A 113,993-nucleotide genomic window follows, 5' to 3' on the forward strand; every position below is an offset into this window, starting at 1 on the left:
CAGTTGGATTGGTTTGAAGGAAAAAACCACACTTGGAGCCAAGGCATGAAGAAAAGGCCTAGAGGTCTCCAGAGGGATGTGAGGTCCAAGGCTGAAATGGGGCATCCCATGCCCCTGCAGCAGCTTTCACTCTGACCTTAGAGGGATACTTCAGGCTCACGCTTTCTGGGAAACTCTTTTTGCAAGGCTCGGACACAGAAAGAGAAAGCCCAAGTGGTTGGACAGATACTTTCCTAACTGATGCTGTGCTGGGTCTGTCTGGGCTTGGAATAAGAGATGCTACTCTGAGTCAAAACTAGATAACAGAACAAGACCCTTCTTGGAGAGGCTGGTGAAGAAACCTGAAAACAAAGCTGCAAGGGGTCAAAGCACAGTGGTGGGGTCCTGCATGTCTGTCAAGGACATGTGAAGAAAGGATAAGAGATTAGGGCAAAAATAAATCAATTTTATCTCCTGCATGCATAGGAAAACAATCTGTTTCTGCAGGAAAAAGGCAACCTTACATGTCTTTCTTGCTGGTGAAGTCAGGGATCCAGCTTTTGCTCTGATGAGTGGCATGCTCCTTTACTAATTTTTTCATGGCTTGACCAGTGGGGGGTCCAAAATAACCCCTATATCAAACCCTCTTTCCATTGCTACTCGACAAAGCAAACTACAGCCCAGACACTTGGTTACCCTACCTACTCCCAGGACCTGGAGGAAGCCCTTGGAGGCTGCTGCAGAGCCCACCATCTCTTGGTCACTGGAATTCCCAGGAAGAGGCCAGCACACTTTTCTTTACCAAAGCAGAGAGCACAGAGCCTGCACCCATGCTCTCATGAGATAAGAGTTACAGAGGAACACTTTTAATCAAATTCCTCAGTAGATGGTTAAAAGATTTATTGTCTAATATGAAAAGAAATAATGGAAATGCTTAGGACAAAGTGCTGCAGGCTGCAACTCTTCACCTTGCTTGAGGTCTTCTTTAATGGCTTCCATGCACCAAAGTGTCCAGGCAACCGGCAAATTCTCTGTGGTTGGTACACACCTCGTGGCTCTCCTGCTAAGGCAAGGATACCTACCTGCTCTGTGGCAGAAGAGAAGATGTTAAGGCTTTATCTCCCATCATCCAAGCTAGCCTCTCCAGCTTCTTGCTTGCCTCTCCCTCGTTTTGTCCCTAGGCCCTAACCACACTGTGACAGCTCTGGGAGTTAGGTCATTTCCTTCCCCCCTTCTCTCCACAGGGTTTTAATTACCATTGCCATTGTACTCCTTAATTTGACTATACTCCTGGCTTCCAGTTTAAGCAGTCCCCCATTTTTTTCTCTCTTGTTATGAGCCCTTTAAGACACAGCTGTAAAACTCTGCAGACCATATATCATAACACTTCATAATCACACATTTGGGTAACACAACAGAAATCAGTTCACTCCTGGTGACCCACAGAGCCTAAAAGCAGTACGCCAGTGCATGTTAATAACAAAGCTGGGAGTGAGGCGTCCAGCTGGAGCACCACTGCCCCCTGTCCTCAGCGGTCCTCTGGGAGGACCTTGGTGGGACAAGGCTGAACCTGAGGGAGTCAGGGGACTAGGAGCACCGTCTCATTCCCTGGCAGGTCCTGACTGAGCTACATCAGGTCTGCATGAAGGTGGATGCTTCCCAGTGCGTGTTGTCTTGGCGGGACTCTGCGGCTAACAGTTGGGATGACCTGGCTCATCCTGGCTTGTATCAGAAATGGCTCATCCTAGCTTGTATCCTGGCTTGTATCAGCAACAGTGTGGCCAGCAGGGACACGAAGGGATCTCACCCCTGTACTCGGCACTGGTGAGGCCTTGATGACTCTGTTCAGTTTTGGGCCCCTCACTCCAAAAAGGCCACTGAATGACTCGAGCGTGTCCAGAGAAGGGCAATGGAGCTGGTGCAGGGTCTGGAGCACAGGTCTGATGGGAGCGGCTAAGGGAACCGGGGGGGTTTAGTCTGGAGAAGAGGAGGCTGAGGGGAGACCTCATCGCCCTCTACAGCTCCCTGAAAGGAGGGTGCAGAGAGGGGGGATGAGTCTCTTGAACCAAGGAACAAGTGCCAGGACAAGAGGGAATGGCCTCAAGCTGCGCCAGGGCAGGGTCAGACTGGCTCTTAGGAAGCATTTCTTCCCAGAAGGGGTTGTTGGGGGTTGGAATGGGCTGCCCAGGGCAGGGGGGGAGTCCCCATCCCTGGAGGGGTTGAAGAGTCGGGTTGACCCAGCGCTGAGGGATCTGGTGGAGTTGGGAACGGTCAGTGTGAGGTTCATGGTTGGACTGGAGGAGCTTCAAGGGCTTTTCCAACCGAGATGATTCTGGGATTCTGGGATTGCGAGCTGGGCTTCCCAAGGCATGTTGCAGGGTGAGTCCTGCATTCTGTGAAGAAAGGATAAAACAAAAGGGAAAATTAGATTATTTTTATCTCATGAGTACATAGGAAAATAATCTGGACACATGAAGACAATAGACAGCCTGCCAGTATTGAAAATTGAGTCAACCATTCTTTAGAGCATATACACACATGTGTATTCATCCACCAATAATGAACTTTCACTCACAGAACATTCTGCTAATTAAACAAGCAGATATATTCTCTTACGTGTTTTAACTTAATCCATGCAGAAGACACGTTTCTGAGGCCCCAAGCTCCAGCAGAAGCACAGTCCATCACAAAGAGGACAATGACAGCCACACATCATGCTCTTTGGAAGCTGTCCAGGCAGCTCAAAAGCACTGCTACCCCTTCTCTGTGCCGACCAAGATCAGCACGGGACAGGGTCCCTCTCCTGTCATGTGTTTATACAGCACCTTGCGCAGCAAAGCCTTGATGTAGTTAGCCCCTTTAGCTGTAATGACACCAATAATGGTTGTAAAGCCTTCCCTCCTCATCTCTCACAGCTGCAGACCTCCAACTCACAGTGACTTTATTCTACCCAGGACCCTATTTCCACCTCCAGCGGTACGTCCACTGGTTTTCACGGCAAAGGGCAGTGCAGTTCTGGCTCTCATGTAGCACCAGCCCTTCCTCCACCATGCAACGTGCTGCAGCACAGTCCTTATATGTTTTTCCTCCTGGCTGCACATTTATGGCCCTGATCCAACACTTAGAGAAGTTTGCAGAGCTCTTGCCATTGACTTGAGCAGGTTTTGGATCAGGTGCTGCAAGTAAAATTTGTCCCAGCCAGATACCAGTCACTAGGGTGTAGTTTTTGAGACCGATTTTAAATACCGAAGCCCGGGCCTGGGCTTGGCTCCCTCACTGACCTTTCAGAAAGCCTATTCTCATTTTGCTTGGCTTCTTCACTGGTTCTGCAGCCGCCTGTGGGTTTGGTAATGGTTCAGGTTACTTGCTGATGGCCTGTTCTTCTACCTCTGCCTTTCAAGAAGAGTTCACTCCAGGATTTATAACAGGTTCTTGGTAGCACCCTCCATACTTAAATCTGTAAAACCATTTCAGTTTAACCACCTGTTTTCACACGCTCATAATTTCAAAAAGCATCCACCTTTTGGGATAAAATTTTCCATGCTTCGGCTTTTGCCCAAGGCACTATTTTTTTTGTTTAAATAAAATTCTAAAAGAAAAAAAGAATTTGATCCAAATCCATTCCACATTTCTGCACTTGGCCTGAGGCAAGAAACTTTCCCCATTCAAAAAAATTTCTAACCACACTTCTTGTTGTGGAGCTCAAAGGAAAAAAATGATGCTTAGGAGCTGCCACAAAAACTCTAGGAAGACGACTGGAGCCCAGCCATGGGCTGAAAACCCTGATCCACTCCGAAGACTTGAAAATGAGGTGTCTCTCCTTCCCTTGCTGTCAGGCAGCTGCTGGTACATAGCTGATGCAGCTCTGTGAGCTTGCAGTGCATCCAGCAACAATAGTGTTATGAAGGTGGCTCCTCCACCATGAGAGCCCATAGCGAGGCTGTAACCCAGCCTCTCCTGGAGCCAGTGGCAACTTTTCCACCAAAATGGACTTTCAGTCATGTTTGCAAGTGCATCACTAATTACAGGTGGGTTCAAAGCCCCCTGAAGTCAGTAGGAGCCTTTCCAGTGACCTGAGCTATCTGAGCAGCTGTGGTTCAAAGGGTTGACAGGGTCTGTGAGAGAAGCCAGCACAGCTTGTAAAATACATGCCAGGTTTTTCTTTTATTTTTCACTCCCTGCTCTTCAGGATGTCTTAGGAAATGAAATGCAAAGAAATAACACTGAGGCAATACACAGGCTGTAAGATTAAGCAGTCAAAGTAATCAGGAAATTGTTTTAAAAAACCTTACGTTGCTCCAGAAATGTTGTCTCAGCTTCCCTGAACCATTCCTGTTTTCCCCAGTGTTAAAGGTAACATATCACTTATCTTATTTGAATCTGTCCTCATTCCTGTTACGGCAGCACGCCAGTCCCAAGCCACCCCCAGGGCCCCAGACATGGCAATCAGAACAGTCCCGATCCCAGAGTAGGGGCCTAGTTGCCTCCAGCAACTTTTTGTTCCTCCTGCCCTGTATAGGCTGCCTGGGAGAGCTGTCCCACTCATCACCCCCACAGATTAAATTCTGGTGGTACAAGTCTTTCTTTCACTCTGAGCTCCAGCTGCCAGAAGACAGGAGAAAAGGATATGGGAGGAAGAGATCACTGGTACCACCATCGGATCAGAAGAACTGTGAGGCAGGAACATTCCTGGATCATGAAGTAGGGCTGGGACGCAGCAAAGAGCTACCTGCAAAGCTCCTGTGTCCTAGGCCAACCTGTCAGACCATCCTTTCTCCAAACCTAAGGCTCGCTGGGGCAGCCAGCCTTCCCCCAACGCGCTTACAAGGTGCACAGGGTCCCTGCCACTCCGTGAAAGCTGCTCTCAGCAATCAGGAGGCAGCTTAGCCACTCTCCAAGAACATGCATTGGCACAGTCTTTTGGCTCAACAGCAGCTGTATCACACCCCCCTTTCAAGCGACGCGGCTGTTTTGGATGCCTTTTCTGCCAAGCAAGGCAGTGTCCATTCAATGGCCTCTTCTGCACTTTGCTAGGGGTGGCTTAGGCCCACTCCAGGATTCCCTCCTTGTGAGTCCAGTCATAAATTGCTCTTCCAAAGCCTGAGATTGGGCTGCCTGCTTGTGGATTTCTGCAGAGATGTTGATCTTCTTGGCCAGATAAAGGCTAGCACCATCCTAACACCTTATTTCCTGTTACAGGAAAAAAAAAAAACCTCAAGACCTCTAAGGCAACTACCTCCAGCCAGGGGAGTCAGAGCCAATCATGTATAAATGTACATGTCTACACTGATTAATCCCTGCTGGGAACATGTTTGGGATGCTCCATTTCCATCTCCTGAAACTTTCGAGAAGACACAGCTGAAGAGAGGCCAGTTTCTGAAACTTCAGCAGCATCACAGTGCTCTAGTAGTCTTCACCACCCAGGGACTTCAGAGCAAGCAACAGGGCCATCACCAAGCAGATGCCTCAGTGGTTGATCTGCTTGACCTTGTAGATTTCCCAATCCAGTGTGGCTATAGCCTCGACATGAGTGTAAGGGTGTAAAAAGAGAGCTGAGCTCCAGGAGACAGTCAGAGCAAGTATCAAGAGTATAGGTCCACAGCAGGGGAGGTAAAGGTGTGGCAGGACTGCAAATTAAATATTTAGCATGAGAAAGGACACTTTGCATTTGCACAAAATAATTAAGGACAAATTTTCTGGTCAGGCTCTGGCAGTGAGCTGGAAGTGAACTCCAGGGGGTGTTAGTCACCTCACACAAAAGCCCCTCCCTTCTTAGCAAATTTCAGCCTTAACTGGGCACCAAAATCTGCACTTAAAAACCCAACACTTTCCATAACTGTTGTTGCATTTAATGGTGCAACAAAACCTCCCACTGCCCCAACTCCTTTTCTGCAGAAGCACCAGCAGGTGACTGGGACTCAGCCCTGCACGGCCACCAAGCCATCCCATCTACAAACTTGGGAAGGACTTTACCCTTTCTGGAGGGGCTCCTTCCCTCTCAAAGCACACTTTTCTCCCACCGGGGAGACATCCTCTCCTCTGCATCACACAGTGTCTTCCCCACAAAGCCCAGCCACCAGCAGAGCCAGCCCGGGAGGCAGTGGATGTGGATGCTGAGACCGGCACTGGGAGTTCGCATGTGCCTGCCCCCACTGGCTGTCCCCCCTCCACCTTGGAAGCAGCTGGATGCCTTCGGGTGGTCCTGTGCTCCGGTTGCTCTCTGCGGTCGCATACTGAGAGCCCGCAAGCCCCGTGCAAATACAGCACATGATACTTGAGAAAGTGACATTTTAACGAAATAACACACTTAACACGCATTCCCACACAGCTTGCTTCTGGTCGTTCCTACCGGCAGATATAAAATGCAGCACAATAGAACAGTATTTAGCTGTGAGAGACCCTGGTCTCTCAGCCTCCATTTTGGCTCTGAAAGACAAGTATCCTATTAACATGGGCTCTGAGTTTACAGCCCTACGTCTAATGGAGTTAAACATAAACCCAGCCCTTTCTTGACACTTCTGTGGACAGGAATGAAAAGCTGAGAGCCAGGGAGCACTAAAATGGGAGGGGAACACCTTTCCTTCCTCCCAGGCTACCTGACCGGCACAGGGCTACCTAAAAACAGCAGACGATGGGTGGCCCATGAATTCCCCCTGGCTCCAGGGCTAGTCTCCAGCATGAGGTGCTCCTCAGCTGAGCTGCCCCTGCAGCCACCAGGATCCCATCAGGGATGCTGAGGCCATTGAGGGGGCATTTCTTGCTCTCCTCTGCCTTGTCCCACTCCACCCATGCATGGTGACAGCCACAGCTTCAACACACTTTTCCCTATTGGAAAATCTCCTCTGGCTTTTCTCCGCTCAGCAGCTTCCCTGCATCCAGGCTGCTCAGGATCACTCTAAATCAAGATCTCTTGGTGCATCCTCTAAAACAGCTATCCCTTTGCTCTCCTGTCAGGCCATTTTCATTTGGACCCATGGCTGCTTGCTGAAGACTCAAACTGTGGGGGTAGAGAAGTACTTTTGTTCAGCTCCCACCCTGCCAGGAGCAACAAAAAGCATGAATAAGACTCTTAATGTGACTAGAACAAATAAACCTTCCTGCTACCTCAAGCTGCACGCCCCAGGAAGGGCTATGCATCTTTGTCCAACCTAAATAGCACTATCTCTTCTTGCAGTCCTCTTCTCCTTCCCCCCTCCAAGGATAACTCTCAGTGAAGAGACTGGCCTGCAACAGGTGAGCACAATGGAGTGAGAGCTGTAAAGGATGCTAAACAGAGGACAGGAAGAAAAACCCTCCTGCACGAACTGCAGAGGAAAATCCAAGCACAGTTTGGTTTTACAGCTAAATATAACACAGCAAGAGACATCTTGAAAGACAGATGAGCTCCGCATCAGCTGCAGAGGAATTCCAGATCTTAACTGATATGTAAAAGGAGTAATTTTTAACTCTCCCTCCTTCTCCCAAATCTCCGCAGAGACAAGGCACAAAGACCCAGGTGTGAGTGTGCAGTTACAACAAACCCAAATTGGTTTGGCAGTGCAGTTATACGTGTTTCTCTAGAGAGTGAATCGGTGACGATGAGGTCATGGGTGACCATGAACCAACATGGCTATAAAACCAATGCAAAAGAAATGAGGTCTGAGCTTGCTCCAGTAGAGGCTGGAGGGGGAAACACCAAGTGAGAGCTCACCAAGCTCACGCTTGCCTGGCTTTACATCTTTCTAAAGTCAGAGCCACCATTTCCCAGTACTACATGGGACTTTCCATATTACAAGCACCAGTAGAGTGAGGACATCTTTAGCTATTTCTGTCAGTTTTGATGCAAAGACAAAATGCTCTATTACAGCAATTATTCTCAGGTTAACATATAAGTTGAAACACTTACTTTTACAAGCATTTTGTTCCAGTTGCCCAAACTTACAGACTTTAATGCCTGTGCAAATGAAAGCCAGCAGAAAGGAGTTCATCATGGGGTTTTTATATTCATTATTCGTTGTCAGGCTGCTTACTTCCACTTTTGTCCCCATGATAAAATTTATGTACGCTTTGATACACACATTCAACCATGAGTGCTTTGTTGACACAGTTTTAAACATACTTGACTGTAATGTCATTTTTCTGATGTCCAGTCATCAGACTCACAAGATGCTTCAAGATGTTGGAGGAGCCATTCTTTGTTCTCCACATCCTCAGCCATTATAGTAGCTGAGAACTATGAAAACAGCACTCTCATTTCTTCCCCATCCTTACAGTGAGAACTGCAGCACAGACATCTTTGATGGTCAGCAGAGTAACTTGGGTATTGTGGAGAGGAACATCTTGGACTCCTTCTCTTCCTACTGCTGTCTCTTCAGTAAAAAAACCCAAACAAACAAAAAACAAATAAACAAAACCCCCAACCATTGTGCAAATGGTTAAAGGCTGTTTGTCTGCCCTTAGGAGAATGTGATGAGACAAAGCCCAACACTTCTGTAATCTGGCTACTTATTCACAATCCATCAGTGTCACTTCTGGGCCTTACCTGTCCTTTCCTACGCTCTGTGCACTGGTGCTGACCCAGGACCTACCTCAGGTTGACTCCAGTTTCCAGCTCTGTAACGTGCACTGAAAGTACCGCCGAGATTATTTGAATTGGACAGAAAGACTTCCTTTCTCTCACTCGAGGTTAAAGCCAGACCAGCTTGGAACCTCCTGCTCAGAGCAACTGCTTCTTATCCAAATAGCTTTTCCTTCCCAGACAGCTCTGCAATACATCGTGTATCCCCAGTTCCTCCCAAGCACAGCCGACGCTTGGTCTTCAGCATTAGCAGATGCTGTTCCAAAAAGCTGAGAAACCTGAAAGCACAGAAGAAATTAAGCACCTCTCGCCACCAACCTAATCCGACATAAAGCTGTTAGCCAGAAAATGGTCCCTGTGGCTAGGCTGCCAGCCCAGGAATTGAGAGATACTGTGCAGCTCCTCCATGCTGCTCGCTTGTACTACTTCCCATCCATTTCCTTCTAGACCAAGCCAGTCTTCTGAAACAAAAGGAGCTCTGTTAAAATACGCCTTTTCCATTAAATCAACAGAAGTCCTTTCGGTTTATATCCCAGTCATCTGTAATGGGCTCTTCTGGCCTTTTGGGGAGGGAGGAATTTACATCCATAATGAGCCTTTCAAACAAAAGCAGTTACACTGGATAGAAAGCAAGGGCCGTTCCCTCCCACAGCACTGCAGCACAAGACCTCCCTAAGTATGGCTCAGCAGGAGACAGAGAAGACAGGTCCTGGTATACCCTGTGCATGCAGACTGTATATTCTGTTCTTCTCAGGAAAATGAATCTGCTTCTGTTTGTCTCAGTTTTTGGGTTGTATCCATTATTTTAGGTATTTAAGTTTCTCCTGCGTGGATTTCCTTCTCTGCATTATTTATGCTATTAACCGTTAGCAGACCTTGCAGTAAAGATGGCATATGGGCCCCTGGGGTAGACTTGTTTGGGTCGTTGCCTCTACAATATCCTCTTGGGAGGAAGGATAGAGCAGGGAGCCTCCCCAGCGTACATCCTGCCGGAGGTCCCCTGGCCCATCCCGCTCCAGCTGCCGAGTCCCTCACCCTGCTCATGTGTGCCCCCATCTCCCTCAGAAAAGCACCGTGCCTCAGGATGCAACCACCAACCCATGGGGTTGTAGCTGCTCTGCTTTGTAGAAGGGAGGGATCTAAGCGATGCCCCACGCACAGGGAGATCACATTCCCTGTCATCTCTGGAAGACTGTCACCTGCAGGGTGTGGGACCGGCAGCAGCTAAGACCACCTCTGCCCTGTCCCTTTGCAGAGCCTGTACTAAAAAAGACAGAAATCACCCAGCCTTTTCACACAGAGGGAAAAGAAATAATTGTAAAAAAGAGAGGAAAAAAAAAAAAAAAAGACTAACGCTTTTTTTCAAAAGAAATTTGCACTTCTTCAAAAGCTGGAAAAAGAAGACGACAATCAGTTTTCCTTGTAGGAGGCTCATTTGCAGAACATGTCCATTTTCTCCCTGGCTTCAAGGAGAAGGTTATCACCATACGTGTTGAGGTGCTGCTCTCCCTGTAAGGCCAGAGATGGTGTCTCCACAGCACCTTTGGCTTCTCCACCTTATCTAGCGCAGGGCAGGGTGAGACCAAAATAACACAGCAGGCTTAGTCCTTGTCCTCCAGGGCTGGATGCATTTTTAGAGGTAGCATCTGCACTTCATTGCCTGTCCCACAGTCCGTTTCCCAGTGCTGTACTTTGGGTGAAGTACTGGGCCAGGCAATACCTGGGCACCCTCTTCCCATGTGTGCTGGGTGCCTCCGTTGCAGCACCTGGGGAAAATGCTTTGAATACATTTGCCACCAAGTGTAGATGCCATGGTGAGATTAGAGGCTTTCTAGGATCATCTGGTCTGGCCTTGGGTACCTCCTGGCTGACCTGTTTAGATCCTGCCGTGTTGCTTCCCAAACCTCCAGTAAATGGAAGAGGCAAGCTCCATTCTGGTCCCAGCTCTGGTGATCAGTTTACCCCATGCTACAGAAACAAGGCACAACCAGGATGACAGGAGAAGGATTCCCTGTGCCACCTCTGAGCAAAATAAATGGCACAATCAAAGACAGTCAGCACAACTATGCTGTAAGTCTCCCTGGTTCTGCTGAAGTCCTGAGATGTTCAAGGATTCCCCAGAGGAATTTTCAGGGCAAAACCACCAGAGCTGGGAGGGTGTGGAAGGCTCCTTTGCATCGAGCTGCACCCCAAGGCCAACAGATCCTGAAGGAAGAAGCCACACCTGGGTTCTTCCCCTGAGCAGGAGATGTTTTCTTTGGGAAGTCTACACTAGAGGAGGGCTGGAGCAGGGACCACGGGCAAAGCATTTCTCCTACGCATCAGAACTTGTCACCCAACTGGCTTGAGCACAGCGAGGGGGGAAGTCCTACGATGCCAATAGCCCTGGGGCCAGCCGCACAGAATTACAGAATCATCTCGGTTAAAAAAGACCTTGAAGATCATCTAGTCTAACCATTAACCTCACATTGACCCCTCCCATTCATTTCTGCCTGATGCTCCTAATCACTATCGCTAGCCCCAAAAATGCCAAAACTGGGGAAACTGAGAGGGAAGAACCCCACCTTGCAGGGACAAGCGCATGCTCCCAGCATGTCTGAACACACACTTTGCCACGTACACACAACCAAGTGCCTCACTGGCCCAAAACAGCACCTGAGCACACAAGTGATCTGCAAAAAGAAAAAAAAAAAACAACAAAAACAAACCAGTTTTCAGCCTATTCCTGGGCACACAACAAAGTCAAGTCTGTGGGACCCAGGGCAACATAAAATAAGGCTAACCCATGCAACCTCTGCTTCGCAAGTCGTAAATCTGGGGTGGAATTTCTCTCCCCTTTCTTCTTGGTAAGCGTTTCCCTTCTGTGACTCTCGGATGCAATTGGAGGCCAGGCTGCCATCGTCTCAGGTTGGGATTTGGGTATGAGGAGGGAACTAATCTTTTTTCATCACGTTAAATTAAACTATAAACTATGCCTTTTAATTCCTTCTAATTAAATTTCTCACTGGAAAACGGAAATGTTATTTCTTAATATTTTTTCACAAAACATGGCAGGAAGCATTTTGGAAGAGGTGTGGCTCGACGTTGCAGGCAGCTCGCGGGACATGCCTGGGGCTCTCATAGATGGGAGATCACTCCATGGCTGGCAGCCTCCAAGTCCATCACATGTACTAGACTGACTCACCCCCACATGCGCATTCAGACTCTGAGAAGAATGCAAATTCAGCCAAGACAGAGTCCAACTGTCTAAGATTCAAAAGGCCCTGGTGCTAGGCCACCCCCTCGAACTCTCTTGGCAAAGGAAACATTCCCAAAAGCCCTTGAAACACGCAAACAGCCCTGCAGTTGCTGGGCTCTACACAGCCACAGTCCTGCCCTCCTCTTCCACAATGTCAGGCTGCAATGGTTGGATCAGTGGATGGATCCAAGGTGCTTTGGAAAATAAAAAATAAAAGAACACCAAGGCTTTTTAATTTTTAAAGCAAAGCTGTTTGGGAGCCCAATTTCAATTAGCTTTCAATGGTCTGCATCCACTAAATCACGAAGGGGCTGGCTGGCTTACAAATGCCAGGCTTTTCTCTACAGCCACAGAAATACAGCTAGAGTTTTGTAATTCTAAAGCATTTAAAAGTAATTGGCATTTTCCCCTTTACGTTCCAAGATGTGCTCATGGGAAGTAACCCAATAGGCAAGAGACTGTCTCTGAGGCCTATGAATTATTATTATTCTGGCTTCATGAAGGAAGAAACCCAAAACAGTAGATTGCAGCGAGGAGTCGGCTGAACGCAAGGGCAGGCCATGAAGGAAGCAGTATGTCCCCCTCTCAGTCCTCCTGGCTTAGTGAGCAGGAAGAGTTTCCACCTGCCCTTCAGATCCCGAGCAGCACAGCAAACCCATAACACTTAGCCAGATCAGAGGGAGCTATGGCAAGATCAGGCGTGGGCTCAAAGGAGTGGAGAAACCCAGCTCTGACTCGGGGACAAGTGCATCGCAGCTGCGTTGGAGGTGATATGTCCTGGGTTGCACACTTGACCAGGAATTTCAGATTTCAAGGCAAAAATAGTGATGTTGGTGTTCCTTTTGCCGAAGCTGGTGAGGATAATGAGATGTGAATGTGGCAGAACTGTCTTCCCAGGTCAGCAGGCAGCCTGGAGCCACAGTTCAAGGAGAGACAAACCACAGGGCTTTTACCTCTGGAGCTGAAGCACAAACACTCCTGTACCAGCTCTGGCAAGAGTTGCTCATCTGCAAAACTGTGAATTCTACATCAGCACGCCTCCAAGCAGGACCATGTCCCATCAAGACCAAAACAAGCCATGAGTGCTGCTCCTCAAGGCACTGGTTCATAGAATTAGAGAATCATCTTGGTTGGAAAAGCCCTTGAAGCTCCTCCAGTCCAACCATGAACCTCACACTGACCGTTCCCAACTCCACCAGATCCCTCAGCGCTGGGTCAACCCGACTCTTCAACCCCTCCAGGGATGGGGACTCCCCCCCTGCCCTGGGCAGCCCATTCCAACCCCCAACAACCCCTTCTGGGAAGAAATACTTCCCAAGAGCCAGTCTCTGAATGAGAGAAGCTGTCTCCATCTGGTGGGTACCAGTGGGGATTGAGAATTTGGGGGAGAAGGGGTGTGTAGAGCATCTCCCTTTGTGATGGGTGAGGAACCTTGGCAGACAGCCTCCATGAGACGGGAGGAGACACCTGATCTTGTAGCCAAGGTGCAGGGGCAGAGACTCAAAGGAAGGACTTGAACTCAGAGGTGGGTGAGACAAATCTCAACTTCAGACCTCAGCAAACAGCCTTACCTGAGCTTCTTTGTCCAGGGCTGCTCTCGCAGACAATGCAGAGAAATGGGCTTTTCTAGGGAGCCCTATTTCTGAGCTCAGCCTGACAATGAGGTAAATTGAAGAATGCTCAAGAAATAGGCTGAATCGAGAAGCAGTTTAGATGCCCAGCATTATCTGGGCTCGGGACACCTGGCACCGGTGTCTCCGGACCAGGACGGTGTGGTCCCATGTAAGCAGGGGTTCCCTCATAACCACAGTTGGAGACTCTTGGTACCTACACTCCATTCAAGTCCCACTTCACACCACTCAACCCTTCAGGCTTCCTTTCTCACACATGGTTGAACCCCAAACTAACCCTCTCCCATCCCCACTGTAGGGAAGAGTCTCAACACCCAGAGGACTCACTGATGTCCTCAGACAGACACCTCTGAGCTCACCCCACCATCCCCTTCCAGCCTCTGCCCCTGGACATGAATCCCGATCTGGGGAGGTCCTGTCACCCCACTGGGTCGCTCACTGGCTCACCACTGCGATTTGGGATCCTGCCAGCAGCTCGACCTTTCCAGCTGAGAAATATTCCCCAACCCTAACCCAGAGGTGCTGGCAGCCACCTCCCAACCTGCACAAGAGAGTAATGTCAGGCACGTCGTGAAATACAAGTCCTGCTTCCCAGAACTGTCAGGCTCCATTAGCGCCAGAGGGGCCTGACAATGTAAGGGTTTTATACCCCAAACCACTGTGCTAGCAAAGTTCCTCCTGCTAATGAACCACCCACAAGCTGAAACGGCAGCCCAAGGCACAGTGCAAGAAAGATGCAGGCAGACATGTGCAAACACAGACATTCTTCTCTACTCATTTCTAGAGAGGCTCCTTTCCCCTTTGTGATGCACGGCTGTTTAATGGCTTTTTTGGTGCTGCATCCTCAAGCTGCCTTTAAAATTAAACTAAGCCTCAGGTCCAAGGCAGTGGCTTTGTTCCATCCTACTGGAAAACAAAGGAAACCTACAGTCAGTCAGCTGAGACTGCGGGAGACATTAGACATGTTATTAAACCATAATGCTGATTCTTGTTTAACATGGTATTTGATGCAGAAACCATAAGAAAATGGGTGCATAAAGATGTAAGAAGCCATCCCTAAGGCCTCTTAGGAACCAGATCAGTGCCTCCAAGCCCCAGGTTTATATGGGCCCGAGGCTCCCCACCCCCGCTGAGAGGACCATCGCTTCTAACACAAGGACAGATGAAGCACAGGTCTGATGGGAGCGGCTGAGGGAACGGGGGAGGTTTAATCTGGAGGAGGCTGAGGGGAGACCTCATCGCCCTCTACAGCTCCCTGAAAGGAGGGTGCAGAGAGGGGGGATGAGTCTCTTTAACCAAGGAACCAGCGCCAGGACAAGAGGGAATGGCCTCAAGCTGCGCCAGGGCAGGGTCAGACTGGCTCTTAGGAAGCATTTCTTCCCAGAAGGGGTTGTTGGGGGTTGGAATGGGCTGCCCAGGGCAGGGGGGGAGTCCCCATCCCTGGAGGGGTTGAAGAGTTGGGTTGACCCAGCGCTGAGGGATCTGGTGGAGTTGGGAACGGTCAGTGTGAGGTTCACGGTTGGACTGGAGGAGCTTCAAGGGCTTTTCCAACCGAGATGATTCTGGGATTCTGTAATGTGTGGGTCACGTCACCACATGAAGAGCACGCAATGCCCATCAGCAGGGGGAAGCTGAGGAGTGGGGGGTCTGGTGAAGGAAACTTCATGAAATGGAGTAATTGAGGGAAAGGAAAAGTCAAGATTTAAATCCTGTTTAACTTGAGGCAGAGCCGCAATCACTTCATGTCACTGAACACCTGAAACACCCTGCTACTGGTCTCCTCTTGCTTTCCTGCCAGCCCTGTGCTCCAGCAGCACCACACTGGTCCTGTCTGTGGATGGGAGGCACCAAGGAGGTGACAAAGGTTCATGGAATAGTAACAATCTCTCTGCACTTGTAAAGGCTGGCTTCTAGCAGTAGCAACAGAAGCACCAAGGGTCTGGGGGCTCCCGGGGTCAAACACCATCAAAGCAGAGGTCTGAGCAATCCAACCAAACCCCATGTTTTTCGATGCAAGTATTTGAGAAGGGAGGGAGCATTCAAACCACTCCAAAGTTATATATTGACCATGCAGGTTTTAACCATCAGTCCTTGGCTCTGGGGATTCTGGTGGACATACTGAACCCTTTTTCCTTTATGGGATGAGACCCAGGATGCAGTGAACAGGCTCCAACCCTGGGTTAAAAGCAACGCACGGTAGGAGAGGGTGCCTGGGGCACTGCAGGGGTCCTGCATCTCTGGACCCTACCCACAATATTACTTCACCATTTAAGTTCATGTACTGAAATAAAAAAAATTGAAGTGACAATTCAAAAGCAAAGACCGTAGTGTCAAATGCTGTTAAAGAACAGACCAGAATATTTCTCCTATTCTTTCACAAGTTTCCTACTTTCTCTTCACCCCCACCCAAAACCCCATGCAACAAAGCACCCCACCCTTTAAAATATCTGTATTTAACGTACTAAATACTCACACTATTTGGTGATGATCCATTTGGTAGGTTTTTCAATGTCAAGATACCGGAAAAAGAAACCAAGAAGGAAAAAAACCAACCCACAGATTTGCCAGTCAGAGAAGGGAAAAAAAAGGACACTAGCACTTCATAAACAATCCAAACAACAGGAGGAGATGTGCTCACACATTACAAAAATCTTGAGAAAACAGCCTTGCAGGGGACTAAAGTCTTCTGTGCTCAGTGCAGTGTCATAATGGCTGTGTCTACACTAATATGCTTTGCAGATTTAGGAATAAGTAAAGCTGGACTCTAACATGAAGTACACTCAAGAGGTCATTAGGAAAACAGTACAGACACCTGCAGGTAACTAAAAAAATCAGTGGAATTATTCATGTACAAAAAAGTTACAGGACCATGCATTTGGGAGGAAACAGGTACTTAAATTAATCCCTTCCAAATGAACATATGCAATAAAAATGGAATTAACACCTGTGCTGATAAAATACTTCTGCTCCCTTACATGGCGATGCTCATAGTGCATTTTCAGTTGTTCCTAATAAGATTCCCGATAGCTCTGAAACATGACATCATCTCTGTCATGGTGCAAAGAACTGCAGGTTACACAAGGCTTTACCTCTTGATCTTGTGGCCTTGTTTTGTAAATAATTTTCCCTGTTAAACAGGATTCAGGAACCTTCTGACCTGCAGGAGTTTGGAACACTTTTTTAAGGAGCAAAAGAAGTACCCATTTTTCATGGCAGTGTGTTCAAAAGGAACCTCAGTGGAAATGAGGAGGAGCTGTCGAGAGAAGTGGCTCAGAAACTGTGCTCAACAGGCCAAGGAGGGAAAGAAGGCTGTGAAGACCTGGTAAGTGAGTAACAGCAGTTCACATCTAAACAAACAACTTATTTTAATAGCTCTGCAACTTGAGCATTCAAATGAATATAATTTTATCATGAGTAATATCAACATCTAAAGATCAATGCAATAATGGGTTTTTATATAATTTTTAGACTTCTGGTCCCTAAACATTTTATATCTAAACAAGGCATATCTTAAGTTTTCTCCACTACTTTGTTTTTATTTGGTAGGAATGTCAGTCAGTTCTCAGTTCCAAGTCTTTTTTTAAATTTTTTTTCCCCTCTTCTTCACCTTCTTGAAGACAGGTTTATGCTAAGAACCATCCTCCGGATTTTTTCTTCATTCTTTATAATATTAGCTTTTACAGCACAGATCTTGTCTTGCTGGTCTTTAATCAACTGTTCCATTTCAGCCAGATCTGCTTTTAATGGTTCTACAGCACTGTCTGTGATGCTGAAAGAGACACAAAGAGCATGATGTTATTGGAAACATTATGCTGCTTCAGGTTACTTGAGCCTCCAAGAAAGTACATTCAATACCTGAAAGTTCAAAAAGAATTTAAGTTGCACCCACCCTTCCTGAAAGAAAGTTTAGAATAAGATGCACAAAGGCAAAGCTAACAACACGGACATAGTAGAATATTGTTCAAGAGAGATCACCCGCTTTTCAACAGTCACTTCTTGGCTGATCTAGCTTTTCTGCTAAAACTCTTTGCTTTGTAGTTATTTCCCCCGGCACTAGGCATACGACAAGCACTTCTTTCATTCCATCCAACCAAAAGCTGCAACTTGGCCCAGGGATGAAGCAATATCCTGATATCCTGACTGTGGAATATAACCCAAGAAGGACCTGAGAAGTTGTGGGTGTCCCATCTTTGGAAGGGTTCAAGGCCAGGTTAGACGGGGCTTTGAGCAACCTGGGCTAGTGGACGGTGTCCCTGTCCATGGCAGGGGGGTGGGACTAAATGATCTTTAAAGGTCCTTTCTGATCCAAACTATGCTGTGATTCTAAGGACACCCACCATTTACAGGGACTCCTGGGTCCTACCATGATACATGTGGTAACAGTGATTCCTGTGGGCCTCACCACAAGACCTTAAAGGAGAGAAGCACGTGGCAGAGCGGGCAAATACAGCTGCTGTGGAGGCTGCTGGCCTGCTACCAGCTATTTCCTACAATAAACCAGCAAGCCACCAGCAGCTGCCAGCAGCACCAAGCTATGGCAGGCAGACATTTAAGAAGAAGAAATGTATATGACAACTGACCCATCACTAGCTGCTGACAAGGGCAGGCAATCCCACACCAAGAGGAAATTTAATAAATCCTATGCTAATAAACCACAAGTACACTGATGCATCTGAAGTGAATGGGCCTGTTTGGCTTTAGAACAAATGTGCCCCCTTCCATAATGCTTTGCTGATCTTCAGGAACGCTGAACAGCCAGGGAAATGACAGCCTGAACTAGCCTGCTGTCATTGTGAATTACCCAGTCACTTTGAGGACTCATTAGCTAAAGTCCGCATCTCAAAATCATTTAGTTTTCCCCTCCTTTCTACCACATTAGCATAAATCACAAAAAGCATTGCTAGAAATTGCACTAACATTTCCCCAATGGGATCCTTCAATTGTCTTTCACAGAAGCAAAGGAAACAAGAGACATGCATCCAAATTCCAGTACATATGGGAAGCATTGTCTTCTTCATGTCTGATATTCTGTAATTCTCTCCTGAAGGATTGGACATGCCTTAGCACTACACTGATCTGATTAGGATCTCATACAAAGCTCTGCGAAGGGCCGGGATATGCTGCAGCAGTCTTAGCTCCTGGAAGGGAACAGAGTGGCTCTGCTGAAGGGATGCTAGCCTGCCCGCAGTCTTGCACGAAATAGCTGGTCATTGTAATGCTTAGTTTGACATAAATCTGCAAAGAAAATCAGCTAGGCAGTTCCTTCTTCCCACTCGCCCTCTCACTCTGCACCCATGTCAAAGGGGACAGTCTTGTCCATGATACAGTTGGGAACTCAGGGGCCATACGAGTCCGGTGAAGCACGTCGAGTCACGGTGCTGGAAACCAGCTGAAGGATAAACGCCTTGTTTGGCAAGGCCAAAGTGGATCCACTCAGTAAGCACATGCCTGGAGAAAGGCTAAGACTTGCTCCCTGTCACTGGGTGTGGCACAAAGGCAAGTGAGTCAATGCCTCAGTTTCTCCAACCATAAAATAAAGCCAATCACCATTTCCTTTCTCTTTGCAGGGGTGGTGCATTCTGAGATCAACCAGGGTTTTAAAGCCTGACAAGGTTTTGGGATAGAAGGTGCTATGTAAGTGCAAGGAATTAACATCATTACACTTTATATGTGAACCAAAGCCCTAATTCCCACCCCAGCCACTGGACCAAGCCAGCAGCTGTAAATTTCCAACATTTAACACACCTACAAAGACAGGGCTTAGCTAAGGATACCACCCATACATCCTTCTGCATGAATACAGCACATCAATTCAGGGAGCAGCAAATCTATCTAGGCTTATTGTGAATCCAAGAAGATCTGTATCTAGCTCATGTTTAAGATCAGAGGACACACAACTGGGAGAGATATTCTGTTTTAAAGCAGCATAGAGACACGTTGATGAGACAAGTAAGGCCAAAGAAACTGTTTCCAGGCTTGACCTTCTTGTCACTCTCCTGGCTTTCCAGTGTTGTTTTAACCTTGCACAGATGACAACAACTGTTCTTAAAACCACTGCAGAACACACTGAATTCAATAACACAAAGAGCGCAGGTTGTGATTCAGGAATCCACTCCTAGTCCCAAATCTACTTTGTTTACTAAGCTCCTCCCTCATTTCTTCTTACATATTTGTGAGAAGAAAACAAATCAAGCCCTCTCATATCACACAAACATTTGCATCCTTGCTGTCATGTAGCTCACATGAAATTGAGCTGAAAAGACCTTAAGACTTTTAACACTTCAGAAAACAATTCAGACTGCAAAAACATATCCCCAAATGACAAAAATGACTAATGACAAATTTGCTTAGAAAAAGGAGTAAAACTCTCCCCTCTCCTAAAAACTGTCTCGAGAGATAAATCAAACTTCCCATGACCACACTTACCTTTGCTCTTTCTGTAGAGCTTCCGCATGCTGTCTGTTCTCTTGCCGCCACATCTGCAACTCGTTCTTCATGGCATCCATGTCTTCTTGAATGTAATCCATGATCCTGCCAAGCGTAAAGGCATTCTGGCACAGAGTCTGAATAGAGACCTGAAATTTCTCAATTTCTTTGGCTACCAAGTCTCTCTCTTTCTTCCTAGCTGCTTCTGATACAAAGGACTTCTCCTAATAGAAAGGATGAATAAGAAGGAAAGCATCAAAACTAGGGAAGACAGTTGCTGCACATGAGGTATTGAATGAAGAATGTTTTAGAGACTGCTAACAGTGAAGTATCTGGAAAAATGTTTATGACGGTCTGCAATGAAAGAGAAGAAAAGAAGCAATAGTCTAGGAACAGATGAGCAGAAAGCATGCCATATCCAAGTCACCACTGCTACAGAGGACAGCTACAAAACTGTGCAACAGCATCAGCAATATCAAATTGCTTTTCAGATCACAAGCACACAACAGTAAAATTAATATTTGATCCCATAAATTATCTCACTGATGTTGTTGATTCTCAACATGATCTTTCCCAAAACAGTGGGCAGAGAGGGGGACAACAACTCCTTTCAGTCATTTCTATACATTGAAAGGGAAATTTCTGTGGCTTAATGTGGCATCGTTAAACAGAAGCTCTCAACAGACATGTAATAACAACACTTTTATTATCAATCTGCTGCTGCCACTGGTGCATTTGCTGTGTAAATCACACATACGTCTGTCCATCCTCCCCCCGCACTATGGGGCAAGGCTGGACTGGTCACCGCGTCACTCCAGAGCCCTACACCAGGACCCGGTGGATTGGTGTTTACTCAATACTGCTTCAAGTCCCAGTGCATAATGACACTGGGAAAAGGGTCACGTTAAATTCTGGAGGAAGATGATTATGAAATCTGAAAGGCAGTACTTTGGAGCAGCAGAAGCACCCCTGCTCATAACGTTACAGGCTACCGCACCATAAACATTCACTGGGCCTGCTTCCCACAAGCAGTTTTGCTGCTCCTTGGGAGCTATAGCAGATGCTGAAGGGCACAGCCTCCTTCTAGTTCTCTACATCGGTGCCTTCAAGATGCTTCTCTCCCTCCACTGTCTGTATCTGGATTTCCAGCTCCTAATGCTGGTCCTAATAATAGCCCTTCACGCTGCACAGCTAAAATAGACAGCAGTTATTCCATGCCTTGTACTTCTGTTCACAGTGGTTGTAAAAATCATGCAGGCTGCAGATGTGGTCTCAATAAACTACACTACTCAAAAATAATTTGGTCTTGTGCACACTTCCCTCATGTGCAGCCAGCAGAGTCTCTGTGGTCAATCTCCTGAAGCCTCCTAGCTCACTGCAAGTTAAATACAGAGCAAGCATTTCCTCAAGTGGCAGTCACCAAGAGCAAAAGGATGCCATAAAAAGAGCAAAGTGATGCCACATCACTAACACACTGTAATAATCTTATTCCAGGAAAGCCTTCCCTGAAACAATCACCATTAAAGAAAAGTCTGCTGGGTTTTTTTCTCCTCCATCAAGAAAAACAACCTAATTTTTCTTTGTTTCCAAGAGCCCTACAGGTCAAATTCCCAAACTGAGTTTTTGTTTAAGACACAAAGCTTTAAGTAAAGTTTAATTAAAGTCATTTTAGTCATTTAATGTATGCCAGAAAACTAGAAAGGTCTTTCTCTACCAGCACAACCGCAGGACCAACCAATTCCTAAGCACAGTGCCTAGCGGCTACATAAACACAGAGGTGGCAGTGTGCGTCTCTCTCAGGCTGGGACATCAAATTTACCACGCTGTCCCCTCCTGCCCTCCTACCCAATTGGCCTGTCTTCCTGTGCGAGCTGGGGGCTGTTTGTTCAGCTGCATTTGGAGGCAGCAGGGACTACTGCCAAACACATTTCAGCAGTCTTTGGCTTGCTGATGAACTCATATATATATATATATATATATATAATTTTTTTTTAGAAAAATACTTCTAAAGATTTGAAGGCTGAGATTTACTTATATCTGATGCTTGTGTTTTACCACACACGCAGTGCATGAAAACTGTGGGACTTCTGAGTTTACTGCGATCTTATAATGTTAAAGTTGTTTAATTAGGAACTGGGCTAAAGTGACAAATGCTGCTGAACTTGTGACCTTCGCTTCCTAAGTCAATTCATGAGTGCTGGCTAAACTGTTAAAAATAACACTCATCTTAATTCCTTCTCACACAACCCATACCTCTCTCACAGAAGCAGGTGTTTCATTATACTACATTACATAAAACACATTATTTAGATACTTTCTGGAGCCATCCATGTGTTTGCTATCCTTTATGACGCAAAGATGAAAGCACTGCTTCTTGACCCATTCCATCCCCTGAGAGCTGGTGAGCACCCCCATTCCAAGCACAGCTGCTTCGAGTCGAGCAGATCTTCTCCCCTGGGTCTCCTCCTCGGCCAACTTCTGAGCACAATGGCCAACACTGTTCCCATCAGTGTCGTCCAGCTTCTCTCCCTGCTGATCTTGCAGCTCCCCGGAGCTTTTGCCCAGGTGCCCCTGAAGGTACAGATCACAGCACAGGGTCCTGCACACCAGACATTTACTAAGGCTCAGCACACATCTCAGGCTGAGAAGAGTTTCTGCCCTGGAAATATTTTTTTGCGCCAACACCTTGCAGCAGCTAGTAAAGATGCATGAACAGATCCACACTCTCACAGTGTTTCAAACCCCTCTGCTATTTTAACTCTGTTTTCTTAGCCCTTGCTACATGCTGTGCTCCACCAAAGCCACAGGGAAGGCTTAATCCATGGCACCATGCTTTCCACATGTAATTGGGACGTTATCTGTGAAGACAATCACCTTCAGTTCAGCAGCAGGGTAGAGTTGTATCAGATCCAACAGCTTCCCAGGAAGAAGTCCTGTTGCCTTGTTCTTCCTCTTCTCCTAAGTGCACCAAGCCCTTACCCCTTTCCTCCCCACCATCCATTGTAAGAAGCCACAGCCAAGAGATAAGAAATTTGTTTCCAATACAACTGTCTCAGAAGCACAAAGACTCAGCCAGTCCATTACCTGAGGATACAGTTAGGTGTGTAAAACTTGAAGAATGCCTCATTTTTGTTTTCCAAATGCTGAGTTCAATGCTTTAGATTCCTGTAAAGCTGGTGTGCCCTGACACCAAGACAACACCAGCAAGTATGGTATGAAAATAAAAAAAGAAGTGAAAATCCCACAATTCAGTAAACAAGTACGCCAGAATTGTATTCTTTAAGACACAGATCCAGCTAACAATTTGAAATATTCCATGCTAAAATACACAGCTGCTTGAAAAGCTCAAGGGGAAGTAAAACACTGTGGAATATTCACTGTAAATCAGGAAGATGCTCTTAAATTGTGTTAGCAAATACACAAAAATTATTTTAGTGTCCTTGTAACTCCAGCATACTCTTTGTGTAGTTCAATTCTTCAAAATCGACATAAAATGAACAAAGTATTATCCCATCCAAAATCAATTCAAGTACTAAAACATATTACTACTAAAAATCCTTTGAACACTATTTGGACTTAAACAGGGACATCAATAGGCTTGTTAAAAACCCCCATGTCTTTGAAACACATGCTATATGATACTGAAGTGGTGTAAGAACACATGAGAGGTTTTTAGAGTATCTCTCAAAAGCAGAAGCACTTAAATTTCAAGCTCCCAAGAAAAATTTCCCAACAGCTGATGGTGCAGTAGCTTAGCTGCCACAGTGTTGTCCCTCCTCACACGAGTTAAAAAATAACCATAAATTGTTTCTTTCATTTCACTAACACTTATGCTACCAAGATGCCATGTTCCATTTCCTGCAGACTACAGAAAGCTGAGCTCAGAACAGAGAATTATCACCACAACGCCATCGAGCTTTACCAACTATTACTAGTTGTAAGTAATTAAGGGGGAGGAAAAAACCCCATACTGTCTGTTCTCAGTTTCATAGTTACAGTTATGGGTTAAAATCTATGTGGGACACTTTTAAATCACTAAGAATTATGGCAGATGATTTATTACAACAGGCAACGTGGGTGGTAAGAGTCCTGAATGCCACCTTTGCTCATTCTGCACAAACATGTAATAGGATATATTCAGTTTTAAGAAAAATGCCAGAATCAGAATTGTTCCAGTCTATTTAATTAGGCCATACACCTCAATGAACTCTCCTTTCACAAAAGCCCAAAAATCAATAAATTGTCCCCATATAAAAGACTATATCATTTCTGTAGACCCAACATGCTTCCTTTCCTTCGTGTTTTTCATAAGGCACCAAGATAAATGTTTATTTTGGATTCCTGCGAAAAAGTCTGCCTTTCCCATTACCTCAATGCGAACAGAATACGTGGACTCAGATGCAGGGACCTGAGAAATTAAAAAGCAATAATTTTCTTTTTTATCAGTAAAGTGGAAATTATCAACAGGGCTCCAGAAACCACCAGAATTTACTTGTGTTGAATCTACCCTCACTAAAGCAATTAGTATATATATTGCAGTGTGCACAGCTCCATAAAAATGGATCATTCACAAGACATCCATTCCCAATAGCTGGGCTGTTGAGGACATTTGAAGTGCCTGACATCTACTAAGCTAAAGAGGTGCTATTTCTTCTCCTTGCTGTTTGGAAGGTTTATTTCTAGAAACAGCATTTGCTTACTTTTATATAGCTTCTTTGTTTCCATTTTTTTAATTAACAGTTTGAAAATATGAATCAAATCAGAACATCCATCAAACACTTAATAGTTTCTACAGCCCCTTTTAACTATTGTATTATGTCCCATTATGAAAACAGACCCAAGTAATCATAGTTTTATTGAGCTATACCATTTCCCCCCTACCCCTTTCTATAGGACAGGACAGAAACTTCATTTTGGACAAGTAATTTTGATACATTCAATGCAAAATCAACAAGGTGGGTTTTTTTATTGTACAAAATATTTTTTTGATCATAAAAGGTGTTTTCTTTTCCTGGTTTTTACAGAGTCTGCATTTTAAGTAGATTGTAACTATCCACTAGGGATCACCATAAGAAACTCTTTCACAGAAACACAGGGAAAACAGTATATGTTAAATCATTTCAAATTAACAGGATGCTTTTTCTGCTTATGCCATGTACTGAGTTCAGCAACAGGCCAAGGAATAGGAGACGCAACATTCTTTACCATTAGATTTACCGTTTAGTCTGACCTGCTTCTTAGTTGGAAGGCACCAAAAGAAAATAAAAGGATAGCTCTTTAAAGGGGACTTTTTTCTTTTTTTTTTTTTTTGAAGGGGCGGGTGGGGGGCTAGGTGGGGTGGTGGTGGTTTTTCTCCCCCCACTTCACATTTGATCCCTCTAAAAAGACCTGGACTTTTCAGACATACATAAACACCCCACCTCAGCCCCCAGAGCCAGTCTGCTTTACTTCACATTCAGTCCATGCTGGGGAGAAGTCAGTTCATAAAACCTTGCGTATTTGGTGCAGTATTCAGCATGCTAAGCAGAATCCTAGGAGTCTGACCACACACATGCCAAGAGACAACTCTAGCAGTAGTTAACAAATAGTATTAATTCAGCCATAATGGCATACCGGGTTCCAGTCCTGCCCAGCTCTCCTTTTCTGCTCACACTGCTGAGACTCTGGGTCCACAACCTACTTCTCTTGAAAAAGCAGCCTCTTTCCTGTGCAAGAAGAATTTGCAATAAACCTGTTCCTTGTGTTAAACAACTGCTTTCACACCAGTCTATGCCCCTGCCAAATCCATTGATAAGCTTCTTGAAATATGTGCAAGTCACCTGTACTGTGTCCTACAACACACTGCTGCTACACAGCTGATACCCTGCATCCTCTCTCCTAGGGATGGAAATCACAGCTGTCTCACTGCACTTTTCTATATCCTTTCTGTTTAACATATCCATCTGCTGTCTCATGTTGTATTTATACTGTACCCACAGGAGAGTATTCTGTGTTTTTGTGTGCAAAGGCCACAGTAAAGGAGCCATGATACCAGAAATATCACAAGAGTGACAAAAATCCTGTTCCTGTGTTTACAGCTTGTAACACAATTATTCAGGGACCGCAGTTTTTTTTCTGAGAGTTGGTAGTAGTGTAAAAAGGACACTCAAGCATACAGCCATCCAATTTAAACTCCTCTGGTGCTTGTCCATAACCAGACTGCTGGGTACTTACTTTTGTGCTTATTTTTGAGGAATTGCATGCTTGCACCAAAAGTTTCTCACGCAGCTTTGTTCAGATCACTGTGTTAGCGTCACATCATCACGACCAGAGCTGTTACACAAAGATGAAAGCCCTTCTGCAGGTAACTCCTACTAAATTTTACTGTCAGCATTTCTTATGACATATTAAGCTGGCAGGATGCTGAGAAGTTGTGGTCTTGAATGGTGAGCCTCTTCAAAATACTTAAATGGTGGGACATATGAATACATCTGGTTAACATGACATGTTACTAATGGCATTAACTGGAGGGGACACCCAGAGTCATGCAGCTGATGGATTAATGTAAAAATCAATGACCTGAAGAACTTTAAACAAACAGAATCAGCAATATTGTATTTGTTCTAAGCTTAGAAGTACATCCTTAATTTATCACATTTGTAATTAAAGTTAATATTACCCAGGTGCTAAGCTATTTAATATCACTTGTTCCTTGCAGAAACCTTTTCTGAAGCCCATGAACTGTATTTGGTAGTGCAATGATGGGAATTCTGTGATCCCACTTGCTTAAACTATTTAATAACCTGCCTACATTTTCCACACATCAAATAAATGAAGTGGAATACAAAATGTAACATCTGTTTCTTTCTCTGTTTAACATTAGAGGGTTAGACTCTAAACAAATACATTTAGAAAGTCTTTTTAGGAATTTGTTAGGCTGAACACAGCTAATCAAGGCAGAAAAATCTTGTGTATTTCCAGAATGACCTTTTTGTTTGACCTGAAAATTTGTGTATATTATTTTAAGTTTCTGCACATGCAAAACCTAGATGATGAAAGTCCCAGTCTTCTTTCCTTTTCTCTTTCTTTATTACAACTTCTTAAAAAGCAAATGCATGTTCAGGAAACACAGCACATTAAAGGTTTCAGAGGAATGCTTTTAACACAAATAAATGCTCCTCAGCAATCAGCAGTTAGGAGTAAAGGTGTGAAACATCCCCGAGAGTTCACCAGTGTTATATTTGGATGAAGTATTAATTCACAAGATTCACCTAATTTCTAGCTGATTAATCCACAATAAATCAGGCAGATCCATTGATCCTTTTTTTGCTGAACATAATAAAGTATTAGCCAAAAGTTCCATCACTCAGACTCCATTTTTTTTTTCTCCATTCATTTTCCCAACTGGCAGAGGAACAAGGCTTTAAAGACTAGTGAATATAACAGAAAATATTTCATTTATTTTGTATGTACTGAATAGTTTAACAAAACGAGAGAAGATGAACATTCTTACTGACAGACACAAGGATAACCTTAATTTCATCAGACGTAATTTCCCAAAGCAAGTATTCTTTCAAATTTTCACTGGACTGTTGGTTACCTTACTGCAAAATACAGAAGTACAATTACATTTTACTCTCCAATGCATAATATGTTTTGGAATACAGTTGCATACTGATGTAGAAGATATTTCTTCTGGAGAGTTTGATGGAAAACAAATTAAATAAGAGAGCTGACAGTCTGGGGAGAAATGGTCAAATCCCAGACTGATACTGCTTCCCAGCAGACTGCAGAGCTAGACCTGGCACAAAACCTACAGCCATTTGAACACAGCACCCTGGCCAGAGTTCATTGACCCATTCTTGCAGTCCCATCAGCCTAACAGGACATGGTTCCATTTGCCTGCCTAGACCACTTGGCAGGAATAAACCACTTGAAACTCTTCCTGCTTTTTTAATTACTTTTGCTGCCTCTCTCCAAAGAGATTCCACAGACCACAGTAACTATTACTCCCAAAACTGCTGGTCTGCAGTCTTGCAAGGAAAAAAATCCTGTCACTGCCTTCCTGCTGATGTTAGGAACATCTCTCAGAGATGAGACATCCTCATGATGTTAGGGCCACATGGGCATGCCAGACCCCCACCTGCTACCCTCTGCATATCTAGTTCCCTCAGCAGCAACGCCATGTTGGAAATATATTTTTTACTTTTACTGTCTCCTGTATCAGTGTCTCTGTTTTCTAAAATAAATTCCCCAGATTCAGCAGTGTCTCCAGCTCATGTTTTGTGAACTACATCTGTCAAGACCCAGTCACTAACTCTGAGCATTTTTAATCATTTTTTCCACAGACTTTTCTCCTCTGCTGTCAGGAAAACTATGCTTCTCCTCTCTAGATCGCAATGTCTTCAACAACATAATTTGAAAAGCAGTAGCAGCAAAGAAACCTACTGCAGTAGCAGCCAGCTGCTTGGATATGAGATCAGATGATATTCCAGGAGTTTAGCACTGTATGCAAGTTTTCACGTGATGGACTAGGAAGTCAGCACGTTTTTTTTCCAGAATTAGTTGTCTATTATCAACGCTGCTAACACAGATCAGTGCTTCAAAAGATGCAACAAAAGACAAACAAGGACTGAATGAATGTTTTAGAGACTGAAAATAGGGAATGGGACTAAATGGTTATTGTAGCAGGACACAATTGTGCACGTGCATTAAAAAAAAAAATCTAAGGGGTTAAAAGGGAATCATTTCAGTTAGTTTGTTACTCTTATTCAGAAAAAAGCCCAGTAAATTTAGCACTAACACCAGAGGAAGCTTCCTGAGCATGAAATCCATGCAGTTTTGTAAACCCTACCCCCTTTGTCCCTTTCTATGTCCAGTGCTTAAGTTGACAGGACAAAGACCGAACAGTACAGCCTACAGCACAATTATGTACTAAGACATTATAAAATAAACTACCAAAACTTAGTCCCGAGACTGACGATTCAACAGCACCACCTAGTAATAAAACCAGGAACAGCTGTATCGCTTGTCCTCACGAGTGCCAACTCAACGTGCACTCCAGTGATGAGCTTTAGAGCTACTGTGTAAACAGAGCAGTATCAACTTTTATCCCCCTTTTTTTTCCAGTTACATAAAAGACAGAACTTACTCAAGCGGGCAATTTTTCACATCGCACATTCATTAGAAATAGCCAACAGTATTTCAATGATCAGTACACAGATGCTACAAGTTGCATACTTATAACAAATGGTATGTGATTCAGCAAGTTGGATAAAGCTTTAACTATTCATAATGCATTATGAGAAGGAAACTAAGGGTGTTTTCTTATTTTAAGCAGGATTCATTTTCTTCATTAACCTCAGCCTTTGCAATACATAAAAGTAATTTTCTTCCAGCCAAACAGGCCTGGATCTTAGACAATCCTAAACTTCAGAGAGAAGGATACTCCCCCAAGGGTCTGATCTGCTATCCCAACTTTCTGAACATGCTGGTGAAGAAATGCAAAGGCTAGTCTGCGTGGCAGCATAACCCATTACCACTGGACACAAAAGCAGATGGAAGTATCTCTATTCAAGAGGAAAAAATCGTTGTTTTTACCATCCCAAAACTCCAATCCTAAAAATTAACAGTGTCACTTTTGCTGTAGATTGGCAATTATGAAGTCATACAGGTTCTAGATAAAGCCGGGTTTTTAAAAGTCTACTATCTACCATGGCTTTAGTTCCTCAGTGACTTTTTTTTTCCTCCAACTTGTCTTATCATATCTGACCTATCATAATATCATTACTCATTGCCAAATTCCTAGAGCTGATAAATCCAAAAGAGGCAGTCAGGTGGTCAAGGCTTCAAAAGTCCCTACTGATTTCAGACAGTTATGTGAAAGAGCTTGATACTCTTGTGAAAAGCCGGACTCTTGAGGTCTGAATTGCAGCATCTTAAAACAGTACGCCAAACTAGATCATTCCTGAAAAAGCACATAGGTAGTAAAAACCTGCAATACTGAATTACCATTAAAAAAAAAAAGAGAAGATGTGATTGAAGATTGGTTCATGAAAAGCACTTGCCTTTCCAAAACATTACACACCTGCCTATATTTTTATAACAGCACTCTGCAGTGCATTTCTCAGTGCCTCCTCACCAGCACAGCGAATGAGCTTAGTGATTTAGAAACTTTGCAAAGGGTCAGTGGATCAGAGGAGTCCATCTAAATGCTCTGTCTTTTGCTGCTTCTTGTAACATGAGCTTTGCAAAGCTCAACAAGCAAGAAGCTCTCCAGTTGTAACAGGAAGACACTTAAATCAGAGGGGTTCAACCTTTTGCTTTTGGGTTTTGATCACTGCTGGACCCTTTCTAGACCCCTTATAAGTGATCAAAACAACAAAAAATCAACAAAAAACCCAGCAAAACCAAAACCTACTTTCCCTTTCCCAGCTATCGATTGTGGAAAAAAATCAAATCAAATCACTTCATAGATTCAGACCTCAGTGCTGGGGTATGCTAGGATGTTACTAGGGAAACCTTTGGTGAAATGAAAATACTTCATATGGTTAACTGCACCAAAGATTCCATGTTTTTTAGACTATGATGATAATGATTGCTGGGCAACAGAATACTTACTGCTCTTCAAATGCCCAGAGGACAAATAAGATTGAAACAATAATGGTGCAGCTGTACAAATGCACAGTGTGCCCTACTACATCTAGGGCATGGCTGAAATCAGCAGCCTTTGTTCTGGTGAAAAAAAAATAGGCTAAAGAAGGCTCCCTGAAAAACTGTACTGAAATACTGAAAAAAATCCCCAAACCCACAAAAATTAAAGGTGAGAAAAAGAGAGTGCTACACAGAGAAGGTGACAGTATCTTACAGACTAATGGAGGAAAAAAGCAGCATAACATATCAAGGAGGAAAGCTTGATAATAAATGGAAAAAACATATTTAAGGCAGAGAACAAAATTTAATATTCACAGTTCCTTGAAGGCCATTACCATCTTACCCTCTCTGTTGTCTTTGATGATTTCTGTGATGCCTCATAATCTTTCTTTGTTTCCAGGATTCTTTTTACCAGCCCACCTGTTGAAAAACCGGTATATTTCTCAGAACTGGATGGCACTAAAATGATGGTTTAAACATTCAGGCAATAAAATCACAGCCAACTGCCTAGGGGTTTTTTTTTTAACGTTAACAATTTTTAGAGCCACATGAAAAGCATTCTATAACACATTTTAATTACTGAGATACAAGGTATTTGTTATTTGATCTATTTCTACAATATCCTCTAAATCAAACTGTATCATCGGTATCATTTGCTGAATGTCTCTTGGTACAGAACCAGGTCCTGGAGCTGTACTAACACAAAGGCTTTTCCTTCGGAAGAAATCAAGAACTGAATGATAGATATATATTCCTTTGCAAGGAGTTTGTGGATGCAAATAAGTGTATCTGCCTAAATTACATCCAGTGTAACCATAATGGAAGCCCCTGAACTAAAGATCTGAGGTCACAAGTAAGCATAAATGTTAAGAACCAGTCCATCAATTTTTCTAAAAGCTTTTCTATAACTTGCCTTGAACAGCCAATCCCATCTTTTATCTCAGAGCTGACAAGCTGTACCTGACACTGTAAGAAACATTAATTTATGAGTTTTATGCAGAATTTTAAATCCTGCTGACATTAAAAATGTATAGAAAATTTGTACTTAACATCAGTTGTAAATCCAGCTGCACAAGTAAACAGGACTGCATTTGATAAATTCTGTTATGCTTGCAAAAGTTGCAAGCTCCTACCCTCAGGAGGTGTTTTGCTGCTTTATTCAGCATTTTGAGTGTTCAGCATTTGGTTGAAACCCATGGGTTTATTATATATATATATAAAAATATATGTAAAAGGAAACGTACCATGCTTTTGATCCTCAACCAGCTCCACTTCTGGCTCCTACACATGCAGGAAGACAGCTTTAGTTGCAAAAAGTTGCCATTGCCATAATACACAACTATTCAATATTCAGCTAGAAGCTACTTAAACAAGTAAGTTACAAACAAAGTATGGAAAAAGGTTCTATAATTCACAACATGAACAGACCATTTCCATATCTGGCATTTCTGTCAGTGGCAGTGCTGCCTCCACCACAAACTGGTCATCATCCTCATCAGAAATCTGCTGGTCTATGATCACGTTGGAGACTGTTTTACCACTACCACTCCTGTAAGAGACACAACGAAAACCTATTAAGATCTGTTCAAACATACTAAGATCCACTTGTAATAGAAGAAACAGCAGTACCCTCCCTTCCTCCCATAAAGCAGAATCAACTAAAAGCACATGAAATTCTTTCATTTCCATTCACAGCCAAACTCTGAAAACAGTTAGCCATCCTTCTCTCACAAAAGGATGCATATTTTCCTTCTAAACACACTACTTCAGTGACTGGCACTTACCAGAGATCAAGTAAGCCATTTTATCCGTAGTTTCAAACGGCTGCTTCAGCCTTTTTTGAACACAAGATATTCACTGCATGTTTTACAGACCTTCTCTAATGGTAGTTTAAACTAACATTCTAGGGTTATCTGTTTCAGAAGTCCCAAAGGGAAAAAAATTAAATCGTATTTTTGAACTTCCAGATGTGACTACCAACCATAACTTTTAGATAATGCACTGGATTTGTAGAAACAATAAACAAAATAAAACAGGCTTGAATTTTTCAGTCTGAAGCTACCAGCAGTGAGGTGATCCATCGCTCAGCAGCAGATGAGGCTCAGAAGATCTGAGAGTAGTGTGGCACAAGAGCTAGAAACATCTGCTCTGCATCTCCCATGTTCCTTACCTTTCTGGAAGTAAGACCTCTGCACTTTCTTGACGTTTTACTCGGGGTGGGGCTGGTCTTGCACTGCTAGGACGGGGAATACGTCTACAATAAAAAAAAAAGAGGCTTTTTCCGTTATACTATAAAAGGAAGTCTCACGTGTCCTCCAAAGCAACAGACATGTACACATACATGAGCCGAATGAGTTAGCCAACACATAACAACACTGAAAACTTACCCAATATACATTCCAATACCACAATACTTGCTATCTCAGTAGAAGTCTAGGAAAAATCTAGAAAACGTGTCCTAAAACAAAAGAACTATGATTCCATGTAAAACCACCTCTTGATTTGTCTCAGTAAAAAAATAACCTGTGTACAGCACAGTTGTTTACTATTAACAACAAATTTAGCATTAACAGTACACAATGCAATGTAAATGGAAAACCAAAATATTTTCACAAGTGATACAATTACACAAGCCTTTGCTGAGCAAAGAAAAGGTAAGTTGGGATTTAAAAGGCAAGTTCTTCTTGTCCATAGCACCATACTTATGAAATGCATGTATGTAATGCAATTTTCTTCTCATCAGACTCTCCACACATCCATCGTATTTTAATAACATTATATAAAAGCACTTGATGGATTAAGAAAATAAGTCCAAAATGCTTCACAATGTTACAGTTTTCTATACAGAAGGAAATGAAAGTGAATAAAAGGGAAACCATTCCTGGGATAATATATATTATTTGGTACTAGCAGAAACATATTGCTCCAAGTTCCCTTGCTGTTTTAAAATGGACTGACTATATTACCACCAGACACATCATAGTTTCATTCAAACAGAATAAAGGATAGGAACAAACCTTTGGATAGGCTGAGGTGGAAGATCATTAGGTACTTCACCATTTTCAGATGCTGTAAACTTTTCAGAAGCCACATTCTCCGCTTCTTCTTCTATTAAACAAAACAAACATATACTTTTGGCTTAGCTGGCAAGGCAAATCTAATTTTTCTTATGACAGTATTTTGAATCTTATCAGCACTATACTTGAATGCATGTGCTCATAAAAATATATCACAACTATTTTAAAATTAGAAATAAAATTCTATGAGCTAATATAAAAGATAAATATCTTGTGAACTTCCAGTTTTTAAACATCTCAGAGCATTCACAATTCAAAAGGGACACTGAAAAAACCTTTAAAAATGTCTTTATTTTTTATTTGCTTCTTAATATTGTGAAATTCCCTCATCAGTGAAAATGACATCATCTCACTCAATTCTTCCATTGTTGCACAGTAACATCTGCAATATTTCAAGTTGCTCATTATAGAAAATCATTATGTATTTAAAAACCTATATTCTCTATGCTGGGGTTTTTTAAGCCTTTCTTTTGTTTACCTTCTTATTTTTCACTACTGGTATCCTTAGTTGACCTAGATTTGACAAGGGGGTTGGACCGGCCAACATCCATCCATCTCTTTCAAAATCAAGGATTCTATGATTCAAGGATGAGGGCTTTTTCTGTAATCCCACCATCGTTATGCTCTCCATAGGGTTGACTTCATAGGGTGTGCCATTTAAATCAGACAGAACCAGTTTAACCACTCCTTCCCAGTTCATAGATTTCCCACCAAGTTACCCTGACCTGTCCAGTGCAGTTAACCACATGAACCCACAGCTTCCAAGCTCAGGTTAGACCATTCTCTGTAATGGCAGGGAACAAGATGAATGACATCTTTGCCTTGACAACCTAACTGTGTAGGATTATGGACCTCATTCACCATTTTCTCCTTTAGCACTTCTACAAATAATTTTGGTAGGTAAAAAGCATTCAGTGTTCTCATGTTCCCTCTAGAAAGCCTGCTCACATGAATTATCTGTCATAAATATTTCTTCAATATAATGCCTCACATAGAAAGGACTTTTAACACTACTGTCCACTTCAATGTCCTTCTGATCTGAAAACACTAACAAACAGCACCACTGAAAGAAAAAAGGCCAAAGCAGCTGGGATTTTACCAACACAAATTTAGGCAAATAAATGAAAGTATCTTTCAGAGTCTATTGCGCTCCATTTTCCTAATGGGTTTGTGCGTGTAACAGCCATTTCACAGGTAGGGTCTTCTCATTTAAAACTACTCTACTCACCACAAAAAGGCCATTGAATGACTCGAGCGTGTCCAGAGAAGGGCAACGGAGCTGGTGCAGAGTCTGGAGCACAGGTCTGATGGGAGCGGCTGAGGGAACTGGGGGGGTTTAGTCTGGAGAAGAGGAGGCTGAGGGGAGACCTCATCGCCCTCTACAACTCCCTGAAAGGAGGGTGCAGAGAGGCGGGGTGAGTCTCTTGAGCCAAGGAACCAGCGCCAGGACAAGAGGGACTGGCCTCAAGCTGCACCAGGGCAGGGTCAGACTGGCTCTTAGGAAGCATTTCTTCCCAGAAGGGGTTGTTGGGGGTTGGAATGGGCTGCCCAGGGCAGGGGGGGAGTCCCCATCCCTGGAGGGGTTGAAGAGTCGGGTTGACCGAGCGCTGAGGGATCTGGTGGAATTGGGAACAGTCAGTGTGAGGTTCATGGTTGGACTGGAGGAGCTTCAAGGGCTTTTCCAACCGAGATGATTCTGTGATTCTGTAACAGTGTGTATAGTACATTTTTATACAGTGTAGTAATTCTACATATAGTCTTCTGGAGAACATAAGGAATATACGTAAATACACTTAACAACCTAAGTGCTGTGTTAAGCTTTCCCTCAGCCTTACTGGTACAGGAACCACCACTGTGCATCAACAAGTCTTACAGTTGCTGAGACATGAGCTGGAGCAGTCCCTATGTTAAGACCAACGCAGGTCCAAGTCAGAACACTGTGTTCTGTTGCTGGCTGTATGACAAGCTTCTTGCACTTCCCTAATTTAGCATCCCTGCCTAACAGAGACAACAGGGATTTCAAAATTCCCCTTCCACACAGCAAAAGGTATTTTCCCACATGACAGTGTTCTCAAAAGTATGGAGAAATAAAAAGCAGAGGTCTGCTCCTTAATAAAATATTTGATTTTGCATAAAGGCTCTGCTTGGAGCCTGCACATGCAACCACAGGAGCTGAGACAGCCCACTGGTGACTGCAGGTACCACGGGTAAGTCAGACTGAATGCTTTGGCAACTTTTATGCAGACAGGCTTGGGGAGAGGCGTGAGCACATCCAGGATTTTTAATTTTCTGTGTGTTCAGTCTGTTAATAGTCCAGTTTCACTTCTCATACTGGAAAGGCATCACTAATCTTTGGCACAGCAGGTTCCTGCAGGTTTGTGGAAGCATGTACAGTCCTCCCTTGCCTCTACACACACCCAGCTCCCAAGGAACAACGCCTGCAAGAACACTAATTTTGTTTTTAAAGAAACAGCTACCTTTAAGCAAGGAGAGAAGTCTGCTAAAGAAATTTAGCTTTTGGAGCAGTTATTGGCCACAGTCAAGGTCTCAGCTGATTTCTTGATCTTGCTACATCCTGACATGCATCACGCCAACATAACAGCTGCTCACGAGACAGAAAGTCAACAGTTGCAAGTAGTTCTTCAAGCATTCATTTAGTCTGTGTGAAAAATGAGCATCTCCAAAACCTCACTTCCCTGATTCATCCCAGCCCCACAGCACCAGTGGAGAGAGCGCAGTGACGGTATCACAGCACTGGACACAGAGCAAACCGAGAGATGCTTCAGGGACCTCACATATATCAGATTTCTAGATTTCCAGATTCACTGGATAGGAATTAGGAAACTTCCAGATTGCTGCCCAGTTACCCCATTATTTGTGCATCACTTTCACTTTTAATCTGAACAGAAGCCACAAACACATCAAGTAATAGGAGGAGGAGGAAAACAATGTCAAGTACTGACATGAAGAAAATGGAAAACTTACTTTTTATTAATCTGGTGGTTGCGATAATTACTTGTAATATATTGCAAGAAGTTCCCCACAGGTTCTGCTTATTTTCAAGTTAGAACCCATAAAGTGCTCATAAACTATTACTTTTGTTTTGTTTAAACACTTAAAGCACAAAGCACTTGCATAGACAACTTGGTATTCTTGGATAAAGTACTCAGAGCATTCAAACACAACAAAATTATGGTTTGTTACAGTTTTAAAAATTCTTAATACATAGCACAAAAGGGGGAAAAAGCACTAAAGATAGAAGTGCTTTACTTATTGAAAAGCACTGTTTTTTCCATTACAAGTTTTTAGCTATCATTGGTATGTTCACTGCTGGTCTTTTGTCACTATAATGTCCCTGAGTCACTGGCAAATTCACCTCAAAATAACAAATACATTGATTTTTCAGAAAGATTAGATAAATTCTTTAATAATAATCTGACAAAGTTAGGCATGAAGCACAAAAGAAGATCTACAGACAGCTTCTTACTTGGGAGCTACTACTGGGATCAGGAGAATAAGGACAAACACATTAGGGAGTGTTTCCAACAAACTCATGCTCCTGTGCTAAAGACATCAATGTTCTGCTTATTAAGCTAAATGCAGTCATCAGAAATCAAACTTTTAAAAAAAGTCAAAAGACAGTGGAGGATCAAAATGTTTGTCTTGCTAGAGTATCTGACTAGATGTTCCTGGAAGTTAAATGAGATGTGTAAAAGGTGAATTGTACAGATCTGTACAGATCTGAGAGGCAAAACCATGCCAGTCTACTTTGAACTAGGAAAGCACAGGGACTGCTCACCCCTCGAAATAAGTTCAAACAGTCCAAAAATTTAAAAATTAAAGATCCAGAGGAAGTTGAGAAGCAATTCACAGCATGTAATACTTTTTTTTTTTTTTTAAAAGTAGTTCCAAGTACCCTCTAAAACCCTGGAAAGCTTGTGGAAGAACTATCTTCACCTCCTGTCCAAATAACCTACTCCAAAGGTAGGTTTGAAGTTGCAGACGGACAGTGACTGTGATTTTTAAGCAGTTTCAACACCATGTTTCCATTTCATTCCACTAGTGTTAGCTGGAGTATAAATCTTCATGTACAATTAACCAATCAAACCATATCATGGAGCAGCTACTTAAGCAAACAAGACAGTGCCTAAGCATATTGCAAGGACTGTGATTTCCAGGATGCAGTGACAAACTAAGCAGAGTTTCAGTAGTTTCTAAACCCTCCCGCCAGTGCAAACTGGCACTGCCACCAAATAAGCACTCCTGCCTTCACACTTCCCATTCCCTCCTGTTAGCACAAGCATTCACGCACTGCCTGAAGAACTGGATCAGCACAACTTGGTTTAAGACACTGTTCTCCCAGTCCCTGGGCCAAGGCAGTGGAAAGGACATTCATATTTTACATATATGCCAGTTCTCTGCAGATGGGTGGTAGGTGGCTGTGATAGCTCAACCGAATTATTGACATCTTAAGGTTACTTTGAAATTAACCTTAGAAAGGATCCTGGTATTACTCCTCCCAGAGAAGTATACCTCAACATAACTACCAAGACTGTGAGAAGATAAACTGTACCACTGAAATTCCAAAAAAAGCTTATTTTAGAATTTAACAAGGTTAAGAAAAATCATCAGCTTCTGAAAATGCTTCATGCAGGCCCACACTTTTATAGAGTGACCATGAAATCCAACTGCTCTCCCTTCTTGCCACAGTGGTGCATTTATGTGCACACATCTAAAGAAAGTGGAACCTAAGTAACTTCAGGGGTATATGAGCAAATAGCTGACACAGGCCAAAACACCCCTTTGCCAGAAAGCTTTAAACATGTATTTCTTATCTAAAAGGCTACCATGAACTAGCCAGTGAGGATTTCTAATGGATGACATCAAGGGAGAATAACAGATACGCTGACAAATATTCATTTATAAATAAAATAAAAACCACCACAATGGAAAGGTTCAGAGCCTCAATCTCAGAAACAGAATGTAAGACTGAAGCAGAATGCAGAATATGCCGAAAGATCTAGGACAGTAAGTTTATTTCAGCCAGTAAACAATGTTTTTAAAATCCTATAAATGATTCTTCCTTTGGAAACTTTTATTTGCCATTAAAGACACAAGAACGCAGCAAAAAGGGACAGGTGATCACTGCCTCATGATTAGTCCAGATAGCATTCAACTTGCTATCTGCAATGACTGTTCCTATCGACTCTCAGAATTGATTTCACATTCCAACTGTGAAAGCTATTAAATACGTGAATAACGATTTCACCTCTGTAAGAACTTACAGAAAATTAAGGTTCACTAATACACTACTATGTTACATTATCCTATTGAATAAAGCTGAAAATAAAGAACAGTCAATACAATATTTGGTTCTTACACCACCTAAGAATCCAATCCAAATCAATAATGAACCTGGGGGTACTCCTCTTACATATATTCAAATTATAAGCAGAGGAATATAAAGTTATATAACATTCCAACAGACAAGACAGCTCCAAAAGATTAAAAGGAATTAGCATGAAAGTTCTCCCAGTTGTGTAAGGTCAGACAAATGTCTTGGCCAACCATCTACATTTCATTAGACTGACACAGCTATGAGGCCCTGAAGGCCACAGGTGGACTGGGAAACAGCCTTTGACCTCTCATATACATGGTATCAACTCTCTCAACTAGGTCAAGCATCTGGATCTGGAGAAAACAAACACAGCTTTTGCTTAAAACTCAGTTCTTGCTCCTACATTTTGCTTCTATGGCTTCATGTATATTGTAGCTGGATACAAATACCTCATTAACAATGTATGTCTTGGGAGCTATATACAACTTGGAAAAAAGATTGGAGAAATAAGTATGCAGAGATGGAATTTTCCTCTAAAAATCTTATAAAATGCAAACACTAAGTAAAACTCCCAAACACTTGTGCAAAAAGGCAACGTTCTTGCATAGAACAAGTCACCACGGGATTCAGGCACAGCAGCCCTGCATTTTCCTTGGGACACTGTAAGCACTGGTCTTTTTGAAAACCTGCTTAAGAATAAGGTAAAAGAAAATAAAAGTAACTGTTTTATCAGGGAACATATATTTTCAGACCAGGACATTAATCACCAGATGCGATTAAAACACAAGACCACAGTTGGATTAAGTGTAAATCACCCACCATAAATCATTTAGCTGCATGGATTCAAGTTTGACCCTGAAGCACTTAAGTTAGACTTTCCAAGGCAGTCAAGTTTTTATTCTCCCTACCTTTCTGCTTTACTGCAAGTCCTGGTTCAACTTTCTCTTGCAGTTTAGCAACACTGTCCTCTGAAATCCTATCTGCCACGCTCTTCATTTCCACAGTTCCTGTAACAAAACAGTTTATAGTCAAATGAAACCAAAGATACAATAAAAATTTAAAATAAAAAGCCATGCTAAATACCTGTTACACTTACTATTTCTTTAAGGGCTATCCTAGTTCAATAAACCATCTTGAGTGTAAATAAATAACATTCAAAGTTCACAAAGACTTTTTACATGACCGCTGATTGAACTCCTTATGTTACTGCAAACTAATGGCAACTTCTTCGATTCACAAACGATTTACAGATATTACTTATTAGCCTGATAGCTGGTGAAACAATACAGTATTTACCTAATAAAGTCTAAGCAACTGCTAAAATACATAATACTGTTTGTATACTACTTGGAAGGCATAATGCATTTTGGTTTGTTTCAAAGGCTTTAGCTTTAAACGCATTTCCTACTAAAGCCATTAAGAAATTTCAAGCAAGAAAAACTGATTTCTGGTAGCTGAACTCCACAGCTTGCTGGTAATGGCATAGAAGAGCATAGCCCACAAATGCTGTTCACTTTTGATGCTACCTAAACCAGGAGGTTTTTTGTAAAAAAAATGAAAGACTGTTTCATCTACCAATTATCTTAAATTCATTCCCCCAGTTACAATAGGATGATGTTGACAAAAGCAAAGTAACACACAGTGGAATAAAGATGAAATATTCAGGTATACATCTGATTTCTAAATTATCTGCCCAGGGAGAAGAGACATTCAGGGCAGAGGGACACAAAAGAGGAATGCTTCAGCACCATTTGTACATCACTCCTGAAAACTTACCTGTGCATTGAATACAGGTTAAAGGAAAAGTTAAACTATCCATAAAGTTTGTCAAGACATGTACAGAATTGGTAGAATATTTAGCTTTTGTTTTATCATTAAAAGTATACACACACACACACCCCGCCACACACCCCTTCACTTGGAGTAGTATGTTCAGCTCTCACACTCCTCAAAATGCAGCAGAAGCACAATAAATTCCAAAATAGGCAAGACTACAGATAAAGAAAGATCATGCATGTTTAAAACAGATGTACCCAAAGTGTTGCCCCAGAACTGAACCCAGCACTTCCAAATCTCCTTGTCTGCAAATAGGTAAATGTAAATGGGAAGGTAAAGAACAGATTTACAGGGCCCCTATCTACAGCCAGGCCACCTCAGGTAACATTTTCACTACCAGAACAAATGAACAAACAGTTTTGATAGCATAGGAAAAGATTTACTAGATCAAGCCCTGCCTAATGCTTGGGTTGAAATATTCAACATTTCCAAAACCAGTGATTAAATTACTCCATGCAGCATAAAGCTGAAGCATGCAGATCGACAGTGGAGGAACTACTCCTCCACCCATACATACCACAGGAAACATCCATAAAGATATATAGTACACTGCAGCAGAAATAATGAGTTCTACTAGTTTAGGAGGAGATTAACACACAGCAAAGTCAACTTTCATTTACCTGTGCTAAGGCCAGGATGAAGTGTCATGTAATAAAACTGAAACTACCATTTAAACATTTATCACCAACCTATACAGCAGTGCTACAAGTTACCCATCAGGTCTGGAGCTTAGCAGAAAAAACAAACTGACAGTAGAAAGTGAAGAACTTTACTCCATCATTTCAATTTAGGAAGTAATTCAGTGTCTGAAAGGAAACCTGTTCAGATCGCAATTAAAAGCAACTGCGAATTTATAAAAAATTGTTCAATTTATCAATCAAGTCCCAAATTAGCAAAAATGGTCTCTATTACATGATACAAGTTTTGCTGCAAGACATGTTGCAACTATAAAAGCAGTTACTGCCTGATAGTAATAAATGCAACATTAACTATGAGGAAAAAAATTAAACAACAAAAAAACCTCAAAACATTTTCTCCAATACCATTAGGAATTTGTTCATAATAGTGGTAAGCAAATGCTGATATAATTTGTTTTAATTACCAGGATAGCAAATATACCTGGTTTTTCTTAATCAGTCCTCCATTCATCACTTCAGTTTTGTTTATTGCAAGTTTAGTCATGACACTAGCCTTTTTGTGTTCTCCTGTTCTGCATTTATTTTCTCCAGCTTAATATTAAAAAAATACAGAAAGCTCCGATCATTGTCACCAGTGACTACAGAGAACAGTGTGCAACAGGCATCATCAGAGCTCCAAAAGATTTTTACTACTCTCTGGATTACCTACTGGAGCACCTATGAGCCCTACTCACCTACTGCAGTTCTGCTGCATTAGAACAAAAAGAGGGCTAATGCCCCAAAGCGATTATCGCTTAGGTAAACTGAAATTTGAGTGCACTGACTTGCTGCATTATGAAGAGAGAAGTATTTTAAAATATTTACCTTAAAGCCAAAACACAGGATAAGTCATTAACCATATTTCATTTATCAGAAAAACTGGATCCTGATTTTAAAGAAGGGATGATCCTATAAAATGGGGCATGTCTGGTCACTGTAGTTTAGTGACAGTACAGGTTATAAAATAAATATTCAAATCTTGGAAAATAATAAAGTTATAGCATCAGCTAAGGATCACTAAGCAGTAAAATAAGACTACATTTAATGGAAACCAGATGGTATTTTTCAGCTGCAAAATTATTAAAATCTCACAGCACGAGATGTACATGAGATGTGATGTAAAATTTCCAATTTTCAAGCATCAACTTGAATTAAGCTCCTAAGTCAACAGACATTCATATCCAAAGTGCCAGATCTTTTCCAAGGTATGTAAGTTGCCTAAACATCTTTTTAATTTTTTTCCCCCCACATACTTTTCAAAACATGGCTATTGATTATTCTGAAAACACTACTCAAGCTCTGATATAGCTTCAGTATTTTGCCTCAGACACATCGAAGCCTAACTAAAACAGAAACCCAAAGAAAACATGGATGCTTGGGAAGACACGCAGCAACACACAATCTCTTTACATAGATTAATAATAGTGACATTGGCAGATCAAGTGAAGATCTTTATCTTTTGTTAGTCTAAACGCTACGTCCTTCGCCAGAGTTAGCTATTTAAGAGGCATCAATCCACAGGTGTTATATCTTCTGAACAGAGATGTTAAACTGATTTACATACAATGACTTCTTCATGTGAAATAAAATATCATCACCCAGGGCACAAAACTGTTGAAAGAAAAATCTGAATGATAGTAAATAATCTGGTCACTGAAATAAGAGTAGGGGAGGATAAAACCTTTAAATCAGACACTGTTGTCATATGAGGTGCAGGTACCAGCCTGTTTAACTCCTTACCTATATTTTTCTCTAGGCTTTTCCTCTTGGGTTTCTTATACAAAGGGCTAGCAATAGTAAATTTAGATCCCTTTGTTCCTGATGTGAAAGTATTAAGTACTTGGAATATTCTGAAGATAATGTAGTTTCCAGTTAGTATGCTAATACAGCGTTTAATACACTTACATACAAAAGCTGGTGACATAATCAATTGCAATGAAGCACCTTAACAGATAAAATTCTTTACTTATTTGCAAAGCCTAACACAACTGTCTGCTATATTCAGCTAAAACCATCTCATGACTAAAATCTTCACTAAAATCTTATCTAAAGGGACAAAGAGAAATGACTAATGGCAGGTGTGAGGCAGATGAGGAGAGATGTTTATTGATGATTGTACCATTTGTTAAATAGCTCCAGTCAACAACAACTCAAAAGAGGTTGCTAAAATGGCCTGTAATCAATACAATTCATATCAATCCACTTCCTAGGACAAGCATGAATACCACAGTTATTATCACAACTGACAGCCTTGACAGACTTAGCACAGAAGCAAGGATGAGATGACTACAGAGCTACCTCCGTATCTACTGTCTAGACTCAGGGTGGTGGCCACACCGCTACCAGGCGTGACACCTGGCTGCCACAAAGAGATGGGCTTTTTACAGCTTCTCATTTCCCACTGATAATTCCTCTGTAACAAACAAGTTTCTGTCCTTCCTTCCCCAGCACTCTCAGCAGAAATGCAGCAGGGCTTGGTTCCTCACACCTGGTTGAGCTACTGTGGAGGATGACGTGGGATAAGATCCAGTATTGATGATACCCAGATCTCCGTCCCTGTTCCAACTCACATCCCAAGGTCCTAGCCTGATATCAGCCCAGGAGCAATACAGTTGACCACAGCCATAACAACAGACATTGGAGAAAGTCAAAAGATCCTCAAACATGTGTCATTGTTTCAATACTCAGAGGAATCTTCTCTAATCATTAAATGGGCTGCACGCCAGAGGTTTTGCTTAACACCTTATCTTCACCTGTTCTCCAGCTTACACCTGACACATTGTAAGCATTTCAAACTACTGAAATAACTCAGACAGATTTGGCTAAACTTGAATTCACCTAACCATCTTTTCACGAAGAAACCCCAGAAAGTTAACACAAATGTGGATGGTTTAATGTACTGCTTTATCAAACAAATACCCTGGTAAATCCCTTTTTGCACTAGCCAGTACTCAGTTAATCTCAGGAAGCACGCCTTTTTTTTTCTTTTTTTTTGGGGGGGGGAGTGTGACAGATACAATCTTTTCATTTATAAACCCTAAATTTCTAATAACCAAACAGTAAAACTTCAGATCCTTGCAAACCAACTGAAAAATTAAGAAAATAAGTGAAGTTTGGATTCCCTAGACAAATTTTGGAAGGGCACTCTTCCCAAATATTAGTAAGGGATAAATTTACAAATTCAGTGTTCATGGCTGTGTGATTTATCCCTACAGGAAAGCACATCTTGCCCCAAAAATATCTTTCATCTTACTACAACAATCTTAAACACCATATCTTAAGTCTTACTATAACAAAAATACTGTGCTGAATATTGTTCTGTTGTAAACATTTAACAAACTGTTACATGTGACTTTATGTAAAGGTAATGTGCAATATTTTCATCAACTCAAACATACTGTCCACTAATCCTCAGTGATAGGAAAAAAAAAGCAGCGCCAAAGTTTTGCAAGGCATCATTTCTCTAAACTTGTTAGATTATTAAGCAAAGAAACAGTCCTTGTGAAACTAACAGAAATAGTTGTAGACCAGCTAGAAAAGCCCATTCAGAGAGAACAATAAATATCAAGAGCAGGCTGAACTGATCTCTGCAATTGTGTATGAGGAACTCGAGCAAACTGAACTGAGTACCACTTTCTGTGTATCAAATCCATGCAGAAAAATTGCCTATTGGATTCATAAATGCAGAGTATAAAAAAAGCACTGAAAACAATAAACATGGATATTTAAGTATTTATGCTATTCCTATTCAATAACCCTCCAGCATATTTAATAGAAATAATATCCTCTCTCTAGTTACCTTCTCCTCCGGGTTTGGCGCGTTGCCTTGGTCCTTTTGTTGAAGGCTGCCTTGATATTCCTGCAGGACTTTCACTCTAGCAAAAAAAAAAAAAAAAACAAACAAAAAAAACCAGCCCACAAATTTATATAATTGTATATAAAAAAATATATATTTATTTAATGCGTTGCTTTTTTTAATCAGTATGCATTATACATAAAAATACCCACAAAACTGATCCACACATAAGAATATGTCAAATGTTAAGAATATATCAAATGTATGTTCCTCAAAGTCTACAGATATTTATCCTGGATACATGCTAGGTATTTTCTTTTAAATGAATCTATATGATTAGATTTCACTATAGTAAAGACAAATTCCAAATGTCAAGTAAGACTATCCAATGCACAGCAGTCTTGTGAACCCTGTAGAGCATCTGTGATGCCACTTCTGGTCTTAAGATACAATGCTTAGCTACCAGGGAGCTACTGAAAGGAGTAAAATGCTAAATATCACCTATATGTTTCAGCTACATCAGATAACCCAGTTTAACCTTCTGCAAAGTCTTTAAATTTTAATTCCAAAATAGAAACAAAGACTAAAAAACTGTGCCAATAGACTTGCACAGTCCTTTACTCAAACAGCAACTTTCCTGGACAAAGACCCTGGACAAACTAAGAAACGGGTCCTGCCAGAAAGACCAGCAAACAAGCAATGGATGGTCTGAAGGTGCAACTGGCACAGGAGAAAGGATAAGAGTTCAAAAGTAGAAAATATTAAACTGGAAGAAAATTTAGGCCACTTGTGAGGACTCTGACCTTAGTCCAAAAGTGATTCAGACAGGCCAGGAAATGAAAGCAGGCAAGCACACACAAGAATCATTATGTTTTCTCTGGATACAGCTTGTACTGCCCAAAGTCAAGGACACATGACTGACAATACTTTCCGCAAAGGCACTATGTTACACAACGGTCATACATCCTTGGAAAGGAGCAAGTGAAATCATTAGGTCCCCTTGGCTGGAGGCTGGGAAAAAGACAAGCACAAGCAGCAGCTTCTCGTGAGATCAACATCGGTCCCCGGAGACAAGGCCACTGGGGCTGTGAGGTCCCTTGCATGCAAAGGAATAACAGAACCCATGCACAGGTAGTGCTTGAGGGGCTGAAGGCACCTACAGCACTTGCCCTACAAAAGGCTCAAAACAACATCCCAGCAAGAGCAGGCAGAGGGGCAGGTCCAAGAAAGTCACCACTACTACAGGTAGGGTATACTACAGATTTACTACTCACTCGACCTGAAGCACAGCTGGGGCTCAAATCACAGAATCACAGACTCATCTAGGTTGGAGAAGCCCTTGAAGATCCACCAGTCCAAGCATTAACCTCACACTGACCGTTCCCAACTCTACCAGATCCCTCAGTGCCGGGTCAACCCAACTCTTCGACCCCTCCAGGGATGGGGACTCCCCCCCTGCCCTGGGCAGCCCATTCCAACCCCCAACAACCCCTTCTGGGAAGAAATGCTTCCCAAGAGCCAGTCTGACCCTGCCCTGACGCAGCTTGAGGCCATTCCCTCTTGTCCTGTCACTTGTTCCTTGGTTCAAGAGACTCATCCCCCCTCTCTGCACCCTACTTTCAGGGAGCTGTAGAGGGCCATGAGGTCTCCCCTCAGCCTCCTCTTCTCCAGACTAAACCCCCCCAGTTCCCTCAGCCGCTCCCATCAGACCTGTGCTCCAGACCCTGCACCAGCTCCGTTGCCCTTCTCTGGACACACTCAAGTCATTCAATGGCCTTTTTGGAGTGAGGGGCCAAAAACTGAACCCAGTCATCGAGGGGCGGCCTCACCAGTGCCGAGTACAGGGGTAAGATCCCTTCCCTGTCCCTGCTGGCCATGCTACTGCTGACATAAGCCAGGATACCATTGGCCTTCTTGGCCACCTGGGCACACTGCTGGCCCCTGTTCAGCCAGCTGGCAGTCAACCCCCCCAGGTCCCTCTCTGACTGGCAGCTCTCCAGAAAAGGTGCAACATGTAACAGAGTACTCCTGCCAGCCCAATAAAACTCCTGAGTATGGGATCAGGTGGGAAGGAGGTAGTCCATACCCTTACACCAGTCTTGGCTAGCAGAAGGGGCAGACTTGGAAGTGGTGGACTTGGCAGTGTTAGGTTAATGGTTGGACTCGATCTTAAGGGTCTTTCCCATCCTAAAAGATTCTATGACTTCTGCTTTCATGTAGCCTAGAGGATGGGGCCAGCGATGGGATCTGGCCCACTATGTATGCACACAGGATTTCACACTTCTTACAGTACTGTACATACTGATACCAGTAGCTTCCAACAAGCCATTCATACTTCTAATAACTTTCCTGTCTTTTTGACCTAACTCCCTGATTTCATTAGATACATTTGTTGCTGAAAAGGAAGCAACCACCTCTGAACACAACAGAAGTAGTACAGGTGATTTACAGATTACCGTTTTATGTTTCTGTGCTCTCTCCCTATAATGCATCTCTGCATCTCATTCAAAATCCTGAAATATGTTCAGCACCTCAGAGGATTTCCTCCTTATCTGCTTTTTTGAAGTTTGTGTGAACTAACAGTCCACAAAGTTTGCATCAAGTTTTACTGTCAACCCTGCTGATAATGACTGTATCAATAACGTAAATGAGAATTACAAGTTCTTCCATTTCCATGCAAATGTTAACATTATATATTCCAATAACCTGCAGAAGAAAACTGTCAAGTTACACAATGCAAAATATTCATTTTCCATAATATCTTGCATATAGGACAACAGACCATACATGTTGTAATGGAAAATAACACAACAAGATGTTTAAAAATACAGGACACTAGTAAGTATTTTCACTCAAACTACTTTAGGTGACCATGCAAGAGAAATATCCCACCTCTACAGGCTTACAATGTACCCACTAGCGCTGGAGAGACAGCTACATGAAGGAGGGGAATGAAGTTTATGTGTCAGGAACAATAATGATGTTTGCTTTGAATGCAAATGTTGCTTTTTTATATGCTATAATGCACCACAAGCTCAAAAGAAGTTCCTGACAAACAAAGGAGAAATGCTTATTAACAACAATCACAGTATGCAAATAGTGATAAACTGAGAAGCTGAACCATTTGGAGGTGCTTTATAGGAAAGTAAGCAGTCTACGTAAGAGTCAGCTTCAACAGTTAGTTTAGGTCTTTTAGAAGCTACATGTCATTCACCTCCATGATTGTAATATAACGTGCACGCTCAGAATTTCAGGTATTCAGTCAGCCAGGAGAAAGCCCTACATCCAACGCTTCATAAAAATCTAGCTGAATGGTTGGTACATGGCCCTGCTTTGACATAAACTAGTTTTGACTTTATACTATCTTCACTGGATTATTACAGTTATTATTGGACCCACAACCAGAGCTACCAATATTTTTGTTTCACTCTTTAGGAAATAGTGGCATGTTATAAAGAAAAACAGACAGAAGTCCAAAAAGCATAGCTAATATTCAAGTGGTTAATCTTAATACTAGTTCATCATAATTACTACCATCTCTCACAGCCACAACATTACACAAGGAGCAAAAAAACCCCTCACATACCATCACAGTCTGGCTCTATGGGCCCACAGGCCACATCTGGTACACTCAACTTCAGCAGCTCTTTGGGTGATGTAATTATTAGCACAGGTGGGGAAGGACTTGAGAATAGGTGCTGAGGCTTCTGGAGGAGTGGATTTAGTCATTTATTTATGTCAGGTAGTGACTACAAACACTGCTTAACATTTTTGTAGAGCCACATGTGCACACTGGCAACAGGTGCAAAGTAAAAGTTAAAATTTAATCACTATGGTAGCACACAAAAACATAAATCCCACAATATTTATGATTTGAGTCTTTCCAAAGGGAGATAAAATAGGTCATTCTTCTTACAAATTCAGAGGCTCCAAGACTTTGAAAAGCTGTCACTGGAGCCATTAAAAAGAAATCTTACACTTCATTTCACACCATCCTGGAAAAAACATATTAAAGTAAAAGCCTAGATGGATCCACTTTCCAGTTTTGAGTAATTACATTTCTATTTGGAGAGGATACAGCAGCCTGCTGCAAACCATCCAGTCTGCTTCTCTGTCCTCATTATTAACCTTTAAATAGGTTGACTTTAGTTTTAAGACATAAGAAAACAATTATTTCTAATGTTTCAGCAGGTCAAGAAGAAGAATATGCTTTGAAAAGACATCCTGCCAAACTGTTAATTCTTCTTCCTTCCCATGCTACAACCAACCTCTACATTCATGAAAGGATGTCATGACCAGTTTCTATCAGTGACTTGTTTACTGCTCTCATAACTAGTTCTGTCTATGCTTACATACATCTCCTCTAGCCACGGCCACTCCATGCATCAACAGTCCAAGGAAGAAAAAACACTCCCACCCAAACAAAGCAGGAGCACAATCATTATATAAATCAGCCACTCTGATTTTTCCCCTCTAATTCATCAGATTTACTGACAGTTCACTAATAATAACAACCAACAATTAAGTCTGTGAACAGAAATCTAATTCAACCAACCCTCCATGATACTTTTCTTCTATTCAGATCCACAGTGCCAGAAGGCGTATTTGCATGTATACTGTCAACAGTGTGTGCATATAAGTTTTATATAAATACAAACACATATATAAATACATTTTTAAATTCTGTGCAACAGACTATTCCTCAACAAATAAATACAGCTCATTTTTAATGCTTTTACTGAAAGCTATGTATCTCTCAAAAGCTTTCTTTGCTCTCTCCCTCAAATTGTCAGTATTTCCAATATTTATTCCTAAAATGGTTATCATGATTAATAGGCAGAATTTATTAGTGTGCAACAGCAACAAGGAAAGATCTCTACTTGCTAAGGTCAATTTGATTGCTGTGGAGGTAAAACTTAAGAAAATATCAAACAATTGTCTTTGCCTCAAATGAAAGTTCACAAGATTGTGTTCTGTTGGTGTCAGCTTATGCTAATCAAAACCTTTCAAACACAAAAAGAACTATTAGATAAATCCTACTTTTTAAAATATAAGTTTTAACGAGCAGGTTTCCATAGAACAATTCTCGCTGCTGCTTCTAGGGCAGTTATGTCTTATTTTCATTCAGTAGTTGTTTCAGTATAGTCAAGATGAGCTCCAACAGAAATAGAAGTTCATTAGATAGGAGTTAGAGGCTGATTCAAGTGACCAGTTCCAGAGCAATATAGTTTGCAGGGCAAAAATAAAAGTCATTATAGAAGTGGCCAAAAGTGACAGGATATTACAAAAAGCCTTAGCCAAGAGTTTCAGCAGCCATCTGTAAAATGGAAGAGACTTCTCCAATGTGTTTGGCCTCAGGGGTAAATGACATACCTGTTCTGCAGTCACTTTCACATAAACAGCACCATATGCTCAGAAGCTCTATGACCTGAATCACCTCTTGTCAAAGTTATCTTCGTTATTTAGAGTTCAACAAGTTATGCTGTGAAGTGTCTGTTTCAAACAAGACTTTTTCATGAGATGGACTGAGAGCTAATAGAATAAACTCAACTTGCTCTGATCACAAACAGGGTGCTATGCAACAGCTAGCCTTGAAGCAGCAAGTAGTCTTCTGATTGCCATGTGTTAGCCAAATGTCTCTTCTTAATTCCTACTTACACTTGTTTTCTTTTAGTTCCAGAAAATTATAGATACCCATGTGATCACTACTATATACAGAGTTTCTTTAGGACCAGAAAATTAAATTAAAAAAAAAAAGTCAACCTGTCAAAATTTAAGTAGCATCTTAACGCTGACCTCTAACAATTAGCAGCAAGAAAAATTATGACTTGTATGAACACAGATAGAATCTCATCAAGACTCCTAATCTCACAGGAGCAAAGCCAGGAACTAAACTAAAGTGATAGCTTTGTTGTACATGTTAAATATGAAAAACAAAAATCTAAATGAATTTGTTCTCTAAAGTAAATGCAGCATAAAAGCCATTCAGCCTGAAATTCTGTGGACATCTCAAGTGAAATAAAAGTTCCCATTTCCTCATTTTTTTCCCTGATTGTTTCCACGTTCTTATGCTGTCAAGAAGTGTGTCTGAAGAAGGGACCCAATTCAAATACAGAGGAAGCAAGACAGAAGTCAAGTGGAAGACAAAGAGCCCACTACAACGTGAAGCCATGTAAGACTAGGCTTGGAAGGAAAAAGAAGCTATGGCTAGGAGTGTGAGGATAAAGGAGCCTGGGTAAGTTGGTAAATGAGCGCAACAGGAACAAACAAGAAAGGAAGAGGAGGTTAATCCTTAGGGCAGAAAAGAGTGGGTAACAGCCACTGCTTGAGAGGGGCTGCTTCACATTGTTTCACTTGTATTTACAAAAAGCTAAAGACAGATGCTGAAAATTTATTAATTATGCAGCAGAGACTACAAAATATAATTCAATACTCTTCATGTGCATAAAGACAGAAATTGTTTCCCTTCTTTTTTAATACACTTGCTTCACTGCCATGTGACTTAAATGGAGCTACACTATTTTAAATCAGGGTAAATCCGTGGAAATAAAGGCATTACCCTGCTGTGAAACTACTGTGAGGACAGGAAGATCAACCACAGTCCATTAGATGCACTTTCCCATTATTTCATTCTGGAATTTCCTCTAAATCACTTTGTGCAACTATCTTAGCTCTCCAGCTCTAAAAATTCATTGGGAACATTTTCGTTTCATTTCTTGTCTTTCACAGTCTTAAGATGATGACTATTTGTCATACACTGGTCTAAGGTGTGTGTTTTCATCACCTAAAACCTAACCAGCATCTACTGTTACGCAAGCAAGTAGAGGAAAGCTTGTCATCTAGATTTAAGGTAAAAAACCCACATGCCTTGGAATCACTCCCAAAAGCACTTAAGACAGGAAATGAAACTTTACTGCCCCAGTGTATTATTGTGGTGCCCAAGAGCACTACGATAGTTTGGGATGAGGCTCAGAATTTCCATTAGAGACCCAATTTGCAGGAAGTTTAACTTGGCCATGAACATTTGCTTCAGGCTAAAAACTATTTTATAACTCTCCCTCCAAGTGCCAATAATTTAAAAAGTTTGGTTGGATTTCAGTCAAAGAATAGCTATAAATTTGTCATCTCAAGTAGAAGACACGATGATGTCAGTGCCCCATAGACTCTCAACAGAGACTCCTGCTAGACTTGGGATCCTGCCTGTTTTTTTCTAGCCTTAAGCTGCTTTAGGTTAATTTATTGAAGGCTCACTCTTTAAACATTTAGCCATAATTCCACAAATTGCTTCAGGTCATCAAGAAGCAGCAGATGCAGACACAATAGTACCACAAGCAACAGCTACTGTTCAGAGGCAATCGGTGAGTTGCTATTCTGCCCTACCATTATCCAGCTGCAAAACATGGGCCCAGAAACAACACTGGACTCATCTGCTTTCCAAAACAGTAACTTCTGTTAGCGTACTGAAAAAAAACCCCAACAACCTAACAGCTTTCCAGGAAAGATTCAGAGGAATAAGCAGAAAATTCTGAACAAATATTTCTCCTGAAGTACCCAACGTATGAATACACAGAAATAAAATCTAGAAAATTAAATAAACTAAGTAAATGGTTTTTTGTCCAAGCTCAGAGAAATTTAAAAAAAAACACCCACACCAAAAACACCAAACAACCAGACAAGTTTCTATTTTATAGCCCTAGAACTTGTCAGCTACCTACCTTTCAATCCTACATTCTTTTCATGCAGACTCCCACATCATTCTAAATGCAACGCTTTCAATATTCACCTTCCCAGATCTTCTATACTACTAACCTCATTATCTGGCTGGCACTTGCTGTCTTTTGTTGGCCTCTGTATTTTTCTAAGCATGGATTCCTCAGCATCTGTGGACTGAAAATAAATTAATTGCTTTAAATTCAGTGTGCTGAGAAGTGAGCTAGTTACCTGAATAATGTGAAAGGGGAAAGGAGCACAGAGTTGAACTGAGCACATTACAACATGCACCCATCTACCTTATCCATTTACCTGCCCCCTTTACTTTGTCTCCTCCAAACAGGTGACTAACTGAACAAAATCAACACTTAAATACTGTTCTCTCTGAGTAATATCAGGAAGGCAAGAATCCTTAAGGCCAGCAGACACGTACTGACAGAAGTGCTTTCTCACATCTAACAAAATTAAACTACCCCTTAACAGAAGCATCTCTGACATCCATTAATCCCACATTTATACCATGAACAATCATGTAACAGAACAGAAAATGAGAATAGGAAATATTTAGAGGAGGAAGAGAGAAGATAAAAAAAAACAGTAAAAAGAAAGGCAATGAACAGACGTCTCTTAAGGCAGTTCAGGCCTTACTCTGAGAAGGCCTGAAGTATGGAGAAACAGTGGATCTGTTCATTTTCAAAGATGCAACCTGATGTGGGGAGTCCACTGTAAATAGAGCACCATTTCAAGAGGAAAATGATTTGACCTAGATGGGCTTCCCAACTGTTCTTTCAAGGAAAAAAAAAAAAAAAAGAAAAACCCTAGCTGGAAGTCAGCAGCTTAATCTATAAAGCCAGAAAAAAACTACAGATGTACAAGTCCATCCTGTGTGTCCTGCTATAGAAGATGTAAACTTGAGAGATATTAATGACTACTTATGGTCCAAAGGAAATCTCTTCAGCCCCATTTTCCCGAAAAGCTGGCTCTAGCTGCAACAACAGCACACATTACTGGGAAGACACATGAAGATAGAATTACACAGTTCCAATGGTCACCGTCACCTCTCTCTGCCAAACTTAATCTAACGTGATTGGAATTCAGACACACATAGCTCAGAACAGATTAGATGTTCAGGAAGCACAGTCAGATGAGTCTGGTGGCTCAAGATGTTTCGTGAAGTTACACATATGGCCTCAGTCACACTCTTACCAGATCAAATCCACACCTTCACTTCATGAGAGTAACTGCCGTTAAAGAAAGTACTTAATTGTTAAACGAGCAGAAACACAAACATGCAAGGTCCTTAGAAGAAAACTTCAGTCCTACCACAGCATGCAAAAAATTATTTTCTGAAATGAGATTTAAATTACCTTTTTCTCTGCTTTATCCTTTCCATGTTCTCTTAAGTGCTCCCCATCTTTTTCTCTGTCCCTTTGTCTATCTCTTTCCCGATCTTTTCCTCTGTCTTTCTCTCGTTCTCTGTCCCTAGCCTTATCTTTGTCTCTTCCTTTCAGTCTGTCCCTTTCTCTTCCTCCTTCATTTTTTTTCTCTCTTTCCTGTCCTTTATCATGCTCAAGATAATCTTCTCGTTCTAGGTCTCCTTTTCCTTTGTTTTTTTCTTTTTCTCTTCCTTGCTTGGTTGTTATGCTTTTGTTTCTTTCCCTTTCTCGTTTTTCTCCTTCCTTAAAGGCGTCTTTTTCAGGGTCTTTGTGCCTGTCTTCATTATCCTTCTGTTTATCACTTTCCTTTTCTCTTTTTTTGCTCTCTTTCAAATCTCCTTTGGGTTTTCTGTCTCTGCTTGAGCTTCTGTCTTTAATTTCAGTGTCTCCTCTACCCTAAAATGCAAGTGAAAACTAAAAATTATTTCCAATACAAGGCAACCCTATCACACAGTTACTTTACACAGACAAAACTGCACGGTAAAAAAGCCCCAAACAAACAAATCATAAAAAGCGTTGGCCCCTGTACCCCACAAAAGTTGCAAATGCCTACCTCCTTATGGCTTCTGTGTTCTTCTGTTTTGGATTCTCTGCTTTCTTTATCTTGAGATTTAGAGGAGGGAGGTTTCCCTTTAGCATCAACTCTTTCCCCAGCTAAGATCCTTTTTACAGCAGAATCACTGGACAGCTGCAAGGAATAGAAAAACATCATTGAATCAAGTAAGTTATTTTACGAAATGTCTCCTTTATTCCTAACTCTGTAATCAACATGTCTTGGGTTGGGTTTTTCATTGGGGTTTGTTGTTTTTTATAAATAAAGCTCTTACTTCTGCTCTTTTGGAAACATTCTTTCACAGGAGTAACAATGCTCTTACATCAAATACCTCCTTGTAATAATTTGATTTTATTTAAGAGGTAACCGAATATATAGTGCTTTTAATGTATTATAGTATAATAGCAGTTCTTATTGTAACAACTTAAATATTTTTCAAAACAGTAGAGTAAATGACTGTCAAATCGTTATATCATGATGGCTAGATTGGTTAAAACACCCTTAAAACCACATTCTGTTGTATTTATATCCACTCTTACGCCACTCCGCTTTCACCTAATACTTGCTTAAACAGCAATAGTCACTAAAGAAAACTACATTAAGAATTACTTCCAAAAAGCTGCAGTTATACTGTTTAAAAAACTTCTGTACCTAGTTCATTTGTTAAGATAACAAGCAATTATTAATTAGATAATTTAGACAGCAAGTTAACATCATGTCCAAGTGCCAAAGAGTTTTACTACATTAACAGAAAAAGGAAAAAATCATCACATTGCCAGGGAAATATTCTTCCTGAAACAGGAATGGCTTTTAGATCACTAAAACTGCTATTGCCCTGGGGGTTGACTCCTGATTCTTGGTTTGTAAATACAAAAGTATGAATGTTTGTGGTTTTTCACATTTAGACACAAACTTCTGCACATTAGCAACATTTGCCTGAACTACATAGTTCCAAGCAGTGTGCTCAGCTCAGCACTACAAGTAAGTACGTACCAAGCTAGAGAATGAAGGAAATCTTTTCCACAATGCACATCAAGCTTGTATTTCACAATAAAAGCCAAGGCACTAATTATCTTAGCTAAAATGGGTGGACTACATCCTCTGGGTATTAAATCTCACCACAACATTCTTCAAAGCTGTTCCATCAAGCACATTTTCAAACTCATCCAGTCTCTGTGGATATGTTTATCAACTTTGCCCCTTCCTGCTCTCAAGCAACTCATAGGGAAGAAACTCAAAGCACTCAGCTAATTGAAACAAAATTATGATTAGATTATCAAAGATAATCCAAACTAAATTTGCAGACAGCCTCCAAACACTGTAGTATTTCATAGTTAAATATACACAATTTCTTCACCCTCATTAATTCAACAGTTTTCGACAATACCTTTGGATTTCCAAAATCTCTGTAACACCTATAAGCAAAGAATCCCCATAACTTTTAATGACACATTTATTTTAAGAATGCAACATTATTTTAAGAACTGCCCCTGCAGTTATTTTTAACAGGTTATCAAATTTCTCCTTTGCTGCATTTCCATATGCAAAAAAGCAAAAATAATAAATAAAAAAAGGTAGCACATTGGAAAATTACTTTTATAATAAGAGATTTGACTAAAATTTTGAAGGAAAGTCAAAAGCAGCAGCATCAGGTCATATAATTCAGGTGTCTGATGTGTCTCAACCCAAAAGTTTTAAAAGTTCTGAAGCTTCATATTTGTCTTCAAATCAAATAGATGTTATTAAATGACCAATGAATAAGGTGAGAAATAAAAATGAGTATACATTAAAAGCACTAAAATACCCAGAACATATTTGCATGGGGACCTGGCTTAAACTCTGCTAAGGATCATATACTATTTCTGTTGTTGTTGTTACTATTATTTTAAGTAGTGATCCAATGTTTATCTTCTGTAATAAAAAATAGCAGATAAGTGTTAATAATGTCTGTTGCAAATGAGTTCTGATAATATATCACCATGTGTATAAAATATATATGTGATATCGTACCTTATTTAAGCAACACTTCCCAATTGCTTGAAGAAATTCATTGGTTTTTTCTGGTTCATGTCCAGCCACAACACGCGCTGGTTTTACTGACAGTGGCTCCCCTGTTACCATTACAACAGCATCAATTGCCTTCTGAAGGAAGCTTATTTTGGCATCTTTATCCTGGTAAAAGAGCAATTAAGAAATAATACTGAGACTCCAAAATAATTCCACACACCACCTAAAGACTAGAAAAACTCTGATGGAAGGAATAGTTGCAGAAAGCATTTGTACAACAAGAGCAGCACGTGGTTTGTAAGGTCGGCAAAGAGGGCTGCTCCTGATTTATACAGCTATTTATTTCTGATTAAGAAATCACAGCTTTGATAATGGATGAACATTGAACTGGAATGACTAAAGAGAAAGTATAACTTTGCCTTTTTAGTATGCTGATCATTTAGCTCCAGTGCATTTTAAGACTGCTATAGGACCCTTCGCATTCTATTTTCAAGCATTACATGTTAAAGAAGATAAAAGTTTTGTTTAAGAAATTATGGCAAATATTACCAAAGGAATCACTAAAGAGTTCTAAAAAGACTGTTACAGCAGATATTGCTCAGAAGGACAGTTCTTGTCCTGATTAATTTTCAGCAGAGAAGTCCCAAATTAATAGGACTAATGTGAGTCTAAACTGAGATTTACATGCTTGTACACACACTTTACAAATCAGACTTAACAGTGAGTAAAGAAAACATATGAAAGACGCTGGGAGAGGAATACAGGCACATATTTTTATCTCCACAATGACCAGATGTGTTTTAGTTTTATAATTATACTTTACAAACAACTTTCCCCAAGTGCCCTTCAGTAAAGACGATGTCTTTTAGTGATTATGCAAAATCATAAGAAAAAAAAAATAAAGACAATATAAACAAACCCCCACCAAGGGAAATTTTATTGGAGGGTTCCTGGCTCAGAGAATGAAATCATGGTGTGAAGTCTCTACAGCTGCAAAATACTCAGGGGGAAAAAGAAGGTTTTTATTAATAAAACATAATAAAACTCAAGGAATATTCACCAGGTCCAGCACAGAAGTCTACTCACTCATCCTTTACAGTCACGAGTGGAGATAAAGTATTTTACTAGCCTGTTAAAAAGTAAACCCATGTGAGAAGAACTTTCTATGTGTGTTTTAATAGGCTTCAGTTCAAAAGGGTATGAACTACCACATTCAAACTGATAAGTGAAAAGCAGACCACTGCCATTTCAGTTGGTTCAGAAAAGTAACTGGATAATGACAACCGTAAGACACCTGATTTTGCACTGCACTTACTGTCTGAATATCTCAGGTGACCTGGTTCAAATCAACGGATGTACCAATACAGAGGAAAGCCATAGAAGATGGTATTTCCTCTGCTGAGCAAGGACAACACTCTCTACAGGCCATGTGGGTAGCACTACCCACTCCTGGGGCACTGGAGCTTAACAGAGCTGTTCATGTGGTATCTCAATCCCCAGAGCCCCTCTCCATTAACAAGAGCTGGGTTCTGCTGCAAGCACATGCATGATAGCTATAGGCGTGGGAAGACAGTCTCCAGAGTCAGGGTACTTTCCATCTTCAGTTCTTCCAAACAGATTAAAACAAACAACTACCACATAGCTGGGATTTTCAGATTGTCTCCATTAACATCAGGAGCACTTCGCCCTCACCAGTGCTCCCTGCATTCAAAAATAAAAAAAGGGAAAGAAGGAAATACTGCAATTCCCTTTATTAAAATAGTTATCCGTCCTTCCAAGGACATATGCAATCTATTAATTTTGGGAAGGAGACAGGACACTATTCTAAACCAAACATTTTCAAATTAAGATATAAGAATTCCTCCTACGTCTTCATCATTTTCAGCAGTTACATTATCAGTGTGTTCTGTCCATGTAAAAAATCCTTATCAACCCAATGATAAATCTACAGCTCCCACCTGCATCACCAAATAAAATGCTATCAAAGTAGAAACAAACATCTGAAACAGTGCTGAGAGTTAAGAAAATATTTTTTATTGTGTAGTTCAAAAAGAGGTATCTCCCCTGTTTCAAGTGGTAGGACTTTTATATATATAAAGACTTTTTGTGTCTGCATATATATATATATGAAGCTGATGTGAAAGGTTAAAGGAACAAGCCTGATATCCTATCTTTCCATTTAAAAGAGAACAACTTTTTACTAGACCCAATAGGATGAACCTTTCTGATAAACATGCAGACAGCTGGTAAAAGAAGTGTTTTTGTTTCAGAGAAGTCCCAACAATTAAGGAATCCTCACGCTTTAAACCCTCCTTACATCTCTCTCCAATTGATTGCTCTGACTGTACATGCCTGAAACAAATTGGAACTCTGTGATGTCCCCATGCCTGCTCTGCAGGCCAGATTTGGCTGTGGGATGCTCCCAGCCTGCTTCCCGCATCTTTCTATGCAGGAGGAGGGGACCAGCGATCCAAGCAGAATGGATTCCAATGGATTCCACCTCTCCCAACACTGGAGACATTAAAGGTAGCACAGAAAAAACGGTGGGTACTTCAGGACCCCACGATGTTCAGGCGGGAGAGGTGAGTTGAAACTAGAAACAAAGACAGTTGCTGCACATATGTGTGCATAATGCTGCGTAGCATGGAAAGGGATGTCCAGACCAGGAGTCAGCCCCATCTGCCACAAAGGACAGACCACCAGCTTTGGGCTTTCCTAATTTCAGACTATGCAGCCTGTGACCTGCAACAGCACAGCACAGCCAGCTTGCAAAGAGCACCTCTCATTTTTTCCCAGCCCACAGCGAGCACACCACGGGTTACAGCACTGGGAACATTTCATAGTGGGTACAAACCTTTTCTTTTTTCTGAAAGCATCCTGCCTGCTCCAAGTCTGTGCATCTACTGACAGACCCTCACACGAGAGGAGTGTTGTTCCCTAGTGTTAGATAAAGCAGATCACCCTCACATAGAAACATATACAGTTACTCACAACACGGACTCCGGCTGCTGCTCTCAGGCTCTAGCTCTCCGTGGGTAGTTTTGGACTCTGCATAAAGATTATTCTCCTGATTTTCTAAAAGTCCAGCAGAAATCACAGCAAGGAAGAATCCTGTGAGAGCCAAGTCTTTCCCCTGACCAGTGTTTTGAAAAGAGGAACACCAGCTAAAGACATTTTCCCCCACACTACAACATTTTGATCTCCTCTGTCTGAGCTTTTGAAGTTTTTTGAAGAAATTCTCAGAGAGGTACTCAAAATTGGTGCAACTTCACAGCTATCACAGTATGTAGATACAAAGACTTTATCTGTTAGTTGTTAGGAAATCTGCTTTTTCAATCCACAGATAAAATGCACGGTGCTCTCCCAAGAAGAGGCAGCATGTGCTAAGCTGCTCTTCGTCACAGAGCCTACTGACAAGCTTCAACAGGAAGAGTATCAACAAAAACAACAATCCGTGGTATAATTAACTTAGATTTTAGTTATCCTGACAACAATAAGAACAGTCACAGAAATAAATGTACATACCAGACCAATAATTAGCTGCAAGAAGTGCACGGAACATCCATGCAATCAGCTGTAGGATGACAAGCCAGGCTCATAGACCTCACACTTTCAGTTGCTATGTTAAACAATCACCAAGGGATGTAGCTATCTAACTAGCAACTTACAAAACTGCATTATTTGCCATGCGTAAGTGACCAAAGTTTCCAATTGAGACAGTACTTGGAGAAGTCAGCATCAGCTCAGCAAAGAGGCAGACAGTAGAAAAGCAGCAAATGTAGACTAAAGTCACCCTTGTACTTAAGAAAAGCAGTTTTCAGTAATAACATTAACCTTCTCTTTCAGTAATTAGCCGTTTGTATACTGTAATAAACCTACTGTGGAATGCATATACTAGACGAATACCTCAGAAGTCCTGGAGTATTAAGCAAGAATATTTACTGTATATATGTATACAGTAAATATATATATATACACATATGTGTGTATACAGACATATATAAAGCAATAAATATAAACCCCAACATTTTATTGAGAGACCACAAGACTCTAAAAAGCTGTATGTGGATTTCTAGTGTTGGTGATTTATTACCAACACCTAACTACTTCAAGGCAATCTCACTACACGAGGGTTTTCATCTGTAATACAACAGTATTTTGGAAACCCAGATCTGGTCATAGATTAACCCTCACTGTTTTGAAATCTATACAGAAATAGTTGTTTACACATGGCAGCTTGTTTTTGTCACATCGTCAGATGCAATCTATACCCATTCACTTCATGCATTGTACAGTATAACCAACAGGCAATAGCTTCTACAATTTCTTCACAAAACTAAAGATAGGTACTTGATATTGAACACCGAAATGACCAAAAGTGCTTTGTAGCAAGTTTCACAGAATACTAATATTAAAGCTAAATAAATAAGGAAACTTCATACCCACCTTAACATTATCTGATTTCAATTCAAAATCTGTGTAAAGTCCTTTCATAAAACCCGTCACTCTAATTACCTTCAAAACAGAAGCAAAGGAGTAAGTTAAGAATACTTGAAGGCCTCTGTTCAATAAAGCTTGTGCAGCAACAGGAAATACATTATTTGTTTTCAGAGGTGATACCTTGTTTAGAACTATTTCTAGAGCAGGTTCAGAGGTCTGCTGTGTCTCTGAACATGCTCTGGAACAACGAGACTTAATCCTTGCTTACGGCTCAGGCCTCCCTTTCTATTTAATTCCATATTTAACCTTGATGGTTGGTGAATCTGGAAGATTCACACGGTAAACACCAGCATATGCATTTTAAACATAGATCTGCATTGTTTCCTTATTGACTACAGGTATAACACATATTATATATCATTATATATAAAATTATATATCATTACATATTTAAAAGCAGCAGCTCAGTGAATGCAAAAATTAAGACTTTTTCTTTTTTTTAAATGGGAGGTGGAAAAACAACCTACTAGCACGTTTCATAAAAGATCAAATGCACTGCAGACTGAGGAAGAGTGAACCCCTCATCTCGTCTTCACCACCACCAGCAACCCAGAAACCCTTGAGATTTACTCGCTACTCGGAGCATAACCCTCCGCAGCAGTGACCTGCGTGTGCCACCCAGCCCTCTGCAGGCCCCGGCTAAGGTGCCGAGGTCCGCGGGTGTCCCCCCGACAGAGCCCCCCCTCAGCCCCACGCCTGTGGGACCCCCGCCCTGACCCCCCCCCCGCGGCAGACACACCCCCGCCCGCCAGGGGGCGGCCGAGCCCGCAGGGAGGCCCTGTTGCCTAGCAACAGCGGAGCGGGCCCGCAGGCCGGTTCCCGGCCCACCTCGGTGATCACGTCGTGCAGGTAGCGGAAGGGCGGCTTACTCAGCAGCCGGTCCGTCAGCGGCGGCTTGCGGATCACTCGGCCTAACGACTCCTGCGTCCGCCGCACCACTGCCTCGTTCATAGCGGCGGCGGCGGGACGGCGCCGGCGCCGCCGCCGCCACCGGCGGCTCCGAGCACTCCCGGCCTGCCCCGCGGCCCAGGGCGCCTCACTGCGCAAGCGCAATGCCGGGGCAGGCGGTTGCTATGCTCAACGCGGCCCTAGCAACCGGCCCGCGGCCTGCTTGGGCCCTGCCCGTCCCCGCCCTGGGCCTGAGGGAAGGAGTCCCTGGAACCAGCCCCGACGCCTCTTGTCCCGCAGAACTAGTCACACCCCAGTTCCTTGTTTAATAATCAGCAAATAAACCGTGCTCAGAAGCTTCAATTGTATCTTGTGGTGGTTTCTTCTTAAATTGTCCTTGAAGTAAAGAAGTAAGAGGGATGGATGGGAGAGCAGCAAGTAACGTCAGGATTGCCTGATTCTGCATCACACTATCTAGCAAAGCCAGGACACTGCCATTAAGAGCACAGGACCCCCTGCACCACCTTTGTCTCCTGCAGTCCCACTGCCACCAGGCAGCGTACTGCACCCTCCCTGCAACCCGCTTTGTCCTCACCCCATTGCAGCCTTCATCAACAAGCAAAAACCTGGCTGTACCCCAGACTCCACATTGTTTCCAGTCTCCCTGACCAGGTTTGGGAACCTGAGAAAGAAAATCCTGCTCTTCTGCTCAGCCAGTCATGACCGCTAACGTTTGAAAGCTAAACTTCAACAGGACTGCGTGGGGGCTATGCAGCTGTGCTTCAATTTACAGCTCCAACTTGCCTGCCTAGCTAAACAATTTTGGAAGAATGAGTGAGATTTGGGAACAAAAAGAGAGACTTTACAAAGCAAATTTGTCTGGTTTAGGCACGGAAGGAGGTTACTTTTTCAGCAGAGGAAGGGAAGTGGATGGCTTCCACACTGACTGGGTAAACACACCTGGGCTCCTGAGAGCCAGTGGGTGCAGGGAAGTGATTTCTGCCTTCCCCTAGCCCACCATGCTGGTGGGCTGATGAGGTTCCCAGACAGGCTGTGACTACAGGATCTGGTGAGCCTGGGAAGAAGGGAAGGTGTTGACAGCTTCTACATCCAAGGGCATCAGAAAAAGTCTCAGAGGAAACAAGAAGACTGGGAAGAAGCTGCTCTGGGAAAGAGGGTTGTTTGTTTTGGAATTGTGCGGTTTATCTGGATTTCTGCCACCAGCTCTCTACAAAGCATCTGAGATGCCTGAGAAGGAATCTCAGGGGTTTTGTTACATTTGGCCTTTGGCATGCTCATTTTGCTGAAGAGGTAGTACCCAGAGGAAGCACAGCTCAATTCAACAGAAGAACTAAAAGCTAACAACCCACAAAGTCTCCACAAATCCCTGTGGAGCTAAAGGGAGGCACTAGAACTGAAAGAAGTACCCTAAGACCATAAAACAGAGAGCTTTAAGTTTAGTCTGGAGACCTAGCCTTTTTGAGGACCTTGGACTAGAATTGTTCACAGACAGGCAAGCTGAGGCTAATCTGCCTGAAAATGTCAGTAGGAAATTCAGCTAACCACACAACATCAATAAGAGACAAAGCAGCGTACCGAATGGTTCAAGAAAAGATTCACAGATCTCCAACATAAATCTCCCACATGTGCCAAAGCCATCCTAACACCAAAAGGGTGGCACAATTCAGAGCACTTCACCACCATCACAAGCAGGAATAGATGTCAACACACACTGGCTTTTCCTCCAAGCTTTGCTGCCTCCCAGAGGAACGGACTGACCTTTTCAGCCACTTGTTTGACTTAATACAGCAGAACTTCTTGGCAGAAATAGGCTGGAAAGCAGCAAGACACCACCATGGTTCATACATATTGCTGACCAAATATTCAAGGCCCAGCAGTGGGAATGTAAAGCTCCCTATCTCTGTTTCTTTTTACATATCACAAACAGCAGGATACTATCTCCAGTCTCAAATAACTTTATGAACTCAGTAGCTTATGCACACACATATGCAGTTTCCAACCCCTATCAGCTGAGCTACCAAATGCTGCTGTAAAATATAGATGCAGCTTGACAACAAAAAGCACCCGTTGTCTGTCTTGGTCAAAGACACATCTAGTTTAGACCTGAGGATATCAGTATTGGGACACTAGTAGCATGGAAGGACATACTGACTGCATTATCTTACAAGATATTTGTTGTTGACTATGATAAATATCAGGAGGTTTTCATGCTTCATTGTGTTTCTCTGTTTTAAGACTTTTTAACAAGATAATGGAAAACCAACCAGTTTGTAATTGTGCAAAATTCTACACCAAGTGGGGATTCCTCCAAAGATCTCCATGTCATAGGATTTTGGAATTTTACATTAAAATCACCTCCTCAGGCAGAAATAAACATTCATACAATACCACTTACCTTAACATCAAGAATAGCAACTAAACCAAGTCCACAGAAAGAGCCCGAGACAGAGAAATAATGGCATTTGCTTGGGAGATGGCCTTCTATTCTCAACGTGCTCTTGAACTTTTTAATCCCCTGTCCTGCTTTAAACAGATGTGGGTTTGTTTGCCTTTTAAATTACTACCACCCATTAAAAGTCATGTTTTGCCCTCTGAGCTGCTAGCCAATGTGGAATTTGGAATTTTGTCCAGCAGTCCCACACATTCTGGATTATTATCAACCATCAAAATTACTCCTAGCCCATCAGATAAACATATCAGATGTATAGTTCAAATCACTGTGAAGACAGTATGCTTTTGAAGATCAGCAGGAAACTGGTGAAACACAAACTACTGTCATGCTGTGCATCTTTTCTCCTAGATGATTTGAAGTAATTGTACTTTGATACTGCACAGGCCTGAAATATTTGGTTGGCAGGTTCTGCAAGATGCCTTGAAAAACATAGAGTTAAAACAGTCTATATCTGCCACAGAGTTCTGCAGAAGTCCATACTGTCTGCATCTCTGGATATGCTTTATTCTGTGAAGGATCTCTCTCCTATCCTACTGCCACCAACTGCAGAACTGACACCAGCTTTGCCACACAGCATCTCCCCATGAGAAGTGGAGAACCACGAGCTTGGTTCTCCTGACAACAGCAAGAGTTTGCTTACCAGACAAACCATGGGGGCTCATCTATACACCCACTTAGGTTGGGGACAATCGTGCTCCACCAGCAGCCCAGGTTTACCTGACAAACTCAGACAAATGCATGCACACTCTGTGCTATATTGGCAATTTTTTAACCTCAGCATGGAAAACTAAAGGTTGTGACTGTGCCCTCTCTTCCCTGCTGCTTTAATAGCACAACTCCACTGCAGTGGAAAACTAACCATTTTCACTTGGCAGAGACACTTGGATGTGGCATCATCTTGTGAGTGTTTCAGAAAGCAGACTCCAAGGATGGGACTTCCCAGTGAACAGAACTCCCATCTGGGACCACTTATACAGTTCCCTTGCCCTAAAAGGTAATTGCATGAGCCCAACACCTGCAATTTGGAAACCAGTGAGATTTTCCATGTGTTCTGTCATATTAATTAGCTGTTCTCCCACCAGTAAGCTATGAAGAAATTGGTTAACTATAGCTCTGAGGCTAATTATTTCACATTTTGATTCACTATTTCATTCTAATTGCAAGAAAAGTCAATGACGGGGAACCTACACAGTTTGGAAAGCAGAATGAAGCTGGCATTTAACACCAAGGGTGCCACTCTATAGCTGTGTACGTTTGGCCCCCAAACTCCACCAACTTGGTTCAAGGCATTTGCAGATTTCAGTGCACCACTTCTCTACTTCATAACCCGATCCACAGAAGCTGTTTCAATAGCTCTTATCCTAGTGGTAACCAAAGTTTAAAACACACATTTTCTGTGAGGGCTGGAATTAATTCCTAAGGGTTGGTGTCTCTGCACTCCCCTCTCCTGGCTGCCCACTATAAAAACACTTAGAGGACTATATTTTTCTGAGGGCTTGATCCCCACGTCGGAGCAAGTTGGGATGAGCCAGATTCAACAGCTAAGGGCCACAGAACAAACCCCTTCCCTCAGACAAGGAGGCTGACAATACTGCAATTTGGGTTCACAGGCCTCTTTTCTAGTTTTTCCACTTTAGCAGCACACACATTTGTCTGACACTCAAAGCCTTGAATCTCAGCATGCCTGCAGAATGCACCACCCATGAACTTCAGCTGATGAACTTTGTGTATCTGCATGGCACTCTGCCACTGTAGCACTGATTACAACATAGCATTATAGATACTTCTGCTACCGAGTTAGCAAAATAGTCCAAAAGGAAAAACTTTCTTCTCCAAAACTAGTGGCTTAATATTTTCTAGAAGCCAATGGCTAGTTCCAGTCAAAAACTGCTGCTTAGGGAAAATAACTCATCAAAACTACTCATCAAAACTGAAAAAACATAAAGACTTTTTAGAAGTTCAGCTATCCAGAGTAGCTTTAATTTCTGCCCTTAAGCTGTGTAGCTTCAGGAATCTTCCCTGACACCTCTAGTATCTTCAGTGCTTTCTCTGCAGTGATTGAAAACATGAGCCAAGCGAAGGTGGTTCTGCACACCGAACTCTGAGCCAGGGGCAGCACTGACCCACGCACACAGACTGAGCCGACAGCCCCGGGAGCGCCAGGAGTCTCAGCATGCACACGCCATCCTCATGCCTTCCCTCACAGACCTGTGCAGAGGAGCCACAGTCACGAGAACGCAGTGCACCCCACAGTGCGGTAGATACCCAGAATGAGGCGCTGTCCACTCATTTTTAAGTGGCAGTTTATCTTAATGACTTTACAGTTATCATTACCAGGAAGAATTTAATAGCATTTGCAAGCTTTTCTTCACTCCAATTAACATAATTCTTGAAAGGACACTTAGATTATAAATACATTTTCCAAGTTTGTCTTGGGTGTGTTGCTAGCTACCCTGTACTTGGTCATTTTTCCACAGCACAGTTTGTCTTTTTTTAAAATCTTTTTTTAAAATCTTAAGTCTTTTAGTTTGAAAGCTTGTTAGCATAGTGAGGAAGAATAGCATGCAATTATAGTCTATATTAAGATAGGTTTTGTATTTGTATTGCTTTATGAATTGCCACGCCTACTAATGTGAATTTCAGAAAATGGTCTTATAATTTGTTAAAACTTTGCTGTATAATTCAAACAACAAAAATTAAGGATCAGCCTGTTTCCTTTCCAGATTTCCTTCCCTTTTTCTCCACATTATTTTATGAACATGGCCATAATACAGAAATTGATACTCTGCAGAACTGAGCAAGTCCCTCTTGCCACAGCCTGGTTGCTAACCAAGTACATTTGGCCACCAGCCACACACACTCAGTCTTGTGATGTGAAAAATCAAGAATCTGTATATCACCACAAATAAATCCTGGCTGGGGAATCTTCAACAGTCCTATACACCACCCCAAAGGAAGATATGCTCCACGTGTGCATTATAGCTACAGATGTATTCTTTCTGCAGTAATAATACTGAGTTCATTAGCCAAATTAGACAAACAGTTATCAGTTTAACAGAAACTATGGTGGCTGTGCCTACTTACAGTGCAAAAAAAACCCCAAATCCATCACAATCTGTCCTTGCCCCGGGCCTCCAATGGGAACCAAACCAACTGCACCAGCTAACAAATACCCTTCTCTTTACGAGCAAAAAAGAGAAGGTGGGTGGGTGGGAGGAGAGTTAAGCGTCCTTAGGTATGAAGGACAGAGGTGGAATTCACAGAAGTCCTGTAGGAACTGTTCCATGAGCAGGAGCTGCTGGCCTGGGCTTACAGTCAAAATGTGGCTCTGGCCAGCAAGGGTCGTCGGGTCTGGCAGCAGAATTACGTGGCGGTCTCAGCACTTCTCAGGTTGGGCCTGTTCAGAAGTGGTCAGCAATTGGCTGTGATTGCCAGGAGGAGGGAAATGAAAGAGGAACTTGAAGACAAGGCCTGCAGCAGATTGAGCAAATAAAAGGGGCAAATAAAGAGAGGGATCAGCTGTAGGGGAGAGGAGCGACCTCGGGGTCATCCACCAGAGACAGGAGGGCTGGGAGGAGCTCAGAGCAGAGGCAGGAGCAGTTCAGAGAGGACAGGGACTGGCCGCCACTGCCACAGGCCCCGGGGCAGCTGGAAAGGTCCTGGCGGGTTCCTTATTGAGGGAGGAGCCAACAGGCCTGAGCCAGAGCTGACCTATAGATAAATCCTGTATAACTGATAACCACTGTGCTAGTAGGTATTGTGCTAAGTTGTAATAAACCACCTAGGCTGATGTAAAAAGTGCTAAAGCATTGAAGTATTGAGGCCTGAACAACAGGCCCTGAGCCAAAGCTGCTGACTTAGCGTATAATCAAGGAAGTATGTATGCTCACTAGTGAAAGATGCAGCTTAGACAGAATGTAATCAGTAGCGAGGATGAAACACTGAGAGAATGTATCCAACTGTCCTTTCTCAGCCTTGTTCAAGCCTGGGAACCCAAGTGTTTGGCCTTGTTAGAAACTCCCTTGGTCTCCCCACTGATGAGCCCTGGCCAGGCTTTGGGTGGAATCCAGCAGGAGAATGAAACCAGGTATTTCCTGCTCAAAACAAAGGTGACAGTTATTCTGGCATGCTGATTTTTGGTATATAAGGCTGGACCCTCTTGCAGCAACTATGGATGCCTCACCTACAGGTGGAGGCACCGTGTCGGACTTCCCACTTGCTGGGAAAGGCTCAACAAACCCTCGCTGCAACCGGGGCTGCCCAGCAACTGTGAGTCTGGATGTTTGTAACATATGCCAGTGGTGATGTGTCTTTCTTAATCACTATTCTCTCTCTCTGGTGGCAATGATTTGATGCATTACCCTGTATTTCCCTATTTGTTTGCTTTAAGTGCCTTATTCTGTCTTTTCTTACTGCATGTTTCCTGTATTACTCTGTTACATTATTAAGTTATCACCAGTAAAACACACCTACTCTTTTCACTCTAGTGTCCGAGTTTAGTTGATATCCTTAATCAGAAAACAGGAGGCAGCCAGCACCAAGGGGCTGGAGGCACCTCAGAGCCCAGCAACGCCTGCCCAGGGCTCCCATCCTACCCTGGAGTAAATGCACACAGGAAATTAAACACAGTCAATCCCTGGAACAAGTAACATGCTACTTAACTCCAGTGAAACTTGTCAGCAATGAAGCGAGCCCAACTTCCTAAGGCCAGTTTTGTTTTCTTTCTTCTAAATATCTTTCTCCCCAGTGATTAGCAAGGAAATTTTAGCAAAAGCAGGTGTCAGGCCTGTTGATCACCATCTAAATACAACCACCAGAATCAAAATCTGTTTGGGCTGCAGTTAAAGTTTATGGGAAAACTTCGTCATGCAGGAAGTTACAGATTTGTTAACCACAAAGCTGATACTCTCTCTTAGGAAGAAACCCACAAACTAGCAAGTTCAATGCTCTTACAAGGCACAAACGCCTGGATCAAACAGGAGCAGTGGTACGTGCAAACTCCACTCAACACAGCTGATGGGTCTCCACTGCCTGGCCACAATAAAGATCTGGGGTGAAAGGGCTCAAACCAACGAATTTCTGATTAAGACTAAACTGTGATGCATGAAAGTTTTCACAGAATCATCTTGGCTGGAAAAGACCTTGAAGCTCCTCCAGTCCAACCATGAACCTCACACTGACCGTTCCCAACTCCACCAGATCCCTCAGTGCCGGGTCAACCCGACTCTCTGACCCTTCCAGGGATGGGGAGTCAACCACTTTTGCTTGCGTTTGTTTCCTAAGGAGTCCTCAACTGTTTTCCCTTGGCCTCTTTGTCTGTCTAGACAGAAGTAAAACGCTCCCTGTGTGACCCACTGAGGGCAGACTCAAAGCCCTCAGTGGGCACTTGGGCAAACTAAGCTGAGGGGAACTCGAACAAAAGGACACAGAGGTTCAATCTAGGGAGGGTGATCTCACTGATTTAGGAAGAATGCACCTGGACTTTACGTCACAGTGCGTGCTCTGGAAAGAGCGGACACTGTGAAGAAGACCACGTACTACTTCCCTCGACCACCGAAGGCCCTCACCCTAATTTTACTATGCATGCTCGGACTGTGTAAAAGAATTCCAGGAACTCATTATCATAAGACGTTCCTTTCTAGGAAATCTAATGAATAATTTGTGTGTATGTAAACTGATGTCCCGTCTTAGTTCCAGGGAGCTCTTATGGTGGAGAATCCACAGGGCAACCCCAGTGCTGCCAATCAAGAATACCTGCTCAACTGTTCCGTTGGATTCTGACTGTTGAGTGAATTTCTTTGTTTCAGTGGAAAGCGCTGGATCATCACTGTACCCCAGCCCCAGCCCCCCACACCGCTGCTCCTCCCACTTGGGGTTTATACCTGCAGAACACAATGGCTCTGTTCAGTGCCTGGTGAGGGAGAACTAAAGTGAGTGAGAAGGATTTCACTTTGTAAACGGGTCACTTCCTCCTGCTCCATACGCACTTAGGCAAACTGGAATGAGTTACGGGGAAGAGAAAAACAAAACACACAATTTTCTCACAGTAAGATTCCCAAAGCTGAACACTTGCTCTTTTACGAGGGCTGTGCCAGGAACAGATATGAGCAGAAACAGGCAATCCATGTTTCTTACTCTATGCATAGCCACGCTCCTCAAGATGATTTATGCTCATTCCCTTAAAAAATAGACCAGATTAATGTATTTGTGCACAAATATGGAGTTAAAGTAACAGAGAGTAAATACTAGACCATGCTTTCTGAAAAAGAGGAAAATCGCAAGCTAAAAATCACTTTAACTTGCATCCAAATCCCAGTCCTCCAACTGAAGCCAGGTCCTTGCATGGTGCAACCCCAGGCAGCTTGTGGAAACTTTTTACAGAGATTGGAATGCTGATTTAGGAACAGATTGGGAAATTAAAGCTTAGTGAAGCTTGTGCCCCATCCAGTGTTAGAAACAAATTCATGCCATTCCCAATCAATGTATCGGTGAGACATACACAGACAATTCAACTAGACATATATAAATGACTCTTTATTTTGTGAAGACCACTTGAAAAATAAAGATGAAAGCTTTTTCAGGCTTTGGAATATAACCATCACAAATTGTGGAATCAAAAAGACTCCATTTTATAAATGTGTTCCCTCTCCCCACCCCCTTTTTTAATGAATTCTTTCATTGTGGAATGAGCCACAATAGTTTTAAGGAAAAATATGCATTTTGAACCAACATTAGAAATAATCCAAGATTGGTTCAGTGCAGGCGCTGCTACATTACACTTTAACAAAGGCACATACTAAAATCCCCACGTTAGTACGTGGAATCCATATTTCAATTTCTCCAAACTCTGTGTTTTCACGAAGAGACTCGAGTTATTAACGGTAGGTGGGAAGGTTGAACTCAGTACAGCTGTCCAGCAAGGAGCTGGAGGAATTCAAGTCACAGCAAAGGAGGTGCAATGCAGTGGAACAATCTGCGAACACAAACCTTCCTTGCTTACCTCAGTAATCAGCATGTGTGATCACTTCTGGCTCACAAGAACGCTTGTGGATATGGAAGAGAGTGACGCAAAATAAGACGGGGAAACAATTGGCTGCCTTACCTCAGTCAGAAAAATCTATCCATAAAACTAGGATTTCAAGATTCAAGCGAGGCCCACCTACAACCAAAACAGTGAGGAAATTAAAATACCCCCTTCTTGAATGAATTGGCCTAAAAAGCACAGAAGCACCTGCTGAATTTTAAAGATATGCACAGAAATAAATAATAATCATATGCTTCTAGGTGCTTTTGAGTTTGGTTTTTTTTTTTCCCTGATAGTTGAGAGTGTCCGTTTTTGTATGGAAGCTGTCCGAAATACCAGTATATCGTAAGCCTATGAGAGATCTCCTCACGTTAGCCAAAATTTTAGGAGTCTCCTGTATTGCCATCTTCCACAAAATCTTCTAAGCCTACACGAAACAAATTAAGCATTTCTGGTAGTCCCCAAAAGTGATTTGAATTCTGTCCTCTCATTATCACAGATTTAGTTAAGGGTACGTCAAGCTACATTCAAAAGCTATTTTAGAACAATTGCTTTGCACATTTCAGAACAGGTTTCTGGACATTTGTGCAGATCAACAGGGCTCTGTAGTGCGTTTGATAGCAGACTTGTGTGTTATCTTCCACCATTCCATTCTCACCTTATCATTCAAAACACTTAGAATCTGATTATAAACAAGTAACTCCATCGAGAGTTTGGCTTAATTTGTCAGTAGTAGCTGTACTCAAAGAAAATTCTCAACCTGATGGGAAATTAAGTTATGAATAGTCATGTACAGTGGGGCAAACACAGTTTCAGTACTTCTTAACTGTTAGAAAAGTTTTGATAAAAGATGCTGAAACCTCAACTCCTAGTAAACCCTGATTTCCAGGCTCAGGGGTAAGAAAAACATGCTCTCTCATCAGCTAGTACATACGTTCTCAACCTTGAGATTCAATCTCACAAGCATCTGGTAAATATTTTGCTTAAAAATCTTTGATACCGAGTTCACCTAGTAGTCAGCCGCATACATCCCCTTCTCTTGGGGAGGCTGTAAATCAGCTTTCTGACACCAACAGAAACATTTTCTTTTTCTCAAAGGTAACAAAGAATAGTAGCACAATTTAAAAGGTAAGAAATGAGGGGAAGTCCTCTGAATACGAGTACTGAAAATAGATACAAGCCGTTCTCCTGAGTACAATAAAACCCACTTAAGACCAAACCTCAGATCTGCCAATTTTTTCTATCCCTTTTGCTTGTTAATGAAACTTATGGACAACAGAAAAAGCCCTAGAAACATTAAAATATAAGGTTACTGCATTGTTCTTCCATATCACAAAATGTCTTCAGGTTCTAGCGTGCGACAGATTCTGAACTTGCTCTTTTTAGAGACAATCTAGTACACTTTGTCCAGAGATTTCCACATTTCCTTCATTCCTGAAATCTGACTTGAGCTACTACAGACTTCAGTTTCTATATAAAGAGACAAAAGCCAATTCTGGTTATCGCTAGTAACTTCAGTGATCAGAGATAGAAGAAAAGGTCTAAAAAGAGATGATTATAACTGCATTAAAAAAACCAGCAAACTCTGTAGTGATGGTGCGAAACATCAGCATTTGACCAAAAAAAAAAAAAAAGCATTTAGGGTGATTACAAAACAGTCACCAAAAGGTTATACAATATATTAATCCGTTTTCTCATGGATAAAGTGCATTTACCTAGCCTGAGAATAAGTACCACATTGATAAAGGGATGCTAAAGCACTTCCCCAAGAGAGATTAGAAGAAAATCAGTTATCCTGAATCCTATATCCAGTTTGTCTTAGTGATTCTTGAAGACACTTCGGGAAAGACCCTCTTTGCTGGTCCAGCTGAGGTACTCCATACCAATTTAGTACATCAGTAGTAGGGTCTGGTCAGCAAATCATATCCTGGTGCTATCTGAAAACACCCACATTGATAGAAAGAGCCACTTCTGGTTTACGGTGCTTAATATTCAGCTTTTCCTCAGAGAAAACATGGTCCTGTAAGCGCTCGGCTCGCTGACTACTGAAAAAAACAGAAAATTAAGATGCTTAGTATTAGTGTTGAGCCTTAGTTACCAAAAGCAGCATGACCCTGGACTGGAACCCAATTTCCACTCAGTTGTAAGCTCACACTTGCAACCTGTGCAGGGCCAGTGCAGCGAAGGAGCTCATTTTTTATCTCCAGAGGCAGAGACAAATGTTCAGTGTGTTGCAAGAGAAAAAAAACAAGGCTTGGTGTAGGAACATCGCACTTAAAGCCAGGAGTTTGAATTACCTGAGCAGTTCCTTCGGGACCACTGGAATTGTGTGCTCTGAGAGCACCCAGCTAGCACAGTCCCAAAAAATTATCCAGGTATCAAGCTAGTCTGAAAAGTGGCAAAGAACAGTTTGCATATTCTAAAGAAAGATAAATGCAAACACTCAATACCTTTTCTTTTTTTCTAACGCAAGCTGCCTTTGTTTCTCTTTTCCAACATCATCTCTCACTGTGCTGAAGTCCTTAGTGTCATCAAGGAGAAGATTCTGTTATGAAAAAGGATTTGGTAGATGAAAATTATAAACTCAAAATATTTCCCACATGTTGCTCAGTTTACACTTTATTTTCAGAGCATTTCTTCTAACTAATTTTACAGTAATTAAGTTAACTAAGTGGAAAAGATTCAAAAAGGCAAAAAAGTTTTTTTAACTTTTCTCTAGTTTTTGCATTTTTCAGTGAATTTACCTTATTCAGAAATTTTTCTCCATAGTCTAATGCATCAGGATAGGACATCAGACTTTTTGCCTACTGCTTGAAAACACAGAGTTACATTCTTTCAGAGGTCTCCTAAATAAGCCTTATTGCTAATTCAGAGCTTGACATGCTGCTGCATAATTATTTTCTTAAATAAATAAATAAATCTGTACTAATTCTTTGGAAAATGTGATGGGTTTAAATTTACAATATGATTTTTAAAGGGCACTGCTCTTAGATTTTACTCAGATTTGGAAAAAAGCCCCAAACCAGTCAGTCAATAAAATGAGGGCAAGGAAGAAGATTTGGTTTATCCTGGATGGTGTTCAAGTGTAAAGCAGAAAGAGAGCTGCATAAGAGCGTCTAAGTTATTGCCCTATAGTCCCAGTACTGACACGCAAGGAGAAAAGCATAAAACTTCCACCAGGTCGGTTAAGAACAGGAGAAAATTAAGAAAAAGCACCAGTAGCAACAAATTTCCTATCCACACAGCATGTTGACCAGATTCACATACCAGTACTTTCATAGAGATGTAGCAGGATGCAGGAAAAATCGGGAAGAAATGAAGATACTGCAAAGGGGACAGCGCCTGAACCTAATCCTCGCGTAACAACTAAAGCCAAGTTAATTTACCTTCACCCCAATGATATCTCCATCTTTCAGGTGATAAGGTGCGGACTGTAAACTCTCCTGTTTTTTCTTCCGCTTCCTCTTTGAAATTTGCTGGGTCTGAATAAAATCAAAGCAGAAGATTCATACATGGCAGATTTTGGAAATCTGCTTAAATATGTATGCTCAAGAACTGCAGCACAAACCAACACATACTACTTTCAAAACAACAGTTGGATTGTCATTCCAGATCTTACCCAGCTAGATATTGGCAGCCACTCATATTTTTCAGCGAAGTATTTGGCTATTTCAATTTTATCTATAGGGAGAAAATAATGAGAAGCCACTCGTTGCCTCAGTGCCCAGGCTGTGCATTCTTTGGAGATATCCCACACCAAATCCGTGGAGTCATAGTAGTCCCTCTCCCCTGGTATACCCATCTGGACTCGAAGCAGCAGTTCATGGGGGCTGTCATCAGGAAGAGAAAAGAGACCGTTCTCGTGAGCCATGCTTTCAGAAGCCAGAATTCCCAATTTTCACTCTCTCCTGCCCTGCTTTATTCTTGCTTGTGGAAAACGAAAAATAAGCTCCAAAGTCTTCTCACATACTGACATCTGTAACCCTCACAGGTAGTACTCAAGTTAAAAGCTGCTCAATTAAGTCTCATCTCAAATGTATTGCTGTAAGAAACGAGTATCTTAAGATCTTACCCCAAATTTTCTTCTTTTTGCAAAGGTTCTATGCAGATTTCCACTCTGGCACCCAGCTTATAGTCACTGAAAACGAAACAAAGATACATTTACATTTATATACGTTTCCAGTCATATATGCCATGTTCCTGAGTAGAAAAATCACTCTTTTAGTCAAGTAGACCTGTGCTTATCTGGAAACCCAAAGGAAGAGGCCATCAGGACAGCAATGAAAAATCCAGAAAAGTACAAAAATGGCATTTAAAAACACCTAAAGATAAAGCTTAGCAAAATAAGCATGGTATGATCTACTTATGCTCACCCCTCACCCTTCCACAGCTCTCAAGTTAAAAAAACACGCTTGGCAAAAAAAATGAAGTAACCAGAAATGAGCCTTCTGTTGACATTTGACTGAACTGATTATTTCTCCACCAATCCATCCTACAATCCACTCTGTTGCAATGCTACTTGCATGTTCAATTGGAAACCTACTTGAGTTGCTGCTTGTTGTTTCGTAAAAGTTTGCCTGGGCGCTTACTGTCTACTGTCCATGCTCTGAGAAACGAGGGCAGTGGCACAATCTGCTCCTGGAAGCACGGTAAGGTCATAGCCTGAAAAAAAGAAACATTTCTTCAATAATTGTAGCAGCCAGACTCCTTGGAAAAAAATAAAACTAATTGATTAATTCTCAATGCAATACTGAAGCAATCAGAAATAGGGAAAGGTATTTAGATTTACTCCACACCAGCTGTTGCTTGTGACTTACAGGTAGTGTCTAGGATCGGCACACTCGCTTTTCAACCTCAAAGCAAGTTAGACTTCACTCCCTCCCAATATTTCTCAACTTAACTTACATTTCAAAAGTACCAAATTTCTTTTTTTAACCAAAATTTGAACAACTGGGAAGGAACAAGGCTGACAATCATTGCCCCAGTCTCTAGCCAAGTGCTGAGCAAGCTCCTTATTTAAGCCCTTATCAAGGCCACAATACCCTTTCCGTGCTAAGACAATTCTCCTTGTTCACAAGATGCAAATGGTCAGTTTTGCATAGCAACAGATTGGCAGAGACTGAAACTGAAGTCATACCCAGAAGAGTAAGTGTTGGTATGGATCAGAATCAAATGAGACATCCCTCCCCATGCAGTTTAAGTAGAATAACCAACTGGCTAAACAATAAAGAGCCTTATGATAGGATTGGTATATGCCTTTTGTGGTTTTGGGGTTGGATTTTTTGGTCGGGTTTTTATTTTTTTGCTGTTTGGTTGGTTTGGGTTTTTTAGTGTATTAAAACATACTTTTATGGTTAAAAAAAGCATAAAAAGGCACCTTAGTTTCTGATCAAAGAAACTAAGCTGTACCTTCCTGATAGACAAACATGACCTTCTGTGCATCAAAGGAATTCTTTATCCATTAGATTCAACATACAAAAAAAAAAAAAAAAAAAACCAACGTAGAAAACTGATACAGGAACAATGTGGAAATGGAAAGTGGCTTTTTAGGAAGTGCTTATATGTGTGTGCTTCTCATGAAGAATTTTTACATTGTGAAATAAAGATAGGGCTGCAAGCCGAAGTTCCAGATGAAGTGCAACAAGGCTTTTGCAGGTCAGGACACATGACAGGTAGAATGGCAACTGCAGGGGACATACTAAGGAAATATCTGAGCTACATGCTCCAACTGCCTCTTGGTACTTACCACTGAACATGGCATATAAGCAAATGCCATATCAGAACATACTGGAGACAAGGGAAAAGGAAATAAAAAATAGGTATTAATAGAGATCAATTAATCACAGTGTTGCTTTACATTTACATTACAGGAGAACTTCTAACCTGCATCTTCAGATCTTCCAAAGAAGCTTCTCCTGCTATTTCTATACTGCCAGCATAACAAAGATCCATGTCTCTGTGGGTGTATTCTGGTGAATCTTTAGATGGGGGGGAAGAGGGGGGCAGAAGAAACAAACAACAGAAGAGTCAACATGACTTTGTTTATCATCCTAAGAGATTACAGACACTTCAAGGTGAGATTTCACTTAGAGAAAGGACCTGACTTCAATTATTTTTTGGAGGGCAGTTCAAGAAATATAACATACAGTTGACAAAATACATTCTGTTAGTTCCCAAAGAGAAAGAATTACAACTAACTGTATACTGTAAATTTTAAAACTAAGACCAGTTATTCACATCTGTAACTAGTATTAATTATTAGTTATAACTCTGAAATGCAGAGCGTGTTGCAAGGAAAGTTAAATCTGCTTTTACCTATGCTACTGTAATCATCAGGGGAGAAAGTAAAACTCAGAAAAAGTTTATTTGCATTTTTCTTTTTTTCTTTCAGACCTTCTAAAAGGAGAGATGTCCTGCTCTGCAACACAACTCAATAGCAAAGGAAGAATATTATTTGTCCTATAGAAAGGCAAATCAGTTTGTTTCCCATTTTCCAATTCATAGCTGTCTTCATTTTCTTCTTTGTTCTCAATCCTCACTTGATATTCCTACCCTTGTTGGTTTTTGATTTGTATTTGACCTTTAGAAGAACAAAGGCAGGTTTGTTACATACTGTATGTAACGTCTTTTATGCTATGTAACACTCATCACTCCTTTCATAGCTTCTCAAAAAGCAACATAGCTTGAAGTAAATTAAATGTGATATTAGGAGTCTGGCATTTGAAGCCAATCATATCTATGCTCATTCTGTTAATACTTTACAATAATGTCACTGCCTTCGGGTATGGAGAAGCCATTTTACTTACTGACAAGTACAGAACCCCTGCTTCAAAATTTAGTGGAGGTCTTACCCTTTACCAAATACAGCTAAGGAACATCAGAACAGTACCATCCAGCATTCATAGTCTTGTAAAAAATTTCATCTGTCTCCTAAATGGCTCCTTTCACCATAAACTTGCTGAAACTTGTACAGTCACTCATAGGTTTCAGGATTTTAAGGATTAGGATTAAAATTTTGGTTTTGACTCGAAGACCACAGTGCAATCAGGCCTTTCAAAAACTGATGCAGCTCACCTCCTGCAGGAGACACCTGCAAAGCATCCATCTTGCAGGTCACCCCATTCACTTGCTCTTGTACATTCTCTCCCTGTTTCTTACGACTTGAAGACCTGAACCACCAGATGGGTATTTTCAGGAAACCCTGAAAATTGAACAGAAAGTACCAGGTACCTTAGGTGTTCCAATGCAATGAAAAATTTCACCTTCATCTCAGAAAGAAGGACAAGACTTGTTCAAATCTGAGCTTTTGTAAAAGCAACGTAATTCATCTAGGATCACACACCATCAACTCCCACTTCCTACTCTTACAGGGACAAGAGTGAAAAAAATCCAGCCTCACACAGCTTAACCTCACCATCCTGGCTCTGCTGTCATGGCATCTAATGTTACAGATGCAACAGAGTGACACTGTTGTCTGAAGATTTGGACACAGACCCTGCCAGAGGAAGTGGGTTTATCTAAGCTCACCAACTTCAATGCTGTTCTGCTGCTTCAGAAACTCCTGATTTTCTTACCTTGATACTTCTCTCCTTTCTTGAGCAGGAGAGACACTTTTCTTTCAGACGCAGCTCTGAACTGGGATGTTAACACCCACTGCACTGCTGCTGTAAGGTCTTAATTCTTCTCAGAATAAAAATGTGGGATATTAAAAATACCTGGTTTTCATTTATTAAGTTTTCTTCACCACACACTTGCTAAGATCCACACTGTCTGCCCACTGGTTTTAGTCTTTTAGCCTTCTGTGTCAGCTTACAATGGCCTATACTTCCAGGGACAGAGCAGGGTACAGACCCATATTTTCCAATACAACCTGGATTTGCTCATTAAGACAGCAGCTGTGCTTTTTTCTTTCCCTTCTCTCCACAGCCATAGCTGGGTCACAGTCTGAGGAAAATGTGCCAGGGTACGATGACAGCCACTTATATGAAATTGTTTTCTATGCAGGGCAAAAATCTGAGCTTTACATAATCTATACAGGGGGTAAAGATCAGATGTTTTATGAACAATATTTGTGAAGCACTCCAAAACTTGCTGGATAAACAGGAAATCTTGTAACACTGTATCTCTGCAGAAAAGGTTTGTCATGAGAACCATAAAAGCAATCTGTGAAAACAAACGTTCAGAGGGAAGGGGTTGATGGAAATGGATACAGGCATAGCACAGCTGTCAAGCTAGATTAGGACTGTAGCTATTCCTATAATGTGTCTCCAGGAATAATCAGTGTCGGTGGCTTCCCATAACTCCCCCTACAACCATACCTGGAAGATACCTCTGGGCAATGTGCAACAGTTCAGGTTTGTCCTAGGACCTGACTGATGTTCACTCACAAAGAATCCCTCCACCGCAGCCCCAAGGATGCCAGGCCCTTTCCTCCCCTATCCCTTGGGCTTCAGTGCAGAAGAGACAGCACCTCTCCTGGGTGCAGGGCTGGGGAAGAAGGCCCCATGCAAGACTTGGCAATTAGAAATTCTTTTAAGGAGTGCTGGGACACCTTGCACAGGGTGGCTGCACCTCTCTTTCCCACCTGCAGGATGCCTGGATACTCTGCCCCATCTCAACCTGACATGGGGGGCTGCACCATTTGCAGGGAGGCAGGGAGGAGGGCGGGTGTGTCACTGAGGACCCCTGACATTTCTGGAACACTGTTGCCACCATCTCATCCAGGGCATCCAGGCAGGGGATGAGGAGGGGGCTGGAGCCCAGGGTAAACAGAGGGACCTGGGGGTATTGCTTGACAGCCGGCTGAATATGAGCCAGCAGTGTGCTCAGGTGGCCAAGAAGGCCAATGGCATTCTGGCTTCTATCAGGATTAGTGTGGCCAGAAGGGACAGGGAAGTGATCTTGCCCCTGTACTTGGTTGGCGCTGGTGAGGCCGCACCTTGAATACTGTGTTCAGTTTTGGGCCCCTCACTACAAAAGCTACTCAAACATGTCCAGAGAGGGCTACAAAGCTAGTCAAGGGTCTGGAACACATGTCCTGCGAGGAGCGGCTGAGGGAACTGGGACTGTTTAGTCTGGAGAAGAGGAGGCTGAGGGGAGACCTTATCACCCTCTACAACTACCTGAAAGGAAGCTGCAGAGAGCTGGGTTTGAGCCTCTTTAGCCTAGTAGAAAGCGACAGGACAAGAGGGAATGGCCTCAAGTTGCGCCAGTGAAAGTTCAGACTAGGTATTAGGAAGCATTTCTTTACAGAACGGGTTGTTAGGCATTGGAATGGGCTGCCCAGGGAGGTGGAGTCCCCATTCCTGGAGGTGTTCAAGAGTAGGGTCGATTTAGAGCTTAAGGATATGCTGTGGGTGGGAACTGTGCTAGGCAAACGGTTGGACTAGATCTCCAGGGTCCTTTCCAGCCTAGATGATTCTGTGATTCTGTAAACAAAGGGAGGTGGAGAGCAGTCCCTGGGCCCAAGGGGCAGCAGAATGGCACAGGGGAGTGAACCCCAGGAAATGGGCTCTTAGCCCCTGCAACCCTCCTCCTTCCCCCACATCTTTCAGGCCACAGGCCCTCCAGCTCCCAAAACAGCCATATTTATCCACATGCATCACTATCACAGTGGCCTCGTGATGTTATAAGCTACCTCACCATTTTCTGTTCCAGGCCCTATAAATACAGAGACCCCTGCAGTTAGCCCACGATTTGCTGAGCTTTGATGCCCTCTTGTGCCAAGAGGTCACATAGCAGCAAGGTGGGTGGCTGCCCACCTTTGATTCAGAGAGAAGAAAGATGGCTGCAGGAACCACAGAGAAAGAGGAGGCAGTGTCAGGAGGCACCATCAGCCACATGGCAGCAATGGAGGTGGAGCCACCCAAAGATCAAGAAGAGCTGATGGAAGTGTATCCACCTCCAGTCTGGCTCCCCTGGCACCACTGAACCACGCCAGGGCTCCCTCCCCTCCATGACACCTCACCAACAGCAGCACATAAGTGCCCAGCCAGCACCCCACCATCAGCCCAGCCTCCACACCCAGACATCCTATAGGCTCACTCATTCCACCTTCCAGCAATCAGCAATTATTCTGTCGATTGCCGTGGGGAGCCCTTGTCTCCCATTCCACTCCCCCCTTCCCTCCTGAAGGTGTGCCATCTCCTCTGCTCTGAGCCCCAAGAAAAGAGGACCAGGCAACCTGGCTTCTGCCCAGCTGCTGTGCCAAGGTGACAGGAGTTGTCCCTCAGGGAGTCACTGAGGTCCCTGGGGCCTGGATGTGGGGTTTCTTCACTCTGAGGACAAGGGTGGTCGAACATGAAGCCAGACCCTCTGCAGCAGTGCACCAAGAACAGCAACAGGTCAAGCAAAGAAGTTAGAGAGACAGCTGTTCCCCTGGGGAAGCAGAAGACCACAGGTCTGCTGGAAGAAGTGCTGGACTTCAGCATCCCTTCCAGCTGCTTCACTGGGAGTTCAAGATTGTTTAGTGCCTAATTTGTAAAATCCCAACAAAACAAGAAAAAGAACAGTAAAGATGATTTCCTCCTCTCTTATTTGGTACTCGGGTGACTGCACCTGGACTCTTCTGTCCCCTCCCGGTCTCCCCAGTCCAGGAAAGAAGACACTGATGGGTAGGGTGTAAGCCCAGCCCAGGGCCCTGGGCACACAGCACGTGAGGGCAGGCTGAGGGAATTGCCTCTGGTCACCTGGCAGAGAGACCCTGGGGCAAGTTGCCCAGAAAAGTTGTGGATGCCCCATTGCTGCAAGAGGTCAAGGTCAGGTTGGACTGGGCTCTGAGCCCGGTCAAGTGAAAGATCAGAACAAGGTGATCTTTAAAGGTCCCTTTCAACCCAAACCATTTTTAGATACTGCTTGAAGTTTTGTTAGCAAAGAATGCTTCCATGTGTATAACCATCACTGGCAACAGGGTCTCCCAGTAGGGCCTTCCATTTTCAAGGCCATCCTCAGTGAAATCTGGACTGAAGGCAAACACTCAAGTTCCTTTATTTTTATCATTCTGTGGAGAAGTAGTAGCATACGAGTTGAGCCTTTGCAAGAACCCTGTAGGCCAGAAATACTCATTTCCTCCAGATCTGTTAGCCTTAATACACTTCTAGGCAAAGAAGCTACAATGGGCAAGCCTTTTACTACAGAAGTTGAAAGAAGAATAAATACAGAAGGACTAAGAATATGATAAATGTTGATTTAAATCAAAAAAGCTGTAAAACTACAAAAGACATTATCCATTATGGGTGATCAGAATTTTACAACTGAACCATTTTTAAAGTGAGCAAGAGAAAAAAAAAAGAAATTACTATCATATTCAAGTCTCCAGACACTGTCAACTGACCAAAGAACACAATCTCTTTCATTTTACCTTTGGTGGAAGCTTTCCTTCAGCTATAACCAAAGTATCTCCTCTGCAAACATTAAGTTCCTTCAGAGTGGCATTCTGTTGGGAGAGAAAGAACAGCACACTTGTAAGTCCGCATGTTCTTGTGCTTTGTTTCCGAAAGTATATGTTGGTGTTATTTTAAGCCATGCTTGCCATAGGTCCAAGGGGTTTTGCTTTCCCACCAAAGAGCACAGAAATATCCATTTGACACCCACTGCTTGGAGACAGCTTTGCAGCAGCATACAAGTATTGCACCTTCAGGAGCCTGCTCTGCAGGAGCCCTTCCAGAGCATCCCGGTGAGCTGTGGATTATGTTTGCATCTCTGCAGCTGACCAACTGACCCCTCATGCTTCTTTGAAGATGTATCTTTGAGGTATTGTAAGCCTGGACTTTAGAAAAAAGTATGTGGATATAGCTTAATCCTAGTCTCTGAAAATAAGAGGCAGGCACAGAGGATTTACATTTAACCACAGGTACCCACCCCAGCACTGTCTTCATAAGGCCCTGTGAAAAAAAAACAGTGTGTACACTAACGTAGCACACACAAAACCCCTGTGGATTTGCTGTAATGCAGCTCTCTTCAGGCAAAGTCTCTACAGAAAAATGGAGTAAGGTACCGCATGATTCAAGTCAAAAATAGGATCCTCTTACTTCTTGACTTAATGCTTCCCCTGCTTCATAGCACCAGTCAATCCTTCTCAAATGCCAGTTGTCACCTATGAAAAACGAAAACATACATATGGAAAACTAAGTAACCAGCAATGCTGTTTCAAAAAACTTTACAAAACTTAGTAAGTGTTAGTTTTTGTTTGTTTGTTTTTTAAACACAACTCTGAAAAACTGAATGAAATACTACCTTCATGTCCTTCCCCAGACCCTAGAAACAATTTTGCTGGTCTTCTCTTATATGCATAAATGTCTCTTTCTCACCTATCTGATTATTTTCCCTGGTTTAAAAGGAAAGCAAAGGAATTCCCATGAGAATTTACCATTTGAATCAATGACACGCTCATTAAAATGAAAACTATACTATAAGGAAAAATCCAACTTCCCCTCTCCAGCTGTCTACCAGACTTCACACTGGGGGGGAAAAAAAAAGATGATGTAGTCCAGAAACTGCAAGACTTTAGATTTAGCACATATATATGAAGTGCATCAGGTACAGAAGTAACAAATCCTATGGAACTTCTTAATTTGACCAAAACAACTATGAAAATGCACTTTATTCTTTGCAAGGCACAAAATTTGATTTTTGTAACTAAAAAAACCCAAGCCCAGAAGGAATCTCATCAATAAATTCTGTGGGGAAAAAAATCCCACCTTGCAGTCTTTTTAAAGACTAAGAACATCAAAATCCACTGAAGTCTGACATTTCTTTGAATGAGAGCAGTCAGACTACGAATCTCTACACAAGGCCAAATTTAGTTGTTCAAAAATGGCAATGCAGAATAAAGCAATAAAAACAGAACCATTGTTTCTTAACAATAAACCTACACTCTAGGGAAATTAAAAAGGTTAAGTCTATTGCAAGACATTATTAACTACTTCAACTCATACATACATGAATATAAGGGCACAAACACATAATATTCATTTGGGCTACTCAACGTATTTTCTGACAGATTCCCACATAATGGCCAAACCATGATCTCATTTTGCATAACTTGTTTTTGCAAAGTGAACAAAAATTATCTTTTACAGGTAATCTCATGCAGTGCTTCCCACTACTTGTCAAAGCAGCCAAACCTGCAGACAAGCAAACAGTCTATGAACTGTGGATTTTGCTAGATTTTGATTAAATAGAAAGCTTGAAAATTGATTTTCAAGAGCAACTGCACGGCCCACATTTATCTGAACAAGATTACACATTTATAATTCCCCTCCCCACATTACAGTGATCATTACATAGATCATTGTGACAAACAGACAACTTGTAAGTTTTTGGGTAGCAACAGCTGTCTCAGAAATTTGGAAATCCCTTTTTAAAAAAATCATTAAATAACAATACAACTAACCTGATAATCCAGATTTTTCCAGCATTAAATTTAGACACTAAAAAAAAGAAATATGGTTAGACTTATTTCATTGCACACATTGGGAAATAAAGTTTTCAGCAAATCTACACTAGAAGTCTTTAACATAAAAACTGAGTGAGTAATTCCTGGTCACTTCCTAAAGACAATACAATTATACAGACATGGTGTATTTGAGCTATATATTAAACCCTTCAAGTATGAGATTGTTTTCAGGGAACTACATCAGGTGAGTTAGCTTTTACAAACTGTGAAAAAAAAAATAAAAAATCTGTGCTGTCAGTTTGTTGCTTTACTTGAAAAAGTTCTGCCCCACAGTTTGAAGATGCACCTTTTAGAAATCAAACCTACAAACTCAATACTTTCCAGCCACTACTTGTCAACGTTGGCACTCTGCGCCAGAAGCCCAGTTTGGCAGTACTGCAAACTGCTCCGCTCTGTGTACAGCTCTTCCTGACTCCTCTTGCTCCAACTCTGTGCATTCAGACTTTGAAGAACTACAAGAGAACTGTAGCAGGCTCTACCACGATTGCATACGATGCTGAGGACCACTATGTATAAAAGGAGTGGTTAGCCATGCACAAAGCAGTTGGGCTACGTTCATTCTTGGGAAAAAGCAAGGATGTCTCTCTACTACTTGGTGAAAGATCAAGGCATTCTTCCCTGCTGGCCTTTGGGAGTTGAAACACTTCCTTGGCCTCAGTGACTCTTGAAGTGACCCACAGGCATAAGGCAAAGCTCTCCAGGAGCAGCAGACCTGACCCAGGCATGACAAAAGCTTTTAAAAGCAGCTAGACTTACCTCTTTGACTGAGGCAGTCTCTTCCACAACTATCTCCATCTCAGGGTTTCCATTCTGGTCACTCCCAACAATAAAATATAAAAAGAGCTAAAAAAGCAAGTATAAGCTATCAGAATTCATATTTAAGTATGGAAATAGTGTGAAATAACATCCCCTAATGCACATATATACCAGCTATTGCAAGCTTGCCATCAGTCAGACAGCACTGAAACTACTTTAGGCTAAAGCAAACAATCTAAGCAAGGCAAATAGAGGAGCATATGCAATTGAGCTATGGCCATCAGTACAGCTTCATTAACCATCTGTACATGTCTGCTGCTAATGAGAGATATAACCTGCTAGCACTCTGATCTTTAAAAACATACAAGTATTTCTTCTCTTCCATTTTTACAACCTACAGGTATCAAGAGCAATATCCCCCTTTTCTTTCTTTATGCTTTTTTGCAAAAGAATATGCACATCAGAGCACAGAAGTCGGAGAACCACAAACAGACAAACGATAAATGATTTACCCTTAGTCATATGAGCTATACTAACTGGTCATGTATATGCTCTTGGCCTTCTGCAACTGAGATAAATGGTGTGACCCTTCATGCTGATATGTATAACTTTCAGTGTCACCAAGCATCTTTTTCTGTGCCATATAGAACCATTACAAGAGTAAAAAGAGGACTACATGAAATACTGGGAAATGCAAACATACAAAGCATAAAAGCAGCATGAGATTCTCTTCAGTCACAGTGCTACTATACCTGAGTGGAAGTTGGAGCTTTCCCATGACACAGCCCTAGCAAGCTTCCCATTTTCAGTTCTGCTTCCTTGACAGTATAATCCTCAGGCACTTCAGGGAGGACAAAAACATGGAGAACATCATAAACTTCTGCTTTCTGAAAATATCCCTTGTGTTATGCTGCTCTTTAGAATAAGATAAAAATGTTCAGTGACACTTAAGAGAACTTCACTTCCACAGTGTTGACATCAGATCTGTAAGCCTCCTATGACAAGAGAAAAGCAACATTTGTATAAAAGCTCCTCCCCACCACCCCTGTTTATTATTTGATCACTGTGAATTCCCTTTCCTCCCCAACCATACAGCTAGAATTTCCCTCACTGAAACTTGTCTGCTGTCTCTGATCTTTTCCATGTGCTCCTCTGAGAAGAATCTGGCTCTCCCTTCTCTATAGGTCCATGTTAAGGAATTAAAGGTAGCAATTACCAATCCTCCCCTCAAGCCTCTTCCTCTTCAGGCTGGACGATCCCAGCTTCCCCTCCTCTCTCACATGTTCCAGTTCCCAGACCATCCTTCCTGAGTGCTCTCCTTTGGACTGGCTCTAGTTTGTGAGGGCTCCTTTCTCATGCTGGGGAGCCCCCACAATGGACACAATACTCCAGATGTTGTCTGACAAGTGCTAAACGAAGGGGAATTAATCTCTCTTTGGCTTCCTGGCTGTGTTTTACTAAGGCAATATATTAGCAAAATAGCAGAGACACAGAAAATGTTTCCCAGCAAGCACAAAGCTGATCCCCACTCAGTTTCTCACCACTGCCCCAACAATGGCAAAAGCAAAGCTGGGGGTCCTTTTATGGTGAACACTGCCCATCAAGAGCACAGTTATATAGTGACAGGTGGTATACTACATGCTTATCTAAACTGAAGAGCAGGCTATGGCATGAACATGATCCTCCACTCTTACGGAAGCAGAAATCCTCATGTTATTCCATGTGCTTCATACACCACAGACACAAGCTGCTTTCTCAGAGTAAACAGGAACCTAACAGTGCTTCCTCCATCACCACAGCACTCAAGTTTGCTGCTCAAGCTGTTCTTAAATCCAGCCTTGCACATCAGCACCCTAATAAATACATTTAGTCCATTTTGTTTCAGGAAATAGAAGTTAGAAAGACATGGAACAATGACTCTCCTTCCTGGAACATCTATAAAGTTGCTCTGTAAATGTATTAAATATGATTCAAAACAGATCATTTAGAGACTTCAATTTATAAAATAAGTATGGGAAACAACTTTCTGTTAATTCCCAAAGCCTCGAAGCATATGGCCAGTGGTCAAAACACAGCAGGTATGCTAATCATTTTTACTCATCAGTGGTGCAAGTAATAAACCCAAGCTGAACATTTAACTAGCTTTGTATCTGTACTGTTAATAAACAGTAAAACTGGAAAATAAACCCCACAGAACTGCTTCAGTTAAGACTGGAAATTACTGGAGTTGTGTGTGTGTACTTCTCCCAGGAAAGGATAAAGGGAAACTTAAAGTTTGAACTTCTAAAAGAAAGATGATTAAATAAATAAATTTACCTGGAGAAAGAAGTTTCCCATTTCCGCCAATGGGTCTAAGACAGCTATCATTTGCTGTAACAAAAAGGGCAGGAAAGACAGATAGATATATTATGTAATTCAAATAAGAAGAAATCTGGTTCAGAAGCTTAGACAGGTAACATTTAAGATTAATGACAACAACAGGTTTATCTTAGACGCCTCTCTCTGGAGGTATTACATCAAAAGTACAGTTGGAGAGATATTTCTAGAGACTTCATGAACAGTCTTAAGTTTTTATCCTTTCAGTGAAAGATTACTTTCTCTTTGAAGCCAGCTGTCAGCCACAATCAGTAAAATACCACAGAACTGACCAAGTGCTTCCAAAGGTAAAGGTATCACAAAAGCTTTAAAGAAAGAAAATTGGAGTGTCTTAAAATGAGTAAGGTAAAAAAAAAAAAAAAATTAATCTTTTTCAATTCTTAGTGTAACACTTAGTAAGATGACATGATTAATTCCTACTCAAACAGCCTCTGAAAAGTAAGAGCTTCATAAAATGTATCTTAATCAAGACTTACACTGATTTATTTGTTCTAAGCTAGGAAAAAATAATAATTTTATTCAAAATTAATTTTAAGTCCTTTGCACCTTTCTTCCACCCCAAACTACTAACAGCAGTGGATCTGCTGTTTTGAATACACTGATGCAAAAAGGAGGAAGCTAGGCAGTAAATTCTGACATTATCAGATCCCAAAGTAAAGCACCTGAAGACTTACCTAGTTCCTCCTCTAGCTGAAGCTCCTGTATTGCTTTCATTTTGATATCTGACATCACCTAAAAGAAAGCAATATTAATCCCTCTAATACAGAATGCCAGTAACACACCTGCTGCTCAAATGCCAGTCCACAAAAAGTAGCCTTCCCTTGAAAGGCATGCTAGTTATGTTCTTATTCCTGTTAACACTACATGCAGCTGAGAAAAGACTTCTTTATCATCATACTAAATATATATGATAAATGTATTGATATTGCAACACATCTGTGGAAATTTTCCTTAAAAATAGTATTCCAAAGAAAATAAAGTGGTGGTTAATATTTTGATTTATCAGAAGACTGATATTTCACAAAGTAATTTTGTGAGTAAAACAAACTAGTATTTCATATTTTCTGTAACAGGAAATAATTTTAAAGGCAGAAAACATACCAGAGAATCCCACCCCTTAGGGAAAACCCACATCTCCTATCCTATGTTGAAAGCAAGAAATAATATTTTCCTCCTCTTTTAGCTTTTGTTTACTGACATAATAGCCTCACCAAACATACATTTACAGGATGGTCCAAAAAGAAAACTGTTTCACACTAAAAACACACTAATGCAGATGGTACTGGTTTACATTACCTGCATTACAGTCTCACTACACAGCAAAGTATCCCAGTAATGGTAACACACACTATTTTCATCACAGAAAAACTTCAGCCCTAAGGCTGAATCCACTCCTTATTAACCAGCCTAAGTGCACTGGACAAGCTTTTCAGGGAAACTGCCTGTGTTATATCCCTGAACAATTAGTTTCCTTACTGTTTCAATAGTGGCAGTAATTTTAACGTGTTTCTCCTCCTCTTCTGTTCTGCAGTAGTTTTTAACTTGGAGCCAGCTGATGTCATATGTAAAAGCAGTCAGATTACCACTTGACACATTCACAAAGCTGTAAAAATGAGGAGTGCAAAGATGGTCAAGGTCAGGAAAACTAGGCATTTTCTGGGCTAAATCCCTACATACCAAAGCCCTCAAATAAATCAGTAATGCCCAGGTCATTAATAGTGATAGCATGTCACAGAGTTGGAGGCCTCAGGCAGCATCCAGACATCTCTGTGCAGGTTACTGAATAAACCAGTAAAAACTATGTTTTGCTAACTGGCTTTCAATGGGACTTAAGCTTCTGAAAGCACTTCAGAGTCTAAGTTACTTTCTGAGGCTGGATTTAAGGTTTCTGGGAAAAATATTGTAAAAGCATCCCTAGTCAACAAAAATTTAAGATTGTCTCTCTGCTACTGTATATAAACACAGCAACAATTCTTGGTGAAGAGCCCTCTCACTGCTTCATTTTACCTCAATTTTTCAGTACTGTTTCAACTAGGAAGTCAGAGTTTATGTAACAAACACATACACGTGTCTGAAAATGGGAACCTATCCTCAGAGATATAAACTGGGAAATGAAATGAAACCAGAAATTTGCCCCTGGCAACTTCAGATTCAAGTGGGAGATTCAGCTGAGCTGCATACTCTTCTGATATTGTTCTGCTCTCTCATCCCACCAAGTCCCTAAGAGAATCACACAACTCAAACCTCAGAAATTCAGGTTATGCCAAAGATTTGCCAGAATAATGGGCACAAGTTGTTCTTGCTAGGTTTTTCCATTTTTAAGTGTAAGTCAAAGGATGTGACTGCATCTGCACTTCAAGAGCAAATAAATATCTAATAGTTGATACGTACCTGATCTCCAAAACTTAAGATTACATTATCTTGAATTAAAAAGCTCGAAGTGACAATTAAAAGAATATATACAGCTAGCAAAATTTTATCTAACCAGATTTTGCCAAAATTGCTTTCCTGTCTAATTATTCTTGTAATCAAAATGGTTACCTCTGGTCATGGCTGTCTAAGATTAGTACTGAGCATCCATCCGTCAGGCCAACACTTTTGACTGTTTCCTTCATATCTTCTTCAAGAAAAACTTCCCAGTTCTTGGCTTCTTTATCTGGTCCTGAGCCGTTCTTGAGAATGATTCCTCCTAATGGTGCTAAGGCTCTGCGCAAATCACCCAGTTTTGTGCTGCATGAAAAGACATGCTGCGATTCTGTGAAATGCTGACCTTTTCCTCCTTCGTTATACTCTGCTAAACGAAGAACGTTTACAACCACGGGTGCGTGATCAGGGCCTGTCATCACCTTTGTACCACCAACCTGAAGTAAGGAATGCAAGATTTATGCAGTAGTGATCAATAAAACACAGAAAAGACTGGACAGCAATAAATGACAACAATAAAATTATTGAGATAAAAAGATGGACCCTCTCTCCTCATTAGAAGCAAACCACCTTTGACAAAATGCCTACTGAACAAACAATTAGAGTAACTCAAAAATGTTGGTAAGAGAAAGCATAATGCTAAGGTCTGTTCCAAGTCTGCGTGTATAGTAAACATACTGGTAACAGCACTAGGAAAACCAGTGGACCCTTGGTCTCCATCAAATTAAGACCAGAAGAATTTAGTCCCCCAGGACACTAAAGAATGATCCAAATGTGTGACTGAGTCAGATCTAAAGAGCTAGATTTTAAAATCTGGCCTTTCTAATATTCAGCCTAGGCAAAGAATATAGTTCCTTGCCAAAGATAAACTAATCGTGCAGGAAGCTGGAGTAGCAAAGACCATACCAAAAAGTACAACCAAGACAAGAACAACACTGTTACTAGATGTCTTCTTTTGGTTTTGAGTTGCATTTAGTTTTCTTTTTTTGATAAATCACAGAGAAAATGCATACTTTTACAAAAAAAGTCTTTTAAGCAGTATTTTATTCCATTACAGAGATGGAATAAAATGTTGTGTTACATAACCACGGAGGCAAGCATTTGTAAGTTAAGCAGAAGCCTTAATATTAAAAGGAAGATGCAACACTAGAAAAGGAGCACAGTATTTCAGGGAGACCATACACAGTAGTAGTCATTGACAGGTCTAATTTTATATGTGAAATGATTCACTACAGAGCATATGTTTTTGTTATTACATCACTATCAACTGACCTCCTTCCAAGAGGCACCAGATGTTTTCAAAATAAACACCAATGTAACTGGCACTGGGTATCTAGAGGCATCTATCAATCTGACCATTCTGCATAGTTTCATTTATTTATAATTTTATCAAGCAGCACACTGTACAACACTCAAGATATACTGCCAAGCTGTAAAAACACAGTGTCCTAGACAAGGCTGAAGAGGTGTCCCCAAAGCCCATGTTGGTATGTCAGCCACACACCTGCAGAACAGACTGACATTTCCAAAAATGTGTCTGGAGAATGTCTTATCCCTTCAGAACTAACAAGGAGAGAGGGCATTTGGTTTTTTTACCTCTTTCCCATTCCACACAAAGACATCTGCTCCATCAGCCAGCCCAATGCCATCCAGTGTCAGCTCATCTCCTAAAAAGGAGCAAATAATCAAGTTCTTGGCCCCCACAAAACAGACAAGCAGGGTCAGCTGGTAAATTCAAACACGCTGGCATGTTCTACTCTGGCTCAAATGTATCATTACAAAAGGCGCTGTGTGGTCAGCATTTACGGTGTGTAAGTTAGGGTTCACTCATGGTACCAAGAGCAACACAAGTGATAACACACCCCTACAGCACTCTCACCGAGTAAAGACAGCCAAAGCATGAAGGTTTCAATTCAATTTCCCTTGCAAACCAAGGCCCAAGTTAGCACTTGGCAAAGCTGCTTGGTCAGGATTATCTAAAGGGTATTCAACAATGAATTAACAGATTTAAAACAAAAAGGTTGGATTTAATAAACGAGTTACATACTGTACATTCCAAGCCCATTCTCTGAAATTCTAATGCTCATGCTGTAGTTTTTTTCACCTTCCTACTGTCAGATTCAGATTTTTTGAAAGTCATTATAATTTAAAGAACTGTATTAGCATGTGGAGGAATATTTACAGCAGCTATGAGTGCTTCTGTATTTTAATATCAACATCATGGAAAGTTGGGTTATGTTGTGGTAGTACCCTAATCTTTTGAAACAGACCACAAAGACTATAAAATTTTAGAATGGCTGAATTGGCTTTTGAAGACTTAACAGTTAGAATTGCATAACAATGCAAAGCCAGAGACACAACTCATGATTTAAAATACTAATGTACTCTTAATAGTAACATATTCTTCATGCAAGCATTTTCCTTTACAAAATTCCTACTTCGGCTTAAGTCTAATTTACATTCTTCTTTGATGTCACCCTGGCTCCTCTCTTCTATCCTCTTCTCCACCTACTAGGTAAACACTATGAAAATAAACATCCATAAGCAAATCAAGGTCCAAATACAAACTGATATATTTTGTCAGCAAATGTGTTTAACTTGCATCAGATCTGCAGATTTACTCCACAACAAAAATTGCATATAAAGGTCTCAAAAACCTTCATTTCACTAATAAGAGCATCCTAAATAATGTAACAGCAGTGGACTTGCATGTAAGTTTGAGTCTGAAGAGTGTTCATTAATACATGTCTCCAAGATGTTTTACATATGAAATCCTCAATATCTGCAGTAACTGCAACAGATAAGCCTTGTATGTAGTAGTCTTACCATCAAGTATCTGGTAAAGATGCAGTCCTGCTGGTAAAGGTTTGGCAATACTGAGAATCATGTCTCCTTCCCAAGATTCCAACATCTAATCGGGAAGAATAAAAAAAAAAAACTATAGAAACACCAGCAAGCAGTAACTCACATCACTCAGAATTGTAACTTTGCTGAAAGCTGTTACAGACTGGCTACCAAACTCACTTTGACACTAAACAAGTCACAGCTATTTACTTCGACAAGCCTAGTAACACAGAAAACAGTCAAGCATTAAGGATTTGGCCTTTCAGAGCAGTCACCAGATAGATGAAAATAAAGTTTCAACTGAACACTAACCAAAGATTGTGAGGTACAGGGAAAGTTAGCTTTGATTTAGATATCTGTGAAGAAGCATTTTACCAATTGACATATTCCTTAACGCAATAGAAAATAAATGCAAAGATACCACATTCAATAGTTAAGCTGAATATTTAACTAATTTTCTTTTTTCTTTAACTACTCATTATTTCCTTTTAAGGCCAGCTAGCTCCTTAAAAAGTCAAAGACAAATCTGTCACAAATTGAAATGTTAAGAATAAGCCTGGAGTTCTGCCAAGCATCAATCCATGTCCATGTACATGATGCCCAAATATAAATAATTAATTTATGAGAGCTTTAAAATCTACATGATTAAAGTTTCATCAATTTCAAAGCTTCTTTTTGAGAACAGATCTCAAACCAACGTTTCCTTATATGTAAGCCCATATAGCTTTTAGTCCCCTAAAACTACATTTACTGTTGAAAATTTCTCATTGGGATAAAAATTGTGGCATAAATACATTTGCAAATGTTGTTGTGGCTCAAGTGAAAATGAAGCATTTGAGCTTATTTGATATAGCAAATACCTGGAACACTGATTGTCGAAGGTCTCCTAGTGTTTTTCTTCTATCAATAGTCAAGTCCACAACACTCTCTTTCCACGTAAGCGAAGGATGCAAAGCCCCATTGTGAAATTTATAACATGAGCTCAAATGGAGATGTAAATCAATGCCGTTGTTTGCTGAGTCACATTCCGCTCTTTGGAAGAATAACACAGTAATAAACCAGTAAATTTAACACCTACAAATAGCCAGCTTATCTCAGAGATGCTTCTGTGCAGTTGTCCTGGAACTGATACCCTCATGGCTAAATTCACTGTCACATTCCCCCTCCATCAAGCGGTATGCTAAGAAGTGTTCAAAGATGACAGTGATTTACACGTACAATACAGAGCTAGCATAGACATCCTCCACGTAAGTAATAGCATGTTCTGTGTGTTTCTACACCTTGCTTCTACCTTGCTAAACAGATCAACAAGCGTCACCTTTAGGCATGCGGAGATTGAAGGTTTTTTCAGGCTGTGTTCCAGATCAGTACCCTGTTGAAATGCAGAGACAGAAAAACTGCAGGGAAACTTGTGTCTGGACAGACACAGCCATGCCTTTCTCCTTGATACCTGTATCCAGTTCTATTAGTTAAATGTAGCAGCAAATACCCCATTTAAAAATTAACAGAATGAAATTTGCACAGTACAGAGATACCACGCAAGACTTGTGTCTCTTGTGTGTGTCTATATTTTGGTAGCTTAACAGTGATTCAGGTGTATCAGCAGTTCTGTGTTCCTCAACAGAAGGAAAAGTTTCAACCAACCTGCATAAGACTAGCTCTTTCTTGTACTTTTCTGGCAAAGGATACCATTTATCTGTTACTTCACAGTAAAGCAAGTCATTCTCCCTTCTCCCAGTGGAGAACTCCTTCTATAAACATAATTGAGATAAAGTATTCCATTCTTCCAGAATTGCACCAGTTTTCACAAAAAACTTGTACAATTTTAAACTGTAAGTCTCCCTTGAAATTCTGTAGAATGCCTAGTTACACCACTAACAGGGAAGCAGGGAACCAGTAGAAGGCAGAATCTGGATATACAAGTTGTATTCCTCAATTAACCTCTACAACATTGAATCATTTTAGCATCTGGCTCTATTCAAGGAGTTTCTTTCATTTTAAATCACTTTGGAGATCTGCAGATTAAGAATGCTGTTTAAGAGATTGGTACAATTACATTAATATACCTCTTTTTTTGCAGCTCAGTATTAGCAGCATTCATTTCATTCAGAAGGTGTTCAGGAATTTGGTACCGTGGATTTCCTCGCGCTGCAACAAATAATATAGGCTAGTTTGGCCTCAGCTGCTTAGAATGTGTTTTGGCAAACAAGAAAAGTGATCAAGATGAGACATTACAGTACGGTAGTCATTGAAAATTCAGAGCAATAATGTTGCATCCTTTCGTAATAGAGAAAAAACTGCAAGATGATACAAAGAACAAACAACTGTTTTTACTTCTTCCCATCAATCTTTCCCTAAGGGAAACTGATACGTGAATGCCATTAGCAACAACTTGTATTTGCTTCACTAGGAGATGTTCTCTTAGTATTTGTGAGGCATACTAGAAAAAACTTAACATCAGCTATAGCAAATTAACTGGTCACTACCTCCTTAGAGGTAACCTCTGTGTACCTTCAGTGAACCCTTTTCTCCAATGATTGCTAGAAGGAAAACCATTATCTTCAGTTCTCGGAAAAGACAGAAATGCCCAACAGCCTTTGCCCTACAGAAAACAAACTACCAATGAAGGAAGCCCCCAGAATATCAAGATGAGCTTTGTGTACCTTCAGGTGGTCTTTTTAACTGAGATTTTCGATAAAAGAGCATGTAGGCACTCTCTTTACCCTGAAACTGTTTTTGAATATCCTTTTCCTTGATCGGCTGGACTTTTGAATCATTTAGATCAAACCAATGGCAACCAGCAGAACTGTCCTTTAGCCTTGTTGTTTTTTTTTCTGAATTCCACTGGACATCATTCTTCTGAGGAGGGCTTTGGAGACCTTGTCCTTGAGAATCTGACTTAAATGGTAGCTTGTGTTTTTCCTTCAGACCAACCTTATTTCCATCAGGACTGAACTGAAATATATGAGGATGATTCTGCAAATACTGAAAGGAAAGCAAGGACAAGATGAAGTAGATAACCACTTTTAAACACTGCAAACCTCATTAGTACTTCACCCAATTCATTCTCAAATTGATAACAAACCCCATCCCTTTGAACTTGGCTTTATGATGTTTTCTCACATATTTCCTTGGTTTAGACAGAAAAATATAATTTTCCTACCACCACTTATCTGCCTGATCTTTTATATAAGAAATGAAGCCAGCAATAGCATATAACTTCAAACTACTGTGCAAGAAATTGCAAAAGAATTGTTTTCAACATACATGCATCACTAAGAATTAAATCAGACCAACTTCTGAATTTCAAGGATTGCTTGAGACACTGGAGTCCTTTTAAAACACTTCTCACAAGTGCATACTCTCTGTCCCTGGAAAGGTAACATAGGGAGAGAAAAATCTATAGGCAATCAAAAAGCTTCTGCTTTATCAGACACACAGAATACCACCCCAACTAGGTTAGCCCTCCAACATTGGCACTTTCTGCTCTCTAGTCTCTGCAGAATTGCTCCCTTCTGTATTTACCAGACAGGGATCTCAAGCTCAACTCTGGGCTCCTGAGTTGTACCTCACTCAAATTAACACTGCCCACTGTGACATCTCAAGAACTTAAAAGCTTCCATTTTGCCCATCTTACCCATTCTGTTCTCTACATTCATTTTAGCAATACGCAGATACTTCAAACAAGCTTGGTGTCCAAATTACACAAAATAAAATTATGACTTTTGAGGGATGGGGCAGGGGGGTGTGGACACCTACCAAACTCCCACTGCCGCCCACAAAACTTAAAGAATCACCCAACCCCCTCAAAAAAAAACCCAAAATCAAACACAAAAAGGCAAACAAAACCAAGCCCCCAAAATCTGAATTTCCATTTCAATCATAATCAAAACCTCATTTGATACTTCAAAAAGTGTAAAAAATTCAGCCATTTCAATAAGGCAAGTCCTGCACTGATCAATGTGCTTTTCATGCAGATCCAGCACCTGTGTAAAGTCAGCTCTGGTTTAGTCAGCACTCAAATTTTGAAATGGTTAATATACTGGGTTGTTCACAGTTTGTTTCCATCAATTCTCCACCAAAGTCAGAAAAGCATCTACCTCTGTGTAAGACTGACATTCGGGATTTCATAACTACTTTTAAATAATTATTTTGACAACTGCATTGTTGGTTCTACGCAAAAAACATTCAAACATGAATTTTCCATGTATCTAACACAAACGCTTTAGTATTTTTCTTAAAGCATTAGAAAATAGAGTAACCAGTTCAACAAACAACATGTTACTGGAAGTGTTAATTTTATGAACATGCCCTAATCAACCAAAAAGTGGCACACATTTTCAAAACCTCTTTTTTGTTACGACTGTGAAGAGGTACTGTATTTCTTCTTCAATTCTCATCAGTGCTTTTATGTTCAAGCGGTAGTAGTGTTGTTGCAGCTTCACCCACAGACACAAGTGAAACAAGGTTCAGTAGGTAAGGTTAATTCTTTTATAGGCCAGCCATATAGATGAGAAAAAAGATACAAGTTTTCAGTAAGACAATCCCTTGAGAATATTGTCCGTGCTCCCCAGCCTACTAATTATATCTTACAAACCATTCTTACACATGCTTTATCTTCCTAGTCCAAGGGCCAGTATTTTCAATTACCATCCTTCTGATTGTTCAATAGGAATATAAATGTAAAATTATCTTAAAAGAACAAAATTAACATACATGCATATTACCTTTCGTAATGCTCCGTATTCTTTTCGGTACTTCTTATTCCAGGACACCCCTTTTTTCTCCAATAATTTCTGCCCTAACTGATCCACGGGAATTTGTTTAGATTCTTCCTAAAGAGAAATTAAAAACTAGGATAATGAAGGCCACAAAAGTCAAGGGATCAACACAAAGAAGCCAATTATGAAGTGCTTAAATCACTCCTGTTTCTTAATAAGCCAATATAACATCATCTTGAACAACAGCTTAGGTAAACAACTTAAGAAATACTCAAAAAGGGCCATTTTCTGTATGATGAGACACTATTAGTTTTAAGTCAGGTTAAATTACAACTTCCATCTGCTTCACGGTAAGTTCAGAAGAGTTCTCTACAATTAAACCCACCCACTCTTACATACACTAACCCCTTCTTCTAAGTTCCCTGGCATCAAAATCAAAGCAATAAACTCCTTACATACCATACCTCTGATAAAATCCCTTTCAACACCACCAATGGATTTTCTACTACTTTGGCATTTTCAGTATCTCCTAAAGCCTCATCTTCAATCAGCTCATCCTCTTCTTCCTGTGTAAGAAAAGTAAGAGACTCACAAATACTGCCATTTCACACACAACTAGCAGTTTTATAGTCTGTACTAACACTAGCATGCACAATTTAGAAATGTGAAGGAAGTTCAGATAAGCTGCCTCTGCCACCTGCTACAGACTGTATGTTGTCATACAGAATATCCACTATCAGTTTTTTTAAAGGAAAGACATTTGCAATGTTTACAAACAGTCAGCCAGAGTCATCCACTAAATGACTGTGCTAGTCTTGAGCAAAGATATTAATTCATTTGGGAAAGAAAAAGTGAGCCCAGTACCAAGAGATAGCACAGCAGATTGGAAAGCTAAAAATTGCTACAAAATCTTGACAGAGATCACACACTGTAGAAAACTAGCCTTCTCAATGAGTTAAGAGACCAAATGCATCACTAAAATACTCAATAGCTTCGATATATATTTCATCCACTAGTTCTTAATACTATTCTGAAAAATGAGATCTATCAAGCAAGGAAGAAAAATCTTTAGGACTTACTTTTAATTGCCAGTTTCCTAATTCATCCACATCTCTGATATAAACATGATAGTGTCCTCCGTAGCAGCCACCTTTATGTATAATAACAGAGAAGAGCTCATACATGTACTCTGAATCATCCATTTCAGTCTTTAAAAAGAAAAACAATAATAGTAACAATAATATATATCAGTAAATCTTTCACACAAGGACAGTTTTACACCATCAGCATAGCTTCAAATATTTCTCAGTGTACATTTGCACATGCAGAGATTGAAATGACTTTTCAGTGCTGGGGAACACAAGTATGGACTGACACAAATCCCATACCAAGGCACAGGCTTATTAAGCAACTCTTAAAGCATAATTCTGAACAATATTAGAAATTCAAAATTTAAAATAATGAAATATTGATGCAAATAAATAGAACAACTCAACTCTGTTCATAACCTGGCTTATTTTGTTTAAAAGACCAGAGAAAAAACAAGCAACATGTTTATATGCAGAAACCAAGAGGATAAAAAGGCTTCCTCAAATGCAAACACTGAGAAATTTACAAGCTAACATTGCAATATTTCAGTAAGAAACATGTCTTCTTCAATAACAGCGCCTCTACTGAGTATACTCTTTACGTATTTTAAGGATCAAAAATTGGCATCAAGCACTGGTATAGCTCAGTTTATAAACAAAATACATATAGATGAATGCAAAGAGATTCCTAAGAAAAATGAAATAACTGCAGGCACAGAAAACATATATAGCTAAATTTATAAATGATGTTATCAGACAATGACAATATAAAAATAAATTTCAATTTCCAGGTGATAACCTTCCTCTCAAACAAATATCAGATTGAGTTTTAGGTCATTATCATACCCTTTCCTCCTGTATAGCTACAGGGTATTCCCCACGCAGAAAGTGGTCTCTTAGAAACAAAATGGAATTTTAAAAATTTGGAACCGGGGACAGAAGAGAACCCCAAAAAGTTTCTCAAATACTTCACCCTGACAAAATGCAAAATAAAAGCTAACTTGTACTTGAGATATCAGTTCTCTGATTATCATATAGAAACTTTAACAAATGTAACAGTACAAACCTGCTCACAAAACGGCCTCAGATTTATCTGGATAGGGAACGTATAGCAGCTTGTTTCCTTGTATCGTTCACACTTCTCAAAGTCAAAGTTAAATCTCAGGAGAGAAATGGTGAGAAAGGGTGGCAACTTGCGCAGTTTAGCAGACTGTAAAATGATTTTTAAAAGCTGTAAGCACACAGTTATGCAGAATAGTGTTTCCACTTTGCTATGGTCAACTCTTTTCTTTCCAACAAAGCTTTGTTACAATAAGGCAGACATGACATTCTCCATTTTTAAAACACCTTCCCTAATTCCCAATTCCCCTACCAACTAGACATGCTAAAAGCAACCCAGATCTTTCCCCTCTGTTAAGCCCTATACCTTCATTGAATAGTGGTCACCAGTCCCATACTTCAACCTGCTACAGAAAACAAAGGAGCATCTCCCACAGGCCTTGAAGCCACCCAGAAAAAAAAAAAAAAAAAAAAAAGCTGCAAATGAAGCTCAAACTACAAACACAGCCTACGAGCTCAATTCTGCTGCAAGGAAAGGACCTCAACTGAGGCTGGGGCTATTACTTTTCTGGCTCCTGGTCATCTCCTCCAAACACAGCATCTGTACACCTGAGGTTTCTTTCAATGACCTTTGAGAAGTTTTCCAGTTCTCTGCGGTTGTGTGACCCCAAGTATGGGTGAGGGCTCATACAGGCACAGCATTTTCAAATGTGGAAGTCAGAAATGATCCTATCTGTAACGTAAGTAGCCCTGATAGGTGTATATTGTTCAGAAAAAGAGATCACTCCCATATGTATTTTGCATCCTGCTGCTGAGTGACTCCAAGTGCAACAGAAACAGTCTGAAAAATGTCACCAAATCACAATGGTATTTTGCTTAAGATCTGTCAGGCTGCCTGAAGAAAAGGGCCTTGACTAAGATCTGTGGGCTACCGTAAATGAGCACAGTGCTGTGCCTGAGCAGCATGGAGTAAGTGTATCCTGGAAGACCCTACAGACAAGCAAGGGTTAAAGTCTCCCTCATTTATACAGGGGAGGACCTTCAAGGCAAGAAGCCAACACAATCCAATAAGGGAAAATATTAATCAACATTGAACAACTTCGTGCGAAGCAAAACGAACCATCCTGTAGCACCTCTGAATGCAAGATACAACAGACATGGAGCACATGGAGCACAGGTGCAATGGGAAGCGGCTGAGGGAACTGGGGGGGTTTAGTCTGGAGAAGGCTGAGGGAAAACCTCATTGCCCTGTACAGCTCCCTGAAAGGAGGGTGCAGAGAGGGGGGATAAGCCTCCTGAACCAAGGAACCAGTGCCAGGACAAGAGGGAATGGCCTCAAGCTGCGCCAGGGCAGGGTCAGACTGGCTCTTAGGAAGCATTTCTTCCCAGAAGGGGTTGTTGGGGGTTGGAATGGGCTGCCCAGGGCAGGGGGGGAGTCCCCATCCCTGGAGGGGTTGAAGAGTCAGGTTGACCCAGCGCTGAGGGATCTGGTGGAGTTGGGAACAGTCAGTGTGAGGTTCATGGTTGGACTGGAGGAGCTTTAAGGGCTTTTCCAACGGAGAATTCTGTGATTCTGTGAAGGATGGGACTCTGTGGGAAGCCCCCTGTTGTAGTTTGGCACTGGGAAGACTGCAACACAGGGGAGGGACCTATGCCAGAGCAGCTTGGGAAGAGCTGCAGCCTGTGGGAAGGGACTCACATTGAAGAAAGCTGGGGGGGACTGTCTCCTGTTAGAGATACCCCACGCTGGAGCAGAGGAGGAATGCAAGGAGTCCTCCCCTGAGGAGTAAGGATCAGCAGAGACCACGGGTGATGAACTGACTGCAACCCCATCTCCTGCCTCTGTGTTGCTGGAGCAGGGAAAGAGGTAGAGAAATTAGGAACAAAACTGAGCCTGGGAATGGATGGATAGGGTGAAGGTGTTTTTAAGATGGGATTATACTTCTCACTGCCTTACTCTGTGTATTAAGTGCTGTTGTTAGTGTTTGAATGTGAGTCTGTCTTTTGCCCATGACAATAATGGGTGAATCATCCCTCCCTATCCAGATCTCGATTCCTGAGCCTTTAGTTTTATTCTCCTTCCTATTCCTGAGGGGGAAAGGGTGAGCGAGCAGCAGCATAGTGCTCAGATGCCCTCTGGGCTTAAACCAGGACACAGGAACACACACATGGTTTAAAAAAAAATCCCAACAACCTAAATTAGGTATTCCATCTGCATCAGTTGTGAAGACTACGCTGCAGAGCTTAGTGGCACAAAGGATTTTGCATGTTCTGCCAAGTTTAGGGTGAAAAATCAGACTCTACCATTAGAATTTGATAAAGTTCTGAACATGAGATTCTTCAACCGCTAACATCTCTAGAGGGCAAGACAAAACAGGGGGAAGAATAATATCCAAAGACCCACAGAGTACTGAAGGGAAGGAGAAATGGAGTGGATAGATATGGACCACCTTGTCTTTGAAACCAGCTAGGTGTGGAGAAGGTGGGCACGTTGTTAAGCAGCTGCCTTCCTAATGCTGCCACCAACCCCACAGTGACTTAGCTGGCACCTCACTTGCTGCCAGCCATGACTGTCACTGTGGCCTGCTGTGATCATGAGCATAGTGCCAGCAGGGCCACAGACAGCAATCGTGCCAGCTCAGTCCCTCTCTCTTGGGGTTGCTTGTCCATGCACCCCCCACCATCCCCCAGTTGTGTGACTCCTTACCCAAGTTCAGAGTTCCCACTGTCTTCTTAAATGGATGATCACGTGTGAGAGGTAAGCAACTCTTATCTTGCACTCCCTTGAACCCAGCACATTTGAACTCAGAACAAGCCACATGAGGCAAATGTTCCTGAACTCCCAAGTTACCGATTAACTTCACCTGTCCTCAGCTTGCCTTTCACCCACTCTTCCACATTAAGGCTGCTGCAAGGTTTGGATTGCATTCATCCTGCTGCAGAGGAGAGTGACCACAGCAGGCCAAAGAGCTTTGCTGTTGTGAAGATGGCAGAATATATCAGAGTGTATCAATAGCTGTTCTCTTTACAAAATACAGTGGGAATAACAGGAAAGAGGAGCAACTTTTTATAAAAAAAGCTTAAACATGAAAAAAGAAAACCAAACACCACTCTGTATTGTTCTGGAAAAATGCAATTCAAAGATGTACAAATCATGTAAAGCTCTCACTGGGCTGCCCTTCCCTGGCCCTGGCTAAGGGGATGGATAAAACAACAAATAAAGACTTTAATTTGATTTCTGTGTTGGGGAAACCAGTCTGAACTGTCATATACAAAACAGGGACAAGCTGTCAGCTCAAGGATGCTGCTGCCTGCACTGACAGCAAACAATGTTATCAGCAATGCTACCATTTAACAAAGCACTCAGGGTCACATACACAACTGCACTCTCACTACAGGAGTGAGACTCTGAGGCTTTGCCATGCCTGGATTTTTTTTTTCCTGGCCTCTCAGATAGAAACTCCTGGTGGTGCCCATGGCTGGAAGCCACTGGTTTAGCATGCAGCAAGTGAACTGAAAAGCTCACCAAGAGAGGACATGAAGTGGTGGTGGTTGTACCAGAAGTAAGCTGGCAGATGGAAACAACACAGGCATACACGGTGAAAACATACTCTGTGTCTTACATGTTACAAGAACTGGATGGTTCCTGGCATGAATACATTCATCCTCACATGAAGGCACTACAGAACATATTGAAAACACCTACTAAGGTGTTAATTTATCACTGCAAGAATGTGTTCAGCCTCAGGGAAACAGTGCAATACCTGGATCAACAGATCCCATTTCCCTGTGCAGAGCAACAGTTGTTCATTATTCTTGTCTCCCATTTGGGTTCCTCATGAGAGAATTTCCATGCTTTTCTTCACTACACGGATATGTTCATTTTTTCTTCATGTTCTAGCTTACCTTTTAGCCTATCCTCTGAAATGCTCAAAGCCAGGTGCCCATAGATGCATGTGAATGAGGTAATACTCTCAAAACTACACACCATCCCATTCACCATTGGCTAGAGTAAAGACTGCAGCAACACTGAAGTCAAGAAAGAGTCACATGAGCTTTTCTTGACATAGTTGCTGAGGTTTAAAAAACAGGTGAGATTCTGGCATCCTCTTGTTACACCATCTGATCAAAGATTTTTTTTATTTTGGAGTTAGAACGCAGACATAGCAATGTAAACAAAATTCCTAACTGTCAGCAAACTGAACACTGAGAATCACCAATTCATTACCTTTGAAGCTTCAACAAGTTTATCACAGGCTCCGCATCGATACAAGTTCTCATTTTCAAAGTATTCTTCTTCTACATACATGTTCCACAGGGCCTCCTCCAAGCCAGCAACACCTTTTACTGCCACTGTTAGGTCTAAGAAATCTTCCTATGCAGAAGTACAACAAAAAAATAAGGTAATAAGTGGCGTAAGTTCACAGTACATTAGAAAGATACTCTTACAGATGTAAGCATTCATTTTGCTTTCATTGCTGGTGGAGAAAAACCCCCATACATCCACAGAATAGAAATTAATTAAGAAAAAACCCAACTTTTTTTAAATTACAGAGAGCATAGAAGACTGTAAAGGTATGTTTTACTGTTGTTAACCCACTGTTTGGCTCTCTGATAACTACATCTACTAAAGGCAATGCTTGCCAACTCAGAAGATGCAGTAACACTTGTTTTTTTACCTCTGAGTCACAGACTGATGTAGGTGGTTTGGAAAATGTCAGCCAAGACTTAACAACAAAGTCATGCATAATTTTCATGTTCTCAAGTCTACAGCACCCTCGTCAATACACACAATCTAGATTCAACAAGGTTATCAGTGACAATCAAGAAAGATACCATTATTTTGCGAGTTTTAAACAAACTAACAAAACATTTAAAGTATCTTTATCAGACTGAACAGAAACCTATCCTGGACAATCATCTGGATTTACCTGTCTCTCACTGATATTCTTGCATTCTTTACAAACAATCTGGTTGACAACAATCCCATGGTACAATCTGTTAATAAGATCATGACCCGAAGTCCCCACAAGGGAACTTTCCAAAGCACTGAACAGAATCCGATTTAATTCCTGCACATCATGCTGCCTCATTTCCTGCATGATAAAAAAAACAAACAACTTGAAAAAATAAAAATGCCATCTGCTTTGCTTACTGCTTAAAAACAACAGTATATTAAGTGTGACAAAGACGGCTGCCTTGATGACTACCCATATTTACTACCTTAAGTAGTAAATTACTACCTTTATTATTATTATTTGTTATTCTTAATTTAGCTATGCTCTCTGAGTAGCTACAAGTACATAAACTATAACCCAGATAAGATACTTTCACTTCGGTAGATTTAGACTAAACTCTAAGACGAGTTACACACTTCAATTTAGGTAAGAATCTAAGTATTTGAGGACAAAAAACCTAATTACTGTTGGAAAAACAATCCTGTAAAAACAAAGAAAAATCTAAAAGAACAATTTTCTTCTGTTAATCGCTGTAAATAGTTTGCACATACTTCACATGGAGATACAGTAGTATACAACAATAGCTGACTCAATTCAATGCTATCTCCACAGCTTGAAGTATTTTAAGATATTTCTTAAATGTCAGACTTCAACAAAAAATCTTCTGCATTCAGGAAAAAGGTTAGGAATTATGGTGTCACTGATGGCAATTTGTACCTCATGGCTGTTCCACCCGAAGCTCTCGGTAAGGTCTGCTGTAGATGCAGCCTGCTGGTCCAAGAGCAGAAGCTGAGCAAATAACCGCTGAAGTTGTAACGGAATTATTCGAACCTAGAAATAAAAACAAAATATACCCAACAGATTAGAAACAGTCTTCAAACTAATCATTTAAATAAAAACAACTTAGTATAAAACCTGTAATAAACCACCGCTATCTATGACTTTCATAACACAGGTTGCTCATTTCACACCAAAACATCCACCAGACTTGGTTCCCAAAAATCTACACTGCCTTACCTTACTCAGCCAAAGGAAGTCATGGAACAAACATACAGATTAAAATTAAGCCAACACCATAGTAAAAAAGGACAATTTTCTCTGATCTTTTTCATAAAACCAAACCCGAAGAACACAGCTACAAGACATCGTGATGTTCGTAGATCTAACGTGTGCTACTCCTTGCTCAGTAAAGGGTTTGGTGGTGGGGTGGAACAAGATGGGAAGGATAATGGTTAATATCAACAAGCCTGATCGGCTACCTATATTCATCTTAGAGTTACAAAGAAAAAAGTTTTCCAAGCAACCAGTGTGTCACTTTGACCTGACAACTAAAGAATTAAATTCTGTAGTCAACTTTAATAAGCACTTTTTAAACAAAGATTAAATTCCAGTCCCATACCACCTTGTGCATGGGTAGGCTGCTAAACCTTCAGAGCGCCTCACTGCAGTCATCTAGGCTGCGCATGTTTACTTTTTTTTTTTCTGGTGATAAGTCAGTCGAAGCACTGAAGCTTCAATTATGAAAGAGAAAAATCTAAAAAAGGACAGTACAGAATTTGAGATTGTTCCTGCTCCGCTCAAAGTGATCTCTGCTATAAATTTCAGCAGAAAGAGGCTCAATATCTTACTTCTGAAGCAAAAGCTTATGGCCCTGAAAACTTACAACTGTGTGAAAAATCAAGTATCGGCCAACCACACTGTCTTTCACTATCAAAGTTGAACTTCTCATGAGAATGAATGAAAGCCTATGTGAATTGAAACAACGTTCTTCCAAATCAATATTCAGCAGTTACTATCGACAAGGAAATTTTAAATACCTTTGCATCTGGTTTACTGCTATTATCCAGAGACCCGAGTTCTTCAGGTCCAAGAGAGAACAGTGCCTCTGTAATTGTAAAGAAAAATGCCTATTTAAAAAAAGACAATATCCGCCTTTAAAGATTTATTGTATTTTAACTGTCAAGCCTTATAATGCTATTTTTTTGGCAAATTAAGACTTTAAACAACATTTCTGAACATCATTCATCCTCACAACTGGTTCAAGCTATAACAATAAAGCAGAAGTAAGCATTAAAGTCTTTAGATGGCAAAATATTTTTTCAGGAATTTTAGGGTTTGCATTAAAAAAAATGAATGACACTTTAGACAGCAATAACTTCTCTTATTTACAAACTGTCCACCTGTAAGAAAAAGTAATGTTTACAATACTTACATTTAGTGCAGAAGTGATGACACTAATTTTACAGACCAGTAGTTCTGTGTATTCTGTAACAACTTATTTGAAGCAAACTAAACCAAACTATTCCTGAAAACAATCTGTGTTTGTGGTGCTTCTTTAATAAATAATGAGAAATGGAAGTCACTGTAAAATATCAATGCCAGTATTACTTTAAGATTTTGACCACATTACCTCTAAATTCAGGTGTGAAAAGCAGAGTCTGCAGAAGGGAATTGAGGTAGCAAGTCCCACCCTGATTTTTGATACCACTTAGGTTGGTGAAATCCCTGGGAGCTGGAGGCTCAGAATCTCTGGGCTTTGATTTCTTCCCTTTTTCACGATGATTGTTCGAAATAAAGGAAAAATCCTCTTCAAATAAGTTCCCAAACATTGTGAAGGCAAAATAGTCCTTTAAAAGTACAAAATAATCTATTTACTATAAAAAACGCAACTGAATCCACCCACCTCTAATCCTCCAAGACTAACCTTTCAGCCCTGACTGAAGGATTTGTTCATAACTTTTTTCCTCTTATTCTGTTCATTCTAAAAACGAGTGTCGGATTCATACAAAAAGCATGCACTAATATAACAAAAAAGGGAGAATTAAAAGCATTTATGTTAGCACAAGTCTGAATAGACTTTCAACTAGAATCAAATACATCACATTTTAATTCTGCATAAGGAAAAAGACGCATAGCAAAATAAATCGATCCTTCTAAACACCTATAATTAACTAGTGCTCAAGTTGCCCAGCTTCCTGCAGGAAAGGTATGTAAAGGCCTCTCAAAAATCATCAAAATCCCTGCACTGTCTCTCAACAAATCCATGTGCACAAGTACCTGTCTCTCATATTGTCCAGTTCAGATGGGAAGTGTATTAAATAGTTGAAAATACAGTAGTATTTTATGAAAATATCTTTGTTTCCAGATGTTTGGGCCAGAAACTCAATGGCAATTAATTCTTCCTACGGAAAGTTTTTCAGTCCTTTCTAGAAGCCTTGCAACCTCTCATGATGTGCCAGGACTCCCAAAACTAGCTCCCTTTTGTTTTGTAGTTGTCAACCCATAATTTCATTTGGGATGCTGTAGTTCTTGCATTAGCAGCGTGTAATCAAGGAATTATACTGAAGTGGTGAATAATCATTCCCCTATTCACCTTCATTCTGCATGCAATTTTACAGATTTTTATCATATTCCACTCAGATATCTCTTCCAAAGAAAAAGCTTACATAAAGACACATTCATTCCTACAAGTGAACTTGCTCCCTATCTTCGGTTATCTTCATCTACCTCCTCTGAACCCCTTAAACTTCTCCTTCACCTGTTTCTGAGATCAGAGGACCACATCTGCTTATAATATTCAAGATGCACGCAAACCATCGCCATCTATAGCTAAATAATAATGCTCTGGTTTATTCTCTTTTTGTACAACTGCTAAGCACTAAACTACCTTTTTTTAAGCAATGTTTATAATTACCCCAAGGTCTCACTCCTGTTTGTTCACTTCAAACCCCACCGCTATATATGCGCTTTACAGATATACACGTGTGTGTGTGCGTGTGTGTATAAAACCATAAAGTTGTGATCATCTCTGCCCCATGCTACCACTCTTTGGGGTCACCTGCTATTGCTTCATTCAAGTGCCTGTTAGCATAAAGACTTTAAAGCTTCACTGACGGCACTAGTCTTTATGGCAATGTATCAGCCGATTCAACAAGAAAAATTAATCATCTCAACATTCACTGTTTATTTCTGGTTATTTATGGTATGCTTGAACACAGGCCCTAGTGAAAATACAAAGAAACTCTCCCTCCCCCACCTCTGTGACAGTCGAGCTTCTGTTTCCTTTCTTTTCACTAATTATTGAATCAAGCAACAAATTTCTTCTCCTGTGTCAGTTTAATTTAAGAGCTTTCAGTGCCAAGCCTTGTTGAATGCCTCTTGAAAATCTGAATGTAGTTGATAGCTTCAACCAACTGGCAGTTCATCAGGCAACTCCTAAACTCTTTTTATAAAATAACATTACATTAAGCCCATTTTAGTCCTTCCCACAGTAGAGCGGTTTTTAGGCAAAAGGCTATGCTCAGAGCAGCTGACTATGAAGCAGCATAGCATGTTCTCTCTGCTTGTTCAGTAATGCTTCTTCAGCACTTCATACAATAGATATGCCCCTATAAACCCCCACAAAATAAAATAACATGGCTGGGGTTACTTCTTAATGAACATAAATAGGAAAGAAATAATTTTTATCTCTTCACATTAGACTTGTCTAGCTCTTATACATTGACTGCCTAAAAGAACAAGTTCGTAAAGGTCCCACTTCCCATGCTTCAGAAAAAATTACCAGCTTTAGCACTCTTCCCAAACTGTCTCACAGCCTTCATTCATTTTTCCAGCTAGACCTGCTGAACTTTATAGTATTTAGCCACCCAAAGATTAGGACCCTTCCTGTTTTCCTCATCCAAATGCACAACAGCTTGCTTCTAATAGGTTAGTTCACCATAAAAAAGCATATATCTAGGAGACAGCAATCATCTTACTAACAGTCTGCTGTATCCACCCACCACTCTAGAGAAGCACTTCAGCAGGACAGTGCCAAATACTCCCTCGCTCCTTATTTCTCAATCCTCAAAGCTCTGCTGCTAGGAGCTTCCTTCCCTTAAAAATCATACAGTAAAAGTCATACAATAATATAGATTAGAGCAAATCTCTGGTCCAATGCCCTCACAAAGCAGGGTCAACTTTGAGCACATCGCTTATTAGGGCCTTGTCCTGCCAAAGTTGGAATAACTCCAAGAAAGGAGATCCCCAAATCCCTCTAAGTCCCTGTCCTATACTCCTGATCGCTGATGGGAACCTCCCATGTTGTAACTCAGTCTCGCACCTCTCAACCTACCCCAGCACATTCCCTACAAGAATCAGGCTGCAGCTATGCCCTCCCGACAGTAGTAAAGTCTTCACCTCGCCTCTCCTTCTCCAGCATGAACTCACCCGGCTCCCCCTCCCATATGCTTCAGCCCCGGAGACCCACGGAGCTGAGCTCAGTCTTCAGACGCGGTCTCACCGGCACTGAAGAGAAGACGAAGGACCGGTGCCCTGGGCCTGCCGCCCTCCCGGCCGGCCGGCCCACTGCGCGGGGGGCTGGAGGGGCACTTTCCCCCGCCGCCGCCTAGCCAGGCTCACCGCTCAGACCCAGCACATGGAGCCGGGCCAGGCCGGCGCCTACCCCCACTGCCCCGCGGCCGCCGCCATGTTTGGTGGGGCGCCGCGCAAAGCACGCTGGGACCTAAAGGCCGCCGCGGCTCTGGGACTTCACGCAACCTGGCGAAGCCCCGGCGAGAGACCAGCGGCGCCCCCCCGCTCCATAGAGCCAGGGACGCCTCCCGCAAGGGGCGGGAAGGAAATGCCGGGGACGAGCGCCGATGCGAACCGCAGACCGAGAGGCACCGCGGCACCGAGGCCTGCCGGGAGTGGTAGTGCGGCGCCACAGCGTCCCAGCGCCGGCAGAGAGAGCCGCACTGCCTGCCGGGGGGCGGGGCTCCTGCAAGGCCTTATGGGAGATGTAGTTTCCCGTCGGCCGCGGTGCATGCTGGGAGTCGGCCTGCCGGTGGCGGGGGGGACACCTTCCCGTCGCGGGGGGGATGGCGGCAAGGATTGCTATGGAGACCCCGCGGCCTGCGCTGCCTCGCCGGCCCGAGGGCCCGGAGTGTTACCCTAAATTTAGGCTCAAAAGAACCCCCTAAGGCTTAGTTTGAAGTTTTTAGAAGGCAGGCATTCTGTATTGCAGTGCTGGATGCACGGGGGATCGCTCCACCTAACGTGCATGCCAAAAGACAAAAGCACACTTATTATATACAATAAAAGAAATTAATATTAATGTAATTTCCAAGAAGTACACACCTATTTCCAGAGGCTCTAGTGCATATGTTAATACACTGAGCAAGCGTACTAAAATCTGGGGAAGGGTCTCTGAGGGGCTTCCATGGGGGTTTTCAGTGGTCCATGGTGGTCTCTAGTGGTTGTTGAAGAGGTGTCTCTTAAGTGTCCTTTCCATGAGCTCTTGAGTTTTTTTTCATATAAGGCCTCGGCTCATTGCTCTCTCTGTAAAGTTTCTCAGCTTTCTTATCTTTGACTACCACAGGTGTCTGCTGGTTTCTCTGCCCTCCCCAGGATGTACCCCTGACACTTGCAAAAATTTTGTCCTTGGGTGTATTCTTATCTGAGACCCCTTACAGCAGTTAGCACCAACTGCTTGCAGGCATCAGCTAGCAGGCATCAGGAGGAATCACAGAATCATCTTGGTTGGAAAAGCCCTTGAAGCTCCTCCAGCCCAACCATGAACCTCACACTGACCGTTCCCAACGCCACCAGATCCCTCAGCGCTGGGTCAGCCCGACTCTTCAACCCCTCCAGGGATGGGGACTCCCCCCCTGCCCTGGGCAGCCCATTCCAACGCCCAACAACCCCTTTTGGGAAGAAATGCTTCATAAGAGCCAGTCTGACCCTGCCCTGGTGCAGCTTGAGGTCATTCCTTCTTGTTCTGGAGGCCCAGCCTGCCCCAGCCCAGCTTCTGCCTGGTAGTGGACCTGGCAGAGAAGGAAAGAAACACATCTCTGCCCTGATCCAAATCTCTCAGGCCACCACCAAGGCCAGGCCCTGCTGAAGCTTTCTGAAAAACATAGCCAGGGATGAAGCTCAGTGTACCAGCCTTGTAGCACAAGGCACTCCGCTGCAAGGAAGAGGCCTCAGAGAGGCTGTGGCTGCTTCTTCTCCTGCCCCTTCTGGGCCTGTTCCCTCCCTGAGGTCATGTCGCCCCATCAGGTGCTGTCCAGGGCTTGTACCTACATTGGGGTTTTAAATACAAGGGAGCCTGCCCAGTAATCAGAGATAAACTCCCTCTTTGAAACAAGGAGGTGTGCACTGCTGCCTTCCTAATGCTGCCACCAAGTCGATTAACTCAGCTGGCACCTCACTTGCTGCCAGCAGTAACTCTCCCTATAGTTTTGCTGTGATCATGTGCATCATGCCAACATGGCCACAGAGCCACAGGCAGCAGTCGTGCCAGCACAACGTCTCTCCTTCCTGCTGCAGCCATCCAGCACAGCCCCTCTCTCTTGGGTTTGCTTGTCCATGCACCCCCCAGCATCCCTCAGCCATGTGACTTTTTACCCAAGTTCAGAGTTCCCACTGTCTTCTTGCAATGATGACCACATGTGAGAGGTAAGCAACTCTTTATCTTGCACTCCCTTGAACCCAGCAAAGTTTAACTCATCAGGAAACCCTTGCCAGATAACCAACCCAACTGAGCAAATTGCTGGCAAACTCTCACTCAGAAACGCCTCTAAGGTACTGAATAACTTTGCCTGAGCTGCGCTCGCTTTTGCACCCACTTCCTTCACGTTAAGAGTTCTGGAAGGACTGGATGGCAAATTGGTTCTGCTGCAGAAGGGAGGGGAGGACAGGACATTTCCCTAACAGATGTCTGCTTACCCCTCTTCAGCCAATGGGAAGGTGCCAAAAAAAAAACCCTTAAAAAAAAAAATCAACCTTTTTGTGAGACAATGCTGTTTACTAAAACGGTCATTTTTCCAATGATCATGTTTAAGTGCAGTTTATAGAAAGCTGGAAATAATAACATGTTTTAGTTATTACTCTTTTTTATTTTTCTTACAGTTTATAATAGCATAAAAGATCCTGAGAGTATTTTTTCATTTTTTTCTCAGAACTTCTCCCCTGGTTCTGAAGGTCAAATATTTTGTCTTCAGAAAAGTTATCAAGTGGCTGAAAGAAAACTGCATTTTGCCACTTACTCAGTCATTTCCCTACACAAGAAAAACGTTACAGGCATTGGTAAAGTGGCAAAAAGAAATAAAAAGACTGATAGGAAAACATGCAGAAAACAATACATAATCAGTTTCATTGCATTGACCGTGGTACAGAAGGAGGGAAAAGAAGTGTTCCTGAGGGACAGAGACTGCATGGCTCTAAATATCCTATGTTTCATTATTTTTCCATGTCACGGTGCCATTTAGGCATCTAATTTTTTCAGATCAATAACATCAAAAGCAGTGCTGTGAAGCTGATGGCTCTTGCAAGCCCACGCTTGTGCCTGAAGCTGCTTGTTAGGTAAGTCAGGTCCAATACCTGGGCTCACACCTGAGACTCTACTGAGCGGTCCAAGCCACATGAGGAGTAGTAATCCTTAAAACACATTTTGTCCTATGTCTGGCCTCTACCTGATGTATAGGCAAGTGGTGAGGAGTTTTCAGCTGCCTGAGAGGGCCATCTTGCAGGCTGTGAAACAACTGCATTGCTT

General features: G+C 41.7%; 2 protein-coding genes across 7 annotated transcripts; both read right to left on the minus strand.

Moving 5' to 3' along the window:
- Positions 1 to 16,732: 16,732 nt before the first annotated feature.
- On the minus strand, positions 16,733 to 62,411 carry TRAF3IP1 (TRAF3 interacting protein 1). Of its 3 annotated transcripts, none has more exons than XM_074911143.1 (15): positions 62,222 to 62,411; positions 61,340 to 61,408; positions 56,897 to 57,058; positions 54,887 to 55,021; positions 54,265 to 54,729; positions 52,997 to 53,074; positions 45,191 to 45,266; positions 39,787 to 39,885; positions 33,481 to 33,571; positions 32,634 to 32,717; positions 31,892 to 32,012; positions 31,708 to 31,744; positions 30,807 to 30,883; positions 19,832 to 20,055; positions 16,733 to 17,174 (listed from the first exon to the last, which is right to left on the minus strand). In XM_074911143.1, the coding sequence occupies exons 1-15, from the start codon at positions 62,342 to 62,344 to the stop codon at positions 17,009 to 17,011; spliced, it is 2,007 nt and encodes a 668-aa protein (XP_074767244.1). In that variant the 5' UTR covers positions 62,345 to 62,411; the 3' UTR covers positions 16,733 to 17,008. The 3 variants fall into 3 exon arrangements, with proteins under 3 accessions (XP_074767244.1, XP_074767246.1, XP_074767245.1); XM_074911145.1 differs by having other exon boundaries at positions 62,263 to 62,374; XM_074911144.1 differs by lacking the exon at positions 52,997 to 53,074.
- An 8,856-nt stretch (positions 62,412 to 71,267) lies between these two features.
- Positions 71,268 to 111,002, minus strand: USP40 (ubiquitin specific peptidase 40). Of its 4 annotated transcripts, none has more exons than XM_074910773.1 (32): positions 110,669 to 111,002; positions 107,871 to 108,087; positions 107,278 to 107,345; positions 106,178 to 106,291; positions 105,434 to 105,598; positions 104,731 to 104,877; positions 100,510 to 100,653; positions 99,435 to 99,563; positions 98,820 to 98,921; positions 98,362 to 98,469; positions 96,298 to 96,619; positions 95,701 to 95,782; positions 94,495 to 94,666; positions 93,617 to 93,701; positions 92,387 to 92,457; positions 90,908 to 91,227; positions 89,843 to 89,969; positions 89,041 to 89,098; positions 88,307 to 88,360; positions 86,743 to 86,831; positions 85,991 to 86,077; positions 85,172 to 85,208; positions 83,808 to 83,872; positions 83,138 to 83,212; positions 78,853 to 78,979; positions 77,662 to 77,756; positions 76,322 to 76,440; positions 75,851 to 75,916; positions 75,398 to 75,608; positions 75,165 to 75,260; positions 74,229 to 74,323; positions 71,268 to 73,820 (listed from the first exon to the last, which is right to left on the minus strand). In XM_074910773.1, exons 2-32 carry the CDS (start codon positions 108,067 to 108,069, stop codon positions 73,712 to 73,714), a joined length of 3,738 nt encoding a protein of 1,245 aa, XP_074766874.1. In that variant the 5' UTR covers positions 108,070 to 108,087; positions 110,669 to 111,002; the 3' UTR covers positions 71,268 to 73,711. The 4 variants fall into 4 exon arrangements, with proteins under 4 accessions (XP_074766874.1, XP_074766873.1, XP_074766875.1 ...); XM_074910772.1 differs by having other exon boundaries at positions 71,268 to 73,823; XM_074910774.1 differs by lacking the exon at positions 110,669 to 111,002 and having other exon boundaries at positions 107,871 to 108,102.
- Between the last annotated feature and the right edge of the window lie 2,991 nt (positions 111,003 to 113,993).

The sequence above is a fragment of the Athene noctua genome, chromosome 7 (assembly GCF_965140245.1).
Source record: "Athene noctua chromosome 7, bAthNoc1.hap1.1, whole genome shotgun sequence".
Lineage (NCBI taxonomy): Eukaryota > Metazoa > Chordata > Aves > Strigiformes > Strigidae > Athene > Athene noctua.

Excerpts from the sequence above, each read along its gene's own strand:
- TRAF3IP1 (XM_074911143.1), bottom strand. The coding sequence starts at position 62,344 with ATGAACGAGGCAGTGGTGCGGCGGACGCAGGAGTCGTTAGGCCGAGTG. Across the intron at positions 55,022-56,896 it reads GGAAGTGTTGCTTAAATAAG|CTGTCCAGTGATTCTGCTGT; the intron begins GTACGATATCAC and ends TATTCCTTGCAG. Across the intron at positions 39,886-45,190 it reads CGCCAAACCCGGAGGAGAAG|GAACTGTGGAAATGAAGAGC; the intron begins GTAACTAGAGAG and ends GTTTTGTTACAG.
- USP40 (XM_074910772.1), bottom strand. The coding sequence starts at position 108,069 with ATGTTTGGGAACTTATTTGAAGAGGATTTTTCCTTTATTTCGAACAAT. Across the intron at positions 100,654-104,730 it reads AACTTGTTGAAGCTTCAAAG|TCTGCTAAACTGCGCAAGTT; the intron begins GTAATGAATTGG and ends ATCATTTTACAG. Across the intron at positions 88,361-89,040 it reads TCAGCTAGAGGAGGAACTAG|CAAATGATAGCTGTCTTAGA; the intron begins GTAAGTCTTCAG and ends TTTTTGTTACAG.